General features: G+C 42.5%; 3 protein-coding genes across 4 annotated transcripts; all 3 read right to left on the minus strand.

Annotated features, from left to right (window-relative positions):
- Positions 1 to 3,793: 3,793 nt before the first annotated feature.
- Positions 3,794 to 47,275, minus strand: mvp (major vault protein). 2 transcript variants are annotated; one of them, XM_079564383.1, is made up of 19 exons: positions 47,117 to 47,275; positions 37,275 to 37,451; positions 35,781 to 35,976; positions 35,581 to 35,704; positions 33,331 to 33,462; positions 30,677 to 30,771; positions 30,364 to 30,600; positions 27,978 to 28,103; positions 19,710 to 19,925; positions 17,879 to 18,114; positions 15,354 to 15,383; positions 13,918 to 14,115; positions 12,510 to 12,654; positions 10,645 to 10,856; positions 10,451 to 10,567; positions 8,158 to 8,284; positions 6,925 to 7,113; positions 5,093 to 5,282; positions 3,794 to 4,270 (listed from the first exon to the last, which is right to left on the minus strand). In XM_079564383.1, exons 2-18 carry the CDS (start codon positions 37,436 to 37,438, stop codon positions 5,154 to 5,156), a joined length of 2,673 nt encoding a protein of 890 aa, XP_079420509.1. In that variant the 5' UTR covers positions 37,439 to 37,451; positions 47,117 to 47,275; the 3' UTR covers positions 3,794 to 4,270; positions 5,093 to 5,153. The 2 variants fall into 2 exon arrangements, with proteins under 2 accessions (XP_079420509.1, XP_079420510.1); XM_079564384.1 differs by having other exon boundaries at positions 3,794 to 4,187; positions 5,017 to 5,282.
- Positions 47,276 to 58,761: 11,486 nt separating this feature from the next.
- On the minus strand, positions 58,762 to 103,507 carry LOC306969040 (CASK interacting protein 2). Its single transcript, XM_079564651.1, has 22 exons — positions 103,384 to 103,507; positions 100,144 to 100,195; positions 88,849 to 88,946; positions 88,638 to 88,783; positions 88,470 to 88,565; positions 86,030 to 86,269; positions 85,853 to 85,961; positions 83,643 to 83,737; positions 83,143 to 83,260; positions 81,365 to 81,502; positions 77,314 to 77,441; positions 77,103 to 77,160; positions 76,585 to 76,679; positions 75,154 to 75,264; positions 74,953 to 75,054; positions 68,597 to 68,735; positions 66,851 to 66,987; positions 65,356 to 65,644; positions 63,915 to 64,267; positions 62,320 to 62,836; positions 60,132 to 60,351; positions 58,762 to 58,921 (listed from the first exon to the last, which is right to left on the minus strand). Exons 1-22 carry the CDS (start codon positions 103,475 to 103,477, stop codon positions 58,825 to 58,827), a joined length of 3,432 nt encoding a protein of 1,143 aa, XP_079420777.1. The 5' UTR covers positions 103,478 to 103,507; the 3' UTR covers positions 58,762 to 58,824.
- Positions 103,508 to 116,206: 12,699 nt separating this feature from the next.
- Positions 116,207 to 119,009, minus strand: st6galnac2 (ST6 (alpha-N-acetyl-neuraminyl-2,3-beta-galactosyl-1,3)-N-acetylgalactosaminide alpha-2,6-sialyltransferase 2; the record flags this gene model as incomplete). Its single annotated transcript, XM_079564770.1, has 7 exons — positions 116,207 to 116,407; positions 116,539 to 116,641; positions 117,709 to 117,789; positions 117,852 to 117,955; positions 118,484 to 118,622; positions 118,709 to 118,892; positions 118,961 to 119,009. The coding sequence occupies 7 exons, from the start codon at positions 119,007 to 119,009 to the stop codon at positions 116,234 to 116,236; spliced, it is 834 nt and encodes a 277-aa protein (XP_079420896.1). The 3' UTR covers positions 116,207 to 116,233.
- Between the last annotated feature and the right edge of the window lie 11,234 nt (positions 119,010 to 130,243).

Consider the following 130,243-nt stretch of genomic DNA (forward strand, 5'->3'; position numbering starts at 1 on the left):
ACATTTTTTGTCATTTTTTTGGTAATTTTTTGTCACATTTTTGTCACATTTTTTGTCATTTTTTTTTTAAATTTTTTGTTAACCTGGCTAACACCAGGCTGCTGTGTGCGCCCGAATTATTTCGAACTGCACAACAGCCTGGGGACCATGGCCCAAATTTTTGCATGGATTTGGGACCAATCACAGAGCGAGGAGGGACGGCAAGATGATGACGCACTATTCGACATACGGGAGCTTGTAGTTTATTTACGGATTTAAAAAAAAAGAAGTTTATTTACGGATCAAACATGACAGCAGCAGACGCGACACTATTTTTCGATCAAGCTTTAGGCCGTCTTCTAAATAGTTTAGCTCGAAAGTTTACAGCGGGTACGTCATACGTCATCGGATACGATGATACGATTGGCTGCGGCCTCGTGCAGACGCATGAGAGACGTTCGTAGCGCCCTGTAAACCACACCTCTCCTACGAGAAAATGAATCGGTGTCCCCAGACTAAATATCACTTGTGATTTTAGTCTGGCGTTAGCCAGGCTAATTTTCTGTCAAATTTTTATCACATTTTTGTCAATTTTTGGCAATTTCTTGTGACATTTTTGTGACATTTTTGCCACTTTTTCATAAATTTTTCGTCACTTTTTTGTCAATGTTTTCTCACTTTCTGTCACATTTCCATCATTGTTTTCGTCTCAGTTTTGTTGCTATTTTCACTGCTTTTTTCCAGAAGCTTTTGGATTGGGGTAAAGCCAAACTGGAGAATATGTGCTCGGTTCAGGTGGGAGTTAAGGGGTCGTGTAGTGTGTGCTGACCTTTAACTCTAACTGGACTCCCCCAGACTCACTCCTGTGGTCCCGAGTGTCCGATTTACATCCTCCACAGGCAGATGCTTCACCATGTTGCTTCTTCTTCTTTGCCTGGTGGGTTTTTGGTGCTCGGTGCTGGTTTGTCCCGTTGTTTTGCACTTATTATGATAGATCCATGCACTGGACGCCTGCGACATGACGGACCTGGCTTCATAATAACAGTTGCTAGGATGTCTGATTGGACAATTACTGTTTTGGGGCGTGGTTTTGCGAAAAGTCAATTCTCCCATTCATTCTCAATGGTAAATATGGATGCAGTGCACTTTTTGGCCACCAGCGTCAAATTGGGGGCGCTGTTTCACTCCTTTTGCAAAGTTAAGGAAACACTGTTGATGCTACAACGCTCTGTGATAAGACACCACAACAAAGGTACATGTTAAAAATTTACTTTTAAAAGAATTTATGCTGAACTGACACTTTAAAAATGATCTAATTACCTCATTCATTTGTAAACTCAAAGAAAATGCCACTTCTTTGAGTTTACAAATGAATGAGGTAAAGTCACTGTAGGTCAGCTACTGTAAAACGGTTTTAGTCATAGTTAACATTAGGGGCAACGGATCAAAAACCTCACTGATCGGATCGTTCCTCCATCAGAGTCACGGATCGGATCATTTTTCGGGTAAAGCAAAAGGCAGATTATCTCCTTCCTTTGAACATGGACCAATGACCATTAATAAAACACCTCTGCTATTAATAATCTTAACCTCTTACCACCCGCCTAAACCAAATGCATTCTGTCCTCTTTGGTTATTATATAGGCCTGTGTAGCACCTCATTTGAAAGCTAAGACCCACAAAACTGACCTTTTTCCTTGCGTTGTTGCTGTGTTGTGTCACCTTTTGTTTTGTTTTTTTGTTTTTTTTTGTCACATTTTTGTTGATTTTTTGTCATTTTTTTGTTGAATTTTTGTCACATTTTTGTTGAATTTTTGTCACATTTTTGTTGAATTTTTGTCATTTTTTTGGTCACATTTTTGTTGAATTTTTGTCACATTTTTGTTGAATTTTTGACATTTGTTTGTTGAGTTTTTGACATTTGTTTGTTGAATTTTTGTCATTTTTTTGTTGAGTTTTTGTTGATTTTTTGTCACATTTTTGTTGAATTTTTGTCACTTTTTTGTTGAATTTTTGACATTTGTTTGTTGAATTTTTGACATTTGTTTGTTGAGTTTTTGCCATTTTGTTTGTTCATTTTAGTCACATTTGTATTGATTTTTTATTTTTTTGTTGAATTCTTGTCACATTTTTGTTGAATTTTTGACATTTGTTGAGTTTTTGCCATTTTTTTTTTCATTTTTGTCACATTTTTGTTGAATTTTTGTCACATTTTTGTTGAATTTTTGTCACATTTTTGTTGATTTTTTGTCACTTTTTTGTTGAATTTTTGTCATTTTTTTGTTGAATTTTTGACATTTGTTTGTTGAATTTTTGACATTTTGTTTCTTCATTTTAATCACATTTTTATGGATTTTTTATTTTTTTGTTGAATTTTTGTCACATTTTTGTTGAATTTTTGTCACATTTTTGTTGATTTTTTGTTATTTTTTTGTTGAATTTTTGTCACATTTTTGTTGAATTTTTGTCACATTTTTGTTGAATTTTTGTCACTTTTTTGTTGAATTTTTGTCATTTTTTTGTTGAATTTTTGACATTTGTTTGTTGAATTTTTGACATTTTGTTTCTTCATTTTAATCACATTTTTATGGATTTTTTATTTTTTTGTTGAATTTTTGTCATTTTTTTGTTGAATTTTTGTCATTTTTTTGTTGAATTTTTGTCATTTGTTTGTTGAATTTTTGTCATTTTTTTGTTGAATTTTTGTCATTTGTTTGTTGAATTTTTGTCATTTTTTTGTTGAATTTTTGACATTTGTTTGTTGAGTTTTTGCCATTTTTTTTTCTTTCATTTTAGTCACATTTTTGTTGAATTTTTGTTGTTTTTGTCACATTTCTTGCTTTTACATCCTTGTTTCTTCTCATTTTTTGTGGCTGTTTTGGTGCTTTTTTTCCCAAGAAGCTTTTTGATTTGGGTAAAGCCAAACTGGAGAAAATGGGATCCGTTCAGGTGGGAGTTTAGAGGTTTAAATGTATCACAGACAATTAAGTAGATTATTAACCTAAACTGCGTGGTCAATGTCATTTCAATAACAAGCAACAGGCCTATAGGATTGTACCTTGATGCTAAATGACGGGACAGAAAGTGAACATTTAAATGATTAAATCCCAGTCTGCCCCAACCCCCCACACTCTGATGAACGAGCCTCAGATCTGATTTGAGCTCGATGAGGGGCCGGGTTCACACAGGTTTCCTAAAGCTTTGTTTGTGGGAGAAGAAACATGAAGCACAGAATTCATTTTTTTGTCTCATTTTTGTCTCATTTTTGTTGATTTTTGGTCATTTTTTTGTTGAATTTGTGTCACATTTTTGTCACATTTTTGTTGAATTTTTGTCATTTTTTTGTTGAGTTTTTGTCTTTTTTTATTTTATTTTTGTCACATTTTTGTCGATTTTTTGTTGAATTTTTGTCTTTTTTTTTATTTTATTTTTGTCACATTTTTGTTGATTTTTTGTTGAATTTTTGTCTTTTTTTTATTTTATTTTTGTCACATTTTTGTCGATTTTTTGTTGAATTTTTGTCTTTTTTTTATTTTATTTTTGTCACATTTTTGTTGATTTTTTGTTGAATTTTTGTCACATTTTTGTTGAATTTTTGTTGAATTTTTGTCACATTTTGAATATCAAACCTTCTCCGCCTGGAAACATCAGACTTTAGGATGTACTAAAACATACAGGTGAAAATCAATGAGAGGGCGCCCTCTGCTGGACACAATCAGTCACAGCTTTACAGAACTTCCCCCTGAAATCTCCCACTGGAAACCGGGCCTAAAGCCTCAGTAAAAGTCGGACGCAGCAGCTGCAGTATGTGATTGATTTTATTTAAGGCTTTTGGGGAAAAGACAGACTTCTCTTTTTAAAGTGCAAACAAATGTAAACCGTACAAACTTCATTTGGTTTCAGCACTTCAGCCTCAGGGCACGAGGAAGAAGGAAACGCAGAAGCGAGAGGGACAGAAGCAGATTTAGTGCAGTTTCTCCACCAGCGAGTCCCAAAAGGGCGAAAGGAACTTCTACACCACAGAAACACGGCTCGGTTAAACTTCAGACGCTTTGGAAGGCACTTGGTTCACTTTAGCGACTTACATCCACAGCTCCTTTAGGTTCTATTCATCGTTTACAAAGAAAATCACTTCATCATTTGTCACTAAAGAAAAATAAGGCTCTTTATATCAACAGAAACACATTGAAATACGAATAACTCTGATTCTAAGACACTTTTGCTGCCCCCTTGTGGCTCATGCCTGGAACCTTTTCTCAACTCTAACATAGTTTCTTTTTTAAATCTTTTTCTGTGGTTTAACCTCTTAACTCCCGCCTGAACCGAGAGCATTTTCTCCAGTTCAGCTTTACCCAAATCCTGTAGGCCAGAGTGACACCTCATTTGAAAGCTAAGATCTACAAAACTAAATTGATCTTTTTCCTCACGTCAGATTTTTTTTCATCACTTTTTTGTTGGGCAGTCGTCTCATTTTTGTCAAATTTTCGTGACTTTTTTGTCACATTTTTCGTTTTTTTTTTGTCCATTTGTCATTTTTTCGTCCAATTCTTATCACTTTTTTGTCCATTTTTTTGTGTCAAATTTTTCTCACTTTTTTGTCAAATTTTTGTCCATTTTTGTCTTTTTTTTTTAAACATTTTTTGTAAATTTTTTTCGATTTTGTTTGGTCAAATTCGTATCACTTTTTTGTCACTTTTTCGTCAATTTTTTGTTAATTTTTCGTCAAATTTTTCTCACTTTTTTGTCAAATTTTTGTCCATTTTTGTCTTCGATTTTTTGTTAACATTTTTTTGGATTTTTTTTGGTCAAATTCTTATCACTTTTGTCATTTTCCGTCCATTTTTTCCTCAATTTTTCGTCAATTTTTTCTCACTTTTTTCACATTTTCATCTCTGTTTTGTTGCTATTTTCACACCTTTTTTTCCAGAAGCTTTTGGATTGGGGTAAAGCTGGAGAAAATGTGCTCGGTTTAGGCGGGAGTTAAGAGATTAACAGAAACCCATTGAAACACTAATAACTCTAGACTAATTCTAAGACACTTTTGCTGCCCCCTTGTGGCTCATGCCTGGAGCCTTTTCTCAACTCTAACACAGTTTCCTTTTTAAATCTTTTCCTGTGGTTTAAAAGCTTCTGTATCTGGAGTGGACCGTTCCTCTCGCCCGCCCTCAGCCCGGTCACTCCTGGTCCTGGCGCGTCCCCGGCAGCGCCCCCAGCAGGCCGTGGGCGGTGGTGAACAGGTTGATGGGGGACGAGCCGTCGGTGATGAGGGTGGACTTCAGCCCCAGGGCCTGCAGCATCTTCACCTGCAGCACACAGTTAGGGTCACGTTAGACGCCGCCTGTGCAGGGGCGTAGCACCCCCCCCCCACGCCCCCATATGAAATTCACATTTCATATTCTATGTTCTTTGACCACATAACAGTGGTTTAGTGGTTTGACAGTGCAGTTCATTTATTTTCTATTATAACTTCATGATATATACATTACACACATATCCAACACAACGGGTACTGAGGTCATGGTTTGTTTGTTTATTTGTTTGTTGTTTGACCTGAAATTGCCTCTGATTTGGCTTCAGATACAGAAATTGAATAACCTTTAATCCTGTAGTGACATAGATATTTAGATTAGGGTGGAATATTCTACTTTCATTGGGCCAGTTGAAATGGCTAGTTTTAGGTGGCGCAGTGATTAGCGCTCGTGCTTCACAACTAGAAGGTCCCGGGTTCGATTCCCACCGGGGCCTTTCTGTGTGGAGTTTGCATGTTCTCCCCGTGTCTGCGTAGGTTTCCTCCGGGTACTCCGGTTTCCCCTACCACTAAAAACATGTACAATAGGCCATGTGTGTGAGTGAATGTATGGTGGTGCAGTCGTGACTGCGCTTCTGTCAGTCTCCCCCAGGGGAAACTGAAGCTACAAACGTACTTTACACCACCGAGTATGGAGTGAATGTACAATTGTCTCATGTAAAGCATTAAACAGGACGACTGCACCTGGGACAGAGGATATCTGTGCTGAGAATAACACATGTGTGACTTTAAAATAGGCATTAAAATGCTATTTTCCAAAAAATTATGCTATATGTTGTCTCTGTGGCCCACAGGCCTGAACACAAAACTCTAGGGCTTCAGTCTGATTTAGTCTCACCATATTTGAAGCCTTTACCATTAAGTGTATTTTCAGTAAATTGTTAAAGTTACGTTGGAATAGACTAAATGGCACGAGCTCCACCTTTCACTAGAACCAGGCTGACTCGTCTCCAAAGCTGCGCATTTATAATGCGTGAATCCAAATGCGCGCGGCTAATTAGCATCATTAATTCGGCGAAAATAGCGTGCGCGACCTGTGGCTTTTGTCCCTGTATTGGCCTGATGGGTCAACTATAATAAACATGAGGAAAGAGAAACTTTAGAGGTTAAAACGAGGAGAGAAGGAGCTCCGTCTCTGACTCAGAGCAGGCAGAGGCAGGACTCGCCTCATGTTTAACTGTCATTTATGACAGAAAGTTTCCTCTCAGGTCCGCTAGAACAGGCTAGTGTTAAATAAAAGCACATTAGAGCGAGGTAAGACTAAGATCTGTCTTTCCTCATAGCTCTGTGTCATCACAGAATCCACCTCATCAAGTCATTGCTGAGCTGAAGCTGGTGCTGAACACCGGTGTGTGGGCTGAACCATTCGGCACATTTTTAAAGGGGTGTCGGGGCCCTGAGATATGATCCATCATTATTGTTTGTGCAAAATTCTGTGTAGCAACCACTGTATTTCAGCCCGGTTGTTCAGTTCTTATAGCATCAATTATGAGGAAACTTAGAAAGTACAAGACAGAAGAAGAATTTTTGAGGCCCCTCCCCTGCTCTGGGCCCTGGGTACTCAGTACCCTTTACCCCCCCAGTCCGACGCCCCTGCTCCCGTGGGCTGGTGTGGAGGCGGTTTTTGAGAGTCGTACCTGCAGCTCGGGGCCGGCCCGGGCCATCTCCTTCAGCGTGTCGGCGCCCAGGCTCTGCACCAGCTGGCTGAACTTGCTGCTCTCGATCTGAGCCAGTTTCTCCTGTTTCTCCACCTCCAGCCGGTCGATGTCTTTCTTATACCCGAGCTCCAGCTCCCGCGCCTTCGCCAGACGCGTCAGCTCCGCCTCCTGCAGGGAGAAAGAGGAACTACGTCACGTCAGGGGCACACATTTTATCCTTTAACCTCTTAACTCCCGCCTGAACCGAGAGGATCTTTTTCCTCACGTCATAAGATTTTTTTCTTTCCATATTTTTTTTTTGTTGGCCATTCAACTCATTTTTGCAACTTTTTTGTCATTTTTTGTCAAATTTTTATCAAATTTTTGTCACATTTTTGTCATTTTTCGTAATTGTTTTTGTCCATTTCTTGTGACATTTTTGCCACTTTTTCATCCATTTTTCGTCACTTTTTTGTCAATGTTTTCTCACATTTTTGTCACATTTCCATCATTGTTTTCGTCTCAGTTTTGTTGCTATTTTCACAGCTTTTTCCCAGAAGCTTTTGGACTGGGGTAAAGCCAAACTGGAGAACATGTGCTCGGTTCAGGTGGGAGTTCAGGGGTTAATTTCCCCCAATTGTTTTCAAATTTCTTTTTCTTTGTCTCACTTTCTTCACCCATTCATTCCACTTTTCCCCCCACATTTCTTCCTCAATCATTTGCTCATTTATTTATTTTTTTCTGCACCCTCACATTGTTTCCTCTATTTTTGCCCATTTATTCCACTTTTTTTCTCAATTACAGTGGGGAAAAAAATATTTGGGCAAAATCCAATAGAATGTCTATGTGAAACTGACCAAATACTTTTTTTCCCCACTGTATTTGCCCATATATTCCCCATTTTTTCCTTTATTTTTTCAAATTTCAATTTTTCTTATTTCTTCACCCTTTTATTCCACTTCACTTTTTTTCCTCAATTATTTGCTCATTTATTCCCCATTTTTTCTACACCCCACCACATTGTTTCCTCTATTTTCCCCCATTTTTCTCTATTTTTTCCTCAATTTGTTGCCCCTTTTCTTTTACTTTCTCACCCCCCAAATTTGTTTCACTTTTTTCCACATTATTTGATTATATAGGAGATAAACGATATGAGCCCCACACTCGTCAGGGACCAGCCCCACACTCGTCAGGGACCAGCCCCACACTCGTCAGGAACAGCCCCTCACTCACCGCCTCGATCCTCTGAGCCTCCGCCTTCAGCTTGGCCTCGTTGACCGCGGCCTCGCCCTGGATCCGTGCGGCCTCGGCGCGGGACTGGGCCTCCGCTTTGGCCGCCCCGGTGCTCTCCACCGCCGCACTGACGCACAAATCACACTTTTAACACAACGTCAGACACTTTATGTTCGTGGAGTTCGGTGGTGTCGGGTGGTACCCGAGCGCCTCCAGCTCCAGCAGATCTTTGAGGTGGGTGTAGTGAGGTGTGTTAGGTAGTGTTGGGTAGTGTTAGATCAGGGTCTCCGAGGCTAAAATGAAAAAGTGGCTGTGGGTCGCGGGTCAAACACGGCGATGTCGAGCGTGAAACACATAATTGCAAATAATAATAGTTACTTAATTTTATTTTTCGGTATATATTTGCATTTGATTCCATCTACATTAATACAAATGTTAACTATGGCAAAATCATAGTTTTAGTCGAACAAAATCAAAGTCAATGTAAACAGCAGTTTTACAGAAGCCCCTACAGTGACTTTACCTCATTCATTTGTTAAGAAAACGCTACATTTGATCATTTTGAAAGAAAACCTTTGTTGATGTAACAACTTTTGCAATAAAAGTTGGAAAACTGAGAAAGTTGATGCAACCAGTGTTAATTTTGTCAACATATTTAAATTCAGTTTTAGTCTTAGTCTTTTGACGAAAATGTAATTCAATTTTAGTCATGATTTAGTCAAAAAAAACTTTTCAATTTTAGTCCAGTTTTAGTCGACTGAAATTGCAAATAAATTTAATCGCCTGAAATTAAGACTAATTTAGTTTATATTATTCATAATAATCATATTTAATCTTGTTCCTCTGCTTCATGGAGCTGCTCCTCATGAACAAAGCTCAGAGCTGATCCTTTGGCAGAGAATTTACATGATCTGAGGCTCTTTCAGGCGGTCATTAGAAGTTTGGATGATTTTAGTCTCTCCTTTTCATTTTTATTTAGTCTTAAAATAGTCTTAAAATATCTGGACATTTTAGTCATAGTTTTAGTCTCATGTAAAACTTTTAAATGTAGTTTTAGTCCAATTTCGATGAAATTAACACACAGGATGCAACAACGCTCTGTGATAAACAAGTGTATCCTTAACTTTGCGAAAGGAGTGAAACAGCGCCCCCAATTTGACGCTGGTGGCCAAAAAGTGTACTGCATCCAAATTTAACAATGAGAATGAATGGGAGAGAATTGGTATTAACCAGATCCTGCGCTAAAGTAGGTCACCCTCTGGCAGGCCCCACTTTGGGCACCCCTGTGTTAGACGGTGTTAGATGGTGTCGGGTGGTACCTGAGCGCCTCCAGCTCCAGCAGCTCCTTGCGGTGTGTGTGGTGATGTGTGTTAGGTAATATTGGGTAGTATTGGGTAGTATTAGATGACATTGGGTAGTGTTAGATGATGTTGGGTGGTATTGGGTAGTGTTGGATGGGTGGTGTGGGGTGGAACCTGAGCGCCTCCAGCTCCAGCAGCTCCTTGCGGTGTGTGTGGTGATGTGTGTTAGGTAATATTGGGTAGTATTGGGTAGTATTAGATGACGTTGGGTAGTGTTAGATGATGTTGGGTGGTATTGGGTAGTGTTGGATGGGTGGTGTGGGGTGGTACCTGAGCGCCTCCAGCTCCAGCAGCTCCTTGTGATGTGTATGGTGATGTGTGTTCGGTAGTGTTAGATGGTGTTGGATGGTATTGGGTAGTATTGGGTAGTGTTAGATAGTGTCGGGTGGTGTCGGATGGTGTTAGATGGTGTTGGGTAGTATTGGGTAGTGTTAGATGGTGTTGGATGGTGTTGGATGGTGTTGGATGGTGTTGGGTAGTATTGGGTAGTGTTAGATGGTGTCGGATGGTGTTAGATGGTGTTGGGTAGTATTGGGTAGTGTTAGATAGTGTCGGGTGGTGTCGGATGGTGTTAGATGGTGTTGGGTAGTATTGGGTAGTGTTAGATAGTGTCGGGTGGTGTCGGATGGTGTTAGATGGTGTTGGGTAGTATTGGGTAGTGTTAGATGGTGTTGGATGGTGTTGGATGGTGTTGGATGGTGTTGGGTGGTATTGGGTAGTGTTAGATAGTGTCGGGTGGTGTCGGATGGTGTTAGATGGTGTTGGGTAGTATTGGGTAGTGTTAGATGGTGTTGGATGGTGTTGGATGGTGTTGGATGGTGTTGGGTAGTATTGGGTAGTGTTAGATGGTGTTGGATGGTGTTGGATGGTGTTGGATGGTGTTGGGTGGTATTGGGTAGTGTTAGATAGTGTCGGGTGGTGTCGGGTGGTACCTGAGCGCCTCCAGCTCCAGCAGCTCCTTGCGGGCGCGCTCGGCCTCGGCCTGGTCCATGATCCGCTGTCGCTCCAGTTTCCCCTTGGCCTCCTGCTCCAGACGCTCGGCCTCGTGACTGCGGAGACAGACAGAGGGTCACTATCGAACACGCCCCCCCCCCCCCCCTCAGGCCCAGCGGCGCCCGGGCCTCACCGCGCCGCCGCCTCCTGGCTGTTGGTGGTGATCTCGATGGCGAGCTGCACGCTCTTCATCAGGGAGTCGCGGGTCCGCTGGTCCACCGGCTCCACGGACTGGATGTCCACGCTGCTGATCACCAGGCGGTTCTGAGCGAACGCCAGAGAGCTCCTGATGTTCACCTTCTCATCGAAGCCGAACACGGCGGAGCAGATGATCCGGATGGAGTTCTGAGGGAGAGAGCGTCAGTCTAAATACTCGTATACTCATGTACTCGTATACTCATGTACTCATACACAGTGAATAAGTATTTCCCCCCTTCCTGATTTCTTACTGATGAACTCGATCATCAGTAACCTCTTAACTCCCACCTGAACGGACTCCATTTTCTCCAGTTTGGCTTTACCCCAATCAAAAAGCTTCTTGGGGAAAAAAGCACCAAAACAGCAAGGATGTAAACGCAAAAAAAATGTGACAAAAATGTGACAAAAATGTGACAAAAATTCAACAAAAAATGACAAAAATTCAACAAAAATGTGACAAAAATTCAACCAAAATGTGACAAAAATTCAACAAAAATGTGACAAAAATTCAACAAAAATGTGACAAAAATTCAATAAAAATGTGACAAAAATTCAACAAAATGGGACAAAAAAATCAATAAAAATGTGACAAAAATGACAAAAATTCAATAAAAAATGACAAAAAATCAACAAAAAATGACAAAAATTCAACAAAATGGGACAAAAAAATCAATAAAAATGTGACAAAAATGACAAAAATTCAACAAAAAATGACAAAAATTCAACAAAAAATGACAAAAAATCAACAAAAATGTGACAAAAATTCAACAAAAAATGACAAAAATTCACCAAAATGTGACGAATTTTTGTCACATTTTTTTGATTTTTTGTCACATTTTTGTTGATTTAACAAAAATGTGACAAAAATTCAATAAAAAATTTGACAAAAATTCAACAAAAATGTTAACCTGGCTAACACCATGCTGCTGTGTGCGCTCGAATTATTTCGAACTGCACAACAGCCTGGGGACCATGGCCAAATCTCCGGTGGATTTGGGAACCAATCACAGAGCGAGGAGGGACGGCAAGACGATGACGCGCTATTCGATATATGGAAGCTTGTAGTTTATTTACGGATAATTAAAAAAAAAGTTTATTTACGGATCCAACGTGACAGCAGCAGACACGATGGTATTTTTTGATCAAGCTCTAGACCTTGTTCTAAATAATTTAGCTCAAAAGTTTACAGCGGGTACGTCATACGTCATCTCATACGATGATATGATTGGCTGGGGCTACGTGCAGACGCATGAGACTTTTTTTTTTTTTTTTTCGTATCGCCCAATAAACGACTATGGACGCTCGTAAACCACACCTCTCCTACGAGAAAATGAATTGGTGGTCCCCAGACTAAATATCACTTGTGATTTTAGTCTGGTGTTAGCCAGGCTACAAAAATGTGACAAAAATTCAACAAAAATGTGACAAAAATTCAACAAAAATGTGACAAAAATTCAACAAAAATGTGACAAAAATTCACCAAAATGTGACAAAAATTCAACAAAAAAAGTGACAAAAATTCAACAAAAATTCAACAAAAATTCAACAAAAAATGACAAAAATTCAACAAAATGTGACAAAAAAATAAAAAAAAAGGTGACAAAAAAGGTGACTCGACACAGCAACAATGCGAGGAAAAAAAATCAGTTTTGTGGGTCTTAGCTTTCAAATGAGCTGCTACACAGGCCTATATAATGGCCAAAGAGGACAGAATGCATTTGGTTTAGGCGGGTGGTAAGAGGTTAAAGTGTGATTAATATGAACTGTATTCATGAACTGGTGTGTGTGTGTCAGCGCCACCTTGTGGAAGTCGTCGAACTGCACGGAGGCCACTGCTCCTCGGATTTTGGAGGCGATGGCTTTGCAGGCGTCGCCCACGAAGTCGGGGACGGAGAAGAGCGCGGCGGCGTGTTCGGCGCTCACCGGGCTCTTAATGTCGAAGTGCCTGCACAGATCACACAGACGCCATGTTTGGACTCGCCCATATATGGTCATGTTCCAAGCAGCCAGAGGGAAAACGAAGAAAACAAAAACTGAACTTTCTTCCATTTCTCCAAAGTTGCTTTAACAAATGCTCATATACTTTTCTGCTAAAACAATACAAATACGAAATACAAAGCTAACGTTAGCTTCATGCTGCGCTAGCTAACGAGAGCGGAGAATTTCCCCAGAAGCAAATGCAGCTAAATGCGTTTGAATCATTTTTATATCTTTGATTAATTCGAGGCACAGAAGCTCAAGCATGTCACTGATTTAAAGTAAATGTAGATTTCATGTCTGTTGGAAATAACGACGTTTACGTTTACAGAGCTCAGTTTGAGACTTTTATGCTTCGTGGAAACTCTGGACGAGAGTTCAGTATTTGACACAAAATGAGCCGCAAAACTGACACATCTTCTGGATTTCGAGAATAAATTCCAATTTTATATTTTATATTTTGGAAACGCTTTGTTTAAAAAATGTGCAAAGAAATAAAGTGGATTAGAAAACCATCGAGGGACCTTTAGTGTAGAACTTAGTCACAGCTACTAGTCACATTAGTAGTAGTAGTAGTAGTAGTAGTATTAGTAGTAGTAGTAGCAGTATCAGTAGTAGTAGTAGTAGTAGTACATGTTACCAGTTGTAGGACAGCTGCAGCTGTAGTAGCAGTAGTAGTAGTAGCAGTAATAGTAGTAGCAGTAGTAGTAGCAGTAGTAGTAGCAGTAGCAGCAGTAGCAGTATTAGCAGTAGCAGTAGCAGCAGTAGTAGTAGTAGCAGTAGTAGTAGTAGTAGTAGTACATGTTACCAGTTGTAGGACAGCTGCAGCTGCAGTAGTAGCAGTAGTAGTAGCAGTAGCAGTATTAGCAGTAGCAGTAGCAGCAGTAGTAGTAGTAGCAGTAGTAGTAGTAGTAGTAGTACATGTTACCAGTTGTAGGACAGCTGCAGCTGCAGTAGTAGCAGTAGTAGTAGCAGTAGCAGTATTAGCAGTAGTAGTAGCAGTAGTAGTAGCAGTAGCAGCAGTAGCAGTATTAGCAGTAGCAGTAGCAGCAGTAGTAGTAGTAGTAGTAGTACATGTTACCAGTTGTAGGACAGCTGCAGCTGCAGTAGTAGCAGTAGTAGTAGCAGTAGCAGTATTAGCAGTAGTAGTAGCAGTAGTAGTAGCAGTAGCAGCAGTAGCAGTATTAGCAGTAGCAGTAGCAGCAGTAGTAGTAGTAGTAGTACATGTTACCAGTTGTAGGACAGCTGCAGCTGCAGGCGGGCGTGGTCCGCCGTCTCGATGGTGATGATGTCGGTGCAGAAGTCGGGGCCCAGCAGCAGACAGATGGCTTTGATGACGTTGGCACGTTTGGGTTTGTCTCCGGACAGAGACAGGACGGTGAACTGTTCATCAGGCCCCAGCATCACCAGCTCCGGGCCAAACACCACCCTGAACAAAAAAATCACCAATTAATTATTTCCTTTATGAAATGGCTAAAGTCGCCTGACTAGAATTGACTTTTGCAATGAAAAAGGAAAAAACATCTCTCTCAGTGCTCAGAGGTCGTGTGAGCCGTCCTGCTCACAGGAGCTCTGAGCGTCTGTGAGCAGGACGTCTGTGAGCAGGACGTCTGTGAGCAGGACGTCTGTGAGCAGGACGTCTGTGAGCAGGACGTCTGTGAGCAGGACGTCTGTGAGCAGGACATCTGTGAGCAGGACGTCTGTGAGCAGGACGTCTGTGAGCAGGACGTCTGTGAGCAGGACGGCTCACAGACGTTGGGGGAATCGCTAACTTCACGAGCGATTCCCCCAACTTCTCTCTCAGTGACGGGACAGATAGTGTCGTTACTACGTACGCGCGGAGTGATATGAAAGCACAAACTCCGTTGTCATTGGCAGCGTCATTATTTTACTCAGAGGTCCTTTATCAGAAAATAATGACCGGTAGAACGTTGGGAAATCCCATTCAAATCAACGGAGCTTCTACTTACGTTGTGAAGAGCCGTGTAATAAATACTGTTACATCCACTTAGAGTGTACAAAACATCAGTATTGTTGCATTAGGAATAGAAAATATATATATCATTAGATATTATTAAATAAGAATTTACATTTGATCAGCTAATGACTGGTCTCCTGTAACTCCAAGCTCTTTCACATCATGTGGTCACGTTTGGTGATAACAAGACAGACAAGCGGGAGGCGGGAAAAGAGCGGGAGACGAGTGGGGGACGAGTGGGGGACGAGTGGGGGGACGAGCGGGAGACGAGTGGGGGACAAGTGTGAGAGTAGGGACACAAGCAAAAATGCACTTGCACCATGTGGGGGGAGGGGGGAGGGGGGAGGGGGGTGGGGGTGGTGACCGGGAGAACCTGGACCAGAACCTCCCTTTTCTCGTACGAGCTTTTACTCTGAAGGCGTCTCTAGGGCTGGGTACCGTGCTTGGTAACGACTAATGCCGAGTTTTGATGCTTAGTTTTCTCCAGATGTAAATGAAGGACCTGCAGTGGATCTAAAAACAACATGAAGCCCAGGTTCTTAAATGTCGGTTGTTTTCTTTAAAAAAGTGTTAAAGCGAGGGAAGTCTAACTTACAAAGCTTGTGTATTTGTAAGAGAGCAGGTCTGAGCCAGGCCGGACTAAAGTGAGTGTTAATAAGCGCACAGATACAGAAAGACGTTATATTTACCTTACGCCCAGAGCGGAGAGCGCCGTGCCGCTGCAGCGTGAGGGAAACAAAGATTGTTTGTGGAAAAGTGAGCGTTCACCATGTATCAGACATTCTGTGTTTGACACAAAGATCCTTCAGAGTAAAACCAGTGTTGTTTTATAGAGCTACTACTTATATAATTCTTTATATGTGTTTAATTTACTTTGAAGGATATTCGCACCAAACATGAATGATGAGACAGAGTGAGCGCTCCCACTTAGTAACAGATCTTTGACGAGGTATTATTTCATTATGTCGCTCGTGTTTAGAAAAGTTAAGCTGAAATAAAACAGTGTCACGATGTGGATCTGGTAGTAGCAGTAGCAGTAGCAGTAATAGTAACAGTAGTAGTATTAGTAGAAGACGGTGTTGTGTTGTGGATCTGGTCTGTTCCTGACGTAATAATGTAATAAAAAGATAAACTCTTTATCGCTGCGGAGCCTGTGACGCTGCTGTGTTTGTTGCTGTTGTGTCGTTTTAGGGCAAATGAACCATGAGATTTTAATTAAATAACAGAGGGATCGAAAAACAGGTCTCGTTAAAGTACTGGCATCAGGGGGAAAATTAACGGTACCCAGCCCGAGGCGTCTCTCACCTGGCCTTCTTCTCCCTGTAGTCTAAAAGCTTTTACTCTGAAGGCGTCCCTCGCCTGGCCTTCTTCTCCCTGTAGTCTAAAGCTTTTACTCTGAAGGCGTCTCTCACCTGGCCTTCTTCTCCCTGTAGTCTAAAGCTTTTACTCTGAAGGCGTCTCTCACCTGGCCTTCTTCTCCCTGTAGTCTAAAGCTTTTACTCTGAAGGCGTCTCTCACCTGGCCTTCTTCTCTCTGTAGTTTAAAGCTTTTACTCTGAAGGCGTCCCTCACCTGGCCTTCTTCTCCCTGTAGTCTTAAGCTTTTACTCTGAAGGCGTCTCTCACCTGGCCTTCTTCTCCCTGTAGTCTAAAGCTTTTACTCTGAAGGCGTCTCTCACCTGGCCTTCTTCTCCCTGTAGTCTAAAGCTTTTACTCTGAAGGCGTCTCTCACCTGGCCTTCTTCTCCCTGTAGTCTAAAGCTTTTACTCTGAAGGCGTCTCTCACCTGGCCTTCTTCTCCCTGTAGTCTAAAGCTTTTACTCTGAAGGCGTCTCTCACCTGGCCTTCTTCTCTCTGTAGTTTAAAGCTTTTACTCTGAAGGCGTCCCTCACCTGGCCTTCTTCTCCCTGTAGTCTTAAGCTTTTACTCTGAAGGCGTCTCTCACCTGGCCTTCTTCTCCCTGTAGTCTAAAGCTTTTACTCTGAAGGCGTCTCTCACCTGGCCTTCTTCTCCCTGTAGTCTAAAGCTTTTACTCTGAAGGCGTCTCTCACCTGGCCTTCTTCTCCCTGTAGTCTAAAGCTTTTACTCTGAAGGCGTCTCTCACCTGGCCTTCTTCTCCCTGTAGTCTAAAGCTTTTACTCTGAAGGCGTCTCTCACCTGGCCTTCTTCTCCCTGTAGTCTAAAACTTTTACTCTGAAGGCGTCTCTCACCTGGCCTTCTTCTCCCTGTAGTCTAAAGCTTTTACTCTGAAGGCGTCCCTCACCTGGCCTTCTTCTCCCTGTAGTCTTAAGCTTTTACTCTGAAGGCGTCCCTCACCTGGCCTTCTTCTCACTGTAGTCTTAAGCTTTTACTCTGAAGGCGTCCCTCACCTGGCCGTCTTCTCTCTGTAGTCTAAAGCTTTTACTCTGAAGGCGTCCCTCACCTGGCCTTCTTCTCCCTGTAGTCTTAAGCTTTTACTCTGAAGGCGTCCCTCACCTGGCCTTCTTCTCCCTGTAGTCTAAAGCTTTTACTCTGAAGGCGTCTCTCACCTGGCCTTCTTCTCCCTGTAGTCTAAAGCTTTTACTCTGAAGGCGTCTCTCACCTGGCCTTCTTCTCCCTGTAGTCTAAAGCTTTTACTCTGAAGGCGTCCCTCACCTGGCCTTCTTCTCCCTGTAGTCTAAAGCTTTTACTCTGAAGGCGTCCCTCACCTGGCCTTCTTCTCCCTGTAGTCTAAAGCTTTTACTCTGAAGGCGTCTCTCACCTGGCCTTCTTCTCCCTGTAGTCTAAAGCTTTTACTCTGAAGGCGTCTCTCACCTGGCCTTCTTCTCCCTGTAGTCTAAAGCTTTTACTCTGAAGGCGTCTCTCACCTGGCCTTCTTCTCCCTGTAGTCTAAAGCTTTTACTCTGAAGGCGTCCCTCACCTGGCCTTCTTCTCCCTGTAGTCTAAAGCTTTTACTCTGAAGGCGTCCCTCACCTGGCCTTCTTCTCCCTGTAGTCTAAAGCTTTTACTCTGAAGGCGTCTCTCACCTGGCCTTCTTCTCCCTGTAGTCTAAAGCTTTTACTCTGAAGGCGTCTCTCACCTGGCCTTCTTCTCCCTGTAGTCTAAAGCTTTTACTCTGAAGGCGTCCCTCACCTGGCCTTCTTCTCCCTGTAGTCTTAAGCTTTTACTCTGAAGGCGTCTCCCACCTGGCCTTCTTCTCCCTGTAGTCTAAAGCTTTTACTCTGAAGGCGTCCCTCACCTGGCCTTCTTCTCCCTGTAGTCGTACACCTGCACCGCGGCGTTGTGGGGCACTCTGTACGACACCACGCGGGTCTTGTCTCTCGGGACGCTGTCGTTGGCGCGGTTCCGGTCCGAGCGGTCGGCCAGCGGGTCGAGGGGCGACGTCAGCAGCGCCTCCACGTTCGCCGGCAGCACCTTCTGCCACAGCTCCTCGTCCTGGGTCAGCATGTAGGTGTGTCCGATCACGGCGCGCACCTGGAGAGACGGGCCCAAAGGTGCATGAGGTCAACGGGGGCCGGTCTGTACTCCGCCTGGCATTAGACGACTGATCTAACCATGGTTATTATACCAGGGCCCAGAGAGAGTCTTTATCTGAGCAGATCATCTCCCTGGAGAATGTTGAAAACAATGATGGAAATGTGACAAAAAAGTGATGAAAAATTGATGAAAAAGTGGCAAAAATGTCACAAAAATGTCACAAAAAATTGACGAAAAAATGACAAAAATGTAAAAAAAAAAAGACAAAAATTTGATAAAAATGTGACAAAAAAAATGACAAAAATGTGATAAAAAAAAATACAAAAAAAGACAAAAAAACAACAAAAAATATGAAAAAAATTGATAAAAATTTGACAAAAAATGACAAAAAAAAAACAAAAATGTGACACAAAATTACAAAAAAAACACAAAAAAATGACCAAAATGTAACAAAAAAAGACAAAAAATGGATGAAAAATTGACGAAAAAAATGAAAAAAGTGACAAAAAATGACAAAAATGTGACAAAATAATGACAAAAATTTGATGAAAAATTGATGAAAATTTGACAAAAAATTACAAAAATGTGACAAAACAATTACCAAAATGTGATTAAAAAAATACCAAAAAAATGACAAAAAACGACAAAAAATATTTAAAAAAAATTATACAAAATTGACAAAAAATGACCAAAATGTAACTAAAAAAACAAAAAAAAATTGATAAAAAATTGACGAAAAAATGAAAAAATGTGACGAAAAAATTATTTAAAAAAAATGAAAAAAAAAAACAAAAAAAATCTGATGAAAATGTGACAAAAATGTAACAAAAAAATGACAAAAAATTTATGAAAAAATGACAAAATAACCAAAATGACCAAAATGTAAGAAAAAAATGATAAAATTGATAAAAAACTGACGAAAAAATTGACGAAAAAATGAAAAAAAAAAGGCAAAAAATGTGACAAAAATTTGACCAAATAATTACAAAAATGTGACAAAAAATGACAAAAAAAAAAAGACGAAAAAACGACAAAAAAAGTGACAAAAATGTGATCAAAAAAATGAAAAAAAAAAATAAGGTTGTTATACCCGGCCCGCAGAGAGAGTCTTTATCTGAGCAGATCATCTCCCTGGATAATGTTAGCGTCTCGTCGAGCTCTACAGTAAAAAACCTTGGAGTTTTCCTCTGCTTACTCGGGATCTTGTGGAGAACCAAATCGAGCGCTCCTACAGGCTGTTCGCAACCTTGGAGTTCTGTAGAATTTACACATTCAGGGTTTGCCTCCGCTCTATCTCCACTAGTGACTAGTGATTCCTCGAGTCTCCAAAATCACTTCAACATGTGTAATTTTGTGTAACTAGACTTGGATTGTGTATTACGTTTGCCTGAACTCTACATTGTCTTGTTTACTCCCGTGAGGAAACTGCTGTGGTGACATCGGGCTTCACTGGACAAATCCATTGACTGATTGCTTTAAGTTTGGCTCATGCCGTCCTACACCGACTCACTCGCTGTCGTCATGGTGTCCCTTATGAGGACCTTCCAGACTAACCCTTTAACTCGCCCCTAACGCCTCCTCCGAGTCCGTACCTTCCCCGTCTTGATGTCGCGGACGTAGATCCCCTCGTTCTCGTCCAGGGGAATGGCCTCGCGCCGCAGTACCACCTCCACCGCAGCAGGGGGCACGTACTCGATGGGCCCGCGGAGCATCCAGCGGTCACCGGGGCGACGGGCCACTCCCATCCGGCGCCGGCGCTTGGCCCCGCCCTCCTCCGCCTCCTCGTCCTCCTCTTCGAACTGCTCCATCTGACGACCACCAGGGGGCGACAAGCACAAGTTCAGGTTTTGTACTTTTATGACAGTTCAGAAGACAGAAAATATTCAGCATAGTTTTTTTTTTAATTAATAAATATATAAATAAAATAATGACTTTTTTTTTTAAAGGCAACAAATAATCTTTTGAATAATCGTGATTATTATTTTTTCAACAATCGAGCAGCCCTAGTTCACAGTCCATTTTCAAAACATTTTCTGAGATGTTTAATTTGGGGTTTTTACAAACTCAGCCACAATAATCAAAATGAAAACAAACAAAGGTCACTTTGCAAGTACCGAGTCTATCAAGTAGTTTCACAGGTTAAGGCGAGACACTGCAGGTGAACAGGGAAAAAAAAAAAATGTAGAGACGTCGATTTGAAACTTTTGCTGAACATCACAGATATAAATCTGAGAAAAAAATGTGTTGCACTTTTTCTGTCATTTTATGTTTTCACATTTCGCATTAAAATGACCAAAATTGCCTATATTTTGGGCAACGAAATCAAAATAATGAATTGAGCCAGATTAAATGTTATGGTTTTATTCTATTGACATATTAGTAACTAAGATTTTTTCAGAGGGGATTTTGGATATTTTGTTTAGTTTTTCAATAAACTAATCATCAGTGAAAAAATCTGTAAAAACTCAAATTCCGCCTGTTTTTTTTGGTTTCAAAGCTGAATAAATCAGGCTCGGAATTAGATATTAAAAAATCCCTCTGAAAAAACCTTCAAACTCTTGTTGTGTCTCAGCCTGTAAAGTGTGGAGTCTGTGGGAGCTTCTATAAGGGCTCAGGCTCTGCCCGAGTGCGGCTTCTCTCATTCAGAGAAAACCAGCCCTGAAGTTTTGTAGCGAGTGCTCATGCTCGGCCCGTTCTTCCACTTTTCCGCTCCAGCGTCTCGTAGGAGGAAAAACACCATATTTGGGTGAAAGCGTCATCACGGGGCCCCTTAGCAGGACACGGGGATGTCAAATCTGTCAATATTTATGAATGAAAACCCGCGGGAAAGACGGCCTTTCTACGCGGCGCTTAAGTTCAGCTCAAGGCGAGGCAAGTTTATTTATATCACACATTCACACAGGAGGCACTTCTTCTTCACAATCTCCAGTCAGACCGGTCCCAGACAAAGGGCCGCACTCCCAGCATGCCGTTCTGCCCCGCCCACGTTAAGCCAAGTTACATAACACACAGTCATTTAAAACCGGCTGCTGAGGCGTGTGGGAAATGAAGCAACAGCTGTCAAACACCCGACAGTTTGTAATCCAGAACCCGACACGGACTGAGTTTGAGGTTTATGGGTTAGAGACGATCGTTTATACCAGGGGTAGGCAACGTCAGGCCCGGGGGCCAAATACGGCCCTCCAGCACAGAACCTTTGGCCCTCAAGATGATTTTGAGAAATATGATTATACAAATCAGAAGTACTTTAATCGTTTTAGAGTTTAGTCTTAACCTCTGACCCCCCGCCTAAACCAAATGCATTCTGTCCTCTTTGGCTGTTATATAGGCCTGTGTAACACCTCATTTGAAAGCTAAGACCCACAAAACTGATCTTTTTCCTCACGTTGTTGCTGTGTTTTGTCACCTTTTGTATGTTTTTTTTTTCTTTCTTTTTTTTCATTTTTGTCACTTTTTTGTTGAATTTTTGTTGAATTTTTGTTGAATTTTTATTGAATTTTTGTCACTTTGTTGTTGAATTTGTCACTTTTTTGTTGAATTTTTGTTGAATTTGTGTCACTTTTTTGTTGAATTTCTGTTGAATTTTTATTGAATTTTTGTCACTTTTTTGTTGAATTTTTGTCACTTTTTTGTTGAATTTTTGTTGAATTTTTGTTGAATTTTTGTTGAATTTTTGTTGAATTTTTGTCACTTTTTTGTCACTTTTTTGTTGAATTTTTCTCACTTTTTTGTTGAATTTTTGTTGAATTTTTGTGACATTTTTGTTGAATTTTTGTCATGTTTGTCGCGTTCACATCCTTGTTTTCTTCTCATTTTTTGTGGCTGTTTTGGTGCTTTTTCCCCAAGAAGCTTTTTGATTGGGGTAAAGCCAAACTGGAGAAAATGGGATCCGTGCAGGTGGGAGTTAAGAGGTTAAATGAGGCGTTACACCTATAGGCTGTCAGCTCCAGTTGAGAAGCTTTTAGATTTAGGTAAAGCTGAGCTGGAGAAGATGTGCTTGTTTAAGGCAGGGGGTTAAGTACTGCAAAAATGTGAGAAACTTCAAACTTTCCAAACAGGAAACACCAAATGAGGTCATAAATGATGCACAGCTCTGGCAACTGTAGAAAATGGTGCTTTACTTTTGGCTAAAATTGTAGGTTCGGCCCTTGGTCCTTTTACAATAAAGAAAATCGGCTTCACCAAGAAAACCTGCCGATCCCTGGTTTATAATCTCTGAGGTGTGAGGGTTAGAGACCAGCGTTTATAATCTCTGAGGTGTGAGGGTTAGAGACCAGTGTTTATAATCTCTGAGGTGTGAGGGTTAGAGACCAGCGTTTATAATCTCTGAGGTGTGAGGGTTAGAGACCAGTGTTTATAATCTCTGAGGTGTGAGGGTTAGAGACCAGCGTTTATAATCTCTGAGGTGTGAGGGTTAGAGACCAGTGTTTATAATCTCTGAGGTGTGAGGGTTAGAGACCAGCGTTTATAATCTCTGAGGTGTGAGGGTTAGAGACCAGTGTTTATAATCTCTGAGGTGTGAGGGTTAGAGACCAGTGTTTATAATCTCTGAGGTGTGAGGGTTAGAGACCAGCGTTTATAATCTCTGAGGTGTGAGGGTTAGAGACCAGTGTTTATAATCTCTGAGGTGTGAGGGTTAGAGACCAGTGTTTATAATCTCTGAGGTGTGAGGGTTAGAGACCAGCGTTTATAATCTCTGAGGTGTGAGGGTTAGAGACCAGTGTTTATAATCTCTGAGGTGTGAGGGTTAGAGACCAGTGTTTAGAATCTCTGAGGTGTGAGGGTTAGAGACCAGTGTTTAGAATCTCTGAGGTTTGAGGGTTAGAGACCAGTGTTTATAATCTCTGAGGTGTGAGGGTTAGAGACCAGTGTTTATAATCTCTGAGGTGTGAGGGTTCCAGACCAGTGTTTATAATCTCTGAGGTGTGAGGGTTAGAGACCAGTGTTTATAATCTCTGAGGTGTGAGGGTTAGAGACCAGTGTTTATAATCTCTGAGGTGTGAGGGTTCCAGACCAGTGTTTATAATCTCTGAGGTGTGAGGGTTAGAGACCAGTGTTTATAATCTCTGAGGTGTGAGGGTTAGAGACCAGTGTTTATAATCTCTGAGGTGTGAGGGTTAGAGACCAGTGTTTATAATCTCTGAGGTGTGAGGGTTAGAGACCAGTGTTTATAATCTCTGAGGTGTGAGGGTTAGAGACCAGTGTTTATAATCTCTGAGGTGTGAGGGTTAGAGACCAGTGTTTATAATCTCTGAGGTGTGAGGGTTAGAGACCAGTGTTTATAATCTCTGAGGTGTGAGGGTTAGAGACCAGCGTTTATAATCTCTGAGGTGTGAGGGTTAGAGACCAGTGTTTATAATCTCTGAGGTGTGAGGGTTCCAGACCAGTGTTTATAATCTCTGAGGTGTGAGGGTTAGAGACCAGTGTTTATAATCTCTGAGGTGTGAGGGTTAAAGACCAGTGTTTATAATCTCTGAGGTGTGAGGGTTAGAGACCAGTGTTTATAATCTCTGAGGTGTGAGGGTTAGAGACCAGCGTTTATAATCTCTGAGGTGTGAGGGTTAGAGACCAGCGTTTATAATCTCTGAGGTGTGAGGGTTAGAGACCAGTGTTTATAATCTCTGAGGTGTGAGGGTTAGAGACCAGTGTTTATAATCTCTGAGGTGTGAGGGTTAGAGACCAGTGTTTATAATCTCTGAGGTGTGAGGGTTAGAGACCAGTGCTTATAATCTCTGAGGTGTGAGGGTTAGAGACCAGTGTTTATAATCTCTGAGGTGTGAGGGTTAGAGACCAGTGTTTATAATCTCTGAGGTGTGAGGGTTAGAGACCAGTGTTTATAATCTCTGAGGTGTGAGGGTTAGAGACCAGTGCTTATAATCTCTGAGGTGTGAGGGTTAGAGACCAGTGTTTATAATCTCTGAGGTGTGAGGGTTAAAGACCAGTGTTTATAATCTCTGAGGTGTGAGGGTTAGAGACCAGTGTTTATAATCTCTGAGGTGTGAGGGTTAGAGACCAGCGTTTATAATCTCTGAGGTGTGAGGGTTAGAGACCAGCGTTTATAATCTCTGAGGTGTGAGGGTTAGAGACCAGTGTTTATAATCTCTGAGGTGTGAGGGTTAGAGACCAGTGTTTATAATCTCTGAGGTGTGAGGGTTAGAGACCAGTGTTTATAATCTCTGAGGTGTGAGGGTTAGAGACCAGTGTTTATAATCTCTGAGGTGTGAGGGTTAGAGACCAGTGTTTATAATCTCTGAGGTGTGAGGGTTAGAGAGAGTGTTTATAATCTCTGAGGTGTGAGGGTTAGAGACCAGTGTTTATAATCTCTGAGGTGTGAGGGTTAGAGACCAGTGTTTATAATCTCTGAGGTGTGAGGGTTAGAGAGCAGTGTTTATAATCTCTGAGGTGTGAGGGTTAGAGACCAGTGTTTATGATCTCTGAGGTGTGAGGGTTAGAGACCAGTGTTTATAATCTCTGAGGTGTGAGGGTTAGAGACCAGTGTTTATAATCTCTGAGGTGTGAGGGTTAGAGACCAGTGTTTATAATCTCTGAGGTGTGAGGGTTAGAGACCAGTGTTTATAATCTCTGAGGTGTGAGGGTTAGAGACCAGTGTTTATAATCTCTGAGGTGTGAGGGTTAGAGACCAGTGTTTATAATCTCTGAGGTGTGAGGGTTAGAGACCAGTGTTTATAATCTCTGAGGTGTGAGGGTTCCAGACCAGTGTTTATAATCTCTGAGGTGTGAGGGTTAGAGACCAGTGTTTATAATCTCTGAGGTGTGAGGGTTCCAGACCAGTGTTTATAATCTCTGAGGTGTGAGGGTTCCAGACCAGTGTTTATAATCTCTGAGGTGTGAGGGTTAGAGACCAGTGTTTATAATCTCTGAGGTGTGAGGGTTAGAGACCAGTGTTTATAATCTCTGAGGTGTGAGGGTTAGAGACCAGTGTTTATAATCTCTGAGGTGTGAGGGTTCCAGACCAGTGTTTATAATCTCTGAGGTGTGAGGGTTAGAGACCAGTGTTTATAATCTCTGAGGTGTGAGGGTTCCAGACCAGTGTTTATAATCTCTGAGGTGTGAGGGCTAGAGACGATCGTGCAAACAGAGCAAACCAATCCAGGACTGATGCAAACGGATGCAAAAACCAACCACAGAGTGAGCTTCACAGCGTCCGTACCGTGACATGGCCGCGCTGTGAAGACAGAGGGCGCTGTGTGAACAAAACTCAACCAGAACCATGAGTCACTTTAAAGGCCAGACGCTGCAGGCGAAGGAGGAACATGGAAAGCAGAACTCTCAGTGTGAAGCTTCCCCGTCTGACATACTGAGGTGCACATGGGGGTGAAGCGCCTCAGACTGGTGGTCAGAGCCGAAAAACTATGACTGAGTGTTTTTAGCAGAGGTTTACATTGTGCCCCACACATTTATTTATGATTAAAACATTAATGCCAGCTCTGATAAAAAGGTAATGTGTAACGTTTTTGTCAAATGTTTGTTATTTTTTGTCAAATTTTTATTACATTTTGTCACATTTGTCATTGTCAATTTTTTTAATAAAAATTTGACAAAAAATGACAAAAAATAGATCACATTTTTCGTCCATTTTTTGTAATTTTTTTGTCAATTTTTTTTAATCAATTTGTCATTTTTTCGTCCATTTTTTGTCAATTTTTTGTCAATTTTTTGTCACATTTTGTCACATTTTTGTCATTTTTTCGTCCATTTTTTAAATAAAAAATTGACAAAAAAAATACAAAAATATGACAAAAAAAGTACAAAAATTTATCACATTTTTGTAATTTTTTTGTCAATTTTATCAATTTTTCGTCAATTCTTTGTAATTTTTTTGGTCACATTTTTGTAATTTTTTTTCGTCCATTTTTTTAATCAATTTTTGTAATTTTTTTGTCACATTTTTGTCATTTTTTTGTCATTTTTTCGTCCATTTTTTGTCACATTTTGTCACATTTTTGTAAGTTTTTGTCACATTTTTCAATTTTTTTTTGTCAATTTCTTGTCACATTTTTGCCCCTTTTTCGTCACTTTTTTGTCACATTTCCATCATTGTTTTCGTCTCAGTTTTGTTGCTATTTCCACAGCTTTTTTCCAGAAGCTTTTGGATTGGGGTAAAGCCAAACTGGAGTTAAAGGGTTAAGTTAAGGGGTTTTTAACCAGACTGTGGAGATTCATCATGTTCAGAGTGAACTGGACCTGAATGTCTCCGCTTTGCAGCAGCGTCGGGCCATAAAGTTAAAATAATAAGTGATTGAACAAGTCATGCTCTCCGGGCGGAGGTGAAGGGTCAGCGGAGGTGAAGGGTCAGCGGAGGTGAAAGGTCAGTGACGCCCGGCTTAGGGCGAAGCCTGGCTCCGACAGCCTCATGTTTAGCTCCAGAGACTGTTTCATAAGAACTGGCTCCGACAGTGAGGCTCAGGCCCGGCTTCTCTCTGAGCGTGAACACAGAGTCCGGGCTCAGTCCGGGCTCAGTCCGGGGTCAGGGCGCTCGCTCAGGCTTTTCCCGCGCCCGACCGGCGACGGAGAGGAAACACCCACCTCCGCAAAAATCCCTTTAAGGCACGAGACGCAGGTCCAGGACGGAGCGGGCAGACTGTCGTGGGACAGCACGGCCACCGTCTGCGTTTGCGGCGCGAGGACAGGGAGGAAACATTTCATTACAGCACCGACTCCCACATCACAGAAAACCAGCTTTATGAAACAGCCTCAGGTCTGGAGACGACGGAGGATCTTTAGGAGATGGACTTGAGGTGACGTAAAGTGGACATGTCCTGCACATGGACCTGATAATAAACTTTTCTACGTTTTATAATATGAAAATACTGTATGTCAGAATAGTAACAATGAAATGCAGGTAAGAGCTCCTCCTGCTGGCAGCGACAGGAATAACTTTCTTAACCTCTTAACTCCCGCCTGAACCGAGAGCATTTTCTCCAGTTCAGCTTTACCCAAATCCTGTAGGCCAGTGTAACACCTCATTTGAAAGCTAAGATCTACAAAACTCATCTAAATGGATCTTTTTCCTCACGTCATCAGATTTTTTTTCCCATCATTTTTTTGGGGGGGTTCAACTAATTTTCTGTCACTTTTTGTAAATTTTTTTGCCCTTTTTTTGTCACATTTTTGTCATTTTTTGTGACATTTTTGCCACTTTTTCATCATTTTATTGTCAATTTTTTGTCTAAGTTTTCTCACTTTTTTTGTCACATCTTCATCATTGTTTTCGTCTCAGTTTTGTTGCTATTTTCTCACCTTTTTTCCAGAAGCTTTCGGATTGGGGTAAAGCCAAACTGGAGAAAATGTGCTCGGTTCAGGCGGGAGTTAAGGGGTTAAGAACTTCAGGTTGGATTATGGCATGAGCAGCTCCAGCGTGTGACAAACTTGGATTATGGGCTTAAAAAATGACAGTTTTTGGGTTTGACCAAAGATGTGAGTGTAATGAGGAAGTGCAGAACGAGGCGCTGACGACGTAGAAGAAGAAACCACTAAATTTAACAACTTAATTTAACTCCAAACTGTGTGAATGTCGTGAAATGTCTGGATTTAGCAGGCGATGTCCACTTGAACTGTTGGAGCTGACGTTTTTAAAGGTCTGTCTTGTCGATATTCGTGAACCATAAGAGTAACTACACTATATTCAAAATCAAATCGAATAGAAAATCCAGATGGATCAATAAGACGAACTGGATTTCGATCGCCACATGAGGCAGCAGTGTGAGTATATGAATTTGAGAAGAAAAAGCAGATGCTTCGTTTTTCCGGGAGAAGGCCCCGAGACCTCCCGCTCATTCAGGAACATGTGACACTTGTTGAGTGTTAAGCCCCGCCTTGAGCCCCGCCCTGGTCCTCACCGGGTCGATGTCGTCGAAAGCCTCCACGGCGCGCAGCACCAGCCCCTCCTCCTCCGACAGCACAAACACGTCCTGGATCCCGTTCTCCAGACGTTCTCCGGGCTGAAGGAAGAACGACTTCTCGCCCTGACGACAAACACGGAATTATCGTCTCACAAGAAAAGGTTTCGGAGCTTCGGAGCTGCTTCATTCTGTTTGAACACTGAACTCAAGTGGACAAACTTTACTATTGTCTCATCAAATCAATGCATGTTTATCTGTCTCTTCTAACACTGCGGTCCCTCACTCACCTTGACCTTTTTGCATTTTTTGTCAAATTTGTATCACATTTTTGTCATTTTTTGTCAAATTTTTATCAAATTTTTCTCATTTTTCTCAATTTATCACATGTGATAAATGTGATAAAAATTTGACCAAAAAATGACAAAATGTGATTAAAAATTGACAAAAAATGACAAAAATGTGATAAAAATTTGACAAAAAATTACAAAAAATTGATAAAAAATGACAAAAATGTGATAAAAATTTGACAAAAAATGACAAAAAATTGACAAAAAATGACAAAAAATTGACAAAAAAAAGACAAAAATTTGACAAAATTTGACAAAAAATTGATAAAAAATGGACAAAAAAATGACCAAAAAAATGACAAAAATGTGATTAAAAATTGACGGGAAAAAAAGACAAAAATTTGACAAAAAATGACAAAAAATTGACAAAAAATGACAAAAATGTGACAAAAAAAGGACAAAAATGTGATAAAAATTTGACAAAAATGTGATAAAAAATGGACCAAAAAAATGACAAAAATGTGACCACCCTCTTTTATCACTGTGGTCCCTCACTGACCTTGACCTCCCTCTTCTAACACTGTGGTCTAAAATTGGGCCTATTTGGTCTTAAAATGACAAAAAATTGACAAAAATGTGATGAAAATTTGACAAAAAATGACAAAATGTGACAAAAATGTGACAAAAATGTGATAAAAAATTGACCAAAAAAAAGACTAAAATTTGACAAAAAAATGATAAAAAATTGACAAAAAAAATGACAAAAAATGACCAAAAAAATGACCAAATGTGATTAAAAATTGACGAAAAAGACAAAAAATTGACAGAAAATGACAAAAAATGACAAAAATGTGATACAAATTTGACAAAAAATGACAAAAATTTGATAAAAAATTGACAAAAAATGACAAAAAATTTGATAAAAAATTGACAAAAATGTGATAAAAAATGGACCAAAAATGACAAAAATGTGACCTCCCTCTTCTAACACTGTGGTCCCTCACTCACCTTGACCTCCCTCTTCTAACACTGTGGCCCCTCACTCACCTTGACCTCCCTCTTCTAACACTGGTCCCTCACTCACCTTGACCTCCCTCTTCTAACACTGCGGTCCCTCACTCACCTTGACCTCCCTCTTCTAACACTGTGGTCCTTCACTCACCTTGACCTCCCTCTTCTAACACTGCGGTCCCTCACTCACCTTGACCTCCCTCTTCTAACACTGTGGTCCCTCACTCACCTTGACCTCCCTCTTCTAACACTGTGCTCCCTCACTCACCTTGACCTCCCTCTTCTAACACTGTGGTCCCTCACTCACCTTGACCTCCCTCTTCTAACACTGCGGTCCCTCACTCACCTTGACCTCCCTCTTCTAACACTGTGGTCTCTCACTCACCTTGACCTCCCTCTTCTAACACTGCGGTCCCTCACTCACCTTGACCTCCCTCTTCTAACACTGCGGTCCCTCACTCACCTTGACCTCCCTCTTCTAACACTGCGGTCCCTCACTCACCTTGACCTCCCTCTTCTAACACTGGTCCCTCACTCACCTTGACCTCCCTCTTCTAACACTGCGGTCCCTCACTCACCTTGACCTCCCTCTTCTAACACTGCGGTCCCTCACTCACCTTGACCTCCCTCTTCTAACACTGTGGTCCCTCACTCACCTTGACCTCCCTCTTCTAACACTGCAGTCCCTCACTCACCTTGACCTCCCTCTTCTAACACTGCGGTCCCTCACTCACCTTGACCTCCCTCTTCTAACACTGTGGTCCCTCACTCACCTTGACCTCCCTCTTCTAACACTGCAGTCCCTCACTCACCTTGACCTCCCTCTTCTAACACTGCGGTCCCTCACTCACCTTGACCTCCCTCTTCTAACACTGTGGTCCCTCACTCACCTTGACCTCCCTCTTCTAACACTGCAGTCCCTCACTCACCTTGACCTCCCTCTTCTAACACTGCGGTCCCTCACTCACCTTGACCTCCCTCTTCTAACACTGTGGTCCCTCACTCACCTTGACCTCCCTCTTCTAACACTGCAGTCCCTCACTCACCTTGACCTCCCTCTTCTAACACTGCGGTCCCTCACTCACCTTGACCACCCTCTTCTTGCCGAGCTGCGGTTTCCCGGCCTGGTCCACGGGGTCGAGGATGACGCAGTACTGGCGGCTGCTCAGTGTGGTCACGTTGACCACGCCCACCACCTCCTCGGACACGGAGGGGATGTGCGCCTCGCGGTCGTCAATGGTAACCAGCCACTCCTCGCCCGTGCGGCGCTCGCGGCCCGTGGCGTCCTTAAAGGGCCGCAGCGCGCGGACGTGCAGCGCCCTCTGCAGGACAGCGAGGACAGCGGTTAAACTCTGATGTTCAGGCTCGGCGAGGAGCGTAACGGAGGGAAAGTCAGACCTTGTCCGTGAGGATGAAGGCGTTGACGATGTCCAGAACCTCCTCATGAGCTCCGGGAAGATACGCCCCGACTTTACAGACCAGCCACTCCTCGCCTGAAACGCAGAAACCTGAAGTGAAACCTACGGTAAAACCTTCATAACATCTTAACCCCCGCCTGAACCCAGAGGATCTTTTTCCTCACGTCATCTGATTGTTTTTCCATAATTTTTTTGTTGGGTGTTCAACTCATTTTTGTAATTTGAGTTGTCATTTTTTGTCTTTTTTTTGGTCAATTTTTATTTTTATTTTTTTTTATCACATTTTTGTGAATTTTTTATCACATTTTTGTAGTTTTTGTCACATTTTGGTTATTTTTTTGTCAATTTTTTCTCAAATTTTTGTAAAATTTTTAGCACACTTTTGTCACATTTTTGTCATTTTTTTGTCATTTTTTTGTCAAATTTGTCATTTTTTGAATCGAATTTTTGTCATTTTTTGGTCACATTTTTATCACATTTTTGTCATTTTTTTTGTCATTTTCTGTCAATTTTTTGTCATTTTTTTTGTCAATTTCTGTCACATTCTTGTCATTTTTTTAATCCAATTTTTGTCACTTTTTTGTCATTTTTTGTCCATTTTTGGTCAAATTTTTATCACATTTATGTGACATTTTTTGGTCATTTATTGTCACTTTTTTGTCACATTTTTGTAATTTTTTTAATCCAATTTTTGTCATTTTTTGTCCATTTTTTGTCCTTTTTTGGTAAAATTTTTATCACATTTTTGTCACATTTTTGTCAATGTTTTCTCCCTTTTTTGTCACATTTCCATCATTGTTTTCGTCTCAGTTTTGTTGCTTTTTTCACTGCTTTTTTCCAGAAGCTTTTGGACTGGGGTAAAGCCAAACTGGAGAAAATGTGCTCGGTTCAGGTGGGAGTTAAAGGGTTAATTCCATGCACCGATCCAAACCGATACAGATACCGACACCATATCACAGGGCACTTTTTTCACTAGGCCAGATTTGACCGAGGTCATTGGCCACTGGGCCGTTCAGTTGGTGAACAATTAGCATAATCGGGTATCGGCTACAAATATCTGATACTGAACCAATACCAGTTTTGTCTCTCACCGCTTTAAAAACACAACTTTCACCGACTAAACCTCAGTCAATATGGACATGCTGGTCATTTTGAAGCGAGGTGATGGCGGTCTCAGTTTTACCTGTGACCCTCTGGCGTGTGCTGCCGTGGTCGTGATGGCGGTCTGAGTTATCTGTGACCCTCTGGCGTGTGATGGCGGTCTGAGTTACCTGTGACCCTCTGGCGTGTGCTGCCGTGGTCGTGATGGCGGTCTGAGTTTTACCTGTGACCCTCTGGACTCCGGTCCGGTCCGTCCTTGCGCGCCCAGAGCCTGATGGCCTGGTTCTCCCTGATCACATTTTTGTCATTTTTTTGTCACATTTTTGTCATTTTTTTGTCACATTTTTATCACATTTTTCATTTTTTTATCACATTTTTTTCGCCAATTTTTTTATCACATTTTGTCACATTTTTGTCATTTTTTTCCGTCAATTTTTTATGTTTTTTAGACAATTTTTTATCACATTTTTGTCTTTTTTTTGTCACTTTTTGTCAAATTTTGTCTTTTTTTTTCGCCAATTTTTTTTTATCACATTTTTGTCACATTTTTTTATCACATTTTTGTCATTGTTTCGTCACTTTTTGTCAAATTTTGTCTTTTTTTTCGTCAATTTTTTATCATATTTTTGTCACATTTTTGTCTTTTTTTGGTCATTTTTTGGGTCATTTTTTGTCATTTTTGTGTGCTGCCGTGGTCGTGATGGCGGTCTGAGTTTTACCTGTGCCCCTCTGGCGTGTGATGGCGGTCTCAGTTTTACCTGTGACCCTCTGGCGTGTGCTGCCGTGGTTGTGATGGCGGTCTGAGTGCTACCTGTGACCCTCTGGACTCCGGTCCGGTCCGTCCTTGCGCGCCCGGAGCCTGATGGCCTGGTTCTCCCTGATCACATTTTTGTCATTTTTTTGATCACATTTTTGTCATTTTTTTTGGTCAAATTTTTATCACATTTTTCATTTTTTTATCACATTTTTTTCATTTTTTTCGTCAATTTTTTATCACATTTTTGTCACATTTTGTCACATTTTAGTCATTTTTTTTTGTCATTTTCTGTCAAATTTGTCATTTTTTTTCGTCAATTTTTTATCACATTTTTATCACATTTGTCATTTTTTTTATCACATTTTTGTCATTGTTTCGTCACTTTTTGTCAATTTTTTTCTTTTTTTTCGTCAATTTTTTATCATATTTTTGTCACATTTTTTGGGTCATTTTTTGGGTCATTTTTTGGGTCATTTTTTGGGTCATTTTTTGGGTCATTTTTGGTCATTTTTGGTCATTTTTGTGTCAAATTTTTATCACATTTTTCATTTTTTTATCACATTTTTGTCATTGTTTCGTCACTTTTTGTCAAATTTGTCATTTTTTTTCGTTAATTTTTTATCATATTTTTGTCACATTTTTGTCATTTTTTGGGTCATTTTTTGGGTCATTTTTTGTCATTTTTGTGTGCTGCCGTGGTCGTGATGGCGGTCTGAGTGGTACCTGTGACCCTCTGGCGTGTGCTGCCGTGGTCGTGACGGCGGTCTGAGTGTTACCTGTGACCCTCTTGACTCCGGTCCGGTCCAGTCCCTCCTTGCGCGCCCGGAGCCTGATGGCCTGGTTCTCCCTGATCACGGTGGCCTTGATGGTCTCCAGCACCACCGCCTCCTTCCGCGGGATGTAGGTCCCTGAGGACGAGAGACCGGGTCAGAACCTGCTGGTCACCTGATAATAATAATAATGAGCCTGAGCGGACCAGAGCGGCTCATGGAACATTTTAATCTTGATTTTAACATTGTAGGCTGGGTTCTTGACTTTTTAACTCATAGGCGGCTGCATATAATAATTATTATTGTCAACATTTTTACCGGGGTTTACCGCGACACCGGTAACCGTGACATCCCGACCCTGTTGTTTATATTGTACAGTAGCAACAGAATCATCTTAAAACACGCAGATGACTCAGTTATTGTAAGTCCACTTCACAAAAATTAAAGTCAGCGTGGCCCAGCTGTGGAGGATTTTGTCAAATGGTTGATGAGTCTTATCTTCTCTTAAAGAATGGGGGGAAAAAAGAAGAAAAAAAAGAAAGAAAGAAAGACGGCTGCATGAGACAGTTTAACATTTAAATGAACTGGAGCTGTCAATGATTTTTGTTGTACTTCTTTTTGCTCCTTTTCATTCATGCTAAATGCTGTTGTTGCATTTTTAAATGAATTAAATAAATAAAAAATGAAAATGAAATATAGATTGTAAACTGAATTTTAATGAAAACTGAGCTGCTGTTTGTAAAAAGGGCCACAGACGACTGTATTGTCTTTGGAAACTGTCCTTCTTTCATGTAGATAAAACTGTGATGAAACTTTTCTATCGGGCATTCATGGAAGCGACCCGAGCTCTGCCTGGTCGCCTGGTACGGGAGCTCCTCTGTTAGAAACAAAAACGCCTTGAATCAGCTGGTCAAGTGAAGTCCTCGGCCTCAGACCAGTTTGGACTTTCTGCAGGATCGACAGTTAGAGAGCATCGTCAAAGACACAGAGCATCCTTTGCATTCAGAGTTTCGATGCTTCCGTCTGGGCGTCGGTTTTTGATGCCAATAAGCCACACGAACCTTTCCTTTATGAACAAGTCGGGATCAAATTGCCCCTGACACGGATTTTTATCTTTGTTACTGTCAAGTGGCTTAAATTTCAGTTGTCTCTGTACCAAAGGCACATCCTGTTAGTATCTGGAGACTTACAAGCTTTATATTTTAATATGTGTAATGTTTTATCTTTGTATAATGTGTTATAATGTCTCGACTAGTTCTCAGAATTGCAAGACGAATTTACCCACGGGTACAAATAAATTAACCGAAACCGAAACCTAACCTAACCTAACCATAAAAACGTCATTATTAATTCCCTCCACACTCCACGTGGCTATAATGTGTTGTTTACATCCTGATCTCTTATTATGTCAGTGCCCTCTGCTGGACACGTGTGGAATTGTGTGAAACTGGCCCCTCGTGGCTGAAGTGAGCCTTCGAGTCATCATAGATCCATGAGAAAACTCATTCTAAGGTCAGTAGATTATGGATCACAGACACCACTCTGTGATGTCATCGTTTTAGTAAAAGTTGCGGAGACGACGTAAGAGACCCGGCCTCTGTCAGAGACCCGGCCCGTCGGAGACCCGGCCCCTGTCGGAGACCCGGCCGCTAAAGGAATACAGGCCAGTATTAGAGAATTTACGGTACTCATATTAACCTCTTAACTCCCACCTGAACCGAGAGCATTTTCTCCAGGTCAGCTTTACCCAAATCCTGTAGGCCAGTGTAACGCCTCATTTGAAAGCTAAGACCTACAAAACTCATCTAAATGGATCTTTTTCCTCACATCATCAGATTTTCTTCCCATCATTTTTTGGGGGGTTTTCAACTCATTTTTGTAACTTTTTTGTAATTTTTTTGTCAAATAGTAAATTTTTTGTCACTTTTTGTCACATGATCATCATTTTTTCATCATTTTTTCTGTAAATTTTTTGTGACATTTTTGCCACTTTTTCGCCATTTTTTTATCAAATTTTCGTACATTTTTCATCATTTTTTCATCTTTTTTGTTTTCGTCTCAGTTCTGTCGCTTTTTTCTCACCTTTTTTCCAGAAGCTTTTGGATTGGGGTAAAGCCAAACTGGAGAAAACGTGCTCGGTTCAGGCGGGAGTTACTGGGTTAAGCTCAAGCTCGTTTTAACTCCTGGTTTGCAGCCGCGCCTGTGATCACATGAATCTAATCTCCGTATAAATGTGTAAAAAGCGGCGTCTCAGACCGGGCCCCTCGAACAGCCACTCGTCTCCCGCCGTCCTCTTGGTGCCGGTGGAGTCGGTGAAGTCGAGCAGCGCCTGCAGCCGCAGAGCCGTGTCGGGGAAGACGATCTGCAGCGGAGTCACGTCCTGCGGAGACGAACGTGATATCAGAACAACCGTGGGGAACACGACCCGCAGACTCCAGCAGGGGGCGCCGGCGTACCTGCTGCACCTCCTCCCCGGGGTACAGGGGGAAGGGGTCCTGGGTGAGGCGGATCTCCTCGTCGGCGTGGCGCAGCTTGGCCTGTCCCGACTGGTCGAACTGCACCTGCCCGTTGTCGTCGCGGGCAACCGGGTTCAGCACGATGCAGTAGTGACGCGGCGGCACCATGACCATCCGCAGGGGGGGGAAGAGCACCCTACAACGCAAAAACACGATTAAATACATCCCACTTTTTCGTCATTTTTTTGTCAAATTTCCGTCAAATTTTCATCATTTTTTCATCTTTTTTAAAAAATTTAATTTAATTTAATTTTTTGACATTTTTTGTGACATTGTTTGTGACATTTTTGCCACTTTTTCTTTATTTTTTTGTCAAATTTTCGTAATTTTTTTTGCCATTTTTTCATCATTTTTTCGTTATTTTTTCGTCAAAGTTCCATACATTTTTGCCACTTTTTCTTCATTTTTTTTAATCAAATTTGTCAGATTTTCGTCAATTTTCCATCTTTTTTTTTAAATCAATTTTTCAACATTTTTTGTGACATTTTTGCCACTTTTTCTTTATTTTTTTGGTCAAATTTTCGTCAATTTTTTAAATACATGCTCACGGGTTGGGAAGAGCACCCAAAACAACGCAAAAACACGATTAAATACATCCGCAGGGGGGGGAAGAGCACCCTACAACGCAAAAACATGATTAAATACACCCGCATGGGGGGGGAAGAGCACCCTACAACGCAAAAACATGATTAAATACACCCACGGGGGGGAAGAGCACCCTACAATGCAAAAACACGATTAAATACATCCGCAGGGGGGGAGAGCACTTTTTCTTTATTTTTTTGTCAATTTTTTGCCACTTTTTCGTCATTTTTTTGTCAAATTTCCGTCAAATTTTTGCCACTTTTTCATCATTTTTTTGACATTTTTTCGTCAAATTTCCATCATTTTTTCATCTTTTTTTTTTCATCAATTATTCGTCATTTTTTGTGACATTTTTGCCACTTTTTCTTTATTTTTTTTTTCAAATTTTTGTCAATTTTTTAACACATTTTCATAATTTTTTCGTCATTTTTTCGTCCATATTTCTCAATTTTTCAACATTTTTTGTGACATTTTTGCCACTTTTTCGTCACTTTTTCGTCAACGCAAAAACACAGAATAAATCCATCCGCAGGGAGGGGGAAGAGCACCCTACAACGGCAGTGTGTGGACTCCTCTTGTTGTATATGAGCAGCGTGGATTCCCCTTGTTGTATGTGAGCAGTGTGGACTCCCCCCTTGTTGTATGTGAGCAGTGTGGACTCCCCTCTTGTTGTATGTGAGCAGTGTGGACTCCCCCCTTGTTGTATGTGAGCAGTGTGGACTCCCCTCTTGTTGTATGTGAGCAGTGTGGACTCCCCCCTTGTTGTATATGAGCAGTGTGGACTCCCCTCTTGTTGTATGTGAGAAGTGTGGACCCACCTCTGGTCGAGCGTGAGCAGTGTGGACTCACCTCTCATTGTCCTGGCGGATGTAGGTGAGCGGGCCGATCTCCACGCGGGCGATGTTGGTGTTCTGGTCCAGGACGTGGATGTAGTGATGCGGCGGGATGCGGATGATCGACGCGTCCACGGGGAGGTCCATGTCCGGAGCGCGGGAGCCCGACTTCTTCGACATCTTCGGCTAAAATCTGCAACAAAACAGAGAAAAGGAAATGTTGATCTGAAGCTGTGACACAAGAGACACTTTCATACATTAAAACCTCTTAACTCCCATCTGAACGGATCCCATTTTCTCCAGTTTGGCTTTACCCTAATCAAAAAGCTTCTTGGGAAAAAAGCACCAAAAGAGCCACAAAAAATTAGAAGAAAACAAGGATGTAAACGCAACAAAAATGTGACAAAAATGTGACAAAAATGTGACAAAAAAGTGACAAAAAATCAACAAAAATGTGGCAAAAATTCAACAAAAATTCAAAAAAAATGTGACAAAAATTCAACAAAAAAGTGACAAAAAAGTGACAAAAATGAGACAAAAATGTGACAAAAATGTGACAAAAATTCAACAAAAAATCAGCAAAAATTCAGCAAAAATTCAACAAAAATTCAACAAAAATTTAACAAAAATTCAACAAAAATTCAACAAAATTTCAACATAAATTCAACAAAAATTCAACAAAAATTCAACAAAAATTCAACAAAAATTCAACAAAAATGTGAAAAAAATTCAACAAAAATGCAGCAAAAATGTGACAAAAATTCAACAAAAATTCAACAAAAATGTGACAAAAATTCAGCAATAATGTGACAAAAAGTGACAAAAATGTGACAAAAATTCAACAAAAATGTGACAAAATTTCAACACAAATTCAACAAAAATTCAACAAAAATTCAACAAAAATTCAACAAAAAATCAACAAAAATGTGACAAAAATTCAACAAAAATGTGACAAAATTCAACAAAAATGTGACAAAAAAGTGACAAAAATGTGACAAAAATTCACCTAAAATGTGACAAAAATTCAACAAAAATGTGACAAAATTTCAACAAAAATTTCAACAAAAATTAAACAAAAATGCAGCACAAATTAAACAAAAATGTGACAAAAATTCAACAAAAATGTGAAAAAAATTAAACAAAATTTCAACAAAATTTCAACAAAAATTCAACAAAAATTCAACAAAAATGTGACAAAAATTAGACAAAAATTCAACAAAAATTCAACAAAAATTCAACAAAAATGTGACAAAAATTAGACAAAAATTCAACAAAAATTCAACAAAAATTCAACAAAAATTCAACAAAAATGTGACAAAAATGTGACAAAAATTAGACAAAAATTCAACAAAAATTCAACAAAAAGTCAACCAACAAGTGGCAAAAAAAGGGGACAAAAAAGGGACAAAAACTCAACAATAAAATGACAAAACCTCAACAAAAAAAAAACATTAATAAGGTGACACGACACAGCAACAACGCGAGGAAAACGATCAGTTTTGTGGGTCTTAGCTTTCAAATGAGGTGTTACACAGGCCTATAGCCAAAGAAGAGGTTAAGCCTGTTTGTACTTTTCATGTTGAATAGATAAATATAACACGTTTCTGACCCTGAGAACCACCTGACGTAAAAGCACTGCTGCGCCTATACTTCTTTACATTCCTGTGACTCGTGTGTGGACTCTGGGACGGGTCCGGCTCCTCCCTGTCCCACCTGAGAATGTCCCGGTGTGAAAGTCAAACAGAGGAAAGTCTAAAGTCGTCCCTCAGAGGAGAACGACGGGTTCAGCACAAAAGACCTCGCCTCGATTTTAATCTACACATGGGACAAAGACGAAGCTGTGGACAGGACGATCCATGAAGAGACTCTGCCTTAAAAAGTGTCAAGGTTTCAGGTGATTAATATCTCTGGGTCGATCCACAAGAAACAAAAACTGGCACAAAGTTCAACATCAGTGTCGAATGACCAGAATAACAGTAATAGTGAAAAATCTTGTAAAAAGTCAAGATCTGGATATTTTACATATATTATTGCGTTTCTTTTCTTTGTTTTTGTCCGAGGGGGCGACACTTCTCTCTCTCGCTCTGGAGCGTTTGACAAAGCAGAGCGGCTTCACATGGAAAGATCGAAACTGTTGAGATTTTAACGTTTCTCTGAGTTTTTAAATGGTTAAAATCGGTCCAAGGACGACTGAGAAACATCCTGTTAAAGTCTTCAATCCAGAACCAGAATCAGAAAGGAGAATTTCATAAAACACTAATTATCTCCGAATCTATCTGTGATTTTGAGCCAAACTCGCCTCTGTTTAGCTTTGGATTTGTCAGGAACCAAAACTGTTTCCACCTCTGGAGAGTTTAGAGTCTCGTCTTTCCAACGAGCCACACCATGTGTCCAGAGCTCTAACACAGAATATGCTGTGGTGCTACAAACATCATGAAAAATTATCTGGATTGTTGGCACTCAATGTGTAAAAATGCGATTAATCAATTACACACCAGTTATTAACTTGATTAAAGGGGGGTATTATGCAAAATTGACTTTTTCAAGCTTTCCATCATGTTATTCTGTCACTCCCTCATTAAAAACATGGCTGAAGTGTTGCCTTGGCACATTCACGTGTTTTTGAGTCATCTGTAAAAACTCTGATGGCGGCCATTTTAGGGATAAGTTTGCCTGAGTCCTCCTAGGAACGCCCCCACCTCCTGGAGACGCCTCCGAGCAGAACCCCCTCCCCACTGATGTCACAGACAGCGTGTGGAGGGGGCGTGTCTAAAGGCTCAGAGGTTCTTAAAGAGACAGAGGCCTATTTCAAGACATTCACTACAGCCATTTTGAGAGAGACATTTTATACATTTTATAAGGCAGTTATTCTAATTTACTGCATTTACAGACCAACAGAAGGTTTGGTCATCATTGTAGTGTGATATAGACTGGTGCTATGGGACTGAAAAAAGCAGAATACCCCCTCTTTAAAAAAATTTAATCGAGTCCCACCACTAATATTTTGTAACTCATTACTTTTGAAATGTGTTTCCCCAACACTGTTCATTTTGAGAGTATCACCACAGCGCTGTTGTTACTAAGCAACGACTTCGACGGCTTAAATGTCACTCAGTAATTACACCTTTAGAAGGAGGTCAAACAATAATAAAGGGCTTAAACGCTGACATGACTCTATTCTCTGTTTCTGGCCCCGCCCCCTGAATACCTGGCCCCGCCCTCTGGCCTCATGTTTGTACAGCACAGGCGACTCCTGTGCGTCTCCACGGTAACGGGGCGGGTCCAAAGTGCGCTCACTGTAAACTGGCCCTAATCTCAGATAAACTCGGCCCCGCCCGCCTCCCACAATGCACTGCACCTGTGAGCGAGAGTCACCGGCAGGTTCCCAGTTTGTGCAACGTTCAACCACTTTAACCACCAATAAAGTCATAATAAAGAACTCTCCAGATGTTTTACAGATGTTACTTCAGAATGAATATATCGACTAAAGTAATCCTGGAAAAGCAAATGTCTGAAACGTCTGAATATTATGAATCAAATATCGACATAAGGAGTTTAACGCAGCGTCAGCCGATTTGAAAGCCGAGTCTAAAGCCGGACAAACTCGGACTGAACCCAATGTTTTACAAAACTTCATCCTCTGGGACAGAAACAGTTTTTAAAAGAATTTTTCAAAAAGAAAATGTCCGAATGTTAAGGGGAAGAGTGAGGGAACACTGGGGAAAACTGAGGGGAACATTGGGGGAAAATATGGGAAATTTCGGGGAACATTGGAAAAAAATCTAGGAAAATTTGGGGGAACATTGTGAAAAATTGAGGGGAACATTGGGGGAAAATATGGGAAATTTTGGGGAACATTGGAAAAAAATCTAGGAAAATTTGGGGGAACATTGGGAAAAATTAAGGGGAAAATTGGGGGAAAATATGGGAAATTTGGGGGAACATTGGGAAAAATTAAGGGGAAAATTGGGGGAAAATATGGGAAATTTGGGGGAACATTGGGAAAAAACTATTGGGAACATTGGGAAACATTGAGGGGAACATTGGGGAAAAATATAGAGGATCCTTGGCGGGAACATTGGAAAACATGTTGGGGAACATTGGGATGAAATAGGGGAACATTTGGGCGAGGAGGAATTGGGGGGGGGGGGGGGGGATCACACACAAAAAAAACATGTTACAAGTAAAAATAAATTGGAACATTGGGGAAAAATAGGAAAAGAGTGAGGGAACATTGTGAAAAATTGAGGGGAACATTGGGAAAAAATATTGGAAACATTGGCGGGAACATTGGGAAAAATTGAGGGGAAAATTGGGGGAAAATATGGGAAATTTTGGGGAACATTGGAAAAAAATCTAGGAAAATTTGGGGGAATATTGGCGGGAACATTGGAAAAAATGTTGGGGAACATTGGGGAAAAATATAGAGGATCCTTGGCGGGAACATTGGAAAACATGTTGGGGAACATTGGGATAAAATAGGGGAACATTTGGGCGAGGGGGAAATGGGGGGGGAAAAAATCACACACACAAAAAAACATGTTACAAGTAAAAATAAATTGGAACATTGGGGGGAAATTGAGGGGAACATTGGGGAAAAATATGGGAACATTTGGGGAGAGGGGGAAATGGGGGAAAAAAATATGAAAAAAATCATTAAAAACATGCTACAGGTAAAAATAAATAGTTTAAAACAATGACTTAAATTAGGCCAAATGTGAAAAGTGTTTTTTCTGCCCTTTTTTTGTAATGTAAATGTTTGCATCACATTTTTACAGATTTCTGACGGGTTTTGTTCACATCACTGAGCTCGATTAACGACACCACAACATCTCAAAGCTGAGGCTGTGACTTCGATGTAATTTTGATCCATTTCCGAGCCTCAGTTAAGTTTGCCTGTCCCGGCATGTCTGCGAGTGTCCCGGCAATGACAGAGACATTGGCCTCACTGCCGCCCCCTACAGGCCGCCCTGCTCCTGATGCTCCTCATATCGATCTCCCTCCGGTCTGTGTCTTCATGATTAGATTACAGCTGCAGAGACAGAAGACTGCAGTCCTACAGAGAGACGACGTCATCCCGACCTGAAACCACCCCGATCAAAAACACCAGGATTCATCGGCCCGGGACAGAGCCAGAGCCGGAGACACATTTGTCTTTTAATGATGATGACGCCGTTCCAACAGGAGCCAAATGAGCGTCGACTCTGGGAGGAGGTCTCTGCCTGATGAAGACGCTTTTATAGAAAGTGGTTCCAAAACGTTTTATGTCCCACTTCCCCCATGAAGTGATTAATTTATTCTCCCCCAACTTGAGGATCCTGCCACAACTGCAACAAAGTGAGCAACGAACATGTAACGAATATGTCAGACAGTTAAGAGAAAATCAATGTTACAGCAACTCTGATCGATCGTGTGCTTTCAAAGGGCCCGTCTCACCGGCCTGGAGACTAGTTGGAGACTGGAGTTGCGGCTGTGGCTGGTCACGGAAACATCCCCTTCACATGAGAAGAGACTCCAGTTAGTCTCGGTGAAAATGAACAGGTTTGATTTCATTGTAGTCTCCGTACGGTCTCCGAGAGGTCTACACGCTCTCAAGTATTGTTGCAAACACTGAGACATTTCTGTGACGTCCCCATAATGCCTCCGAGACCTTAACTTTAGAAGAGAACAGCAGCTACAAAGCAGCAGACAGGTATTTGAAGCTGCTGGTGCCTCTGGAGTCTCCCGAACATTAAGGTGTCGGACCCTCCAGAGGCTGCAGTTGTGTGCAGGTGTGAAAATGACCTCTTTCTGACTGACCACTGTCTTCTATGCTACAAAAAGAAGAGCCGTGTTTTCCCGAACAAAATCCTCTTCATCATGACAACGCCCCATGTCCTGCTGTAAAGAAAACCTCTGCATCACTGGCTGCTATGGGTATAAAAGGAGAGAAACTCATGATGTGGACCCCCTCCTCCCCTGACCTCAACCCTATTCACCTTATTCCGCCCCGCCCACTTTTGCCTCTTTTTGCGTCGTCGCGGTGCCTCTTTTTCCTGACACTTCCGGTCGGGCGCGAAGCCCGTTCATTTTAACGGAGAACGAGGGAAAATATTCTCCGCTCAAATCTGATGTTTAGTCGATTGATTTGTGTAAAATGTCCGATGTTCATTTGCACCGACATGTCGACACTGCAGCGTTTCTCTGTGCGGCCTGAAAACGGCTTTGTTTTCGTGTAGTGACTGATTTTATGCGGACTTCTCCAGCCCCATGTTAACACATAGGAGAAAAGGGGCGGGCACAATTCATGGCGGCGCCCACGCGAACGTCCGGAATAAGGTGAATTGAGAACCTTTGGAGCCTCAAGTAAAACTTCTATGAGGGTGGGAGGCAGTTTTCATCCAAACAGCAGCTCTGGGAGGCTATTCTAACATCCTGCAAACAAATCCAAGCAGAAACTGTCCAAAAACTCACAAGTTTAATGGATTTAAGGATTGTGAAGCTGCTCAAAGAAGGTCCTATGGTGAAATATAACTTGACCTGTTAATATTTTTTTGATTGAAATAGCTTTTGATTTCAGTAAATATGACCTCCTAATGCTACAAATACAACAAATGACCATTTTCAGTTAATTACAAGCTTTAAAATGTATTGAAACGATGAGTTGCATAACAATTTGGAACAGTGGATTTGGAGTTTTAATTTTAATGATCCTCGACCAGTGAAAGACTTGAAAATGATGCTGACTCTCATTTGAGTCGACAGTTTAAGAAATCAGAGAAAAATGTCATTTGCATAATAATTTGGAACGCGGTGTTCACATTTTTCTCTGTATAATGTATAAATTAAGAGCAGAGTTCTCAGCATTGTCAAAAAACTTTTTTTTCTTCCTGACAAATCTGACAAACCCATCCAAAACTAAGACCCTCGGGAAAAAACTTAAAAAACCAACATAAAGGCAGTAGCAATACCGTACATTTAGATTGAGGGAGACAAAGGGGGCAGGGCGGTCTGTGAGGGCCGATAATCGCCACTTGCGGCTATAAATTTTAAACATATTTTCACATGATTGATGCAAATAAAGGTTGAAAAAATCTACTACAATCTTTTGCTCTGACATTCAGCAGAAGTATGAAAGGTGCACGAAAGCAGATTGACCAGGACTTCCTTCTTCACCTGTCGGTCTATGACTGAAATCACGTTGCTGTTACTCACGGTGTAAATCTGAAGCCAATGAAATCACAGAGACTCAGAGTGGGCGGGGCTTAAATGTGCATCAAAGCTCGAAGCTCTGAGACAAAACAAATGTTCCAGCGCTTTAACCTCTTAACTCCCGCCTGAACCGAGAGCAGTTTCTCCAGTTCAGCGTTACCCAAATCCTGTAGGCCTGTGTAACGCCTCATTTGAAAGCTAAGATCTACAAAACTAAACTGATCTTTTTCCTCACGTCATCAGATTTTTTTTCATCACCTTTTTTGTTGGGCAGTCGTCTCATTTTTGTCAAATTTTCGTGAATTTTTTGACACTTTTTCGTCAAATCTTTCTTGTCACTTTTTTGTCAAATTATTCGCATTTTTCGTCAAATTTTTGTCAATTTTTTGTCAATTTTTCGTCATTTTTTTGTCCATTTTTTCACATTTTCATCATTGTTTTCGTCTCAGTTTTGTCGCTATTTTCACACCTTTTTTCCAGAAGCTTTTAGATTGGGGTAAAGCTGGAGAAAAAGTGCTCGGTTCAGGTGGGAGTTAAGGGGTTAACAGGTTAATAATTTTTCCCAAACCGTCATAAATATGCAAAACTGTGCTGCAAACGTCTTTACATGAATTTGCATCGCTTTGTCGCTCAAGAAGACAATTGTCCTGAACAGGCTTCAAATGGAAACTTTCCACATGTGACCACAACATATTCTCTCGGTTATGTCCCAGTTTTGTTATAGTTTCTTCTTCCCCTCCTTTGATTAACCTTTAATTCCCTCAAACCGGCCTTTTTGAACAATTCTTTCCCCCCCATTTTTATTGAACTTTTCTCAAAACTTTCCTCTCATTTTATGTTTTTTACCTTTAATTGACAGAAACAGGGCTTTAACCTCTTAACTCCCGCCTGAACCGAGAGGATCTCCTTCCTCACGTCATCAGATTTTTTCTTTCCATCATTTTTTTGTTGGGTATTCAACTCATTTTTGTAGATTTTTTGTCATTTTTTGTCAATTTTTTGTAATTTTTTTGTCTAATTTTTATCACATTTTTGTCCTTTTTTATGTCATTTTTTAAATCAAATTTTTGTTATTTTTTGTCACATTTTGTCGCATTTTTGTCATTTTTTGTCATTTTTTCATCATTTTTTAAATCAATTTTTTGTCATTTTTTGTCCATTTTTTGTCACATTTTTGTAATTTGTTGTCAATTTTTTTGTCACATTTTTCATTTTTTTGTCAATTTTTTGTCAATTTTTTGTCAATTTTTTATCACATTTTTATCACATTTTTGTAATTTTTTGTCAAATTTTTGTCAAATTTTTGTCAAATTTTTGTCAATTTTTTGTCAATTTTTTGTCAATTTTTTGTCACATTTTTATCAAATTTGTATCGCATTTTTTGTAAGTTTTTTGTCATTTTTTGTCAATTTTTTGTAATTTTTTTGTAAAATTTTTATCACATTTTTGTCCTTTTTTATGTCATTTTTTAAATCACATTTTTGTTATTTTTTGTCACATTTTGTCGCATTTTTGTCATTTTTTGTCAATGTTTTATCATTTTTTCATCATTTTTTAAATCAATTTTTTGTCATTTTTTGTCCATTTTTTGTCACATTTTTGTAATTTGTTGTCAATTTTTTTGTCACATTTTTCATTTTTTTGTCAATTTTTTGTCAATTTTTTATCACATTTTTATCACATTTTTGTAATTTTTTGTCACATTTTTGTCAAATTTTTGTCAAATTTTTGTCAATTTTTTGTAATTTTTTTGTAAAATTTTTATCACATTTTTGTCCTTTTTATGTCATTTTTTAAATCAAATTTTTGTTATTTTTTGTCACATTTTGTCGCATTTTTGTCATTTTTTTGTCAATTTTTTATCATTTTTTCATCATTTTTTAAATCAATTTTTTGTCATTTTTTGTCACATTTTTGTAATTTGTTGTCAATTTTTTTGTCACATTTTTCATTTTTTTGTCAATTTTTTGTAATTTTTTGTCACATTTTTGTCAAATTTTTGTCAGTTTTTTGTCACATTTTTGTAAATTTTTTGTCACATTTTCATAATTTTTTTCGCCTCAGTTTTGTTTTTTATAATTTTCGTCGCAGCTTTTGTCCAGAAGCTTTTGGACTGGGGGTAAAGCCAAACTGGAGAAAAAGTGCTCGGTTCAGGTGGGAGTTAAGGGGTTAAAGTGAGTGAAGTGTTGTCGCTGCTGTGATTTAAAGTCAATGCGGAAGTTATTTAGACCTTCCCAAAACCGTCACTCACATAAAACATTAAAAACAGACCTTCAGAAAACGTCCACCACCAGAATCAGATCATTTTGCAATCAGGAAGTGGAATCACTGATACTAAATGTGCAGATTCTTACGGAAATAAAGCAATGATCGTGCCTTGCAGTAATTATAGGTGTTTATGACTAAAAACAGCAGCAGGTTTTCATTTTAAACAAAGTGCTGGGACTAAAAACAGACGCGGAAGTAAAAAACGGAGCATGTTTTTACGCAGAAAAGGGAGAAGGTAAAGGGAAGGTTTGGGAGTGTCCTGGAGGAGCTCGTGAACCTGAACTGCGTCAGCGCGAGACGAAAGTGCGACGCAACTTCAAAAAATAAGCGGATATTAAGCTAAACTCTAGTGTGTTTGTTGTAAATAAAGATAGAAAGCGCACCACTTCCGGGTCTCACCTGCGGACTGGAGCTCGTGCAGCAGGTCCGGGACGGTCTGGAGCGGCTCGGACCCTGGAGGAGTGGAGGAGGTGGCGGTTCCTGGTGCAGACCTGGGTAAGTCCGGGCAGATCCACGGGGCTGTGAGTGAGGACTGTGCGCGAGGGGGGCGTGGCAGCACGTGAGCCAGGGGCGGAGCACAAGTTTCAGCGTCCGGGGGGGAAAGAGGCACCGGTTCGTTTTTTATGTGAACCGCTCTTACTTTGAATACGGGCTTGTAAAAATAATAATACATGTAAAAATAAATAAAATAATGACACAACAATAAAATAATAATGATAAAATACCTATAATAATAAAATAAAATAAATAATAATAATAATAATAATAATAATAATAATAATAATAATAAAAAAAATAATAATAATAATAAAAATAAAATAAATAATAATAATAATAATAATAATAATAATAATAATAATAATAATAAAAATAAAAATAATAATAATAATAATAATAGTAAAATAAAATAAATAATAATAATAATAAAATAGATAAAGAATGATAAAAAAAAACCTACAATAATAATTAAACAAAAATAAAGAAGAGATAATGGGCGACAGTGGCTCAGATGGTAGAGCGGGTCGTCTCATGATCGGAAGGTCAGGGGTTCGAATCCCACCTCCTGAAAATGCACATTGTCATTGTGTCCTTGGGCAAGACACTTCAGTGTCTGTGTACATTGGTGTATGAATGAGAGCATGAATGGGTGAGTGGATCCTTGCTGTAAAGCGCTTTGAGTGCCTAATGTCCAAATCTTACTCCTTTTCCTCCATTTTTATTGAACTTTTCTCAATACTTTCCTCTCATTTTATGTTTTTTACCTTTAGTTGACAGAAACTCATTTTTGTAACTTTTTTGTACATTTTTTGGTCAAATTTTTATCAAATTTTTGTCCTTTTTTCCGTCAATTTATCACATTTTTGTCACATTTTGGTCATTTTTCCATCAAATTTTTGTAATTTTTGTAACATTTTGTCGCATTTTTGTCATTTTTTTGTCAATTTTTTGTCATTTTTTGTCACATTTTTGTCAATTTTTTTTTCATTTCCTTGTCATTTTTTGTCACATTTTTGTCGTTTTTTTAAATCAATTTCTAATGTAGGTGGAAAAGCGCTTTATAAGTTGAGACCATTTACCATTTTACCATATATGAATGACAAAACTATAGTAATAAAAACTAATGGTGGGACTGTGATTAATCGAGTTAATTATGGCCTTTGTAATTAATTTGTGGCATTTAAACATCCTTTATTTCAGGGTTGTATTTATTTTTTAGAGCGATATCTTCCTTTGTAGAAAAGGTTGAATCATGGACTGGACTTGACTGGACTGGAGCCGACTTTTCTGTGACTAGAAGCGAAACGTCCTCAACTTGACCAAAACCCAGTCCAGTCGATGAAGTGTCTTGCACAAGGACACAACGACCACGTGCACTTGCAAAAGTTGGCATTCGAACCCCCGACCTTCCGATCGTGAGACGCCCCGCTTTGCCTCCTGCACCGGGGTTCCCAAACTTTTTCAGCTGGGACCCCAAAATGGACACGTAAACCACACGGCACCCCATTACAGGAAGTTAGTCCATCTTATGTTACTTTAGGGGAGAAAAAGACATTTTAATTTAAGTTTTTAACCTCTTAACTCCCACCTGAACGGATTCCATTTTCTCCAGTTTGGCTTTACCCAAATCCAAAAAGCTTCTTGGGGAAAAAGCACCAAAACAGCCACAAAAAACGTTGCCCCATTTTAGGGGAGATTTTTGTGGTTGATGAGCGGGTCGCCGTGTCCCAAACCGTGGTTTAGGTCATTGATTCTATAATTGCCGCTCATTACCATTGGACGACAAGCTGTGACCCACAAAAAACATGTTTTACACCCATAAAACACGTGTTCATTAACATGTGGGCCGTTGGTTCAAACCCCACAGGTGCACACTGTCGTACATCCAAGTTAGCTCAAATAAATGATAGTTTTTACAATTTTTTTGTCCTTCTTATTTTTGTCAGAAAATTTCCCCCCAAAATGATTCCCCATTTTCCCAATTTCTTGACTTTGGAGATGAACCCGATATTGTAAATCAGGGGTGGACAAGTTTGCTTGATGGAGGAACGATTTTCTTCATCGTCAAAAGATCGAGGGCCGAACCCCCGAAATTCTCGCCTGAAGTAAAGTGTCACTTTCAACAAAGGCCAGTTGTTTGTCATTAGGACTGAAGTGGTTGTTCTGCTAAGAAATGTAAAGGAACTGACTGTATGTTTCACATTTTTGAGTAGCTTAACCTCTTAACTCCCGCCTGAACCGAGAGGATATTTTTCCTCACGTCATCAGATTTTTTTTTTCCATCATTTTTTTGTTGGGTATTCAACTAATTTTTGTAACTTTTTTGTCATTTTTTCACATTTTTGTCATTTTTTAAATCTTTTTTTTTTTCATTTTTTTTTATCACATTTTTGTCTTTTTTTATCACATTTTTGTCTTTTTTTTAATCATATTTTTGTCTTTTTTTCGTCCTTTTTTCATCAATTTCTTTTTCATTTTTTTGTCACATTTTGTCACATTTTTGTCATTTTTTCGTAATTTTTTAAATCAAATTTTTATCAAATTTTTGTCATTTTTTCGACCATTTTTTGTCAATTTCTTGTGACATTTTTCTGACATTTTTATCACTTTTTCATCCATTTTTCGTCACTTTTTTGCCAATGTTTTGTCACATTTCCATCATTGTTTTCGTCTCGGTTTTGTTGCTATTTTCTCACCTTTTTCCAGAAGCTTTTAGATTTGGGTAAAGCCAAACTGAAGAAAACGTGCTCGGTTCAGGCGGGAGTTAAGGGGTTAACCTCTTACCACCCGCCATAACCGAGCGCATTTCCCCCAGTTCGGCTTTACCCAAACCTAAAAGCTTCTCAACTGGAGCTACGACCTACAAAACTGATCCTAACTTTTTTTTGTTGCATTGCCGCCATGTTTTTTTCACACTAGTGTCGTGTTTTTTGTATTTTTTTGTCATGTTTTTGTAGTTCTTTTGTTGCTTTTTCCGACCCCCCCCCCCCCCACGCTCTGACCCGCGATGAGAAACCCCGGCGCCGCCCCTGCTCATCCCGGAAACCCCCTCAGCGGAAAAAACGAGGCCAGGTCACGTGGTTTCCCGGCTCTGACTCAGAGGGGGGACTGCGTCAGGAAGAAGCAGCCGCTCTTCTGCCCCGGACTGACCGCAGCGTCTGCACAGACCACACGGGGGGGAGCGGGGGGGGAGAGGGGGGAGCCCCGTTACCGTCACTAAACAACAAACAACTGGAGCTTTTCTGCTAAACCTCCTGTCATGTTGATGGACTCCACAAACCACCGCTTTTGCCACGAAATATTTACCTTCCAGTGAAATCATGACTCATGCGCGGTAAATGCGTCATTCCTCTCCGTCTTTACGCACAGGCCACTCCCCCTTTACGCGCTCATCAAACCCCGGAGATATGAAGACTCTTGATGCTTTGAAATGAGGATGAAAAAGCAGCAACAACAACAAAGCGAATTTAACCCCTTAACTCCCACCTGAACCGAGCACGTTTTCTCCAGTTTGGCTTTACCCCAATCCAAAAGCTTCTGGAAAAAAAAGGTGAGAAAATAGTGACAAAACTGAGACGAAAACAATGATGGAAATGTGACAAAAAAGTGAGAAAACATTGACAAAAAAGTGACGAAAAATTGATGAAAAAATGAGAAAAATGTGAGAAAAATGTGACAAAAAAATGACCAAAAAAATGCTAAAATATGATAAAAATGTGATAAAAAATGATCAAAATGTAACAAAAAAATGACAAAAATGTGATGAAAAATTGACGAAAAAAATACAAAAATGTTACAAAATGTGACAAAAAAAAATCCCAAAATATGACAAAAATTTGATAAAAATTTGATGAAAAATTGACGAAAAAATTACAAAAAATTACAAAAATTTGATGAAAAATTGACGAAAAAATTACAAAAAATTGATGAAAAATTGACAAAAAAAATAACCAAAATGTAACAAAAAAAATGACAAAAATGTGATAAAAAAAAAATGACTAGAAATTGATGAAAAATTGACAAAAAGTTACAAAAATGAGTTGAATACCCAACAAAAAAATGTTGGAAAACAAATCTGATGACGTGAGGAAGAAGATCCTCTCGGTTCAGGCGGGAGTTAAGAGGTTAAACAAAATAAAATCCCTAAATGCAAATATTGTTTACCCAGCGAGAAAGTGACTATAATCTCAGAGGAACATATATATTTAATCAACCGCAAGTACATTCTACATGAAGAAAACACTGTTTATCAAGCAAAGGAGTTAAATTATGGAATAGCTGCTGCAATGAGTTAAAACAAGCTATGTCTCTATTTCAGTTCAAATATATTCACAAGAGAATAATAATGGAAAAATATTTGACAGAATGAAAATTAATTTAAGGGGGGTATTATGCAAAATTGACTTTTTCAAGCTTTACATCATGTTATTCTGTCACTCCCTCATTAAAAACATGTCTGAAGTGTTGCCTTGGCACATTCACGTATTTCTGAGTAATCTGTAGAAACTCTGATGGCGGCCATTTTAGGGATAGGTTTGCCTGAGTCCTCCTAGGAACGCCCCCACCTCCTGGAGACGCCTCCGAGCAGAACCCCCTCCCCACTGATGCCACAGACAGCGTGTGGAGGGGGCGTGTCTAAAGGCTCAGAGGTTCTTAAAGAGACAGAGGCCTATTTCAAGACATTCACGACAGCCATTTTGAGAGAGACATTTTATACAAGGCAGTTATTCTAATTTACTGCATTTACAGACCAACAGAAGGTTTGGTCATCATTGTAGTGTGATATAGACCGGTGCTATGTGACTGAGAAAAGCAGAATACCCCCTCTTTAAATGGAGCGGACAGTGGTCCACCTGTGTTAATTCAGCGAACGGATGGTTATTACCATTAATGTGCTGCATTTATGATTTAAAAGTGAAGGGCCGGCACAATAAGCTTTAGCTTCTGCCTGCGCCGGCTCATTTATTGTGTTGACATTGCTTGACTTGTATGTTTTGAATCATTTGTAAATGACCAAACCGAAATAAACCGAAACAGTTAACCTCTTAACTCCCACCTGAACATGTTTTCTCCAAATTCCCCAAATCTAAAAGCTTCTTCAAAACCGCGATAAAATAAAACAAAAAGAAAATGAAGATGAAGACACAACAAAAAAGCGCTAAAAAGTGACAAAGAAAGCGACAAAAATGACAAAAAAGAGACAAAAAAGTGACAAAAATCCAGCAAAACAGAGACAAAATGTGACAAAAAATGAAAAAATTTGATTTAAAAAATGATGAAAAAATTACAAAAAATTGACAAAAAATTGACAAAAAATGACAAGAAAATGTGACAAAAATGTGATAAAAATGTGACAAAAAAAAGACAAAAAATGACAAAATATATGATAAAAAATTGATGAAAAAATTACAAAAAATTGACAAAAAATGACAAGAAAATGACAAAAAATCCAGCAAAAAAAAAAAGACAAAAATCCAGCAAAAAATGTGACAAAAATGAATCAAAAAAGTAATAAAAAGTGACAAAAACACATAAGGGAAATAAAAAGTGACGACAATGGCAAAGAGGAGAGAATGCATCTGGTTTTGGCGGGTGGCAAGAGGTTAAAGAAAAGCAGCTCGGTTTTTTACTCATGTTTTACAAAGTACAGAAAAGACACACGTGAAACATAACTCGCTACATTTTAATATTGTGTCTCCACAGCTTATGCACGACTCGGACTCGGAGGAAGACGAACAATACAAAGGGTTTTACCAGAAAAGACACGATTACAAGAATAAAATGCACTTAAATATGACAGAATACACGTCTGTAATAACAGAATACACGTCTGTAATAACAGAATACACGTCTGTAATAACAGAATACACGTCTGTAATAACAGGGTGGTTCAGTTCGACAGGGGGGACCTGGACATGCTGGATTCACGGACGCCGCGGTCGGAACAGCCCCGGGTTTGTCCCGTCTGTGCTTTAACCTCTTAACTCCCGCCTGAACCGAGAGGATCTTTTTCCTCACGTCATCACATTTTTTTGTTGGGTTTTCAACTCATTTTTGTAACTTTATTGTCTTTTTTTTGTGTCATTTTTTGTCACATTTTTGTCATTTTTTGGGTCATTTTTTGTCAATTTCTTGTGACATTTTTGCCTCTTTTTCATCAATTTTTCGTCATTTTTTTGTCATTTTTTTATCACATTTTTCATCAAATTTTTGTCAATTTTTGGTCAAATTTTTCAAATTTTTTGTCACATTTTGTAACATTTTTGTCATTTTTTTGGTCATTTTTGGTCAATTTCTTGTGACATTTTTGTGACATTTTAGCCACATTTTCATCATTTTTTCATCATTTTTTGGTCAAATTTTTGTAATTTTTGTCAAATTTTTATCACATTTTTGTAATTTTTTCGTCAATTTTTCATCAAATTTTTGTAATTTTTTGGTCACATTTTTGGAAATTTCTTGTGACATTTTTGTGACATTTTTGCCTCTTTTTCATCAATGTTTTCTCACTTTTTTGTCACATTTCCATCATTGTTTTCGTCTCAGTTTTGTTGCTATTTCCACAGCTCTTTCCCAGAAGCTTTTGGATTGGGGTAAAGCCAAACTGGAGAAAATGTGCTCGGTTCAGGTGGGAGTTAAGGGTTTTTTAACAGCGAGTTCTTCATGTTTCTCTTTCATTTCGCAGGTTTTTCAGTCACTTTGAAACACGGACGGATCAGACACTGGTATAAAACTCCACAACACCTTTAAATTCATGAATAAAATATAAATCTCAACAGGAATAAACTGTACTTCATTATATAGAACAATATGATGGACCGCTTTACATTAAATACACGAGCAGACAGTGAACGCCTGGTCCATTATTCAGTTTCCCTGTAGCTCCGCCTTTGTCCTGTAGAGGGGGCCGTGCCTCTTCCTGAGGGTTGAGGCCTCACATGTGGACGGCAGACCGGACCCAAAGGAGGTCCAAAGGGCTCCGACCCCTGACCCTTCAGCCCGGGGTCTGGAGACGAGTGTGCTGATCAGTCTGAAGGAATGTTCTCCATTTTTTTTTATTTCACTGATTCGTTCCAACATGGCGTCCTGTCGAGGGCTGGGCGCCGTTAACGATACCAAAAGTCTTTCATCTTTAGATCACGGGTGTCCAAAGGGGTGTCCGGGGGTCAAATTCGACCCACATAGATGGTTCTTTTTGTTTGAAGTGTAATAATTCTACACAATTCTAACATTTTATTACACCCCTGCTTTAGATCCAAGTTGATGCTGTTGGTCCAGGGACAGCATTAAAGGAAGTGACAAAGAAAACGTGTTTTTCTCCCCAATTCTGCCCAATTTGGATTTATTTATTTCTCATTTTATAATTGTTTTGTCTAATGTTTACTCAATTTTTCCCATTTTATAAAAAAATAAAAAAAACTTTTTTTTTCTCAATTTATTCCCCTATTTTCAACATTTTTTTTTACACCTTTTTTTTTTTCCAATTTTGCCCCATTTTTTTTCTTGTTTCCCCATATTTTCCCCAATTTTTGCCCCATTTTAAACAAATATTTGTACACATTTTTTTTCTTATTTTCCCAATTTTTTCCATCATTTTTATAAATTTTATAGACTAATATTTTCCCTATTTCCCCAAATTTCCCCCATATTTTTTCCCCAATTTTGCCCCATTTTTTTTCTTGTTCCCCCATATTTTTCCCAATTTTTGCCCTATTTTCAACAATATTTGTACCAATTTCTTTTCTTATTTTCCCACTTTTTTCCATCATTTTTATTGATTTTTTATATTTTCCCTAGATCCCCACATTTTCCCCCCAATTTTCCCACATTTCCCCCCAAAATTCTTCCCCATATTTTCCCCTATTTTTGCCCGATTTTCAATTAACATTTTTACACCATTTTTTTTCTTATTTTCCCATTTTTCCCCCATCATTTTTGTTCATTTTTTAGACTAATATTTTCCCTATTTCCCCACATTTTCCCCCCAAATTCTTCCCCATTGTCTTTCTTGTTTCCCCATATTTTTCCCAATTTTTGCCCCATTTTCAATAAATATTTTTACACAATTATTTTCTTATTTTACCAATTTTTTCCATCATTTTTATTCATTTTTTTAAACTAATATTTTCCCTATTTCCCCACATTTCCCCCCATTCTTCCCCCAAATTCTTCCCCATTTTTCACACATTTCCTGACTTTACGGATAAACCCAACATGGCAACCCGATTATTGTTCTGTTTTCTGTTTCTCACAAATATTTTCCAATAGGTATCGGGGAAAGTATCGTTCAGGTATCGGCATCGAAACCCAAGTATCGTTAAAGAACTGGCATCTAAAAAATAAAGTCCCGGCCCAGGTCCCGTCTTCATCTCAGTCAGGATTTAGAGTCGTTCCAACATGGCGTCCAGCTGCTCTGCGATGTTGCACTCCGTCCTGCAGGGGGAGCCGTGTCTCTCCCTGAGTCTTCAGTCCGGTCTTTAACGTTTAGACTGAGGATAATGAGGTGTTCTCTCCAGGGGTTGTTTTCAGGTTTGTTCATGTTCTGTCCAGTAGGGGGCGGCAGCGTTCAGGCGGTTTAGGTTCTTCTGGTATCGAGATAATAAAAGTATCAAAAGCAGGAACCGAAAAGAAATATATAAGAGCTATATTCAAGTTTTGATGGTTAAAAATTAAAAGAAAAAACATGGAAAATAAATGGAAAAAACAAAAACAACAATAATAGAGAAAAAACACTTAAAAATTGGGTAAACAATGGAAAAAGTTGGAAAAAATGGAAATAAAATTAAAACATGAAATGGAAAAAATAAATGAAAAAAATGTAGAAAATAAAATTTAGGAAATGTGGGGGAAAAAATGTGTTGGAAATGGGGGGGGGGGGGAATGTTAACCCCTTAAGTCCCACCTGAACCGAGCACTTTTTCTCCAGCTTTACCCCAATCTAAAAGCTTCTGGAAAAAAGGTGTGAAAATAGCGACAAAACTGAGACGAAAACAAGGATGAAAAGGTGAAAAAAGTGAGAAAAAACGGGCGAAAAAGTGAAAAAAAATGGACAAAAAAGTGATAAGAATTTGATGAAAAAATGTGGATAATTTGATGAAAAAGTGACAAAAAGTGACAAAAAGTGACAAAAAAATTGACAAAAAAATCGACAAAAAAATCGAACAATTTTACGAAAAAGTGACAAAAAATTGACAAAAAAGTGAGAAAAATTTGACGAAAAAATGCGAATAAATTGACCAAAAAGTGACAAAAAATGGACAAAAAAGTGACAAAAAATTTGCCAAAAAATGACAAAAAACGGAGAAAAATTTGATGAAAAATTTCGAAAAAATGGACGAAAAAGAGATAAGAATTTGACGAAAAAGTGACAAAAAAATTGACAAAAAAAATTTGAAAAAGTGATAAAAAAGTCTTGAAAATGTGACAAAAACGAGACGACTGCCCAACAAAAAAAGTGATGAAAAAAAATCTGATGACGTGAGGAAAAAGATCAATTTAGTTTTGTAGATCTTAGCTTTCAAATGAGGCATTACACGGGCCTACAGGATTTGGGTAAAGCTGACCTGGAGAAAATGCTCTCGGTTCAGGCGGGAGTTAAGAGGTTAAAGTAATGAAATGGAAGGAAAGGGAATAAATGAACATTACTGTTTGTTTTCTGGTTCTAGATGACACATATTTAAGAACAGATATCGGTAAAAGTATCGTTCAGGTATCGGTATCGAAAACCAAGTCCCGGTTCCAGCCCTGCTCCGGACGCTCCTGTTTCTCTCGCTTCAGTTTTTAGTGTTTAGTGTTTTTGATTCGTCGCTCGAGTCGGTCCCTGACGCCGTTAAAAACCCGGTCTGTCCAGTAGAGGGCGCAGGAGAGTCGGGGTCATTCCAACATGGCGTCGCTCGAGTCGGTCTCTGACTGCGTTATAAACCCGGTCTGTCCAGTAGAGGGCGCGGGAGAGTCTGACGCCGTTATAAACCCGGTCTGTCCAGTAGAGGGCGCGAGAGAGTCGGGGTCATTCCAACATGGCGTCGCTCGAGTCGGTCTCTGACTGCGTTATAAACCCGGTCCGTCCAGTAGAGGGCGCGGGAGAGTCTGACGCCGTTATAAACCCGGTCTGTCCAGTAGGGGGCGCGAGAGAGTCGGGGTCATTCCAACATGGCGTCGCTCGAGTCGGTCTCTGACTGTGTTATAAACCCGGTCCGTCCAGTAGGGGGCGCGGGAGAGTCGGGGTCACTCCAACATGGCGTCGCTCGAGTCGGTCTCTGACTGTGTTATAAACCCGGTCCGTCCAGTAGAGGGCGCGGGAGAGTCTGACTGCGTTAAAACCCGGTCCGTCCAGTAGGTGGCGCGGGAGAGTCTGACGCTGTTGAAAACCCGGTCCGTCCAGTAGAGGGCGCGGGAGAGTCTGACGCTGTTGAAAACCCGGTCCGTCCAGTAGGGGGCGCGAGAGAGTCGGGGTCATTCCAACATGGCGTCGCTCGAGTCGGTCTCTGACGCCGTTAAAAACCTGGTCCGTCCAGTAGAGGGCGCAGGAGAGTCGGGGTCACTCCAACATGGCGTCGCTCGAGTCGGTCTCTGACTGCGTTATAAACCCGGTCTGTCCAGTAGAGGGCGCGGGAGAGTCTGACTGCGTTAAAACCCGGTCCGTCCAGTAGGTGGCGCGGGAGAGTCTGACGCTGTTGAAAACCCGGTCCGTCCAGTAGAGGGCGCGGGAGAGTCTGACGCTGTTGAAAACCCGGTCCGTCCAGTAGGGGGCGCGAGAGAGTCGGGGTCATTCCAACATGGCGTCGCTCGAGTCGGTCTCTGACGCCGTTAAAAACCTGGTCCGTCCAGTAGAGGGCGCAGGAGAGTCGGGGTCACTCCAACATGGCGTCGCTCGAGTCGGTCTCTGACTGCGTTATAAACCCGGTCTGTCCAGTAGAGGGCGCGGGAGAGTCTGACGCCGTTATAAACCCGGTCTGTCCAGTAGAGGGCGCGAGAGAGTCGGGGTCATTCCAACATGGCGTCGCTCGAGTCGGTCTCTGACTGCGTTATAAACCCGGTCCGTCCAGTAGAGGGCGCGGGAGAGTCTGACGCCGTTATAAACCCGGTCTGTCCAGTAGGGGGCGCAGGAGAGTCGGGGTCATTCCAACATGGCGTCGCTCGAGTCGGTCTCTGACTGTGTTATAAACCCGGTCCGTCCAGTAGAGGGCGCGGGAGAGTCTGACGCCGTTATAAACCCGGTCTGTCCAGTAGGGGGCGCGGGAGAGTCGGGGTCACTCCAACATGGCGTCGCTCGAGTCGGTCTCTGACTGTGTTATAAACCCGGTCCGTCCAGTAGAGGGCGCGGGAGAGTCTGACTGCGTTAAAACCCGGTCCGTCCAGTAGGTGGCGCGGGAGAGTCTGACTGCATTAAAACCCGGTCTGTCCAGTAGGGGGCGCGGGAGAGTCTGACGCTGTTGAAAACCCGGTCTGTCCAGTAGAGGGCGCAGGAGAGTCTGACGCTGTTAAAAACCCGGTCTGTCCAGTAGAGGGCGCGGGAGAGTCGGGGTCATTCCAACATGGCGTCGCTCGAGTCGGTTTCTGACTGCGTTATAAACCCGGTCCGTCCAGTAGGGGGCGCGGGAGAGTCGGGGTCACTCCAACATGGCGTCCAGCTGGTCGGCGAGGTCGTCGAACATGTTCCCGATGTCGTCCAGAATGTTTCCTGCAGATTTCACGGCGGCGACGGCGCTGACGACACAAACAGGCTCCAGTTAAATCCAAAAACTTCAATTATTTAATGTTTCTCCTAAAATGATCAGTTCATCACAACAACAACAAAGAAATAAAAAGAAATGGGCAGAATATTTATATTATATTATCAAATAATAAGTAGTTCATATTCAGATCAGCTCAATTGCTGTAGTAGTAGGAGCAGTAGCAGTAGCAGTAGTAGTAGTAGTAGCTGTAGTAATACTTGTATTGCAGTAGCAGTAGTTGTACTTGTAGCATTAGTTGTATTGTAGTATTGCAGTTGTAGTAGTAGTAGTAGTAGTATTGAAGTACCTGTAGTTAGGGCTGCTCGATTATTGAAAAAATAATAATCACGATTATTTTTGTCATAATTGAAATCACGATTATTCAAACGATTATTTGTTGCCTTTAAAAAAAATCGATCTTTATTTTATTTATTTATTAATCAAAACACTATGATGATACTTTATGTTTTCTGGACAGTCATAAAAGTACAAATGATTTCAAGTTTGCCTTGATTAAAGAGAGGTCCCTGTTTCACACCTGCCCCCTGCTGGCCTCACACCTGCCCCCTGCTGGCCGGCCCTCACACCTGCCCCCTGCTGGCCGGCCCTCACACCTGCCCCCTGCTGGCCGGCCCTCACACCTGCCCCCTGCTGGCCAGCCCTCACACCTGCCCCCTGCTGGCCAGCCCTCACACCTGCACAAGTAAACTGAGCCTGATGCCTGATGACATCATCACACAGCGCCGTTTGTTTTTATGACAAAAGCATGAGCCACGGCACGTGAAAAGCAAAGGGAAAATAATCCCAGCGCCCTGAAATAACGCAAGTCTGCTTTGCAAAAAAAAAAGAAAATGTGAAAAAAAAAAAAATTGAAAAAAAAAAATGTTTTTTTTTAAAGAAAAACATTGAAAAAAAAACTAAACAAACAAAACAAATTATAATCGATTTTTTGCGATTATGCTAATTTTGTAATCGTTTACTGTTGTAATCGAAATCGCAATCGAATTTCGATTAATTGAACAGCCCTACCTGTAGTAGTAGTAGTAGTATTGCAGTAGTAGTAGTAGTAGTAGTAGTAGTATTGCAGTAGCTGTAGTAGTTGTAGTAGTAGTAGTAGTAGTATTGCAGTAGTATTGCAGTACCTGTAGTATTGCAGTAGTAGTAGTAGTAGTAGTAGTAGTATTGCAGTAGTTTTGCAGTACCTGTGGTCCTCCAGCCGTCGCTCCACGTCCTGAAGCGCCGCGTCTAAGCTCACGCTGGTTTGGTCCAGCCGCTGTTGGGCGGGGCTCATGCAGCGGGGGGCGGGGCTAAGCGAGCGGGCGGGGCTGAGGGCGGGGCTTAGGCAGCGGGGGGAGGAGGGGGAGGAGAAGACCACGCTCTGGACCACAGAGATGGACAGACCTGGGGAAGAGCGTCCCGAGCCTGAGGAGAAATCAGACAGAAATGATAGTAATAATAATAATAATAATAATAAGAATATAATAATAATAATAATTAAAGCCGCAAGCGGCATTTAGAGGCCCTCGCGAGCAGCGTTGGCCGGTTGGCGCACGCCGTCGCACGCCACCGCAATAACCAGGGGGCGCTGCCGCGCCCTACGTGGTTTTGCTATCACTGCCACCCTCTGTTGAGTTTATAAAAGAGCAAAGGCAAGAAATGCGCCTTCGGCGCCAGATCACGCGATATTTCCCAAAATGGCCGACTTCGTGTGGGTTGCCTAGCAACCACGTAATGTACTTTTTTGTTCGGACGGTCATGACGAAGGTGTGTACCAATTTTGGTTTGGCTACGCCAAACTTTATTTCGGGTCGTTGCCATGGCAACACGGTGAGAAAATGGGCGTGGCCATAATTTACTTTTTGATCGTGGTCACGTGACGGATGTGTGTGCCAAATTTTTTTTGTCTACGACAAAGTTTACTTTTTTTCCCTATTCATTTTTATTCGGTGCTCTGCAGGGGGCGCTATTGCGCCCATTTTCAAAATTCCTATATCAAAACATCCGGGGCCGACGACTCGACCAACGATTCAAGTTTCACTAAAATCGGCCAAAGTATGTGCGAGTTATGACTCTTCGAAGGCGACGGCGAACGCCGAAAACGAACGCCAAATTCATGGCGTTGCCATGACAAAACCGGAAATCCTATTAGAAAGTTTTTAATAACTTTTAATGCCCCACATGTGTAGATGATCTGGAGCGACCGGGGAGTCGCTGCGTTCAACGCCCTAGGACGAGTTCGTTCAAATGCGAGGGCACGAAAAGGCGCCTTTGGCGCCAGGTCGCTCTTCTGGCCAATATGGCCGCCGTACAGTTGGTTGCCTAGCAACCGCGTAATATGTTTTTTTTTTTGGTTCCATGTGACCAATCACTGTGCCGAATTTTTTTCGTCTACGACGAACTTTAATTTTCGGGTCTCTCCATAGGCGCAATGTAATCATGATTTTCCAGGGGGCGCTGGCGCGCCATTTTTCGATATTTTTTAATGGGATTTATTGACACTGTGTATCGCCGGGATTTTTAATTTTGGGCAAAAAATGGTGACTTTTCGTCGACGACTCGTCGAGTTATTCCAAAAAAACACGGATAGATGAAAAATAATAATAATAATAATAATAAGAATAAGAATAAGAAAAACCCTTACAATAACAATATAGCGCCGCCTGCGGCGGCGGATTTTTATATCGTCGGAAAGGTCTCACGTCCAGTAATCCACCCGTAAGGTTCATTGTCAAATACGAGCGCGTTGCGCTCGTATTTTACCACTTCTTTGTCAATTTTCTTAATGCGTTTTTTTTTCCCGATTTTTGTGCGAGCAACAACAAATATGCCGCTTTCGCGGCAAACACCTATATCATTGGATAGGCCTTAATGCCCTGAGTCACTCTAGTAGTGTTTTAAGGACTGGAGAGTGGCCATGGTCGATGACGAGCGCGTTGCGCTCGTCATCGACTACTTTCTTGTCAGTGTTGCGCCTTGCCTGGATTTTTCACCTTTTTTCACACGAGCAGTTACAAATGTGCCGCTTTCGCGGCACACGCCTATTTCACCGGACAGGGCGTTATGCCGGGGTCCCCCCTATTACTGTCTAATGCATGGGGAGCGCTCCACGCTCTGTTTCTTGAGCGCTGCGCGCTCTTTTCGGGACGTGCGCTACGCGCACGTCTTTCTTCAGTGCGCTCCGCGCACTGCCGTACAATTACAATAGGCCCGAGCCCTGCCAGGCCGCTCGGGCCTAATAATAATAATAATAATAATAATAATAATATAATATAATAATAATAATATAATAATAATAATAATAATAACAGTATAATAACAGACCAAAAAAACACTTTACATTCTTTCCCAATGTTTCCCCCATTTTGTTTCGTTCGGAGCCGCTGGACTGACCTTGGTTGAGCAGACTTTGCCGTACGGGTTTCGGGGCCACGGCGGGTTTGGTGGAGAGGGGCGGCCGGTGTAGAGACCCAGGGGACCCGGGAGAGCCGGGGGACACGGGCCGGAGCGGGGACTCGGGCCTCAGAGAGGCGGCTCTGAGCGGAGACCTCAGCTCCTCCAGGCTGGAGGCGCCGCTGACGGGCCCCTGCTCCTGAGCGCCGCGGCTGGGAGACCCCTCGCTCGGATCCTTGGGCTTGTGTCTCCTCTTCACGGTGTCGGACTCCGTCAGGTTAAACTCCGGCGTCTGCGCCCGGGCCGGGTCCGGGTCCGGGTCCGCGGGCCGGCTCTGGGTCAGCTGCAGTAACACGTCCTCCGCTCTAGGGGGCGGTGGAGCTTTGGGACGCTGTTTGATGGTCAGGTTTCCCTCCTCAGCGAATGGGATGGACTCGCTGGACCCGCCCAGCGCCTTTAGCTCCTCCTCCTCCGAGTCAGACGGCATCTGGACGCGCTTCCGCACCACAGCGCCCTCCTGTGGGCGGACAGGGAACCGTCAGAGGCACAAACACATACAAACATTGGGGGGGAATGAAAAAAAAAAAAATAGAAAATAAAATTGAGGAAATTTGGGGGAAAATGTGTTGAAAATGGGGGGAAAAAACTTAAAGTAAAGTGTTTAAGTAATGAAATGGGAGGAAAGGGAATAAATGAACATGATTGTTTGTTTTCTGGTTCTAGATGACACATGTTTAACCTCTTACCACCCGCCTCAACCAAATGCATTCTGTCCTCTTTGGCTGTTATATGGGCCTGTGTAACACCTCATTTGAAAGCTAAGACCCACAAAACTGATCTTTTTCCTCGCGTTGTTGATGTGTTGTGTCACCTTTTGTATGTTTTTTTTTCTTTTTTTTTCTTTTTTGTGACATTTTGGCTAAGTTTTTTGTCATTTTTTTGTTGATTTTTTGTCATTTTTTTGTTGAATTTTTGTCACTTTTTTGTTGAATTTTTGTCACTTTTTTTGTTGAATTTTTGTCACTTTTTTGTTGAATTTTTGTCATTTTTTTGTTGAATTTTTGTCACTTTTTTGTTGATTTCTTGTCACTTTTTTGTTGAATTTTTGTCATTTTTTTGTTGAATTTTTGTCACTTTTTTGTTGAATTTTTTGTCATTTTTGTTGTTGAATTTTTGTCCCTTTTTTGTTGAATTTTTGTCATTTTTTTGTTGAATTTTTGTCACTTTTTTGTTGAATTTTTGTCACTTTTTTGTTTAATTTTTGTCACATTTTTGTTGAATTTTTGTCACATTTTTGTTGAATTTTTCTCACATTTTTGTTGAGTTTTTCTCACATTTTTGTTGAGTTTTTCTCACATTTTTGTTGAATTTTTCTCACATTTTTGTTGAGCTTTTGTCACATTTTTGTGGGAGTAAAGAGGATAAGAACAGGTATCGGTAAAAGCATTGTTCAGGTATCGGTATCGAAAGCCAAGTATCGTTAAAGTACCGATATCTAAAACAAAGTCCCGGTCTCAGGCCTGCTCCGGACGCTCGTGTTTTTTCCCGTCGTTCCGGGACTTTCTCTAACACTAAACCTAAACGTACAGACTGACCTGTGCGCTCCGGTCCGCCGCTGCCCCCTCCAGGGCGCTGGCGATGCTGCGGACGCGCCCCGGGCCCTCGGACACGCCGCTGCTGCTGGAGTCGCTCATGTCCTCGCTGCCCGACGCGCTGCTCACGGAGCCGCTGACGGAGCTGAGGCGTTTGGGCGGCGGAGGGGGCGGGCCTTTCCTCCGGGCTCTGACGGCGAAGGACTGGCTCCGCCCCACGCTCTGCTGCGAGCGGCGCCGGCTGATGGTGGCGTACGCCGGCGGCAGAACCACGTCCTCCTCCTCCTCTTCCTGCTCGCCGTCCGAGAGCGAGCCGCGAGACATGTTCTGCTGCTTCCACAGGGCGCGGGCGGAGTCTGCGGAGGGGGCGGAGTCACACGTGCGCATCACTAAACCAGGACTAAAACGTATCCTGAACTTTCTCCACACAAATATTTGGAACTAATATGTCACATTTAACCTCTTAACCCCCGCCTGAACCGAGACCTTTTTACTCACGTCATCAGATTTTTTTTTCTCCATCATTTTTTTGTTGGGTATTTTTTTTTGTGTCATTTTTTGTCACATTTTTGTCTTTTTTTTGTAATTTTTTGTCATTTTTTTGTCAATTTTTTGTAATTTTTTCGTAAATTCTTTGTCAATTTCTTGCCGATTTCTTCTGGCATTTTTGTGACATTTTTGCCACTTTTTCATCAATTTTTCATAACTTTTTTGTCAATGTTTTCTCACATTTTTGTCATTTTTTTGTAATTTTTTTTGTCATTTTTAAAATCTTTTTTTTTTGTTTTTTTTGTCAATTGTTTGTCAATTTCTTGTGACATTTTTGCCACTTTTTTTAATCAATTTTTCGTCATTTTTTGTCAATTTTTTATCAATTTTTTGTCATTTTTTGTCCATTTTTTATCAGTTTTTTGTCATTTTTTTTGTCACATTTTTGTCATTTTTTCGTAATTTTTTTGTCAATGTTTTCTCACATTTTTGTCATTTTTTTGTCATTTTTTTGTCAATTTCTTGTGATATTTTTGCCACTTTTTCATCAATTTTTCATAACTTTTTTGTCAATGTTTTCTCACATTTTTGTCATTTTTTTTGTCATTTTTTTGTCAATTTCTTGTTATTTTTTGTCAATTCTTTATAAATTTTTTGTCATTTTTTTGTCACATTTTTGTCATTTTTTTAATCAATTTTTTGTCCATTTTTTGTCAATTTCTTGTGACATTTTTTTCATAAATTTTTCGTCACTTTTTTGTTACATTTCCATCATTGTTTTCGTCTCAGTTTTGTCGCTATTTTCACAGCTTTTTTCCAGAAGCTTTTGGATTGGGGTAAAGCCAAACTGGAGAAAATGCTCTCGGTTCAGGTGGGAGGGGTTAAACCTGGCTCCGTCCATCATTGAGACGTTTATTTTCTCCCTGAGGCCGTGTCTTGAACAGCTCGCTCTCACCTTTGTTGTTGGGGCCGAGCGGCGACCCGCTGACCCGCGGTTTGGCCGGGACGGCGGGGTACTTGAAGACGGTGGCGGTGCCCAGCGGGACCTGTCGGGGTCGGCTCTGGTCCCTGGACTCGGGCGGGTCCGGGGGCGTGTCCAGGGGCGTGTCCTGGGAGCGGCCGGAGCCCCGGGAGCGAGCGGCCAGGCTCTCGTCGCTGTGGGACAGACTCAGGGACTGGCTGAGGCGCAGAGAGTCCTCCGGCAGAGAGAGGGCGCACTGCAGCTCCGAGCTCAGGCCGCTGTCCTGCAGACACACAGTGGGCGGGGCTTAAAGGGATAATTCAGGATTTTTGACATAGGGCCTCATTTCCTAGTTCACAAAGGAGCTTTCTACAAATCAGACGTTTGGAGGACGAGCCCATGATTTAGAAGAGGTTTTTAATGCAGGCTACTTGTTACCATAGACATGCACTAGCCTAGCACTAGCCTAGCACTAGCCTAGCACTAGCTTAGCACCACTAAACTCTTCAAATATAAGGACTGCAGGAATTAAATCAACAACACTCTGGATAACTAGGACATGAGGCCCGATGTAAAGAGCTTTAACCTCTTAACTCCCACCTGAACGGATCCCATTTTCTCCAGTTTGGCTTTACCCTAATCTAAAAGCTTCTTGGGAAAAAAGCACCAAAAATGTGACAAAAATTCAACAAAAATGTAAAATGTAAAATCCAGCAAAAAAAGACAAAAATCCAGCAAAAAAAGTGACAAAAATCCAGCAAAAAAAGACAAAAATCCAGCAAAAAAAGACAAAAATCCAACAAAAAAGTGACAAAAATCCAACAAAAAAGTGACAAAAATCCAGCAAAAAAGTGACAAAAATCCAACAAAAAAAGACAAAATTTCAGCAAAAAAGTGACAAAAATTCAGCAAAAAAGTGACAAAAATCCAACAAAAAAAGACAAAAATCCAACAAAAAAGTGACAAAAATCCAGCAAAAAAGTGACAAAAATCCAACAAAAAAAGACAAAAATCCAACAAAAAAAGACAAAAATCCAGCAAAAAAGTGACAAAAATCCAGCAAAAAAAGACAAAATTAAACAAAAAAACTCAAAAATCCAGCAAAAAAAAGTGACAAAAATCCAGCAAAAAAAAGTGACAAAAATTAAACAAAAAAAGACAAAAATCCAGCAAAAAAGTGAGAAAAATCCAGACAAAAAGTGACACAAAAAGAGCAGAAGAAGCACAAAAGAGCAGCAAAAAATGTGACAAAACAGTAGCAAAAAAGTGAGAAAAATGCATTTAAAAAAGCAACAAAAGTGACATAAAAAAGTGACAAAAACACATAAGGGAAATAAAAAGTGATGACAATGGCAAAGAGGAGAGAATGCAGGTGGTAAGAGGTTAAAAAGGAGAACCACAAAATGGCCGCCGGAGCATGTCAGTGCACTGTGTTACCATGGCGACGCTCCATCGAGAGTCCGATATTAACGCTCTTTGGGGCCGTTACCTGGAAGCTGAGGAGTCGAGGCGTGTGGGGGCTCTGGGGGTCCTCGCTCCTCGCGGCCCCCCCACACTCCCCCTGCACGGCGGCCCTGTGTAGCTCGCACACGCGCCTCACCGCCAGCATCAGCTTCTTCTGGTGACCTGCACAGGACGAGTGTGGGTTAATAACGTCAAACTCACTCCCCTTGGCTGCTCAGCTGTTTCAATAGAGGGGAAAAACAGCCCGTAGAGCTGTGGTGAGGCTTTTTACTCTACAATGAAAGGATGAAGCTCAGCCAGAGGTGCACTGCAAAATGAAACAAGCGAAATGTTCTTGAAATAAGTACATTTGTCTTTGATATTAGTCTAAAGAAATATGTCCATGGAAGAAAATGAGGATGTAAACGCAAAAACAAAAAAGCGCTAAAATTTACAAAAACTCAACAAAAAGTGACAAAAGAGTTAAAAATGACAAAAATCCAACAAAAAAGTGACAAAAATCCAGCAAAAAAAAGACAAAAATCCAGCAAAAAGTGACAAAAATCCAACAAAAAAGTGACAAAAATCCAGCAAAAAACTGACAAAAATCCAACAAAAAAAGGCAAAAATCCAACAAAAAAGTGACAAAAATCCAGCAAAAAAAATACAAAAATCCAGCAAAAAAGTGACAAAAATCCAACAATAAAAGACAAAAATCCAACAAAAAAAAGGCAAAAATCCAGCAAAAAACTGACAAAAATCCAACAAAAAAAGGCAAAAATCCAACAAAAAAGTGACAAAAATCCAGCAAAAAAGTGACAAAGATCCATCAAAAAACTGACAAAAATCCAGCAAAAAACTGACAAAAATCCAACAAAAAACTGACAAAAATCCAACAAAAAACTGACAAAAATCCACCAAAAAAATACAAAAATCCAGCAAAAAAGTGACAAAAATCCAGAAAAAACAAAACAAAAATCCAGCAAAAAAGTGACAAAAATCCAGCAAAAAAAATACAAAAATCCAGCAAAAAAGTGACAAAAATCCAACATAAAGTGACAAAAATCCACCAAAAAAAATACAAAAATCCAACAAAAAACTGACAAAAATCCAGCAAAAAAGTGACAAAAATCCAACAAAAAAGTGACAAAAATCCACCAAAAAAATACAAAAATCCAACAAAAAAGTGACAAAAATCCAACAAAAAAGTGACAAAAATCCACCAAAAAAAATACAAGAATCCAGCAAAAAAGTGACAAAAATCCAGCAAAAAAAGTGACAAAAATCCAGCAAAAAAATACAAAAATTAACTAAGCAAAAATTTATTTTTTTAATTGGGTGAGGGAAAGATGGGGAAAAAGGCACTACATTGTTTAATAACTGAGAAAATAACCTGCAAAACCTGCTCAAGTGAGTCGACATTATTACATTATTACATTATTACATTATTACATTTTTACATTATTACATTATTACATTATTACATTATTACATTATTACATTTTTACATTATTACATTATTACATTATTACATTATTATATTATTACATTATTACATTATTACATTATTACATTATTACATTATTACATGACGGATTTGGTGTGGACTTAATGTACTTGATGGAAATTAGGCTAAATCTTTAACCATCTGTAGTCCTTAATGCCCTAGAGTGCAGTAGAAGTACACAGGTGTAGTGTGAGTGCAGTATAAGTACACAGGTGTAGTGTGAGTGCAGTATAAGTACACAGGTGTAGTGTGAGTGCAGTATAAGTACACAGGTGTAGTACTGACCCAGTTTGGTGATGCCGATCTCCTGCAGATCTTCCCAGCTCAGGTCTTTGACGATCTCCATCGAGTCGTATCCGTTTTCACACAGTCTCCTCTGGTACTGCAGTAATCCTATAGTACTGAGCCACGCCCCCAGGTCCACCTGCAGTACAAATACTGTCACTAATACTGCAGTAATCCTATAGTACTGAGCCACGCCCCCAGGTCCACCTGCAGTACAAATACTGTCACTAATACTGCAGTAATCCTATAGTACTGAGCCACGCCCCGAGGTCCACCTGCAGTACAAATACTGTCACTATACTGCAGTAATCCTATAGTACTGAGCCACGCCCCGAGGTCCACCTGCAGTACAAATACTATCACTATACTGCAGTAATCCTATAGTACTGAGCCACGCCCCCAGGTCCACCTGCAGTACAAATACTATCACTATACTGCAGTAATCCTATAGTACTGAGCCACGCCCCCAGGTCCACCTGCAGTACAAATACTGTCACTAATACTGCAGTAATCCTATAGTACTGAGCCACGCCCCCAGGTCCACCTGCAGTACAAATACTGTCACTAATACTGCAGTAATCCTATAGTACTGAGCCACGCCCCCAGGTCCACCTGCAGTACAAATACTATCACTATACTGCAGTAACCCTATAGTACTGAGCCACGCCCCCAGGTCCACCTGCAGTACAAATACTATCACTAATACTGCAGTAATCCTATAGTACTGAGCCACGCCCCCAGGTCCACCTGCAGTACAAATACTGTCACTAATACTGCAGTAATCCTATAGTACTGAGCCACGCCCCGAGGTCCACCTGCAGTACAAATACTGTCACTATACTGCAGTAATCCTATAGTACTGAGCCACGCCCCGAGGTCCACCTGCAGTACAAATACTATCACTATACTGCAGTAATCCTATAGTACTGAGCCACGCCCCCAGGTCCACCTGCAGTACAAATACTATCACTATACTGCAGTAATCCTATAGTACTGAGCCACGCCCCCAGGTCCACCTGCAGTACAAATACTGTCACTATACTGCAGTAATCCTATAGTACTGAGCCACGCCCCGAGGTCCACCTGCAGTACAAATACTGTCACTATACTGCAGTAATCCTATAGTACTGAGCCACGCCCCGAGGTCCACCTGCAGTACAAATACTATCACTATACTGCAGTAATCCTATAGTACTGAGCCACGCCCCCAGGTCCACCTGCAGTACAAATACTGTCACTATACTGCAGTAATCCTATAGTACTGAGCCACGCCCCGAGGTCCACCTGCAGTACAAATACTGTCACTATACTGCAGTAATCCTATAGTACTGAGCCACGCCCCGAGGTCCACCTGCAGTACAAATACTATCACTATACTGCAGTAATCCTATAGTACTGAGCCACGCCCCCAGGTCCACCTGCAGTACAAATACTATCACTAATACTGCAGTAATCCTATAGTACTGAGCCACGCCCCCAGGTCCACCTGCAGTACAAATACTATCACTAATACTGCAGTAATCCTATAGTACTGAGCCACGCCCCCAGGTCCACCTGCAGTACAAATACTATCACTAATACTGCAGTAATCCTATAGTACTGAGCCACACCCCCAGGTCCACCTGCAGTACAAATACTATCACTATACTGCAGTAATCCTATAGTACTGAGCCACGCCCCCAGGTCCACCTGCAGTACAAATACTATCACTAATACTGCAGTAATCCTATAGTACTGAGCCACGCCCCCAGGTCCACCTGCAGTACAAATACTGTCACTAATACTGCAGTAACCCTATAGTACTGAGCCACGCCCCCAGGTCCACCTGCAGTACAAATACTGTCACTAATACTGCAGTAACCCTATAGTACTGAGCCACGCCCCCAGGTCCACCTGCAGTACAAATACTATCACTATACTGCAGTAACCCTATAGTACTGAGCCACGCCCCCAGGTCCACCTGCAGTACAAATACTATCACTAATACTGCAGTAACCCTATAGTACTGAGCCACGCCCCCAGGTCCACCTGCAGTACAAATACTATCACTATACTGCAGTAATCCTATAGTACTGAGCCACGCCCCCAGGTCCACCTGCAGTACAAATACTGTCACTAATACTGCAGTAATCCTATAGTACTGAGCCACGCCCCCAGGTCCACCTGCAGTACAAATACTGTCACTAATACTGCAGTAATCCTATAGTACTGAGCCACGCCCCCAGGTCCACCTGCAGTACAAATACTATCACTATACTGCAGTAACCCTATAGTACTGAGCCACGCCCCCAGGTCCACCTGCAGTACAAATACTATCACTAATACTGCAGTAATCCTATAGTACTGAGCCACGCCCCCAGGTCCACCTGCAGTACAAATACTGTCACTAATACTGCAGTAATCCTATAGTACTGAGCCACGCCCCGAGGTCCACCTGCAGTACAAATACTGTCACTATACTGCAGTAATCCTATAGTACTGAGCCACGCCCCGAGGTCCACCTGCAGTACAAATACTATCACTATACTGCAGTAATCCTATAGTACTGAGCCACGCCCCCAGGTCCACCTGCAGTACAAATACTATCACTATACTGCAGTAATCCTATAGTACTGAGCCACGCCCCCAGGTCCACCTGCAGTACAAATACTGTCACTATACTGCAGTAATCCTATAGTACTGAGCCACGCCCCGAGGTCCACCTGCAGTACAAATACTGTCACTATACTGCAGTAATCCTATAGTACTGAGCCACGCCCCGAGGTCCACCTGCAGTACAAATACTATCACTATACTGCAGTAATCCTATAGTACTGAGCCACGCCCCCAGGTCCACCTGCAGTACAAATACTGTCACTATACTGCAGTAATCCTATAGTACTGAGCCACGCCCCGAGGTCCACCTGCAGTACAAATACTGTCACTATACTGCAGTAATCCTATAGTACTGAGCCACGCCCCGAGGTCCACCTGCAGTACAAATACTATCACTATACTGCAGTAATCCTATAGTACTGAGCCACGCCCCCAGGTCCACCTGCAGTACAAATACTATCACTAATACTGCAGTAATCCTATAGTACTGAGCCACGCCCCCAGGTCCACCTGCAGTACAAATACTATCACTAATACTGCAGTAATCCTATAGTACTGAGCCACGCCCCCAGGTCCACCTGCAGTACAAATACTATCACTAATACTGCAGTAATCCTATAGTACTGAGCCACACCCCCAGGTCCACCTGCAGTACAAATACTATCACTATACTGCAGTAATCCTATAGTACTGAGCCACGCCCCCAGGTCCACCTGCAGTACAAATACTATCACTAATACTGCAGTAATCCTATAGTACTGAGCCACGCCCCCAGGTCCACCTGCAGTACAAATACTGTCACTAATACTGCAGTAACCCTATAGTACTGAGCCACGCCCCCAGGTCCACCTGCAGTACAAATACTGTCACTAATACTGCAGTAACCCTATAGTACTGAGCCACGCCCCCAGGTCCACCTGCAGTACAAATACTATCACTATACTGCAGTAACCCTATAGTACTGAGCCACGCCCCCAGGTCCACCTGCAGTACAAATACTATCACTAATACTGCAGTAATCCTATAGTACTGAGCCACGCCCCCAGGTCCACCTGCAGTACAAATACTATCACTATACTGCAGTAATCCTATAGTACTGAGCCACGCCCCCAGGTCCACCTGCAGTACAAATACTGTCACTAATACTGCAGTAACCCTATAGTACTGAGCCACGCCCCCAGGTCCACCTGCAGTACAAATACTGTCACTAATACTGCAGTAATCCTATAGTACTGAGCCACGCCCCCAGGTCCACCTGCAGTACAAATACTGTCACTAATACTGCAGTAACCCTATAGTACTGAGCCACGCCCCCAGGTCCACCTGCAGTACAAATACTATCACTATACTGCAGTAATCCTATAGTACTGAGCCACGCCCCCAGGTCCACCTGCAGTACAAATACTATCACTAATACTGCAGTAACCCTATAGTACTGAGCCACGCCCCCAGGTTCACCTGCAGTACAAATACTATCACTAATACTGCAGTAACCCTATAGTACTGAGCCACGCCCCCAGGTCCACCTGCAGTACAAATACTATCACTAATACTGCAGTAACCCTATAGTACTGAGCCACGCCCCCAGGTTCACCTGCAGTACAAATACTATCACTATACTGCAGTAATCCTATAGTACTGAGCCACGCCCCCAGGTCCACCTGCAGTACAAATACTATCACTAATACTGCAGTAATCCTACAGTACTGAGCCACGCCCCCAGGTTCACCTGCAGTACAAATACTATCACTAATACTGCAGTAATTTTAGTAATTTGAGTTTAGTCGTTTGCAGTCGTATGTAGTAGTAGTAGTAGTAGTAGTATGTAGTAGTTGTAGTAGTAGTAGTAGTATGTAGTAGTAGTAGTAGTAGTAGTAGTATGTAGTAGTAGTAGTATGTAGTAGTAGTAGTAGTAGTAGTAGTAGTAGTCTGTAGTAGTAGTAGTAGTAGTAGTATGTAGTAGTAGTAGTATGTAGTAGTAGTAGTAGTAGTAGTAGTAGTAGTAGTAGTATGTAGTAGTAGTAGTATTTCTCACAGGGATGAAGTCTGGGAGCCACTCGGGGATGTGGTCAGGTTGCAGTAGTATGTAGTAGTAGTAGTAGTAGTAGTAGTAGTAGTAGTATGTAGTATGTAGTAGTAGTAGTAGTTGTAGTAGTAGTATGTAGTAGTAGTAGTATTTCTCACAGGGATGAAGTCCGGGAGCCACTCGGGGATGTGGTCAGGTTGCAGTAGTATGTAGTAGTAGTAGTAGTAGTATGTAGTAGTAGTAGTATTTCTCACAGGGATGAAGTCCGGGAGCCACTCGGGGAGGTGGTCAGGTTGCAGTAGTATGTAGTAGTAGTAGTAGTAGTATGTAGTAGTAGTAGTAGTAGTAGTAGTAGTAGTATGTAGTAGTAGTAGTAGTATTTCTCACAGGGATGAAGTCCGGGAGCCACTTGGGGATGTGGTCAGGTTGCAGTAGTATGTAGTAGTAGTAGTAGTAGTAGTAGTAGTAGTAGTAGTAGTAGTAGTAGTAGTAGTAGTAGTAGTAGTAGTATGTAGTAGTAGTAGTATTTCTCACAGGGATGAAGTCCGGGAGCCACTCGGGGAGGTGGTCAGGTTGCAGTAGTATGTAGTAGTAGTAGTAGTAGTATGTAGTAGTAGTAGTAGTAGTAGTAGTAGTAGTAGTATGTAGTAGTAGTAGTAGTATTTCTCACAGGGATGAAGTCCGGGAGCCACTCGGGGATGTGGTCAGGTTGCAGTAGTATGTAGTAGTAGTAGTAGTAGTAGTAGTAGTATGTAGTAGTAGTAGTATTTCTCACAGGGATGAAGTCCGGGAGCCACTCGGGGATGTGGTCAGGTTGCAGTAGTATGTAGTAGTAGTAGTATGTAGTATGTAGTAGTAGTAGTATTTCTCACAGGGATGAAGTCCGGGAGCCACTCGGGATGTGGTCAGGTTGCAGTAGTATGTAGTAGTAGTAGTAGTAGTAGTAGTAGTATGTAGTAGTAGTAGTAGTAGTAGTAGTAGTAGTAGTAGTATGTAGTAGTATTTCTCACAGGGATGAAGTCCGGGAGCCACTCGGGGATGTGGTCAGTTTGCAGTAGTATGTAGTAGTAGTAGTATGTAGTATGTAGTAGTAGTAGTATTTCTCACAGGGATGAAGTCCGGGAGCCACTCGGGGATGTGGTCAGGTTGCAGTAGTATGTAGTAGTAGTAGTAGTAGTATGTAGTATGTAGTAGTAGTAGTATTTCTCACAGGGATGAAGTCCGGGAGCCACTCGGGGATGTGGTCAGGTTGCAGTAGTATGTAGTAGTAGTAGTAGTAGTATGTAGTATGTAGTAGTAGTAGTATTTCTCACAGGGATGAAGTCCGGGAGCCACTCGGGGATGTGGTCAGGTTGCAGTAGTATGTAGTAGTAGTAGTAGTAGTATGTAGTATGTAGTAGTAGTAGTATTTCTCACAGGGATGAAGTCCGGGAGCCACTCGGGGATGTGGTCAGGTTGCAGTAGTATGTAGTAGTAGTAGTAGTAGTATGTAGTATGTAGTAGTAGTAGTATTTCTCACAGGGATGAAGTCCGGGAGCCACTCGGGGATGTAGTCAGGTTGCAGTAGTATGTAGTAGTAGTAGTAGTAGTAGTAGTAGTATGTAGTAGTAGTAGTAGTATTTCTCACAGGGATGAAGTCCGGGAGCCACTCGGGGATGTGGTCAGGTTGCAGTAGTATGTAGTAGTAGTAGTAGTAGTAGTAGTAGTATGTAGTAGTAGTAGTAGTATTTCTCACAGGGATGAAGTCTGGGAGCCACTCGGGGATGTGCAGGCGGCTGATCTCCAGGGAGATCTTCTTCCTGTGTCCTGGTTTGGTGACTCCGATGGCCGTCAGGTCCTGACACAGACACCAGGGGGCAGTGTTCAGTGTTACAGTATAAAGTATAAAGTACAGTGTTACAGTATAAAGTACAGTGCTGAGGATAAAGTATCAGACCTCGGGCGTCATGCGGCTGATGGTCGGCACGTCGTAGCCGTTGTTCAGGAAGTTGGCCGTGTACTGCTCCAGCTGGAACTCGCTGAGCCACTGGAAGATGGCGTCGGCGTCCTGGAACACAGAGGGTTAAACTGCAGGAGGCGGGGCTTAAACCGGAGAAGAGTAAACCCTTAGGCTGCATCCGAAACGAGCAGATCGCTAAGAGCTCTTACGCCAAACCGGATGTGTGTCAGCGTCCGCCATGACAAGATGCTTCCGAATTGGTCTGTCAGTTAGGAAGGAGTTAGGAAAAGGAGCCTCGATGCTAGCTATCATAGCCACTTTAGCATAGGGACCTCTGGTGCTAACTATCATAGCCACTTTAGCATAGAGACCTCTGGTGCTAACTATCATAGCCACTTTAGCATAGGGACCTCTGGTGCTAACTATCATAGCCACTTTAGCATAGGGACCTCTGATGCTAACTATCATAGCCACTTTAGCATAGGGACCTCTGATGCTAACTATCATAGCCACTTTAGCATAGGAACCTCTGATGCTAACTATCATAGCCACTATAGCATAGGGACCTCCTGTGCTAACTATCATGGCCACTTTAGCATAGGGACCTCTGATGCTAACTATCATAGCCACTTTAGCATAGGGACCTCTGATGCTAACTATCATAGCCACTATAGCATAGGGACCTCCTGTGCTAACTATCATAGCCACTTTAGCATAGGGACCTCTGATGCTAACTATCATAGCCACTTTAGCATAGGGACCTCTGATGCTAACTATCATAGCCACTATAGCATAGGGACCTCCTGTGCTAACTATCATAGCCACTTTAGCATAGGGACCTCTGATGCTAACTATCATGGCCACTTTAGCATAGGGACCTCTGATGCTAACTATCATAGCCACTTTAGCATAGGGACCTCTGATGCTAACTATCATAGACGCTACAGTGATAAATCCATGTTGTCGTCCCCACAGCTCAGTCACATGTCAGTGTTAAAGAGGAAACTCAGGAAACGGATTAAATGCTTTTGTTTTCATTTAGTAGAAACTTAAGCCACATGGATCATTTGCTGCTGTAGCTTTAAGAAACAGCTGTGGAAATAAAATAACACTAAACGGAAATGTTTGGATTATTTGGATTTTGGTTGTCTTTGTTTGGACACTATGTTGTTGTTGGACACTAGGGGGCGACATGCACTTTTGTTTGGCCTGCACTCCACCAATAACTTTAAAGAAGAAGAAAAACAGCTGTTGGTGATGTCACTTCCCTTTCCCCTGTTTAAGGACGGACAGATTGTTCAAAATGCTGCTGAAGCTCTAGTTCCCTAACTGCACAGATCTAACAGTCGACCCATGAAAGGTTAAGGAGTTAGTTACTAGTGTTAGAGCTTAGATGATATAATCTGATGGTTTCAGACGCAGCCTTACCTTCCCGTCCAGGAGCTGCTGAGGCCGCACAAACTGCTGAGAGAACGGCTCCGTCCTGGACTGGACAGTGACCGTCTGCCGCCGGGGGGTCCCGCCTGAGACACAGACAAGGAATGTTTAGCTCTGAAGTCTCAGCACAAAGAAACCTCACGGTGCATGTGGTCCCCCACTGGCCCAAAGTCCATCCAAACAGGGACTCCATCTTTATTTTAAAACGCTTCTTTGGTCCTCAAGCCAGGGAGCTGACATTTCTGCAATACCACCACCTGGTGGCCAGGGGTGACTGTTTTTTGTTCCACAGCAAAAAAGTTAAAGCCTAAATCTTTATGAACAATATGAATTCGCCCACTCCAAAGAATATGTCCAGAAATGAAAACAAAAACACACACAAGAAATCATGTGAAATCAGTGATTCTGATTCTGAACTAACACACAATATTAATTTTGTAAAATTTCCCACTTCACTGTTGTGTGTAATGTGTAAAAACAAGAGTTTTTAGACAGTAGTAGTGAATAACCTGAGGGGTCGGGCTGTTTGAGGTCACTGTGTGCACTGTCTCCAGCAGAGGGCGCCGCCTGCAAAGAAACATCAGACAGAAGAAGCTCAGGCCTTTCAGCTGTTCAACCTGAGAACAACAAATACCATATACAATATAATATATATATATTTAATATAATCCACAGTTCTTTTAGAAACTGGATTTTAACTTAGTTTAACTAAGTGTGTACTTTGTCGGTATGACTGCTGTTCTGGCTCGGCCCGTTGGTGGCGCCGTTGCTCTCGGTGCTCTGCCCACTGCCGGCGCTGCGGGTGCTGCCCACACTCCCGGTGCTGCCCACACTGCTCCGGTCGCCCGCTGGAACCACACCATCAACACACACGGTACACACATAAAACACGCATTATACACACATAATACACGCATAATACATGCATAATACACACATAATACACACATGATACACACATTATACATGTATTATACATGCGGTATACACACGGTATACACACGGTATACACAGGGTATACACGCGTCAGAGAGGAGACCGCTAGCACAATGACATATAAGACTTTCCATAAAATTAACCCAGATTTCCTTTGTGACGTTTATTTCTTTCCTTCTTTACCATGTTTCTTTCTGCTCTTTTAAACCCAGAGCCTCTTTGTAAATTTAATCGACTGAATGCGAAACAAATGTTTCTTCCTGCGTCTCTGATTGTATTAAACATTTGTAAACATTTGTACTGATATTGAGCTTCATGTTTGTTCTTCCTCACGGACAAAGTACAGACTGTTCCTTTGGCAGAGAATTTCACTGATAAACCTAACCTGTGTCACGGACGTTTACGTGTTTTCAGTCCCTGCTTTTACTTTTTATTTAGTTTATTTAGTTCATGAATCGACCAAAAGTGTGTTTCAGTTATATCTGTGCTAGCTTTAGCCTGATGTTAGCCCCGTGTGTTTCGGTTTTACCTGTGTTAGCTTTAGCCTGATGTTAGCCCCGTGTGTTTCGGTTTTACCTGTGTTAGCTTTAGCCTGATGTTAGCCCCGTGTGTTTCGGTTTTACCTGTGTTAGCTTTAGCCTGATGTTAGCCCCGTGTGTTTCGGCTATACCTGTGTTAGCTTTAGCCTGATGCTAGCCCCGTGTGTTTCGGTTATACCCGTGTTAGCTTTAGCGTGATGTTAGCCCCGTGTGTTTCGGTATTACCTGTGCTAGCTTTAGCCTGATGTTAGCCCGGTGTGTTTCGGTTATACCTGTGTTAGCTTTAGCCTGATGTTAGCCCCGTGTGTTTCGGTTATACCTGTGTTAGCTTTAGCCTGATGTTAGCCCGGTGTGTTTCGGTTATACCTGTGCTAGCTTTAGCCTGATGTTAGCCCGGTGTGTTTCGGTTATACCTGTGTTAGCTTTAGCCTGATGTTAGCCCCGTATGTTTCGGTTATACCTGTGTTAGCTTTAGCCTGATGCTAGCCGCGTGTGTTTCGGTTATACTTGTGTTAGCTTTAGCCTGATGCTAGCCCCATGTGTTTCGGTTATACCTGTGCTAGCTTTAGCCTGATGTTAGCCCGGTGTGTTTCGGTTATACCTGTGTTAGCTTTAGCCTGATGTTAGCCCGGTGTGTTTCGGTTATACCTGTGTTAGCTTTAGCCTGATGTTAGCCCCGTGTGTTTCGGTTATACCTGTGTTAGCTTTAGCCTGATGCTAGCCCCGTGTGTTTAGGTCATACCTGTGTTAGCTTTAGCCTGAGTTTAGCCCCGTGTGTTTTGGTTATACCTGTGTTAGCTTTAGCCTGATGCTAGCCCCGTGTGTTTCGGTTATACCTGTGCTAGCTTTAGCCTGATGTTAGCCCCGTGTGTTTCGGTTATACCTGTGCTAGCTTTAGCCTGATGTTAGCCCCGTGTTTTTCGGTTATACCTGTGTTAGCTTTAGCCTGATGTTAGCCCCGTGTGTTTCGGTTATACCTGTGTTAGCTTTAGCCTGATGCTAGCCCCGTGTGTTTCGGTTATACCTGTGCTAGCTTTAGCCTGATGTTAGCCCCGTGTGTTTCGGTTATACCTGTGCTAGCTTTAGCCTGATGTTAGCCCCGTGTGTTCCGGTTATACCTGTGCTAGCTTTAGCCTGATGTTAGCCCTGTGTGTTTCGGTTATACCTGTGTTAGCTTTAGCCTGATGTTAGCCCCGTGTGTTTCGGTTATACCTGTGTTAGCTTTAGCCTGATTTTAGCCCTGTGTGTTTCGGTTATACCTGTGTTAGCTTTAGCCTGATGTTAGCCCTGTGTGTTTCGGTTATACCTGTGCTATCTTTAGCCTGATGCTAGCCCCGTGTGTTTCGGTTATATGTGTTAGCTTTAGCCTGATGCTAGCCCCGTGTGTTTTGTTTATATGTGTTAGCTTTAGCCTGAGTTTAGCCCCGTGTGTTTCGGTTATACCTGTGTTAGCTTTAGCCTGAGTTTAGCCCCGTGTGTTTCGGTTATACCTGTGTTAACTTTAGCCTGATGTTAGCCTCGTGTGTTTCGGTTATACCTGTGCTATCTTTAGCCTGATGCTAGCCCCGTGTATTTCGGTTATATGTGTTAGCTTTAGCCTGATGCTAGCCCCGTGTGTTTTGTTTATATGTGTTAGCTTTAGCCTGAGTTTAGCCCCGTGTGTTTCGGTTATACCTGTGTTAGCTTTAGCCTGAGTTTAGCCCCGTGTGTTTCGGTTATACCTGTGTTAGCTTTAGCCTGATGTTAGCCTCGTGTGTTTCGGTTATACCTGTGCTATCTTTAGCCTGATGCTAGCCCCGTGTGTTTCGGTTATATGTGTTAGCTTTAGCCTGATGCTAGCCCCGTGTGTTTTGTTTATATGTGTTAGCTTTAGCCTGATGCTAGCCCCGTGTGTTTCGGTTATATGTGTTAGCTTTAGCCTGAGTTTAGCCCTGTGTGTTTCGGTTATACCTGTGCTAGCTTTAGCCTGATGCTAGCCCCGTGTGTTTTGGTTATACCTGTGTTAGCTTTAGCCTGATGTTAGCCCCGTGTGTTTCGGGTATACCTGTGCTAGCTTTAGCCTGATGTTAGCCCCGTGTGTTTCGGTTATACCTGTGTTAGCTTTAGCCTGATGTTAGCCCCGTGTGTTTCGGTTATACCTGTGTTAGCTTTAGCCTGATGCTAGCCCCGTGTGTTGCGGTTATACCTGTGCTAGCTTTAGCCTGATGTTAGCCCCGTGTGTTTCGGTTATACCTGTGTTAGTTTTTGGCCTGAGTTTAGCCCCGTTTGTTTCGGTTATACCTGTGTTAGCTTTAGCCTGATGCTAGGCCCATGTGTTTTGGTTATACCTGTGTTAGCTTTAGCCTGGTGCTAGCCCCGTGTGTTTCGGTTATACCTGTGTTAGCTTTAGCCTGAGTTTAGCCCCGTGTGTTTCGGTTATACCTGTGCTAGCTTTACCCTGATGCTAGGCCCATGTGGTTTGGTTATACCTGTGTTAGCTTTAGCCTGATGTTAGCCCCGTGTGTTTCGGTTATACCTGTGTTAGCTTTAGCCTGATGTTAGCCCTGTGTGTTTCGGTTATACCTGTGTTAGCTTTAGCCTGATGTTAGCCCCGTGTGTTTCGGTTATACCTGTGTTAGCTTTAGCCTGATACTAGCCCCGTGTGTTTCGGTTATACCTGTGTTAGCTTTAGCCTGATGTTAGCCCCGTGTGTTTCGGTTATACCTGTGTTAGCTTTAGCCTGATGCTAGCCCCGTGTGTTTCGGTTGTATGTGTTAGCTTTAGCCTGATGCTAGCCCCGTGTGTTTCGGTTGTATGTGTTAGCTTTAGCCTGATGCTAGCCCCGTGTGTTTCGGTTATATGTGTTAGCTTTAGCCTGATGCTAGCCCCGTGTGTTTCGGTTATATGTGTTAGCTTTAGCCTGATGTTAGCCCCGTGTGTTCCGGTTATACCTGTGTTAGCTTTAGCCTGATGCTAGCCCCGTGTGTTTCGGTTATATGTGTTAGCTTTAGCCTGATGTTAGCCCCGTGTGTTCCGGTTATACCTGTGTTAGCTTTAGCCTGATGCTAGCCCCGTGTGTTTCGGTTATATGTGTTAGCTTTAGCCTGATGTTAGCCCCGTGTGTTCCGGTTATACCTGTGTTAGCTTTAGCCTGATGCTAGCCCCGTGTGTTTCGGTTATATGTGTTAGCTTTAGCCTGATGTTAGCCCCGTGTGTTGCGGTTATATGTGTTAGCTTTAGCCTGATGCTAGCCCCGTGTGTTGCGGTTATATGTGTTAGCTTTAGCCTGATGCTAGCCCCGTGTGTTGCGGTTATACCTGTGTTAGTAAATCCGCAGTGCGCGTACAGCATGTAGCCGTCGTCGGTCTGCAGGGGGCAGTGTGGCGCAGAGGAGGAGGAGGAGCGGGGCGGGCGCTGGGTGGTGGGCAGAGAGGCGTGGCGGGAGAGGGCGCCCCCTGGAGGAGGTTAGGAGCAGGTCAGGGTTAGGGTTAGACACAGAGGAGCAGCAGGCGGAGGAGGAGGAGGAGTTTAAAGCCCCGCGGCGGAGCATGTGACCTGGGATGATCCGCAGAGGGGCTATAAACTGATTCAATGTGTGTTTGGGAGATTTAAGGCGAGACGCTGCAGGCGAACAAGGAAACAATACATGTAGAGAAAAAAAAATATGAATAATGGATAATGGAAAATAATATAATTATAATTGAATAATTGAATTAATGGCTATACTTTTGACATATAAATATATTTTTAAAGGGACTTTGGAGTTTTTGTTTTATTTGTTAAAAAACAAAAAAAGACAAAAATCCAGAAAAAAAAGACAAAAATCCAGCAAATAAGTGACAAAAATCCGCGGGTGGTAAGAGGTTAATATCGGATATCAGACGATATTCTAACCCCCAGGATCGGTATCAGAAGTAAAAAGCTGCATCTCTAGGTTCGACAATATCAGAAAAAGGTTTAAAGAAAAGGCTTTTGAAGTTACAATTTTCCCAAATATGAATCTGTGGAGAAACAGTGACTCAGCAACATTTAACCCCTTAACTCCCACCTGAACCGAGCACATTTTCTCCAGTATGGCTTTACCCCAATCCAAAAGCTTCTGGAAAAAAGGTGAGAAAATAACGACAGAATTGAGACGAAAACAATGATGAAGATGTGACAAAAAAGGGAGAAAACTTAAGACAAAAAACTGACAAAAAATTTACAAAAAATTGACAAAAAAATGACAAAAATGTGACAAAATATTTACAAATCAAATGACAAAAAAAATTACAGAAAGTGACAAAAAAATGACGAAGAATTTACAAAAAAATGACGAAAAAATAACAGTGGCAAAAAATTGACAAAAAATGATGAAAAAGTGGCAAAAATGTGACGAAAATGTGATAAAAATTGGACAAAAAAATTACCAAAAAGGGAAAAAAATGTTTTACAAAAAATTGACAAAAAAATTATGAAAAAGTGGCAAAAATGTGATAAATATTTGACAAAAAATGTACAAAAAAGCTACAAAAATGAGTTGAATACCCCCAAAAAATGATGGAAAAAAATCTGATGACGTGAGGCAAAAGATCCATTCAGATGAGTTTTGTAGATCTTAGCTTTCAAATGAGGCGTTACACTGGCCCACAGGATTTGGGTAAAACTGAACGGGAGAAAATGCTCTTCAGGCAGGAGTTAAGAGGTTAAACAGATTATTGTGGAGACTTTTATTTGTTTCTAAGAGAAAGTTTATGAGCTCAGAGTTGAGTTTTGCTGCAGCGTCTCGCTTTAAAACAGGTTTGAAAGTCGGACAGAAGAAGAGGAGGATCTGTGGTTCAGCGGGGGAGGATCACAGTAAAAGTAATAATCAAATGTAAGGATTTTTAATGCTATTTTAATGCACAAATACTGCACTTTTAGTCCTTTTAAGTTTGGCAAATATTCCATCAAACAGAGAAATTAAGGAAACTTCAATGTTTTAGAACTTGGAGAATTGAAGGCCTTCGTTTTGAGGCCTTCCCAGTGTTCAAGGCCCCGCTGAACACGGTGGTATCAGTGAAAGTATTACGGTAATGCAGTATCAGTAGTGGTATTGCAGTAGTGCAGTAGTTACCGATGCGGCGGCTGATGACCTCCACGATGTTCGGGGGGAAGAATCCCACCCGGTCGGTTCCTCTCTGAGAGTCGTGGATGTGGCCTTTCCACCGGCCGTCGGCGTGCTGCTCCATCACCTGAAACAAAGTACTTTTACTACTAATACTACTACTACAACTACAACAAGTGCTGCTCCATCACCTGAAACAAAGTACTTTTACTACTAATACTACTACTACAACTACAACAAGTGCTGCTCCATCACCTGAAACAAAGTACTTTTACTACTAATACTACTACTACAACTACAACTAGTGCTGCTCCATCACCTGAAACAAAGTACTTTTACTACTAATACTACTACTACAACTACAACAAGTGCTGCTCCATCACCTGAAACAAAGTACTTTTACTACTAATACTACTACTACAACTACAACTAGTGCTGCTCCATCACCTGAAGCAAAGTACTTTTACTACTAATACTACTACTGTTACTGCAGTATGAAGCTGTCGTACCGTGATGACGTCTCCCGCTCTGATGTTCAGGGCCGTGGGGTCGTGGACGTTCCAGTAATCCTTCAGCGCTCGCACCTGCAGCACTCCCCCGGCGTCTGCAACAGAGACAGGCTGAGTCAGAGCCAGAGACCTGACCAGACCCACTGGACAGTCCAGACCCTCCAGACCCACCAGACCCACCAGACCCTCCAGACAGTCCAGACCCTCCAGACCCTCCAGAGCCAGAGACACTACCAGACCCTCCAGACCCTCCAGACCCACCAGACCCTCCAGACAGTCCAGACCCTCCAGACCCTCCAGAGCCAGAGACACTACCAGACCCACCAGACCCACCAGACCCACCAGACCCACTGGACAGTCCAGACCCTCCAGACCCACTGGACAGTCCAGACCCCCCAGACCCTCCAGACCCTACCAGACCCTCCAGACCCACCAGACCCTCCAGACCCACCAGACCCTCCAGACCCTCCAGACCCTCCAGAGCCAGAGACACTACCAGACCCACCAGACCCACCAGACCCACCAGACCCACCAGACCCACTGGACAGTCCTGACCCTCCAGACCCACCGGACCCTCCAGACCCCCAAGACCTACCAGACCCACTAGACCCACCGGACAGTCCAGACCCCCCAGACCCTCCAGACCCACCGGACAGTCCAGAGCCTCCAGACCCTCCAGACCCTCCAGACCCACCAGAGCCTCCAGACCCTCCAGACCCTCCAGACCCACCAGACCCACCAGACCCACCAGACCCACCAGACCCACCGGACCCTCCAGACCCCCAAGACCTACCAGACCCTCTGGACCCCTGCAGACCCTCCACACTGCCCAAGAGTCCATACCCTCCAGACCCTCCAAGAGTCCAGACCCTCCAAGAGTCCAGACCCTCCAGACCCTCCAAGAGTCCAGACCCTCCAGACCCTCCAAGAGTCCGGACCCTCCAAGAGTCCAGACCCTCCAGACACTGCAAGAGTCCAGACCCTCCAAGAGTCCAGACCCTCCAGACACTGCAAGAGTCCATACCCTCCAGACCCTCCAAGAGTCCATACCCTCCAGACCCTCCAAGAGTCCAGACCCTCCAGACCCTCCAAGAGTCCAGACCCTCCAAGAGTCCAGACCCTACAAGAGTCCAGACCCTCCAGACCCTCCAAGAGTCCAGACCCTCCAAGAGTCCAGACCCTCCAAGAGTCCAGACCCTCCAGACCCTCCAAGAGTCCAGACCCTCCAGACACTGCAAGAGTCCATACCCTCCAGACCCTCCAAGAGTCCAGACCCTCCAGACCCTCCAAGAGTCCAGACCCTCCAAGAGTCCAGACCCTACAAGAGTCCAGACCCTCCAGACCCTCCAAGAGTCCAGACCCTCCAGACCCTCCAAGAGTCTAGACCCTCCAGACCCTCCAAGAGTCCAGACCCTCCAAGAGTCCGGACCCTCCAAGAGTCCAGACCCTCCAAGAGTCCAGACCCTCCAGACCCTCCAAGAGTCCAGACCCTCCAAGAGTCCAGACCCTCCAAGAGTCCAGACCCTCCATACCCTCCAAGAGTCCAGACCCTCCAAGAGTCCAGACCCTCCAGACCCTCCAAGAGTCCAGACCCTCCAAGAGTCCAGACCCTCCAAGAGTCCAGACCCTCCAAGAGTCTAGACCCTCCAAGAATCCAGACCCTCCAAGAATCCAGACCCTCCAAAAGTCTAGACCCTCCAGACCCTCCAAGAGTCCAGACCCTCCAAGAGTCCAGACCCTCCAAGAGTCCAGACCCTCCAGACCCTCCAAGAATCCAGACCCTCCAAAAGTCTAGACCCTCCAAGAGTCCAGACCCTCCAAGAGTCCATACCCTCCAAGAGACCAGACCCTCCAAGAGTCCAGACCCTCCAGACCCTCCAAGAGTCCAGACCCTCCAGACACTGCAAGAGTCCAGACCCTCCAGACCCTCCAGACCCTGCAGATGTTGCTCTTACAGATGTTGCTCTTACCCCTGAGCAGCTGTTTGATGTCGCGGCTGCAGTGTTAGCCCTTACAGATGTTGCTCTTACCCCTGAGCAGCTGTTTGATGTCGCGGCTGGCGTGTTAGCCCTTACAGATGTTGCTCTTACCCCTGAGCAGCTGTTTGATGTCGCGGCTGGCGTGTTAGCCCTTACAGATGTTGCTCTTACCCCTGAGCAGCTGTTTGATGTCGCGGCTGGCGTGTTAGCCCTTACAGATGTTGCTCTTACCCCTGAGCAGCTGTTTGATGTCGCGGCTGGCGTGGGACGTGGTGAACTGGTTGACGATGTCCAGCGCCGTCTGGTTGTAGGTGTTCCGGACGTTCACGTCGACTCCGCCCTGAGACGCAGTAAAGTTCAGCGTTTGACCCCCAGCCTCAGACGGCGAGAGTTAAACCCGTGACTCACGTCCAGCAGCAGCCGCACCACCTCGGTCTTCCCGTAGAGGGCGGCCTCGTGCAGCGCCGTGCCCGCCTTGGTGGTCCTGTTGATGTCGATGCCGGCGCTCAGCAGCAGCCGGATCACGTCTCTGTGGCCGTTGCGAGCCGCCAGGTGCAGCGGCGTGGTGAAGGCGGAGTCAGTGGGCTCCTTCCTGTCGCCCTCCAACAGAGCGGCCGCCATGTTGCTGCTGAGGAACAACTGCGCCACCTGCAGGAGCCACAAGGAACAGCCTCAGCAGCCGCTCTGGTCTGACTCTGGGTTTAACCTCTTAACTCCCACCTGAACCAAGCACATTTTCTCCAGTTTGGCTTTACCCTAATCAAAAAGCTTCTGGAAAAAAGCACCAAAACAGCCACGGAAAATGAGAAGAAACAAGGATGTAAACGCGACAAAAATGTGACAAAAATGTGACAAAAATGTGACAAAAATGTGACAAAAAGTGACAAAAATGTGACAAAAATGTGACAAAAATTCAACCAAAAATGTGACAAAAATTCAACCAAAAAGTGTCAAAAATTCAACAAAAATGTAACAAAAATTCAACCAAAAAGTGACAAAAATGTGACAAAAATTCAACAAAAAAGTGACAAAAATTCAACCAAAAAGTGACAAAAATGTGACAAAAATGTGACAAAAAATCAACCAAAAAGTGACAAAAATTCAACAAAAATTCAACCAAAAAGTGACAAAAATTCAACAAAAATTCAACAAAAATGTGACAAAAATTCAACAAAAATATGACAAAAATTCAACCAAAAAATGACAAAAATTCAACAAAAATTCAACAAAAACTCAACCAAAAAATGACAAAAATAGAACCAAAATGAAAAAAAAAAGAAAAGAAAAAAAAACATCCAAAAGGTGACACAACACAGCAACAACGCAAGGAAAAAGATCAGTTTTGTGGGTCTTAGCTTTCAAATGAGGTGTTACACAGGCCTATGTAATAGCCAAAGAGGACAGAGGCGGGAGTTAAGAGGTTAACTTTGGTTTACTGCTTTTAAATCATCACTTTAATGCACCACCACACATCTACAGTGAGAGCCAGGTGTTTACAGACACTTTATAAAAAGACACATGCATTTTTTCCCTCACTGTCTGACATGAAACCAAAATTAACTTTAACTTTGTCAATTAGAATTTTCTAAATTATTTCTATTTGCTAAATGCCAGAAGAATGAGAGATATAATTTTCTACACGGTTTTATATTACTTTGTACAAAAACAAAAGTTTAAACACATTTCATTATTATTTGGTAGAATTGCCTTTAAAGGGGGGGTATTATGCAAAAATGTCAAGCTTTCCATCATGTTATTATGTCATTCCCTCATTAAAAACATGCCTGAAGTGTTGCCTTGGCACATTCACGTATTTCTGAGTAATCTGTAAAAACTCTGATGGCGGCCATTTTAGGGATAGGTTTGCCTGAGTCCTCCTAGGAACGCCCCCACCTCCTGGAGACGCCTCCGAGCTTTGGTCACCAGCCGAGTAACCAACCACTGCTCCTCAGCAGAACCCCCTCCCCACTGATGCCACAGACAGCGTGTGGAGGGGGCGTGTCTAAAGGCACAGAGGTTCTTAAAGAGACAGAGGCCTATTTCAAGACATTCACTACAGCCATTTTGAGAGAGACATTTAACCCCTTAACTCCCACCTGAACCGAGCACATTTTCTCCAGCTTTACCCCAATCCAAAAGCTTCTGGAAAAAGGGTGAGAAAATAGCAACAAAACTGAGACGAAAACAATGATGGAAATGTGACCAAAAAAAAGTGAGAAAACATTGACAAAAAAGTGACGAAAAATTGAAGAAAAAATGACAAAAATGTGATAAAAAATTGAAAAAAATATTACAAAAAAAATGACAAAAATGTGACCAAAAATGACACAAAATTGTTAAAAAATTGACCAAATAAATACAAAAAAATGCCGAAAAAATTACAAAAATGTGACAAAAAATTACAAAAAAAAATTACTAAAAAGTTACAAAAATGAGTTGAAAACCCAGCAAAAAAATGATGGAAAAAAAATCTGATGACGTGAGGAAAAAGATCCTCTCGGTTCAGGCGGGAGTTAAGAGGTTCTTAAAGAGACAGAGGCCTATTTCAAGACATTCACTACAGCCATTTTGAGAGAGACATTTTATACAAGGCAGTTATTCTAATTTACTGCATTTACAGACCAGCAGAAGGTTTGTCATCATTGTAGTGTGATATAGACTGGTGCTATGGGACTGAAAAAAGCAGAACACCCCCTCTTTAAATCTGTATGACCTGCATGTTACAGTGAGGGCGGTCCTCTCTCTCCTCGGGCCAATCAGAGCCCAGGCTGTTCACGTCTCGTTAGTCTGGGTTCAGCGCTTTGACCACAGCCAGAGGTCGGTCCTAAAACCTTTGTCCCGGACTCACCTTAAAGCGTCCGAACTCACAGGCCAAGTCCAGGGGCGTCTTCTTGGCTTTGTTCAGGACACAGGGGTTCGACTGGTGCTGCAGCAACATCTCCGACTGAAACAGGAGGAATAGAACCATCAACCGCGGTCAAACCTGGTGAAGGAGCAGGAGCGAGGCCGCACTCACCACCTGGAAGTGCCCGTACTGCGCGCTCAGGTGCAGCGGGATGTGTCCGTCGGCCGCGGTGGAGTTGACGGCGGCGCCCGAGCGCAGCAGCAGCAGCACGGCGTCGGCTCGGCCCCGCCACGCCGCGTAGTGCAGCGGCCGCATGCCTGAGGTCAGAGGTCACAGGTCAGAGTCAGGCTGAGGGAGGGCGAGGCGTGAAAGGGCGTCTGACCGTTAGTGTCCTTCACGTCGACCGAGGCCTGGGCGTCGATCAGAGCCGACAGGAGCTCCGCCGATCCACACAGCGCCGCGTGGTGGAGCGCGGAGAACCTGCGGGAGGACAGGGTCAGGCCGGGGGTAAAGGAGGACTAAAACAGGATCTTAACCAGGATCTGAACCTCTTACCACCCGCCTGAACCAAATGCATTCTGTCCTCTTTGGCCATTATATAGGCCTGTGTAACACCTCATTTGAAAGCTAAGACCCACAAAACTGATATTTTTCCTTGCGTTGTTGCTGTGTCGTGTCACTTTTTTAATGTTTTTTTTCTCCATTTTTTGTTGAATTTTTGTTAATTTTTTGTTAAATTTTTGTTGAATTTTTGTTGAATTTTTGTTGAATTTTTGATGAATTTTTGTCACATTTTTGTTGATTTTTTGTTAAATTTTTGTTGAATTTTTGTCACTTTTTGTTTGAACTTTTGTCACATTTTTGTTGAATTTTTGTCACATTTTTGTTGAATTTTTGATGAATTTGTTTCACTTTTTGTTTGAATTTTTGTCACATTTTTGTTGAATTTTTGTTGAATTTTTGTCACATTTTTGTTGAACTTTTGTCACATTTTTGTTGAATTTTTGTCACATTTTTGTTGAATTTTTGTTGAATTTTTGTCACATTTTTGTTGAATTTTTGTTGAATTTTTGTCACATTTTTGTTAAACTTTTGTCACATTTTTGTTGAATTTTTGTCACATTTTTGTTGAATTTTTGATGAATTTTTGTTGAATTTTTGTTGAATTTTTGTTGAATTTTTGTCACATTTTTGTTGAATTTTTGATGAATTTGTTTCACTTTTTGTTTGAATTTTTGTTGAATTTTTGTTGAATTTTTGTTAATTTTTTGTTAAATTTTTGTTGAATTTTTGTTGAATTTTTGTTGAATTTTTGATGAATTTTTGTCACTTTTTGTTTGAACTTTTGTCACATTTTTGTTGAATTTTTGTCACATTTTTGTTGAATTTTTGATGAATATGTTTCACTTTTTGTTTGAATTTTTGTCACATTTTTGTTGAACTTTTGTCACATTTTTGTTGAATTTTTGTCACATTTTTGTTGAATTTTTGATGAATTTGTTTCACTTTTTGTTTGAATTTTTGTTGAATTTTTGTTGAATTTTTGTTGAATTTTTGTTGAATTTTTGTTGAATTTTTGTTGAATTTTTGTCACATTTTTGTTGAATTTTTGTTGAATTTTTGTCACATTTTTGTCACATTTTTGTCATGTTTGTTGCGTTTACATCCTTGTTTTCTTCTTATTTTTGTGGCTATTTTGGTGCTTTTTTCCCCAAGAAGCTTTTTGATTAGAGTAAAGCCAAACCGGATGAAATGGGATCCGTTCAGGTGGGAGTTAAGAGGTTAATGTGACAAATTAGGGCTGAACGATATTTAAACCGCATAGAATTTTAGTGAATAAAAAAAAATTGAAATACAAGCATTTATTTTATGAGATATTTTCAATTTCAATTGAAAAATACCTCATAAATATAAAAACATGTGTGTTTGCTGTGAGCGGCTCAGATCTCCTGAGACATGACAGTAACTTTACGTCTCCAGCTCGTTTCCATGGAGATGTGACTAAAGGCAGCAGGATTTGAAATTTAAACAGGTTAGTTTCTCATCCAAATGCAATCCAAATTTGATCACCCACTGCAGAAAAAGCATTTTCTGTGTCGAGCTGCTCATTGGGAACATGCTTTGTACTGAAGGCAACAGTATAGTCCAAAATATTACGCAGTGTGCCTTTAAAGGGACTATACGGACAAAAATGTGACTAAAAAATGTCAAAAAATGGACAAAAAACAAACAAAAAAAATAACAAAAAAAATAACAAAAATGTGACAAAAAATGACAAAAAATGGCCCAATTTTTTTTTTTTAAATGACAAAAATGTGAAAAAAAGACAAAAAATTGACAAAAAATGAACAAAAACGTGACTAAAAAATGACTAAAAAATTGACCAAAAAATTGACAAAAAATGTGACAAAAATGTGACTAAAAAATAACAAAAAATGACAAAAAATGACAAAAAATGAACAAAAACGTGACTAAAAAATGACTAAAAAATTGACCAAAAAATTGACAAAAAATGTGACAAAAATGTAACAAAAATCCAATCCAATCCACTTTATTTATATAGCACATTTAAACAACAAAACGTTTCCAAAGTGCTGCACATGCAACAAAATCAATAAAACCAAAACAATGCAAATGAGCTCTACCGCTATATGAGTGTAAAACAATAAATATGAATAAAACAGTTTAAAAGAATAAATATAAAATAAAAACACATTAAAAACTATAAATAAGAATAAAACTCCATAAAAAAATAAAATATAAAAATAAATAAAAAGACACAGGGGACCACACAACTTACGCGGTGCTAAAAGCCAGAGAATAAAAGTGAGTCTTAAGACGAGATTTAAAACACTCCAGGGTGGGGGCCGTACGGACGTGAAGGGGCAGAGCGTTCCACAGCTTAGGGCCGACAACGGCGAACGCTCTGTCCCCTCTGGTTTTTCGGTTCGTCTTCGGAACCACGAGCTGGAGCTGGCCCTCGGACCTCAAAGCGCGTGGGGGGCGGTAAATTTGGATGAGGTCTGTGATGTACTGCGGGGCCAGTCCATTTAGAGCTTTAAAAACAAACAACAAAATTTTAAAATCAATTCTAAAATGAACAGGGAGCCAGTGCAAAGACGCGAGGATTGGGGTGATATGTTCACGTTTTTTGGTCCCTGTTAAAAGTCGTGCCGCGGAGTTCTGGTCTAACTGCAATCGGGAAAGTGCTTTATGGCTGATGCCCGAGTAAAGTGCGTTGCAGTAGTCCAGACGGCTTGAAATGAAAGCGTGCACGACTTGCTCAAAAAGATTAAACACAAAAAGAGACACACAAAAAAGACAAAAAATGGACAAAAAATGTGACAAAAAAGCCAAAAAAATGACAAAAAAATGACCACAAAAAAAGACCAAAAAGTTACAGAAATGAGTTGAATACCCCCCCCCCTGAAAAAGATGGAATCCAATTAGACGAGTTTTGTAGGTCTTAGCTTTCAAATGAGGCGTTACACTGGCCTACAGGATTTGGGTAAAGCTGGAGAAAATGCTCTGGGTTCAGGCGGGAGTTAAGAGGTTAAAACTGAAAAGAACCAGGACCGGAGCGAGTGTTGAGTGTGAGGAGAACGCGAGCGTGGTCAGTGAGGCGTGTGGGTCAGCGCTCACACAGAGAGAAGAGGAAACGACAGACGAACAGAGAGGGAGACGCAGCCGATTCACTTTTATTCCTGTATGAACCTCCCCCCCCCCCCCCCCTCCTCCCCACCCTCGTCCCCTCGGGGCACGTCACTAATGGAGCCGTCTCAGAGATGGACCCGTTCACTCGACCGAGGGGCCGTTCTCTTCCAAAGACTCCACTCTCCACTTCCTGTCTTTGCTTTATGTGTAGCTGTGTTTCCTCCTGGTGAGAGCCGGGCATAACACCAGGACTTTAACCATTCTGGGTTTTCCATACCGAGGCTAAAATATTTGCTGTCTAGAACCAGAAAACAGAAGAACAATGTGTGGAAGATCTGCAACTTTACAATAACAGGTTCATCTCCAATGTCAAGAAATGGGTGAACAACAGGAGAAAAATGTGACAAAAATAAGAAAAAAAATGGGTGAAAAATGGAGCAAAAATTCTGAAAAAAATGGGGAAAAATTTGAAGAGATATGAGGAACAAATGTGTTTAAAAATGGGAAGAAGAGAGGAAACTTTCAGAAAATATGAGATGGAAAAATGGTAGAAATTGTGGCAAAAATAAGAAATAAAATCTGTGAAAAATTTAGTAAAAATTCTGGAAAAAAAAAGGGAAAATATGGACAATATTAGAAATAAAAAAAATAGGGAAAATTTGAAGAAATATGAGGAACAAATGTGTTTAAAAATGGGAAGAATTGAGGAAACTTTCAGAAAATATGAGGGGGGAAAATGGTAGAAATTGTGGCAAAAATAAGAAAAAAAATGGGTGAAAATGGAGCAAAATTAAGGGGAAAAAAGGAGAAAATATGGATAATATTAGAAATAAAAATTAGGAAAAATTGGAAGAAATATGAGGAACAAATGTGTTTAAAATGGGAAGAATAGAGGAAACTTTCAGAAAATATGAGGAGGAAAAATGGTAGAAATTGTGGGAAAAATACGGGAAAAAATGGCTAAAAAAATGGGTGAAAAATGGAGCAAAAATTCTGAAAAAAATGGGAAAATATTAGAAATAAAAATTAAGAAAAATGGGAAGAAATATGAGGAACAAATGGGAAGAATAGAGGAAACTTTCAGAAAATATGAGGGGGGAAAATGGTAGAAATTGTGGCAAAAATACAGAAAAAATGGCTAAAAAAATGGGTGAAAAATGGAGCAAAAATTCTGGAAAAAAATGGGAAAATATTAGAAATAAAAATTAGGAAAAACTGGAAGAAACATGAGGAACAAATGTGTTTAAAAATGGGAAGAATCGAGGAAACTTTCAGAAAATATGAGGAGGAAAAATGGTAGAAATTGTGTCAAATGTATAATAATAATGTTAGTAACGATAATGGTGAAAAAAAAGGATGATGATAGTAGCAGTGACGGTAATAACAACAATAGAGATTTGCACCCCCCCCCCCTTCGGTTGTTCTATCATTATTCATCTATATCTTAAATCTATGTGTCCACCATCTTTTTTTTCCTCTTATTATTATTATTATTTTTAATTTATTGTTATTTATTGTTAGGTTTTTTTTTTATTATTTTGATGTTTTCTCGTTTCTGCATTCACTGCAATCTACTTCACTTATTTACCGATGTATCTCTGTACCTGTTTCCCCTCAACATCCCTCTACAACTGTTTTGTCCCATCATGGTGACCCACATTAGTTAACCCTCAAGCCACCGAGCCACCCATACTGTAAGAACTGCACTACCCTGGACCTGAACCACACTACTCACACCCCACCGCACTCTACACCTCCACACTTGTCTTGTCAACATAAAGTTTGTCTTTGTCTAATGTCATATATTGTATGTATGTAAATACAAATAAGAAAAAAAAAAGAGAAAAAAAGAAAAAGAAAAATGGTAGAAATTGTGTCAAAAATAAGAAAAAAAATGGGTAAAAAAATGGGTGAAAAATTGAGCAAAAATTCTGGGAAAAAAATTGGAAAATATGGAAAATATTAGAAATCAAAATTGGAAGAAACATGAGGAACAAATGTGTTTAAAAATGGGAAGAATAGAGGAAACTTTCAGAAAATATGAGGAGGAAAAAATGGTAGAAATTGTGCCAAAAATAATGACAAATTGAGTAAAAAGAATGGGTGAAAAATCAGACAAAATTTCACAAAAAATGTGGGGGATTGGGGGAAAAAAGGGAGAAAATATGGAAAATATTGGAAATAAAAATTTGAAAAAATTGGAAGAAACCTGAGGAACAAATGTGTTTAAAAATGGGAAGAATAGAGGAAACTTTCAGAAAATATGAGGGAGGAAAATGGTAGAAATTGTGTCAAAAATAAGAAAAAAATGGGTAAAGAAATGGGTGAAAAATGGAGCAAAAATAAAAATAAAAAAAAGGGAAAATATGGAAAATATTAGAAGTAATAATTAGGAAAATTTGGAAGAAACATGAGGAACAAATGTGTTTAAAAAATGGAAAGAATAGAGGAAACTTTTGTGGAAAAAAGATTTAAAAAAAATAATAATTATTAGACCTGAAACAACTAAGTCCCTTTAAAGTCGCCCCTGGACCAAAAGCATCAAAACTTGGATCTAAAGATACAATATTTTTACGCTTCTTCATTCACAATTTATCTTAAGACTGAGACAGAAATGTGGATGTAACTCCAGTCTGAACTTAATTTAATGCTTTTTAATGACATTTCAGGCCCGACTTCGACGCCGGTCTTAAATCAGCCGTGTGTTTTCTGGAGTGGCCCCGCTCTCGACCTTTGACCCCTGACACTTTTATAACCGTCACTAAACTCTTCCTCTGGATTTACGACCCGTCCATAACGTCGCCGCCGCCATTTTTCCTCCGACGGTCTCCGCGGAAACGCTCAAACCTCCGGCCGTCGCCAAACACGGAGGAGACGCGAGCAAATATTGGTTTTTCACTTTCCCACGAGGCTCTTAGGCCACAGTGACTGACCCACACTCGCCAGCTGACCCACACTCGCTAGCTGACCCACACTCGCCTCCTGACCCACAGGACCCACACTTGGCTGCTGATTTAGAATGTGATGATGTCATAATGTCAGGTGGAGCAGGGGGCTCTATTTTCATTTTTTTTTTTCAGATTTTCTCCAATTGACAAAAAATGTGACAAAAATTGACGAAAATGTGACAAAAAAATTGACAAAAAAATTGACAAAAAAATGACAAAAAATGGACGAAAAATTGACGAAAAATGACAAAAATGTGACAAAAAATGACAAAAAAATGACAAAAAAATGACAAAAAAAATGACAAAAATGTGACAAAATGTGAAAAAGAGAGAAAAAATGTGACAAAAAAATGACAAAAAATTACTAAAAATTACTAAAAAATGACCAAAAGAAAAAAGACAAAAAAATGGACAAAAAAATGACAAAAAAGTGACAAAATGTGAAAAAAAAGACAAAAAATTGATAAAAAAAATTGACGAAAAATGACAAAATAATGACCTCCTGACCCACACTCACCTCCTGCCCCACACTCACCTCCTGCCTCACACTCACCTCCTGCCTCACACTCACCTCCCGACCCACACTCACCTCCTGCCTCACACTCACCTCCTGCCTCACACTCACCTCCTGCCCCACACTCACCTCCTGCCTCACACTCACCTCCTGCCCCACACTCACCTCCTGCCCCACACTCACCTCCTGACTCACACTCACCTCCTGCCCCACACTCACCTCCCGACCCACACTCACCTCCTGCCTCACACTCACCTCCTGCCCCACACTCACCTCATGCCTCACACTCACCTCCTGCCCCACACTCACCTCCTGCCTCACACTCACCTCCTGCCTCACACTCACCTCCTGCCCCACACTCACCTCCTGCCTCACACTCACCTCCTGCCTCACACTCACCTCCTGACCCACACTCACCTCCTGCCCCACACTCACCTCCTGCCTCACACTCACCTCCTGCCCCACACTCACCTCCTGCCTCACACTCACCTCCTGCCTCACACTCACCTCCTGCCTCACACTCACCTCCTGCCTCACACTCACCTCCTGCCTCACACTCACCTCCTGCCTCACACTCACCTCCTGCCTCACACTCACCTCCTGACCCACACTCACCTCTTGCCTCACACTCACCTCCTGCCTCACACTCACCTCCTGCCTCACACTCACCTCCTGCCTCACACTCACCTCCTGCCTCACACTCACCTCCTGCCTCACACTCACCTCCTGCCTCACACTCACCTCCTGCCTCACACTCACCTCCTGCCTCACACTCACCTCCTGCCTCACACTCACCTCCTGCCCCACACTCACCTCCTGCCCCACACTCACCTCCTGCCTCACACTCACCTCCTGCCCCACACTCACCTCCTGCCTCACACTCACCTCCTGCCTCACACTCACCTCCTGCCTCACACTCACCTCCTGCCTCACACTCACCTCCCGACCCACACTCACCTCCTGACTCACACTCACCTCCCGACCCACACTCACCTCCTGCCCCACACTCACCTCCTGCCTCACACTCACCTCCTGCCTCACACTCACCTCCCGACCCACACTCACCTCCTGCCTCACACTCACCTCCCGACCCACACTCACCTCCTGACCCACACTCACCTCCTGACCCACACTCACCTCCTGACTCACACTCACCTCCTGCCTCACACTCACCTCCTGCCTCACACTCACCTCACACTCACCTCCTGCCTCACACTCACCTCCTGCCTCACACTCACCTCCTGCCTCACACTCACCTCCTGCCTCACACTCACCTCCTGCCTCACACTCACCTCCTGCCTCACACTCACCTCCTGCCTCACACTCACCTCCTGCCTCACACTCACCTCCTGCCTCACACTCACCTCCTGCCTCACACTCACCTCCTGCCTCACACTCACCTCCTGACTCACACTCACCTCCTGCCTCACACTCACCTCCTGCCCCACACTCACCTCCTGACCCACACTCACCTCCTGACCCACACTCACCTCCTGACCCACACTCACCTCCTGCCTCACACTCACCTCCTGCCTCACACTCACCTCCTGACCCACATGACCCACACTCGCCAGCTGACCCACATGACCCACACTTGGCTGCTGATTTAGAATGTGATGATGTCATAATGTCAGGTGGAGCAGGGGGCTCTATTTTCATTTTTTTTTTTTTTTCAGATTTTCTCCAATTGACAAAAAATGTGACAAAAAATAACAAAAATGTGACAAAAAATGTATAAAAAATGGACGAAAAATGACACAAAAAAAAGACAAAAAATGTGACAAAAATGTGACAAAAAAATGACAAAAAGAAAAAAAATGACAAAAATGTGAAAAAAAGACAAAAAATTGATAAAAAATTGACGAAAAAAAAAATAGAAAAAAAAAATAATAATAAAAAAGACAAAAATGTGACAAAAAATGACAAAATAATGACCTCCTGCCTCACACTCACCTCCTGCCCCACACTCACCTCCTGCCTCACACTCACCTCACACTCACCTCCTGCCCCACACTCACCTCACACTCACCTCCTGCCTCACACTCACCTCCTGCCTCACACTCACCTCACACTCACCTCCTGCCCCACACTCACCTCACACTCACCTCCTGCCTCACACTCACCTCCTGCCTCACACTCACCTCCTGCCCCACACTCACCTCCTGCCTCACACTCACCTCACACTCACCTCCTGCCCCACACTCACCTCACACTCACCTCCTGCCCCACACTCACCTCCTGACTCACACTCACCTCCTGCCTCACACTCACCTCCTGACTCACACTCACCTCCTGCCCCACACTCACCTCCTGACCCACACTCACCTCCTGACTCACACTCACCTCCTGACTCACACTCACCTCCTGACTCACACTCACCTCCTGACCCACACTCACCTCACACTCACCTCCTGACCCACACTCACCTCCTGACTCACACTCACCTCCTGACCCACACTCACCTCCTGCCTCACACTCACCTCCTGCCTCACACTCACCTCCTGCCCCACACTCACCTCACACTCACCTCCTGCCCCACACTCACCTCCTGACCCACACTCACCTCACACTCACCTCCTGCCTCACACTCACCTCCTGCCCCACACTCACCTCACACTCACCTCCTGACTCACACTCACCTCCTGCCTCACACTCACCTCCTGACTCACACTCACCTCCTGCCCCACACTCACCTCCTGACCCACACTCACCTCCTGACTCACACTCACCTCCTGACTCACACTCACCTCCTGCCCCACACTCACCTCCTGACCCACACTCACCTCCTGACTCACACTCACCTCCTGCCTCACACTCACCTCACACTCACCTCCTGCCCCACACTCACCTCACACTCACCTCCTGCCCCACACTCACCTCCTGCCCCACACTCACCTCCTGCCTCACACTCACCTCCTGACTCACACTCACCTCCTGCCTCACACTCACCTCCCGACCCACACTCACCTCACACTCACCTCCTGCCTCACACTCACCTCACACTCACCTCCTGCCTCACACTCACCTCACACTCACCTCCTGCCTCACACTCACCTCACACTCACCTCCTGCCTCACACTCACCTCCTGACCCACACTCACCTCCTGCCCCACACTCACCCCCCGACTCACTCTCACCTCCTGACCCACACTCACCTCCTGCCCCACACTCACCTCACACTCACCTCCTGACTCACACTCACCTCCTGACTCACACTCACCTCCTGCCCCACACTCACCCCCCGACTCACTCTCACCTCCTGACCCACACTCACCTCCTGCCCCACACTCACCTCACACTCACCTCCTGCCCCACACTCACCTCCTGACTCACACTCACCTCCTGCCTCACACTCACCTCCTGACTCACACTCACCTCCTGCCTCACACTCACCTCCTGCCTCACACTCACCTCCTGCCCCACACTCACCTCACACTCACCTCCTGCCCCACACTCACCTCCTGACTCACACTCACCTCCTGCCTCACACTCACCTCCTGCCCCACACTCACCTCACACTCACCTCCTGCCCCACACTCACCTCCTGCCTCACACTCACCTCCTGCCCCACACTCACCTCACACTCACCTCCTGCCCCACACTCACCTCCTGACTCACACTCACCTCCTGCCTCACACTCACCTCCTGCCCCACACTCACCTCACACTCACCTCCTGCCTCACACTCACCTCCTGACTCACACTCACCTCCTGCCTCACACTCACCTCCTGACTCACACTCACCTCCTGCCCCACACTCACCTCCTGACTCACACTCACCTCCTGCCTCACACTCACCTCCTGACCCACACTCACCTCCTGCCTCACACTCACCCCCCGACTCACTCTCACCTCCTGACCCACACTCACCTCCTGACCCACACTCACCTCACACTCACCTCACACTCACCTCCTGCCTCACACTCACCTCCTGCCTCACACTCACCTCCTGCCCCACACTCACCTCACACTCACCTCACACTCACCTCCTGCCTCACACTCACCTCCTGCCCCACACTCACCTCCTGCCCCACACTCACCTCCTGCCTCACACTCACCTCCTGCCTCACACTCACCTCCTGCCTCACACTCACCTCCTGACCCACACTCACCTCCTGCCTCACACTCACCTCCTGACTCACACTCACCTCCTGACTCACACTCACCTCCTGCCTCACACTCACCTCCTGACTCACACTCACCTCCTGACTCACACTCACCTCCTGCCTCACACTCACCTCCTGACTCACACTCACCTCCTGACTCACACTCACCTCCTGCCTCACACTCACCTCCTGACTCACACTCACCTCCTGACTCACACTCACCTCCTGCCTCACACTCACCTCCTGACCCACACTCACCTCCTGACTCACACTCACCTCCTGCCTCACACTCACCTCCTGACTCACACTCACCTCCCGACCCACACTCACCTCCTGCCTCACACTCACCTCCCGACCCACACTCACCTCCTGACCCACACTCACCTCCCGACCCACACTCACCTCCTGCCTCACACTCACCTCCTGCCTCACACTCACCTCCTGCCCCACACTCACCCGTCTGAGTCCTGGTAGTTGACGTTGAGCCGTTTGGTGGATCCGAGCAGCTCTGAAACACATTCACATCATGATCACTTGATGATAAAGATCCAAAAATCTGCAGCCGGAGCAGACCAGTCCAAACCAGTTCAAACCAGTCCAAACCAGTCTAAACCAGTCCAAACCAGTCCAAACCAGTCCAAACCAGTCTGAACCAGTCGCTCACCAGGCTCTTCTTCTCTAGAAACTAAACATTAAAAACTCACATTTCAGATGCAGATTCTGAACAAACAGTCGGTTCAATATTGTAAAGACTAAACTCAGATCTTTGAAAAACCATCTCCACTGAGCTCCACGTTTCTGACTTCTCTGTGATCCTTCTCCTTCAGGAGGATCTGGGCGGGTCACATGGACCTGATGGATCACCATGAGCTCAGGACTCAGGAATGAAACAGGAAGTGCCCTCAGGAAAAGGAAGTGATGTCACAGCGGGAAACGAGAGGCTCCGCCCGCGACTCGCTGCAGCTTCAGCTCAGAGTCACTGAGGAGGTTTCTGAAGTATCTCAGTCAGACTGAGGAGGTTTAAGAAGTATCTCAGAGTCACTGAGGAGGTTTCTGAAGTATCTCAGTCAGACTGAGGAGGTTTCTGAAGTATCTCAGAGTCACTGAGGAGGTTTCTGAAGTATCTCAGTCAGACTAAGGAGGTTTCTGAAGTATCTCAGTCAGACTGAGGAGGTTTCTGAAGTATCTCAGTCAGACTGAGGAGGTTTAAGAAGTATCTCAGTCAGACTGAGGAGGTTTAAGAAGTATCTCAGAGTCACTGAGGAGGTTTCTGAAGTATCTCAGTCAGACTGAGGAGGTTTCTGAAGTATCTCAGACTGAGCAGGTTTCTGAAGTATCTCAGTCAGACTGAGGAGGTTTCTGAAGTATCTCAGTCAGACTGAGGATGTTTCTGAAGTATCTCAGAGTCACTGAGGAGGTTTCTGAAGTATCTCAGTCAGACTGAGGAGGTTTCTGAAGTATCTCAGTCAGACTGAGGAGGTTTAAGAAGTATCTCAGTCAGACTGAGGAGGTTTCTGAAGTATCTCAGTCAGACTGAGGATGTTTCTGAAGTATCTCAGAGTCACTGAGGAGGTTTCTGAAGTATCTCAGTCAGACTGAGGAGGTTTCTGAAGTATCTCAGTCAGACTGAGGAGGTTTAAGAAGTATCTCAGTCAGACTGAGGAGGTTTAAGAAGTATCTCAGAGTCACTGAGGAGGTTTCTGAAGTATCTCAGTCAGACTAAGGAGGTTTTAGAAGTATCTCAGTCAGACTGAGGATGTTTCTGAAGTATCTCAGTCAGACTGAGGATGTTTCTGAAGTATCTCAGACTGAGCAGGTTTCTGAAGTATCTCAGTCAGACTGAGCAGGTTTCTGAAGTATCTCAGACTGAGGAGGTTTCTGAAGTATCTCAGACTGAGGAGGTTTCTGAAGTATCTCAGTCAGACTGAGCAGGTTTCTGAAGTATCTCAGACTGAGCAGGTTTCTGAAGTATCTCAGTCAGACTGAGGAGGTTTCTGAAGTATCTCAGACTGAGGAGGTTTCTGAAGTATCTCAGTGTCAGACTGAGGAGGTTTCTGAAGTATCTCAGACTGAGGAGGTTTCTGAAGTATCTCAGTCAGACTGAGGAGGTTTCTGAAGTATCTCAGTGTCAGACTGAAACTCCACAGAGAGTTACTGAACAGACTTATTAATCAGGCCCATGAGCCAGACATGCTAAACCTACAGCTACGCTAACCCCGGAAGTAGCGACTTTAGTAAATATGACTTTTTTGCAGCAGGTGCTGCATTTTTGGCTCATGAGTCTAAGAAATAAGTCGGTTCAGAAACTCTGTGAGTTTCACAGATATTAATGCTTGTGTTAAAGAGTTTTTAATGTTTTTTTTCTTGCATATTAGCCGGTATGCTAGGACCCGGAAGCGGGAGTTGTGACGTCACACTGAACACACACAAAGGCTGTGTCCGAATGTCCATCCTCGTCCCTAACCCCTCATTCACTACACACGCACTTTATAGTCACTATATAGTCACTGATTCTGTTGGCGATTCGGACACAGGACACGACTTTCTCCGCGTTGTGTGACGTCACTCGTGCTGCGGCTGCAGATATGATTTTTTTTTATCTGAATAGATTTATTGTTACAAACGTTTATTTTATGAAACAGAACGACTGCACTTTTACAGGCGTTACAACAACACCCCAGCGTGAGCTCAGAGACGTGAAAGTCGGTCAGAGCCCGGTGTCTGAAACACCAGCAGATTGAGTGACGACATCTGCTAAAAGTCGCTAAACTCCGGGAATAAAGTATTTCTGCGATAAAAACAAACTCAGAGACAGTGGAATATTTAGGGATAAATACGAGTCAGATACTTTATATTTCACATGGATTTTACATGAATGACTTGGATTATCCGAGAAGAAGCTGTCGGTCATTTAACAGCTCAGGCTAAAGGTAAGCAGCTAACGTTAGCATCTTTTCACCATAACCGGTTATATTTAGGTCGTTTATTCATGAGAAACACAAACACACGACTGAAACAGCTGATTTACTTCAGTCGTGTTGTTTAGTGATGACATTCGGATACAGCCATAGGGTTCGGGAAACTCCATTGTTACCATGGAGATCCGCCATGTTTGTGGCTGTTAGTGTACATTTCCAATAGACCAACATTGGCAAAAACAGTATAAAAAGTGGAGAAAAACAGCTCAGTCGCTGCTGCGTCACTTCCTTTGTATAAATGTTAAGAGACTTTCTTTGGGCGCTTATTGTCTCTTCATTGTTGTTTTGGTTTGTGTTTGTAAAGTTCTCGTCCGCTCTCAGCTGCTCCTCCTCCACGACTGAACCTGTGGCTAAAAATAACCCTTTCAGTGCCGCGCGGAGGCCAGGGCAGAGGTGCATTGTGGGAGCTGCGGTCTTCAGGGCAGTGCTTTGTTGTCGTCACATGACCCTCAGATAAAGACAGTTACGTAACGCAGACCTTAGACTCACAGAGAGGAGCCGGGCCTGTATTTGCAGTATGTAGTATTTGCAGTATTTGCAGTATGCAGTATTTGCAGTATGTAGTATTTGCAGTATTTGCAGTATGCAGTATTTGCAGTATGTAGTGTTTGCAGTATTTGCAGTATGTAGTATTTGCAGTATGTAGTATTTGCAGTATGTAGTGTTTGCAGTATGTAGTATTTGCAGTATTTGCAGTATGCAGTATTGTAGTACTCACTGCTCTTGTGTGGCCTGAGTCTGGACAGCAGTTTCTGGGTCTGACTCAGGTCTCCGTTCTTCACGGCCTGAAGAAGCTCCTGCTCCTTCCCCATGGTCCTCCCCCTCCTGGCCACTCCCCTGTAGACTCCTCCCCCTCCAGTAGACTCCTCCCCCTCCCTTAGACTCCGCCCCCTGGCCCCGCCTCTCCTCAGACCTTCGCTCAGACCTTGGATTGTGGCGGAGCTACAGACGGAGCCTCAGACCTGACCCCGGACTGGCCCCGGGACCGGACGTTGGCGGGTCAGAATCCAACATGGCGGCTCCGCCCGGCAGGCCACGCCCCCAGGGGAGGGCGGAGGAGGAAGCCCCATAAACGTCTCCAAACGCTGCAGGCGTCGACGGAAGGACCAGACTCCGAGCTGCGGAGAAGAAACAGGTCACGTTAACACAATCACGGCCGCGCGAGCGCCGACCCCGGCTCCCAGTGCAAGTACAAAGGAAAATAATAAATACATAAAAAACACCAAATGTTTATCATTAGACAGTATTTATGGTCTCAGAATAAAAAAATAAATGCTTGGACTTTTTTGAGGCCGAAAGCTCTGGATTTATTGATCGATCTACGTTCCCGCCCTCACCGAAGGTCATGAGATTTGGGTCATGACCGAAAGGACAAGATCGCGAATACAAGCGGCTGAAATGAGTTTCCTTCGCAGGGTGGCTTGGCGCACCCTTCGAGATCGGGTGAGGAGCTCAGTTACCCGGGAGGAGCTCGGAGTAGAGTCGCTGCTCCTTCACGTCGAAAGGAGCAGCTGATGTGGCTCGGGCATCTGTTCCGGATGCCTCCTGGTCGCCTCCCGCGGGAGGTGTTCCAGGCATGTCCTAGTGGGACAAGGCCTCGTGGAAGACCCAGGACACGGTGGTGGGACTATGTCTCCGAGCTGGCCTGGTGTGGCCTCGGGGTCAGAACAGCTGGAGGAGGTGTGGCCTCGGGGTCAGAACAGCTGGAGGAGGTGTGGCCTCGGGGTCAGAACAGCTGGAGGAGGTGTGGCCTCGGGGTCAGAACAGCTGGAGGAGGTGTGGCCTCGGGGTCAGAACAGCTGGAGGAGGTGTGTGTGGATCGGCCCCGGATAAAGCGGAAGAAAATGGATGGATGTTTTAACATGACTCTATGGAGCCTCTCCCAGAGAGTTGTACTGGGTGTGTTCCAGAGAGTTCTAGCGTGTTCCTGAGTGATCTAGCGTGTTCCTGGGTGTGTTCTCGCATGTTCCTGGGTGTGTTCTCGCATGTTCCTGGGTGTGTTCTCGCATGTTCCTGGGTGTGTTCTCGCATGTTCCTGGGTGTGTTCTCGCATGTTCCTGGGTGTGTTCTCGCGTGTTCCTGGGTGTGTTCTCGCGTGTTCTAGTGTATTCTATGTTTTAACGTGTTCCTGGGTGTGTTCCAGGGTGTTCCAGTGTGTTCTAGTGTCTTCTAGCATGTTCTAGAGTGTTCTAGCGTGTTCCAGAGTGATCTAGCGTGTTCCAGAGTGATCTAGCGTGTTCCTGGGTGTGTTCTAGCGTGTTCCAGAGTGATCTAGCGTGTTCCAGAGTGATCTAGCGTGTTCCAGAGTGATCTAGCGTGTTCCTGGGTGTGTTCTAGCGTGTTCTAGCGTGTTCTATGTTCTAGCGTGTTCCTGGGTGTGTTCTAGCGTGTTCTAGCGTGTTCCTGGGTGTGTTCTAGCGTGTCCCTGCGTGTTCCTGGGTGTGTTCCAGAGAGTTCTCCCTGATCTGCCTCTGAATGTGGGACACTGCGCTTCACTTCACTCTCCGACTCGACGTGACCGGCGGACGAACACGTTCATTCAGACACGGCTTCAGTCCCAGTGAGGCTTCAGAGACTGATCGTTTCAGAGGGGGGGGGGGGACTTCAAAGGGGGGGGGCAGGAAGGGGGGGGGTGCCGCTTTTATCGTCACATAAACTCGTTTGAACTCAATGAAAAACCTGTGTTTCAATTAAAAGTCACAGTGGAGGTTTTTTATGTGTCTCTGAATAAAAACTCGGATCAAACCAGGTTCAAACTGAGCTCAGAGACTCGTAAAACACAGAGACTCGAGGAGGAAGTACTTTCATCACATGGTACTGTTTACTTCAGGACGAGCCGGGTAACTCTGAGTGAGTGTTTGGCTCTTCGTGCTTTAACCTCTTACCACCCGCCTCTTTGGCTGTTATATAGGCCTGTGTAACACCTCATTTGAAAGCTAAGATGCACAAAACTGATCCTTTTCCTCGCGTTGTTGCTGTGTTGTGTCACCTTTTTTATGTTGTTTTTTTTTTTTTGAATTTTTGTTGAATTTTTGTTGAATATTTGTCACTTTTTGGATGAGTTTTCGTCACATTTTTGTCAATTTTTTGTCAATTTTTTGTCCAATTTTTGTCAATTTTTTATCACATTTTTGTTGAATTTTTGTCACATTTTTGTTGAATTTTTGTCACTTTTTGTTGAATTTTTGTTGAATTTTTGTTGAATTTTTGTTGAATTTTTGTTGAATATTTGTCACTTTTTGGATGAGTTTTCGTCACATTTTTGTCAATTTTTTGTCAATTTTTTGTCAAATTTTTGTCAATTTTTTATCACATTTTTGTTGAATTTTTGTCACATTTTTGTTGAATTTTTGTTGAATTTTTGTTGAATTTTTGTTGAATTTTTGTCATTTTTTATTGAATTTTTGTTGAATTTTTGTCACATTTTTGTTGAATTTTTGTCATTTTTTATTGAATTTTTGTTGAATTTTTGTCATTTTTTGTTGAATTTTTGTTGAATTTTTGTTAAATTTTTGTTGAATTTTTGTTGAATTTTTGTCACATTTTTATCACATTTTTGTTGATTTTTTGTCACTTTTTGTTGAATTTTTGTTGAATTTTTGTCACATTTTTTTTTGCATTTACATCCTTGTTTTCTTCTCATTTTTTGTGGCTGTTTTGGTGCTTTTTTCCCAAGAAGCTTTTTGATTCGGGTAAAGCCAAACTGGAGAAAATGGGATCCGTTCAGGTGGGAGTTAAGAGGTTAAGTTGAGTTACAGAAGTAAATGCACTTTTGAAGGATGTTCTAATTTTCCGAGTTTCATCGCGCCCGCTGGTCAAGGCAACCAGGTTTTCAGCAAACACGGCCAGTTTCTGTTACTTTGCAAAAGTTCTATATTATTTCACTATTAAACAATCTGAATCCTGCTAATTGTAATAAAAATGATGGTGGTTCGTTTAATTGGATCGTTGGGAACATTTTTCTGACGTTTTTCTTACTCTCAGTGTTAGATATGGATAAAACGTCCACTCTCTGCCTGCATTATGTTTGATACATTATTTATAACATGTTTTCTACATTACAATAAATAAACACGTGAAGCTCCACCAATCAAAAGCCTCGTAGTAGATCATGGGACTCCCGAGCATCCTGGGTAATGTAGTTCTAGGACAAAGGCTCGCAGTTAAACTAGATGGATCTCAGACGTGCTTTTTTCACCTGCGTCTGACTCTGCGGTCGCTTTAGAACCACAGAGCTGGAAATCAATACGGTCTCAAAGCAAGGGGGGTTTTACTCCCGGACCGGAGAGGAGGCGGGACTGTGGAGCTCTGTTTGCGTCTTTATCAAACGATCACTGATCAACCGTTAACCAACCGCTAGAGCCCAGTTAAGAACAATGCTTGATATTATTATTTAGGACTATTTTAGTCATCGATTAGTCATTTCCTGGTTCACACAGACTCAAATAGAGCAAAAATAACATGAAAAAGTTGTATTTTTTATGAAAACCTGCTTTGGTTTTATATTTCGGGTCTGTAGTGTTTTGTAAATTGTGTCTCGTCCAATCAGAAGCAGAATTTGCGCCAAGAGCCTCCAACAAACATTCGCTTTAAGTTTCCTCCATCAACAGGTCTTCAAGCAGCGCCACTTTAGCTTTATGTGACAAAAAAATAAAATTTTCCTACAACGTTCACAGCCAATCGATTAATCATAAAAAATAATCATTAGTTGCCGCCATTATTATTGTTCCTCTGATGAGGATCTGCTCCAACTCTCTGTAACTCTTAATCTCGGCTCGGGCTGTGCGATTAATCGAAATTCCATTACGATTTCGATTACAACAGTAAACGATTACAAAATTAGCATAATCATAATAAAAAAAACATTTTTGTAAAGCAGACTATTATCTTCCCTTTGCTTTTCTCGTGCCACGGCTCATGCTTTTGTCTGACATAAAAACAAACGGCGCTGTGTGATGATGTCATCAGGCCGCGCTGCTCAGTTTACTTGCGCAGGTGTGAGGGCCGGCCAGCAGGGGGCAGGTGTGAAACAGAGACCTCTCTTTAATCAAGGCAAACTTGAAATCATTTGTACTTTTGTGACTGTCCAGAAAACATAAAGTGTAGTGTTTTTTGATTAATAAATAAATAAAATAAAGATAGACTTTTTTTTTAAAGGCAACAAATAATCGTTTGAATAATCGTGATTTCAATTATGACAAAAATAATCGTGATTATTATTTTTTCAATAATCGAGCAGCCCTAATCCAGGCTCAGTCCTATTTTATATCATGAGTCGTTCCTTTAGTTCAGCCTCTGCCTCAGGGCCCTGTCAGCTTCACTCACAGGCCTGGAAAACCCTGAAATATCCTGGAAAACCCTGAAATATCCTGGAAAACCCTGGAAAACCTTAGAATCAGATCGTCAACAAGAAAACGGCAAAATTGTTTGGAAATGTACAATATATTTCACCTTTTATTTACTGCAAAAACGGCTGCAGACATTAACCTCTTACCCCCCGCCTTAACCGAGCGCATTTCCTCCAGTTCGGTTTTACCCAAATCTAAAAGTTTCCTCGCCACAGTTATGTCACATTTTTGAAGATTTTTTGTCGTGTTTTCGTCTGAATTTTTTACGCTCGTTTGTTGCTTTTTTTGACGCTTTTTTGTGGCTTTTCCATCACCTTTAAACCGAAAGCTTCAGATTTGGGTAAAATACGCTAGGTTCCGGTGGGGGTTAAGAGGTTAAATATAACTGATCACTTAACCTCTTACCACCCACCAAAACCAAATGCATTCTCTCCTCTTTGCCATTGTCGTCACTCTTTATTTCCCTTATTGTGCTTTGTCACTTTACTACTTTTTTGCTGCTCCTTTGTCACTTTTTTGTTGGATTTTTTGTCTTTTTTTGCAGATTTTTTGTCTTTTTTTTGCAGGATTTTTGTCATTTTTTCTGCTGGATTTTTGTCATTTTTTTTTGCTGGATTTTTGTCACTTTTTTGCTGGATTTTTGTCATTTTTCTGCAGAATTTTTGTCACTTTTTTGCTGGATTTTTGTCACTTTTTTGCTGGATTTTTGTCACTTTTTTGCTGTATTTTTGTCACTTTTTTGCTGGATTTTTGTCACTTTTTTGCTGTATTTTTGTCACTTTTTTGCTGGATTTTTGTCATTTTTTTGCTGGATTTTTGTCATTTTTTGCTGGATTTTTGTCTTTTTTTTCTGCTGGATTTTTGTCACTTTTTGTCTTTTTTTTCTGCTGGATTTTTGTCACTTTTTTCCTGGATTTTTGTCACTTTTTTGCTGGATTTTTGTCATTTTTTGCTGGATTTTTGTCACTTTTTTCCTGGATTTTTGTCACTTTTTGTCTTTTTTTTCTGCTGGATTTTTGTCACTTTTTTGCTGGATTTTTGTCATTTTTTGCTGGATTTTTGTCACTTTTTTCCTGGATTTTTGTCACTTTTTGTCTTTTTTTTCTGCTGGATTTTTGTCACTTTTTTCCTGGATTTTTGTTACTTTTTTCCTGGATTTTTGTCTTTTTTTTGCCGGATTTTTGTCACTTTTTTTATGTTTTTTTGTCACTTTTTTGTTGAGTTTTTATCATTTTTGTCGTTTTTCGTCACTTTTCAGCGTTTTTTGTTGCGTTGACATCCTCATTTTCTTCTCGTTTTTTATCGCTGTTTTAAAGAACCTTTTAGATTTGGAGAATTTGGAGAAACACGTTCAGGTGGGGGTTAAGAGGTTAAATATAACTGATAACTTGTTTATTTTCTGCACTGTTGCTGTTTATTCGAGACATCTTTGAAAAACCCGGCCAGGCCTAAAGCGGGACTAACGCGGGATTTTACGGTCGCCACACTATCATTATTCTCTATATTTAGTCGCAGTGACGCGTCAGAGCCGAGAGTTTGTTGTAAAGAATGCGGAGTCCGGCCGAGAGTGGAATGCGCTACTTTTACTCGCGATTTACGCCGTTCGCGCGTTACTGCACGCGTTATTACGCTTTATTAGCGGTTAATAACCACAAAACGCGCTTCTGTTCACGTTTTTTTTAAGATTTAACAACTTTCCTGCCCAGTTACGTCCGAATCCCGAGGGAAGGATCGACTTTCACTTTTATCAAACGAAACCCCACTCAAAACATGTACAATTCTGGACTGTTTCGCGCATTAAAGCGACACAACGTGGTTTTCCCTCAAATCCACGCAGTGATTATGAACTTTCAGCCCGTTTGCTTTAATTCGGCTTGATTTGTTTCCGTGAATCACCTTCGTAAATCTTCCTCACAGCCAGGAGAGTTGTTTTGAAACGCCCACGCCGCCACGGATCACTTCACGGAGAACAAACGCACGCTTAACGGGAATTTTTTTACTACGATTTACGTGAGTTCCCCCCCACGTACATCACCTGAACACGCGCGGGCGAACTTCATATCACGTGTTTTTCCATTTCAAAGTGAGTTTAGAGGTGGATGAAGTCGTTGAAGCTGGTGGGAGTTTGGAGTGAACACAAGCGACGACCTTTGCCAGGACTTTTCCAGCTTCACGTGCGCAAACCGAGCACTTTGCGAACAAAACGCGTCGTTATAATCAGATTTAAAGTGGTAGAAAGTTACCTTAGTGCGGGCAAGGCGCGCGCGGAGCCTGACAAGTGACTTTGGAGGAGTTTGGAGGAAGAGCCGCGGAGGAACGAGGAAAAAAAAGTGGGGAAAGTGTCCGGGATCCTGCGCGTAAATCCCGTTAAAAGTGGGCTTAAATCCGGTTGGAAAAGGTGGAAACGTCGTTAAAAGTGAGATGGAAGTGACGTGATCCGGTGCAGCGGCGACAGGGCGGCTTTGGAACCCGCGGAGGAGCTCGGGTCCTTTTCCCCGTGGACCGTGGTGGAGTCTGGAGTCTGGAGTGGACCGAGTGGACACGGAGGAGGAGGAGGAGGAGGAGGAGGAGCAGGGATAAAATAACACACACCAGAGCCTTCACAATAAAACACGGAGGAAACTGCGGCTCTTTCCTGATTTAACCCCTTAACTCCCGCCTGAACCGAGAGCATTTCCCAGTGTAGCGGCTCATTTGAAAGCTAAGATCAAAACTCATCTGAATGGATCTTTTTCCTCACGTCATCAGATTTTTTTTCCCATCATTTTTTTTTTTGGGGGGGGGGGTTCAACTCATGTTTGTAAAAAAAAAATTGTCATTCTTTGGTCAAATTGTTCACAAATTGTTCACTTTTTGTCACATTTGTCATTTTTTGACAAGTTTTTGACAAGTTTTTGACACTTTTTCATAATTTTTTGTCTTTTTTTTGCCATTTTTTCCCAATTTTTTGCCACTTTTTCATCATTTTTTCGTCATTTTTTCTTCACTTTCATGTCACTTTCTGTCATTTTTTTGTCCTTTTTGTCAATTTTTTGACAAGTTTTTGACACTTTTTCATAATTTTTTTGTCTTTTTTTGCTAATTTTTGTCAAATTTTCATCATTTTTTGTCATTTTTTTGTCAATTTTTTATCTTTTTTGTCACATTTTTGTCATTTTTTGTATTTTTTGGTCCTTTTTTGTACATTTTTTGCCACTTTTTCATAATTTTTTCGTCATTTTTTTGTCACTTTTTTGTCAATTTTTCTTCACTTTTTTGTCAATTTTTCTTCACTTTTTTGTCAATTTTTCTTCACTTTTATGTCACTTTCTGTCATTTTTTTGTCCTTTTTTGTCATTTTTTTGTCCTTTTTTTTGTTCTTTTTTTGTCATTTTTTTGCCACTTTTTCATAATTGTTTTGTCATTTTTTCGAAATTTTTTGTCACTTTTTTGTCAAAGTTTTCTCACTTTTTTGTCACATTTCCATCATTGTTTTCGTCTCAGTTTTGTTGCTATTTTCACAGCTTTTTTCCAGAAGCTTTTGGACTGGGGTAAAGCCAAACTGGAGAAAATGTGCTCGGTTCAGGTGGGAGTTAACCTCCTGCAGCTGTTCTTGGGGGACCCTGAGACCACACCAGGCCACACAGGAGGGGGGCGGACTGGCCATATGTCCTGTATTCTGGAAGAGCACAGAAGGGCCACTGGCTCCAGGGCCGCCAGTCCCGCCTCAAACGGGCTTTACCCAAATCTAAAAGCTAAAAAGAAAAGCATCAAAATAGCGAGAAAAAGAGGATGAAAACATGAGAAAAACACAGACAAAAAATGATAGAAAAAATAATTTAAAAAAACAACAAAAATATGACAAAAATGTGGCAAAAAGTTTCCATCACTTTTGTAGGTCTTAGCTTTCAAATGAGGCGTTGCATTGTTGCTCTCCAGTCGAGAAGCTGTTAGATTTGGGTAAAGCCCAGTATAAAAAAACATGAATCTAAAAGGAATTCCGTGGAGTATGGTGCGCCACAAGGGTCAATTTTGGGACCATTATTATTTATTATTTTATATTAATGATTTTGCTTCTGTTTCTACGACCACCTTTCCCGCTCTTTTTGCTGATGATGCCGATCAAAAAAATAATAATAAAAAGTCGACCTGGGGAAAAAGCTCTCGGTTAAGGCGGGTGGTAAGAGGTTAACCTCTTAACTCCCACCTGAACAGATCCCATTCTCCAGTTTGGCTTTACCCTAATCCAAAAGATTCACATCATTCACTCATTCACAAAAAATGAGAAGAAAACAAGGATGTAAACGCAACAAAAATGTGACAAAAATTTAACAAAAATGTGACAAAAATTCAACAAAAATGTGACAAAAATTCAACAAAAATGTGACAAAAATTCAACAAAAATGTGACAAAAATTCAACAAAAATATGACAAAAATTCAACAAAAATTCAACAAAAATGTGACAAAAATTCAACAAAAATTCAACAAAAATTCAACAAAAATTCAACAAAAAATCAACAAAAAATCAACAAAAATTCAACAAAAATGAAAATAAATAAATAAAACATAGCAGCAACAACGCGAGGAAAAAGGTCAGTTTTGTGGGTCTTAGCTTTCAAATGAGGTGTTACACAGGCCAAAAGAGGACAGAATGCATTTGGTTTAGGCGGGGGGTAAGAGGTTAAAATATGTATTTGTGGAAGTGTCACATTTATGCTAATTTGGGCCAGGCTGGTCAGAGTCCAGGGCTGTTTTTCAGCCCCAGTCCGGCCCTGGGCCACAGAGACCTGTCCCTCTTCACCTCAACAGTCCGATACAGCGACCGCATTACGTCCGCCGCACTGATCTGTCTGTCGATCTCACGCTCCATCCGTCCGTCACTGGGAACAAGACCCTGAGATATTTGGACTCCTCCACCTCCACCCTCAATCAAACTTCACACACGCACACAAACAGCCTCACAGATTAAAATGAGCTAAAATAATAAAGGGTAAAGAAAAGACAAAAAATGAAAACGACAAAACCTCAACCTTTCAGTTTCCCTCTTCATTAGTTTGGGGGAGAGAACATGGAGGAACAGGCTCAGAGCTGAAGGCATTTCCGTGATTTCATGTCAGCCTTTTTGGGTTCAGACAACTTAAACAGCATTATTAATAAATAATTAAAGCACAAAACAATGGTTTCAAGAGAAAGGTACATAATTACTTCATAGCAGGGCCGGACTGGGACTGAAAACCAGCCCTGGACTCTGACAAGTCTGGCCCAAATTAGCGTAATTTTGCACTTCCACGAATACATATTTTAACCTCTTACCCCCCGCCGTAACCGAGTGCATTTTCCACAGTTCGACTTTTTATTATTATTTTTTTGATCGGCATCATCAGCAAAAAGAACGGGAAAGGTGGTCGTAGAAACAGAAACAAAATCATTCATATAAATAATGAATAATACTGGTCCCAAAATTGACCCTTGTGGCACACCATACTCCACGGAATTCCTTTTAGATTCATGTTTTTTTATACTGGGCTTTACCCAAATCTAAAAGCTTCTCGACTGGAGAGCAACAATGTAACGCCTCATTTGAAAGCTAAGACCTACAAAAGTGATGGAAACTTTTCGTCACGTCATTTTTTCATTATTTTTTGTTGTGTTTTTATCACGTTTTTGTAGTTTTTTTTGTCTGTGTTTTTCTCATGTTTTCGTTGCCTTTTCATCACATTTTTTGTCACTTTTTTGTTGCTTTTCCAGCACATTTTTGTTTTGTTTTCATCCTCTTTTTCTTGCTATTTTGATGCTTTTCTTTTTCGCTTTTAGATTTGGGTAAAGCTCAGTTGAGGCGGGACCGGTGGTAGATTTTTCTTCAAATAAATGTTTTTCTTCACTCTTTTTTTAAAAATAAATACCATTTTATTTCACATAAACCAAACACGTTGCTTAACAGTAACACTTCATCTTAATCATTTGATCTGGATCTTCAGCAGTGATTCATTACAGCAGTGTTTCTCAACTGGGGGGTCGGGACCCAAAACTGGGTCACAACATCTTTACAGTGCGTCTCCTGGAAAACATTTATTTTATTATTTATGTGCAGAAAAAGTACAATATTTGTTGTTATATTTTACACGTCATATTTGGGTCACGCCTCATCATCCCAGGGCGACCGCGGCCCCGACCCCATATTGAGAACCACTGGGTAAAGCGCGTGTCCGCCCTCCAGGACGTCACACTGTGGTTGTTCTGGACATTTCCTGCAAAATGACTTTCTTGAGGTTTAAGGGGAGACACGACAGGCAAAACTCAATGTTTTTGGGGTCTAATTGGTCTCTGAACATACAAACTTTTTCCCGGGAACCAAAAATATGCCTAATCTTCACAAAAACATGTTTAAATATTGCGCTGATTCAATGTTCTCCCATAGACTTATATGGGACAATGCAATTTCAGGGGCCTTTTTCTCAAAACACATTTTTCTGTCATTGGGCGACACTATGTCCACGTCAGTCGGACCTAAAGACTTACAGGGCCAGATCTTGTGGCGGCGCATGCAGCGTCACAAGAGGAGGCGACTGCACTGATGGAAACACGGCTCACATTCACTTCCTCGTTTACATTGCGCTGTCTTGCGTTCTTTCTTAAGCCTTAGGCTCTCACAGGTCAAACTAAAAACTTTATTTACCCCATCGTGAGCTAAACCATGTTCACGTCTCCAGAGAAAAAGAGCGACAGCGTCCGCTGTGGCGCGGATCGGCCGCGCTCGGCGTGAACGCGAAGCAAAACAAAAGCACATGTTCACCCCACACTCCCACACAACCACTCTCCTGGACGTGGAGTCGATCTGGTTGGAGGAAAACGTGTGTCTCCACCCACTTAAATGCGCTAAGTCTGGAGTGGCAAGATCACAAAGTGCTGCTACTGAGGCAAAATGTCACGCTATCTTCTCCGTTTTGATGCACAAGATCAGGCCCAAAATTTTCCAGCCTTGGACTGAACAATATTTGTAAGATTTTTTCAGAGGGATTTTTTATTATCTAATCCCTTAAGCCCCATTTATTGAGTTTTGAATGTCAAAAAATGAGGCGAAAATTTAATTTTTACATTTTTTACCACTAAAAAACAGCTTATTTTAAAACTAAACAAGAAATCCCAAAATCCCCTCTGAGAAAGTCTTGGTAACTCATTTATCAATAAAATGAAACCATAAATTTGTCCCATCATTTCGTCGCCAAAATGATGGGAAATTTGGGGCATTTTTAGCCATAAAACACCTTGTTGAAAAGATAAAATGACAGAAAACCTTTTTCTCACATTTATGCCAGTGATCGACAGCAACAGTTTCAAATTGATATCTGTAAAAAAAAAAAATCCTTTTCACCTGCAGTGTCAAAGTAAAGGAGACAAACAAGAGCAAGAAGTTCCTCGAGTGTAAACGAAAAGAAAATCAGGTACAGGGCCTTTTACGTAGACGCTGCTGAAGAGGAGGAGGAGGAGGAGGAGGAGGAGGAGGAGGAGGAGGAGGAGGAGGAGTTAAACGTCTCGATGGAGCAGAGAGATGACCCCTCGCTGGTGCAGGAGGAGGAGGAGGAGGAGGAGGAGGAGGGGGAGGAGGAGGAGGAGGAGGAGGAGGGGGAGGAGGAGGAGGAGGAGTTAAACGTCTCGATGGAGCAGTGTGATGACCCCCGCTGGTGCAGACTCTCCCACAGACGCTGCTCTCTCCTCGGCCTGATGAAGAGGAGGAGGAGGAGGAGGAGGAGGAGGAGTTAAACGTCTCGGTGGAGCAGTGTGATGACCCCTCGCTGGTGCAGGAGGAGGAGGAGGAGGAGGAGGAGGAGGAGTTAAACATCTCGGTGGAGCAGAGTGATGACCCCTCGCTGGTGCAGACTCTCCCACAGACACTGCTCTCTCCTCGGCCTGATGAGGAGGAGGAGGAGGAGGAGGAGGAGGAGTTAAACGTCTCGGTGGAGCAGAGTGATGACCCCTCGCTGGTGCAGGAGGAGGAGGAGGAGGAGGAGGAGTTAAACGTCTCGGTGGAGCAGTGTGATGACCCCTCGCTGGTGCAGACTCTCCCACAGACGCTGCTCTCTCCTCGGCCTGATGAAGAGGAGGAGGAGGAGGAGGAGGAGGAGGAGGAGTTAAACGTCTCGGTGGAGCAGTGTGATGACCCCTCGCTGGTGCAGACTCTCCCACAGACGCTGCTCTCTCCTCGGCCTGATGAAGAGGAGGAGGAGGAGGAGGAGGAGGAGTTAAACGTCTCGGTGGAGCAGTGTGATGACCCCTCGCTGGTGCAGACTCTCCCACAGACGCTGCTCCAGCCTCAGGTCGTGGTTGGAGAAGAACCTCAGTGGTTTATGGACCGAGTCGTAATAATGATCCGAAAACGAGGCGAAGTTCTCCGTGATGAAGCCGAACGCTGACACCTGGTGGACACGACACAGAAGCGCACCTTCAGAATCATCACCAACAACATGCGGATAATGTACCGGAGAGGCAGGGGGGCGGGGCTACCTGGTGGCAGGTGTGCAGGGGGCGGGGCAGGGGGCGGGGTTACCTGGTGGCAGGTGTGCAGGGCGGTCAGCAGCATCAAGGCGCCGGTGCTGGGCATGAACAGGCGCCTGGTACTCGGGTGCAGCATCAGCGGAGACTCCAGGAAACTACAGCCACAACAACAGCACTCAGATCAGTCACTCAGAGGTTAAATCACAGAAATAAAAGGTTTTGTGTTTAACCCCTTAACTCCCACCTGAACCGAGCACATTTTCTCCAGTTTGGCTTTACCCCAATCCAAAAGCTTGTGGAAAAAAGCTGTGAAAATGGCAACAAAACTGAGACGAAAACAATGATGGTAATGTGACAAAAAAGTGAGAAAACATTGGCAAAAAAGTGATGAAAAAGTGGCAAAAATGTGACAAAAAATTTGACAAAAAAATTGACAAAAAAATTGACAAAAAAATTGACAAAAAAATTACAAAAAATAACAAAAATGTGACAAAAAAGTGACAAAAAAGTGACAAAAAATTACAAAAATACGAGCAAAAAAACGACAAAAATTTGATAAAAAATGACCCAAAAAAATGACATAAATGTGATAAAAATTTGACAAAAAATTACAAAAAAATTACAAAAAAATTACAAAAAATTGATAAAAAAATGACAAAAAATGACAAAAAATTTATAAAAATTGACACAAAAAATTACAAAAATTTGATAAAAATTTGACAAAAAAGGACAAAAAATAACTAAAAAAATGACAAAAAAATGACAAAAAATTGATAAAAAATTGATAAAAAAATGACAAAAAATGACAAAAAATTTATAAAAATTGACACAAAAAATTACAAAAATTTGATAAAAATTTGACAAAAAAGGACAAAAAATAACTAAAAAAATGATGAAAAAATGACAAAAATGTGACAAAAATTGACCATAAAAGATAAAAAATTGACGAAAAATTGACAAAAATGTGACAGAATGTGACCAAAATTTTTTACAAAAATGTGATAAAAAATTACAAAAAATTGACAAAGAAATGACAAATATTTGATAAAAAAAATTGACCAAAAAATGCCAAAAATGTGATTTAAAAAAAATGAAAAAAAAAAAGTTACAAAAATGAGCTGAATACCCAACAAAAAAATGATGGAAAAAAAATGTGATGACGTGAGGAAAAGATCCTCTCGGTTCAGGCGGGAGTTAAGAGGTTAAAGATGTGCCCACACACCTGTGAGTGACGTAGTGGATGAACTCCGGGTGGAGCATCCTGAACGCTGAGGGCGGAGCGTCTCCGAAGTAACGCCACGGCCTGGACACGAGAGGGAGACACTGAGCCACAACAGGGAGGAGGATCTGAAGCTGCCGACTCACCGGTCTCCTCTGTCGGGGCCGAAGGGAACGGAGCGCCCCCGCGTGGCCGAGGAGAGCATGACGTAATCCCGGAGGTCTGACGGAATGAAGATGTACTTCAGCGACTGCAAAGGAAGAGGAGCAGAGGAGGGTTAGAGGAGGAGAGGAGAGTTAGAGGAGCAGAGGAGGGTTAGAGGAATCACATTTTTTGGTCATTTTTTGGTCATTTTTTGGTCATTTTTTGGTCCAATTTTTTATCCAATTTTTGTCTTTTTTTTTCAATTTTTTATAATTTTGTTGGCAATTTTTTATCAAATTTTTGTTACATTTTTATAATTTTTTTAGCAAATTTTTATCAATTTTTTATCACATTTTTGTCATTTTTTTGTCACATTTTTGTCATTTTTTTGTCACATTTTTGTCATTTTTTTGTCACATTTTTATCATTTTTTGTCACATTTTTGTCATTTTTTTGTCACATTTTTGTCATTTTTTTGTCACATTTTTGTCATTTTTTTGTCACATTTTTATCATTTTTTGTCACATTTTTGTCATTTTTTTGTCACATTTTTGTCATTTTTTTGTCACATTTTTGTCATTTTTTTGTCACATTTTTGTCATTTTTTTGGCGTTTTATGCCGTGTTGGGCTCACGTGGCTCCGGGGGACGCTGTAGAAGCCGTCCTCCCGGTACCTCCTCAGGCTGTTCTTCATGGTGTTCGTGGTGAATCCGTAAAACGAGGTCTTTGTCCCGACGTCCTCCTCGAACCCTCTGAGGACGGCCCCGTTCACCCTGAGGACACACCGGAGGATAACCACTCTGCCACAGGAGGAGGATAACTGCTCTGCTACAGGAGGATAACCACTCTGGGTCTGTACCTGAACACATAGTCGTGTCCGTCGATGGCTCGTCCCTGTTTGGAGCCTCTCAGGATTCCTCCATTTCCCACAACGGCACAACGGAGACACCTGTCCCCCCCAGGACTGCCCCCCCCAGGACTGGCCCCCCCAGGACTGTCCCCGAGGCCAGGGGACGTCAGCAGGAACAGCGAGGCTTCCACCACTGAGGACAAAGAGACACTCAGGTTCACACAGGTTGAATGGAATAATCAAAGCCACACCGTGATTTACAGACTCCTCCTCCCCAGCTCTGACGAAGGATGTTCCTAAAAAAGGGCATAAGGGCGGGATCTTCACCGTAGACTCCGCCCTTGTGTGACGTGTAGCTCGCGCTGCTCCAAAGCTAACAGTCCGACCATCATTAAGTACGAGATTTCAAAAATGTTTCTTCTTAAATTGTGACTAACCCGGCGTTTTCTCAGGAGGAAGATCTCGCTCTCGATAGTTCCGGAAAAATTGGGACCAGGCTTTAAAGTTGTTTAACGTGTCTAAAGTCCAATGCTTTTCAATGGGGGACTAGCGGCGATGTGGAGGAACTACAGCAATGGCGGCCTCTAGTGTCAGGCATAAAGCAGAGCAGCCGGCGGCCATTGGGAGTAACCGGTTCATACTGTGCGAGTAATAACCGGTTGGTACCAGTAATAACCGGTTGGTACCAGTAATAACCGGTTGGTACCAGTAATAACCGGTTGGTACCAGTAATAACCGGTTGGTACCAGTAATAACCGGTTGGTACCAGTAATAACCGGTTGGTACCAGTTAGGGTTGTGCAATTAATCGAAATTCGATTACGATTTCGATTACAACAGTAAACGATTACAAAATTAGCATAATCGCAAAAAATCGATTATAATTTTTTTTTTTCACTTTTTTTTTTTTTTTTTTTTCTAATTTTTTTTTTCACATTTTGTTTTTTCAAATTTTAAATTTTTGGATTTTTGTCTTTTTCTGCTGGATTTTTGTAATTTTTTTGATGGAATTTTGTCACTTTTTTGATGGATTTTTGTCACTTTTTTGATGGATTTTTTTTTTTTTTGCTGGATTTTTGTCATTTTTTTGCTGGATTCTTGTCTTTTTTTGCTGGATTTTTGTCTTTTTTTTAATGGATTTTTGTCTTTCTTTGCTGGATTTTTGTCACTTTTTTGATGGATTTTTGTCACTTTTTTGCTGGATTTTTTTTTTTTTTTGCTGGATTTTTGTCACTTTTTTGATGGACTTTTTTTAAAGGCAACAAATAATCGTTTGAATAATCGTGATTTCAATTATGACAAAAATAATCGTGATTATTATTTTTTCAATAATCGAGCAGCCCTAGTACCAGTAATATCCGGGCCGTACCGTGCTTGTCCAGGCCGCTCCAGCCGTACGGAGGTTCCCTCAGGCTCAGGTTGGACCAGGACTCTTCATTCAGAGTCTCTCGAGTCTGAAACACCGGCACCGAGAACTGGAACCTGTTCTTCAGGAGAACATCTCGCTCCACGACCCAGCGCAGGCCACAGGGAGGCTGCAGGAGACACTTTCATCAGACTCATATTTGTGTAAGTATAAGTATTTGTATTTGTATTTGTACTTTTCCTCAAGAACTGAACCCAGTACTTTGTCCCGCTCGGTTCCTCACCTGGATCCTGCTCTGGTTCCATCGTTTTTGGTGAAGTTTCCATTTGAAATCAATGGCGCCCTCTGCTGGAGACTCTCTGCAACACGGCACTTTAGTTACCCCTGCTTTAGTCCTGCTTTAGTCCTGGTTTAGTCCTGGTTTAGCCCTAGTTTAGTCCTGGTTTAGCCCTAGTTTAGTCCTGGTTTAGTCCTGGTTTAGTCCTGGTTTAGTCCTGGTTCAGTCCTGGTTTAGCCCTGGTTTAGTCCTGGTTTAGCCCTGGTTTAGTCCTGGTTCAGTCCTGGTTTAGTCCTGGTTCAGTCCTGGTTTAGTCCTGGTTCAGTCCTGGTTTAGCCCTGTTTTAGTCCTGGTTTAGTCCTGGTTTAGTCCTGGTTTAGTCCTGGTTCAGTCCTGGTTTAGTCCTGGTTCAGTCCTGGTTTAGCCCTGGTTCAGTCCTGGTTTAGTCCTGGTTTAGTCCTGGTTTAGCCCTGGTTCAGTCCTGGTTTAGTCCTGGTTTAGACACAGTTTAGTCCCGGTTCAGTCCTGGTTTAGTCCTAGTTTAGTCCTGGTTTAGTCCTGGTTTAGCCCTGGTTTAGTCCTAGTTTAGTCCTGGTTTAGCCCTGGTTTAGTCCTGCTTTAGTCCTGGTTTAGTCCTGGTTTAGTCCTGGTTTAGTCCTGGTTTAGTCCAGGTTTAGTCCTGGTTTAGTCCTGGTTTAGTCCTGGTTCAGTCCTGGTTTAGCCCTGGTTTAGACCCGGTTTAGTCCTGGTTTAGTCCTGGTTTAGTCCTGGTTTAGTCCTAGTTTAGCCCTGGTTTAGTCCTAGTTTAGCCCTGGTTTAGACCCGGTTTAGTCCTAGTTTAGCCCTGGTTTAGACCCGGTTTAGTCCTGGTTTAGTCCTGGTTCAGTCCTGGTTTAGCCCTGGTTCAGTCCTGGTTTAGTCCTGGTTTAGTCCTGGTTTAGCCCTGGTTCAGTCCTGGTTTAGTCCTGGTTTAGACACAGTTTAGTCCCGGTTCAGTCCTGGTTTAGTCCTAGTTTAGTCCTGGTTCAGTCCTGGTTTAGCCCTGGTTTAGACCCGGTTTAGTCCTGGTTTAGTCCTGGTTTAGTCCTGGTTTAGCCCTGGTTTAGTCCTGGTTTAGTCCTGGTTTAGTCCTGGTTTAGTCCTGGTTTAGTCCTGGTTTAGTCCTGGTTTAGTCCTGGTTCAGTCCTGGTTTAGCCCTGGTTTAGACCCGGTTTAGTCCTGGTTTAGTCCTGGTTTAGTCCTGGTTTAGCCCTGGTTTAGTCCTGGTTTAGTCCTGGTTTAGTCCTGGTTTAGTCCTGGTTTAGTCCTGGTTTAGTCCTGGTTTAGACCCGGTTTAGTCCTGGCTTAGCCCTGGTTTAGTCCTGGTTTAGCCCTGGTTTAGTCCTGGTTTAGTCCTAGTTTAGTCCTGCTTTAGTCCTGGTTTAGTCCTGGTTTAGCCCTGGTTTAGTCCTGGTTTAGTCCTGGTCTAGTCCTTGTTTAGTCCTGGTTTAGTACTTGTTTAGCCCTGGTTTAGTCCTGGTTTAGTCCTGGTTTAGTCCCAGTTTAGTCCTGGTTTAGTCCTAGTTCAGTCCTGGTTTAGTCCTGCTTTAGTCCTGGTCTAGTCCTTGTTTAGCCCTGGTTTAGTCCTGGTTTAGTCCCAGTTTAGTCCCGGTTCAGTCCTGGTTTAGTCCTAGTTTAGTCCTGGTTTAGTCCTAGTTTAGTCCTGCTTTAGTCCTGCTTTAGTCCTGGTCTAGTCCTTGTTTAGCCCTGGTTTAGTCCTGGTTTAGCCCTGGTTTAGTCCTGGTTTAGTCCCAGTTTAGTCCCGGTTCAGTCCTGGTTTAGTCCAGGTTTAGTCCTGGTTTAGTCCTAGTTTAGTCCTGGTTTAGTCCTGGTTTAGTCCTGGTTTAGTCCTGGTTTAGTCCTGGTTTAGTCCTGGTCTAGTCCTTGTTTAGTCCTTGTTTAGCCCTGGTTTAGTCCTGGTTTAGTCCTGGTTTAGTCCCAGTTTAGTCCCGGTTCAGTCCTGGTTTAGTCCTGGTTTAGTCCTAGTTTAGTCCTGGTTTAGTCCTGGTTCAGTCCTGGTTTAGTCCTGGTTTAGTCCTGGTTTAGTCCTGGTTTAGTCCTGGTTTAGTCCTGGTTTAGTCCTGGTTCAGTCCTGGTTTAGCCCTGGTTTAGACCCGGTTTAGTCCTGGTTTAGTCCTGGTTTAGTCCTGGTTTAGCCCTGGTTTAGTCCTGGTTTAGTCCTGGTTTAGTCCTGGTTTAGTCCTGGTTTAGTCCTGGTTTAGTCCTGGTTTAGACCCGGTTTAGTCCTGGCTTAGCCCTGGTTTAGTCCTGGTTTAGCCCTGGTTTAGTCCTGGTTTAGTCCTAGTTTAGTCCTGCTTTAGTCCTGGTTTAGTCCTGGTTTAGCCCTGGTTTAGTCCTGGTTTAGTCCTGGTCTAGTCCTTGTTTAGTCCTGGTTTAGTACTTGTTTAGCCCTGGTTTAGTCCTGGTTTAGTCCTGGTTTAGTCCCAGTTTAGTCCTGGTTTAGTCCTAGTTCAGTCCTGGTTTAGTCCTGCTTTAGTCCTGGTCTAGTCCTTGTTTAGCCCTGGTTTAGTCCTGGTTTAGTCCCAGTTTAGTCCCGGTTCAGTCCTGGTTTAGTCCTAGTTTAGTCCTGGTTTAGTCCTAGTTTAGTCCTGCTTTAGTCCTGCTTTAGTCCTGGTCTAGTCCTTGTTTAGCCCTGGTTTAGTCCTGGTTTAGCCCTGGTTTAGTCCTGGTTTAGTCCCAGTTTAGTCCCGGTTCAGTCCTGGTTTAGTCCAGGTTTAGTCCTGGTTTAGTCCTAGTTTAGTCCTGGTTTAGTCCTGGTTTAGTCCTGGTTTAGTCCTGGTTTAGTCCTGGTTTAGTCCTGGTCTAGTCCTTGTTTAGTCCTTGTTTAGCCCTGGTTTAGTCCTGGTTTAGTCCTGGTTTAGTCCCAGTTTAGTCCCGGTTCAGTCCTGGTTTAGTCCTGGTTTAGTCCTAGTTTAGTCCTGGTTTAGTCCTAGTTTAGTCCTGCTTTAGTCCTGGTCTAGTCCTTGTTTAGCCCTGGTTTAGTCCTGGTTTAGTCCTGGTTTAGTCCAGGTTTAGTCCTGGTTTAGTCCTGGTTTAGTCCTGGTTTAGTCCTGGTTTAGTCCTGGTTTAGTCCTAGTTTAGCCCTGGTTTAGTCCTAGTTTAGCCCTGGTTTAGTCCTGGTTTAGTCCTGGTTTAGCCCTGGTTTAGTCCTGGTTTAGTCCTGGTTTAGTCCTGGTTTAGTCCTAGTTTAGCCCTGGTTTAGTCCTAGTTTAGTCCTGGTTTAGTCCTGGTTTAGTCCTGGTTTAGTCCTAGTTTAGCCCTGGTTTAGTCCTAGTTTAGTCCTGGTTTAGTCCTAGTTTAACCCTGGTTTAGTCCTAGTTTAGTCCTAGTTTAGTCCTGGTTCAGTCCTGGTTTAGTCCTGGTTTAGTCCTGGTTTAGTCCTAGTTTAGCCCTGGTTTAGTCCTAGTTTAGTCCTGGTTTAGTCCTAGTTTAGCCCTGGTTTAGTCCTAGTTTAGTCCTGGTTTAGTCCTGGTTTAGTCCTGGTTTAGTCCTAGTTTAGTCCTGGTTTAGTCCTGGTTTAGTCCTGGTTTAGCCCTGGTTTAGTCCTAGTTTAGTCCTGGTTTAGTCCTGGTTTAGTCCTGGTTTAGTCCTGGTTTAGTCCTGGTTTAGCCCTGGTTTAGTCCTAGTTTAGGCCTAGTTTAGGCCTGGTTTAGCCCTGGTTTAGTCCTGGTTTAGTCCCAGTTTAGTCCTGGTTCAGTCCTGGTTTAGCCCTGGTTTAGTTCTGGTTTAGTCCTAGTTTAGTCCTGGTTTAGTCCTGGTTTAGTCCTGGTTTAGTCCTGGTTTAGTCCTGGTTTAGTTCTGGTTTAGTCCTAGTTTAGTCCTGGTTTAGTCCTGGTTTAGTCCTGGTTTAGTCCTAGTTTAGCCCTGGTTTAGTCCTGGTTTAGCCCTGGTTTAGTCCTGGTTTAGTCCTGGTTTAGTCCTGGTTTAGTCCTGGTTTAGTCCTGGTTTAGTCCTGGTTTAGTTCTGGTTTAGTCCTGGTTTAGCCCTGGTTTAGTCCTGGTTTAGTCCTGGTTTAGTCCTGGTTTAGTCCTAGTTTAGTCCTGGTTTAGTCCTGGTTTAGTCCTGGTTTAGTCCTAGTTTAGCCCTGGTTTAGTCCTGGTTTAGCCCTGGTTTAGTCCTAGTTTAGTCCTGGTTTAGCCCTGGTTTAGCCCTGGTTTAGTCCTAGTTTAGTCCTGGTTTAGTCCTGGTTTAGTCCTGGTTTAGTCCTGGTTTAGTCCTAGTTTAGTCCTGGTTTAGTTCTGGTTTAGTCCTGGTTTAGTCCTGGTTTAGCCCTGGTTTAGTCCTGGTTTAGCCCTGGTTTAGCCCTAGTTTAGTCCTGGTTTAGTCCTGGTTTAGTCCTGGTTTAGCCCTGGTTTAGTCCTGGTTTAGTCCTAGTTTAGCCCTGGTTTAGTCCTGGTTTAGTCCTGGTTTAGTCCTGGTTTAGTCCTGGTTTAGTCCTAGTTTAGTCCTAGTTTAGTCCTGGTTTAGTCCTAGTTTAGCCCTGGTTTAGTCCTGGTTTAGCCCTGGTTTTAGTCCTAGTTTAGTCCTGGTTTAGTCCTGGTTTAGTCCTGGTTTAGTCCTGGTTTAGTCCTAGTTTAGTCCTGGTTTAGTTCTGGTTTAGTCCTGGTTTAGCCCTGGTTTAGTCCTGGTTTAGTCCTGGTTTAGTCCTGGTTTAGTCCTAGTTTAGTCCTGGTTTAGTCCTGGTTTAGTCCTGGTTTAGTCCTAGTTTAGCCCTGGTTTAGTCCTGGTTTAGCCCTGGTTTAGTCCTAGTTTAGTCCTGGTTTAGACCTGGTTTAGTCCTGGTTTAGTCCTGGTTTAGTTCTGGTTTAGTCCTGGTTTAGCCCTGGTTTAGTCCTGGTTTAGTCCTGGTTTAGTCCTGATTTAGTCCTGGTTTAGTCCTGGTTTAGCCCTGGTTTAGCCCTGGTTTAGTCCTGGTTTAGTCCTGGTTTAGCCCTGGTTTAGTCCTGGTTTAGCCCTGGTTTAGCCCTAGTTTAGTCCTGGTTTAGTCCTGGTTTAGTCCTGGTTTAGTCCTGGTTTAGTCCTGGTTTAGCCCTAGTTTAGTCCTGGTTTAGTCCTGGTTTAGCCCTGGTTTAGTCCTGGTTTAGTCCTGGTTTAGCCCTGGTTTAGTCCTAGTTTAGTCCTGGTTTAGTCCTGGTTTAGTCCTGGTTTAGTCCTGGTTTAGTCCTGGTTTAGTCCTAGTTTAGCCCTGGTTTAGTCCTGGTTTAGCCCTGGTTTAGTCCTAGTTTAGTCCTGGTTTAGTCCTGGTTTAGTCCTGGTTTAGTCCTGGTTTAGCCCTGGTTTAGTCCTGGTTTAGCCCTGGTTTAGTCCTGGTTTAGTCCTGGTTTAGCCCTGGTTTAGTCCTGGTTTAGTCCTGGTTTAGCCCTGGTTTAGTCCTGGTTTAGCCCTGGTTTAGTCCTGGTTTAGCCCTGGTTTAGTCCTGGTTTAGCCCTGGTTTAGTCCTGGTTTAGCCCTGGTTTAGTCCTGGTTTAGTCCTGGTTTAGTCCTGGTTTAGTCCTGGTTTAGTTCTGGTTTAGTCCTGGTTTAGCCCTGGTTTAGTCCTGGTTTAGTCCTGGTTTAGTCCTGGTTTAGCCCTGGTTTAGTCCTGGTTTAGTCCTGGTTTAGCCCTGGTTTAGTCCTGGTTTAGCCCTGGTTTAGTCCTGGTTTAGCCCTGGTTTAGTCCTAGTTTAGTCCTGGTTTAGTCCTGGTTTAGCCCTAGTTTAGTCCTGGTTTAGTCCTGGTTTAGTCCTGGTTTAGCCCTGGTTTAGTCCTGGTTTAGTCCTAGTTTAGCCCTGGTTTAGTCCTGGTTTAGTCCTGGTTTAGTCCTGGTTTAGTCCTAGTTTAGTCCTGGTTTAGTCCTGGTTTAGTCCTAGTTTAGTCCTGGTTTAGTCCTGGTTTAGTCCTAGTTTAGTCCTGGTTTAGCCCTGGTTTAGTCCTGGTTTAGCCCTGGTTTAGTCCTGGTTTAGTCCTGGTTTAGTCCTGGTTTAGTCCTGGTTTAGCCCTGGTTTAGTCCTGGTTTAGTCCTGGTTTAGTCCTGGTTTAGTCCTAGTTTAGTCCTGGTTTAGTCCTAGTTTAGTCCTGGTTTAGCCCTGGTTTAGTCCTGGTTTAGTCCTGGTTTAGTCCTGGTTTAGTCCTGGTTTAGTCCTGGTTTAGCCCTGGTTTAGTCCTGGTTTAGTCCTGGTTTAGTCCTGGTTTAGTCCTGGTTTAGTCCTAGTTTAGTCCTGGTTTAGTCCTGGTTTAGCCCTGGTTTAGTCCTGGTTTAGTCCTAGTTTAGTCCTGGTTTAGCCCTGGTTTAGTCCTGGTTTAGTCCTGGTTCAGTCCTGGTTTAGTCCTGGTTTAGTCCTGGTTTAGTCCTGGTTTAGTCCTGGTTCAGTCCTGGTTCAGTCCTGGTTTAGTCCTGGTTCAGTCCTGGTTTAGTCCTGGTTCAGTCCTGGTTTAGTCCTAGTTCAGCCTCATCACCTGTAGATCTTGTAGACCAGTCCGAGTCCCGTCAGCCCGAGCAGGACCAGGACGGTCTGGGATCTGGAGCAGGACTTCATGGATCTGGGACGGACTCAGGTGCATCGCAAGTAAAGTCCACAGGGGGGCGGGGCTTAGGCAGGCCTCAGCCAATCAGAATCCCCGGGGTTATCTCACATTTATGAGCGTCACGAGTCGGCAGCAGCGGCTCAAACCAACAAAACCTCCACAGTTTCAGGGATTTACTGACAATTTATCCACTTCTGCTTTCATTATTACGTCTGCGAATACTTTTATTTACTTTTAGATTTCGATAAAGTCAACCTAGAGGACATGGGTTAAGGCAGAGATGAAGTGACGTGTGATCAGCTGATCCAAACCTGCAGCTTCACTGTTTATGGGATTTTATTCTTGTCATCAGGTGATACTTTATAGAGCGTAGTACTTTATAGTAATTATATTGTAGTATTACTGCGTCTGTTGTACTTTGTGTAGATTCGTGTAAGTGTAAATTGTGTTTTTAAGATGTGTGTAAAGTTGATTTTCTTGACACGCATCACCAGAGATCGTGCAGTTTCATTATTACAGAATTAAAGCCTCAAAAACTAACATTTTATGTGAGACAGAGCGGCATTAAAGGTGCACCAAGAAACAGAAGGAAAAAAGCTGATGTTAATACGTGTTTGACTTTTCAGTGACCAGACACAGAGTCATCTCTGGACTCGCCCATATATGGTCATGTTTGAAAACAGTTAAGGGGGAAACTATTTGGAGAAAAATCTAAACTTTCTTTAATTATTGAAAAACTACTTTAACCCCTTAACTCCCACCTGAACCGAGCACATTTTATCCAGTTTGGCTTTACCCCAATCCAAAAACTTGCGTGAAAATAGCATCAAAACTGAGATGAAAATAATGATGAAGATGTGACAAAAAAGTGATGAAAAAATGACAAAAATGTGACAAAAAATGTGACAAAAATGGCAAAAAAAAGACAAAAAATTTATTTAAAAAAATGACAAAAAAGTTACACAAATTAGTTGAACCCCCCCAAAAAAAGATGGAAAAAAATGTGATGACGTGAGGTAAAAGATCCATTTAGATGAGTTTTGTAGATCTTAGCTTTCAAATGAGGCGTTACACAGATTTGGGTAAATGAATTGTGTACGAACCAGGACCAGCAGCACGCACTGGGGCGGTTTGCAGCCGAGTGTGTAGCGGCCGGGATGGGGATCAGCACCTCCAAATCCGAGGCCATGGTTCTCCACCGGAAAAAGGTGGTTTCCCTTCTTCAGGTCGGTGGGGAGTCCTTGCCTCAAGTGGAGGAGTTCAAGTATCTCGGGGTCTTGTTCACGAGTGAGGGACGGATGGAGCGTGAGATCGACAGACGGATCGGTGCGGCGTCAGCAGTGATGCGGTCGCTGTATCGGTCTGTCGTGGTGAAGAGGGAGCTGAGTCGGGGCAAAGCTCTCGATTTACCGATCGATCTACGTTCCCACCCTCACCTATGGTCATGAGATTTGGGTCATGACCGAAAGGACAAGATCGCGAATACAAGCGGCCGAAATGAGTTTCCTTCGCAGGGTGGCTGGGCGCACCCTCCGAGATCGGGTGAGGAGCTCAGTTACCCGGGAGGAGCTCGGAGTAGAGTCGCTGCTCCTTCACGTGGAAAGGAGCAGCTGAGGTGGCTCGGGCGTCTGCTCCGGATGCCTCCTGGTCGCCTCCCGCGGGAGGTGTTCCAGGCATGTCCTAGTGGGACAAGGCCTCGTGGAAGACCCAGGACACGGTGGTGGGACTATGTCTCCGAGCTGGCCTGGTGTCGCCTCGGGGTCCCCCCAGAACAGCTGGAGGAGGTGTGTGTGGATCGGGAAGTTTGGGCATCTCTGCTGAGACTGCTGCCCCCGCGACCCGGCCCCGGATAAAGCGGAAGAAAATGGATGGATGGATGGAATTGTGTACATGTAAAACACATATTCACATGTTTAAGGAAAAAAACAAAAAAAACAAAAAAAGAGAAGAGGGAAATACAGAAAATAAAGTTGTACATATGCTAATGCTAACGGTTAGCTAGGGCTAACTACAACTGCAGTTTTTTCACTTCTACTGAACAATCTGCTGTGAGAAAATATCCATATGGGCCCGATTTAGACTTGACTTTATTTATGTGATAAATAAGTTCATATTCCACCAGAAAACGGCTAAAAAGAGAGAAAAATTGTGTTTCTCAAAAGATTCTATTTCCCCCCTCGGTGAGGCCACGCCCCCTTCTATGACGAGAGGCCGTCTGTATCTATAGCGCCTTCACTCACCTTCCCGATGGCCTGTAGCTCCAGGATCATAACTTCAAATCAAAACAACGCCGCCCAAGAAGCGACTTCCTGTTTGGATCCAGCGCTCCAAAATAAAAGCCCCGTCTTGTTCATTAGCTCAACTTTCTTTCTGCCCAAATATAAACAGACAAAACACTTAAAATGTGTTTAATTATATTCTTGTGATGTTGCCTGTACCTGCTCAACTAATCAATGAGACGAGCTGTGTGCTTTTATTTTGGCGGGCAGGATCGAAACAGGAAGTCATTTCTTCGGTGTTTTATTTCCTGCTTTTAATCACCTGGACCCTCACACCTGTGGCCGGGTGTTTTAACCTAGTTTTTATCCAATGAGCGTGGCGGCTGGTGGGGGACAATGGGCTTTTATTGGACACTGAGCCATTTGAAGAGAGGAGCGGGTAACGAGAGGAAGGACGGGCCGGCTTGGGCGAGGCACCGAGACGGCAGAAGAGCAGGACCAGCACCGGGAGCGGCAGCAGCAGTGAAGCCAGAGTACGACGCTGATCACGGCAGGCGGGCAGAGTAACTCCCCCGCGTGTAAGTAGTACTCTGGCAGGATTATTTGTATTTGGTTGATTACACTGCTTGCCTTGTTTTAATTGGTTTTAGAGTTCCTAGCCTCTTTTAAAATACTAGGTGGCGTTGTCGCTTTCAGGCGCAGCTTACATATTCAACTCATTTTTGTAACTTTTTTGTCATTTTTTGTCACATTTTTGTGTCAAATTTTTATCACATTTTTGTCATCCATCCATTTTCTTCCGCTTTATCCGGGGCCGGGTCGCGGGGGCAGCAGTCTCAGCAGAGATGCCCAAACTTCCCGATCCACACACACCTCCTCCAGCTGTTCTGACCCCGAGGCCACACCTCCTCCAGCTGTTCTGACCCCGAGGCGACACCAGGCCAGCTCGGAGACATAGTCCCACCACCGTGTCCTGGGTCTTCCACGAGGCCTTGTCCCACTAGGACATGCCTGGAACACCTCCCGCGGGAGGCGACCAGGAGGCATCCGGAACAGATGCCCGAGCCACCTCAGCTGCTCCTTTCGACGTGAAGGAGCAGCGACTCTACTCCGAGCTCC

This window comes from Gobius niger, assembly GCF_951799975.1.
Source record: "Gobius niger genome assembly, chromosome: 10".
Classification (NCBI taxonomy): domain Eukaryota; kingdom Metazoa; phylum Chordata; class Actinopteri; order Gobiiformes; family Gobiidae; genus Gobius; species Gobius niger.

Excerpts from the sequence above, each read along its gene's own strand:
- mvp (XM_079564383.1), bottom strand. The coding sequence starts at position 37,438 with ATGTCGAAGAAGTCGGGCTCCCGCGCTCCGGACATGGACCTCCCCGTG. Across the intron at positions 33,463-35,580 it reads GTGGCTGTTCGAGGGGCCCG|GGACCTACATCCCGCGGAAG; the intron begins GTCTGAGACGCC and ends TCTCGTCCTCAG. Across the intron at positions 28,104-30,363 it reads GCAAGAAGAGGGTGGTCAAG|GGCGAGAAGTCGTTCTTCCT; the intron begins GTGAGTGAGGGA and ends GTTTGTCGTCAG.
- LOC306969040 (XM_079564651.1), bottom strand. The coding sequence starts at position 103,477 with ATGGGGAAGGAGCAGGAGCTTCTTCAGGCCGTGAAGAACGGAGACCTG. Across the intron at positions 88,566-88,637 it reads AGTACGGGCACTTCCAGGTG|TCGGAGATGTTGCTGCAGCA; the intron begins GTGAGTGCGGCC and ends CTCCTGTTTCAG. Across the intron at positions 68,736-74,952 it reads GGCTCCCAGACTTCATCCCT|GTGGACCTGGGGGCGTGGCT; the intron begins GTGAGAAATACT and ends TTTGTACTGCAG.